Raw genomic sequence first — 103,316 nt, 5'->3', positions numbered from 1 at the left:
TCCAGCTAACGCAGCCAGGCCCGAAAGTGCCGCTCCCTTCTTCCACTTATAATTCCAGAGCTTGCCTGGAGGGCGTGGTGATGGCCGCCGGTTCAGTGCTACGGCGTGTCTCCTCTAAGTGGCTAGTCGTATGTTCGGTGCTCGGCGGTAGCGGGGCAGCGGCTATCGCTTCCACAGACGATCCAGCCACGACTCTGAAGATCTGTACGTCTGTCCCTCTTCGCCTGCTCCGCAGTGCATTCACCGCGTCCATCATCGCCTTAGGTGGGAATTGTCCTCTTCTCCTGTCACCACATTTCATGCTTCTTCCTCCAATGTATCCTTATTGCTCTCTTGCCCTCAGATTATGAGTACTCGCTGTGGGGACTGCCAGACGGAAGTAAGGAGTGGGCGGAAGCCAAACACGAAGCCCATGTTCGATCTGCTCGTCGACTTCGGGATTTGTGCTTCCAGAATGGTGGAATCTATATCAAGCTCGGACAGCATATCGGCCAATTGGTGAGGCTCTTTGTCTTCTACGTAGGTGACAATTCAATTTGCTCCCGGTTTATCCGATTCCCATGTCTGGTTCTGGTTAACTCGTTTCTGGGTCCTTTTTTTTTTTGGCGTTTGTTCTTCTCATCGCTCGACTTTTCCACTAAAATATGGGCTACTAGCAATCATCAAAGATGAAGATGCTCGTTTTTCGTGGTTTTAGTTTATCTTCTGATGCCGCTTGTCCATGATTGCGTAGTTACAGTAATCAATCCATATGGATCATCGTTGTGGAGCTTGGAATACGCTTGTGTAAAGATTGGATGACCCAATTATTTTACGAGGGTGCAATCGTAGTTCTTCTGTTTTGTTAATGAATGGTATTAAATACCATTTAAAATTAGATCGGGGTTTAATTTTGTTTATACTAAGCAATACCGAAGCTGGTTTTAAGTCATTGCTAAAAATGACCAACTTCTAGTAGATCCTGCCAACTAAAACCTTATTGTATCAACATGTACAAAATAGTGCTTTTAAGTCATTATAATATGGCTAATACAATTTTCTCTTGTTGTTCTTGCCAAAACTGCATGAGCAATCTTATTAATTCCCTAACCTGCCCTACATTGTGGCAAACTACTCTTAACTGCAAGGATTTATTTTGCTTTGTAGGAATACTTGGTTCCTAAAGAATATGTGCAAATTATGAAGGCTTCCATGCTAAACAGGTGTCCTGTATCCAAATATAATCAAGTGTGCCAAGTATTTGTGAAGGAACTTGGTAGAACCCCCAATGAGGTATGTGTAATCTTTTTTATTTATGCCTTTTTCTCCCTCGCCCTCTCTCTCTCTCTCTCTCTCTCTCTCTCTCTCTCTCTCTTATGTTCATGTGTGGGTGGATAGGTAGGTCCATTGTCACATATGTGTTCATGCATGTACAATTGTATCAACATGTAATGCAGTTAGATTACCATCTCAACAACCTCCTGAAATTGTTCGTCACAAAATACAACTCCAGATGTCCCCATATGAAATCAACAAATTCTCCACTTTTCTTGCAATTCCAAAATAAGTCCTTTGACAATTTCCTACAAAATCTGGCATCCAAGTGCAACAATATAGCAACTGTTTGGATAGGGTCTGATGTGCTTCGGGTCCTTCCTCTTTCGATATGCATAATGGCTTAAAGAGTGATCATTTATGCTTTATTGGTGGCAACATTTGTTTATCATCTAGCTTTGTCCTTGTTAAAGTTATCTGTAGTGTCTCTTGTCTTTCTCTACCCATTACTCATTTCTAGTTTCAGAGGGGTATACTCATTTGGCTTTTTAGTCAAAACGACAAATGTTCATTTTAATATCTTATGTTATGTCAACAAGAGTATGACTTTCATGTGGTCTCTTGATGTTGTGAAACTACCCTAGTAGATGCTACTGGAACAAAGTCTATTGAAAAACTTGCTGATGCTTGTCAGCTTCGGATCGGCTAACTCCCACAGCAACCACTCGCTGCAGCACTCACACACACAGCCATAGGAAGCCCAGCTTCTCTTCACGTCAAAGATTATTCTTCATTAGGGTTTGATTATCCCTTAAGAGGGCTTAAGTACATGACGTGCTGGGTGGGGTTGCACACTCTAACTAGACCTGACCCTGTACAAAGGAAATTACTAACTTAAAAGCATTCAGAAATAATAACGACAAAAATTAAAGAGTTGCTGAATAAAATAACTTGCACCTAACAATTGCCCCCCCCTTCGAAAACACCTTGTCCTCAAGGTGTAAAATCTGGAAAGCGAGTAGTAACTTCTTCCGCCTTCTCCCATGTTGCTATGCCTTCCTCGGTATTGTTCCATTAGATTAACCATTCAAGAGATTTGGTCCCATCTTGGTTGATAGTGCGAGTGGCAAGTCGGCGGAAGGGAACAGCCCTGGTCTGGTCTTCAGTAATGGGCTCTAAAATTATGTCTTCTTCAGCTGGTGGTTTGGAACACGACTTAAGCTTGGAGACGTGAAAGATGGGATGTGTTTTACTTCCAGCCGGTAGTAGCAACTCGTAAGCGAGAGGGCCAACGCGCCTGATGATGCGAAACGGGCCAACGTAGGGGGGGCGAGCTTATTGTACCCTCGTGGCCGACGATGCGCTGCTGCTTGGGCCGGACGACGCAAATACACCCACTTGTCTACGTTATACTGCTGTTCTCGGTGTCTCCGGTTGTATTGGATTACTATCCGGTTGCGCGCCGCAGCGAGATGTGCCTTGAGATCTCCCAACATGGCGTCCCTGCAGCGGAGTTGAGTGTCCACTGACTCGTCTCTTGCCGTGTTTGGCTGATAACGACGTATAGTGGGAGGAGGACGCCCATACACCGCCTCAAATGGTGTGACATCGGTAAAGGAGTGCCAACTTGTGTTGTATGAGCATTCAGCCCACGACAAATATTCTGCCCAAAGCCGTGGTCGTTGTCCTACAAAACGGTGTAAGTAAGTTTCTAAGCACCTGTTTACGACCTCAGCTTGGCCATCGGTCTGCGGATGGTACACTGTACTCACTGCAACTTCGTGCCCTGTAACTGAAAATATTCCTTCTAGAAGGAACTAATGAATATGGGATCTCTATCACTGGTTATCGTCCCTGCAGCGGAGTTGAGTGTCCACTGACTCTTCTCTCGCCATGTTTGGTTGATAACTACGTATAGTATGAGGAGGACGCCCATACACCGCCTCCGATGGTGTGACACCGGTAGAGGAGTGCCAACTTGTGTTGTATGAAAGTTCAGCCCACGACAAATATTCTGCCCAAAGCTGTGGTCGTTGTCTTGCAAAACAGTGATAGTAAGTTTTTAAGCACCTGTTTACGACCTCGGTTTGGCCATCGGTCTGCGGATGGTACGTTGTGCTCACTGCAACTTCATGCCCTGTAACTGAAAATATTCCTTCTAGAAGGCACTAATGAATATGGGATCTCTATCACTGGTTATCGTCCATGCAGGGGAGTTGATTGTCCACTGACTCTTCTCTCGCCGTGTTTGGTTGATAACGACGTATAGTGGGAGGACGCCCATACACTGCCTCAAATGGTGTGACACCGGTAGAGGAGTGCCAACTTGTGTTGTATGTGAATTCAGCCCACGACAAATATTCTACCCAAAGCCGTGGTCGTTGTCCTGCAAAACAGCGTAAGTAAGTTTCTAAGCACATGTTTACGACCTCGGTTTGGCCATTGGTCTGCGGATGGTACGCTGTGCTCAACTACAACTTCGTGCCCTGTAATTGAAAATATTCATTCCAGAAGGCACTAATGAATATGGGATCTCTATCACCGGTTATCGACTTGGGCATTCCATGCAGCTTTCCCAATATTATCTTGGAAAGCACGGGCTACCGTCTTCGCTGAATATGGGTGCAACAATGGCACAAAATGTGCATATTTTGAAAGGCGGTCCACCACAACCAAAATAACAGACTTTCCCCGAGATGAGGGTAGGCCTTCTATGAAATCCAATGATATGTCTTCCCATATAAGCTCTGGCGTGGGAAGGGGTTGAAGCAGCCCTGCTGGCTTCATGGTCTCGTATTTGTTCCGTCGGCAGATGTCGCACCTCCTTACAAAATCGGTGATGACTCTTTTCATTCCTGGCCAATAAAATGTAGGTCGCAGTCGACGGTAAGGGCCTTCCACTCCTTCATGACCAGCCATCTGCTCATTGTGGTAATGATGTATAAGGGTTTGTGACAGGGTGGACTTGAGTGGAATCAAGATGCGTCAGCGGCGATATAGGTATGGTGATTTCCATTCATACCCATACGCCTTAAGGGGATTCCACTCCAACTCATCCCTGATTTTCTTTACCGAGGTGGCGCTTTCGTGTGCCTGTCGAATCTCGTCCCACAAGTGAGCCTGGACTTGTGAGATTGAAAATAAGCTACTAACCTGATGGTCGTGGGATTGGGACAGGCCGTCCGTTGCTGCATTTTCTTTCCCCTTGCGATAGCAGATTTTGAAGTCAAAGCTCATCAATTTCAGCATCCACTTTTGCAATGATGAAGATAGGGTGGGTTGCTGCAGCAATGTTTGAGGCTGCAATGATCGGTCAAGACAATAAATTGTTGCCCCAGAAGATAGTGCTTCCATTTGAGGATGGCAAGGACTATGGCGATCGTTTCTCGTTCATAGGCTCATTTACTAGCAAATGTCGGGCCCATTGCTCGGCTGAAATAAGCAATTGGGTGTTGCTCTTGGCTCAGTACAACTCCCACTTCCAAATCGGATGCATCTGACTCCACGGTCAATGGAAGCTGAAAATTATGCATTTGTAAAACCGGGGCTGTAGTCACTACCTCCTTGAGCCGCTAAAAGGCTTGTTCGGCTTGAATACTCCACGTAAAACAACATTTCTTAGTTAGGGCAGTGAGAGGGGCTGCGACCAGACCGTAATTCCTGACAAATTTATGGTAGTATCCAGTGAGCCCGAGGAACGCACGCAACTCCCGTACGTTTTTAGGTGTACTCCACCCTTTCACCGCTTGGACTTTTTCTTGTTCCATGCTCACCTTCCCGTGACTTATCACATGCCCTAAATAAGAGAACTTGGGAGTACCAAAAACACATTTAGAGAGTTTGGCATGTAGCTTGTGTCGCTGCAAAGCCACTAAAACAATCCGTAAATGGTGGAGGTGTTCTTGTTCTCCTTTGCTGTAAATCAAAATGTCGTCAAAGAACACCAATACGAACCGTCGTAAGAAGGGGCGAAAGCCGCGAAACACGTCGTTCATCAGCGACTGAAAAGTGGAAGGTGCATTTGTTAGTCCGAAAGGCATGACGACGAATTTGTAGTGTCTATCATGCGTGTGGAAGGCTGTCTTAGGAATGTCATCTTTCACCATACGGATCTGATGATTCCCTGAGCGGAGGTCCAGTTTGGAGAAGACGCGTGCGTCATAAAGCTCATCTAACAAGTCTTCCACAATGGGGATTGGGTACCTGTCTTTGATACGCCAGCTTCCATCTTTCCTTCTGACCAGCAAGGCGGGTGAAGCAAAGGGGCTGCGACTTGGCTGAATTACCTTTGTTGCTAGCATTTCCTGCACAAGTTCTTCGAGGGTTTCTCACTGGACTCGGCTGTAGCAGTATGGTCTAGATTTAACAGGTTCGGTCCCGGTTGCAACTCAATACGATGTTCATATCCTCTCTCTGGCGGCAGCGTCTTAGGCATGCTAAAAACTACCTCAAACTCCTGCAGTATTTCCTGCAACGTTCTCTTCAACTCATCGGAGCCGAATCAAATTTCTTATTCTTCCGTATGCGTCTGCACTTGAGTGGTCAACAGAAGAAAAGAGCGGACGACCCTTTCATCATGCAGGCAGCCGGTGCTTCTGAACAAGATCGCCTGGGGCTCGCTTCCAATGTAAACCTTTCGTTCGCGGGTCCCTTAAATTGCATTTTCATGCCCACAAAATTCCAAACCACTTCTCCCAATTCGCGCAACCACTGGATGCCTAATACCAGGTCGGCTCCCGCCATGGCTAAAATATATAACTGTACAGGAAAGTGAAAGCCTTGGATCTCTAGCTTTTCCATCTGACACTTACCCCTGCATCGTAGGGTGCTCCCTTCTCCTACCACCACGTCAAAGGCGGGTTGAACCTCCATATGACAGCCCAGGGCCCAGGCAGATTTCTCACAAATGAAATTGTGAGTCGAGCCCGTATCGATCAGCACGCTGACGGGGCCGGCCTCGCAACTTTCCTTCCACACGCATGAGATGCGGAACCTCATCTCCAGCCAACGCATGTAGCGAAATTTCGGGGACCGTCTGGTTTTCCATGGTCAAGGGTGGAGTTTCATCGGCCTCTAGTGGTTCGTCGCTCTCCTCGACTAGGTACATGTGTATGCGTTTAAAGTTATGCCCCGAAACGTACTGCTCATCGCAGTGAAAACATTGGTTCAACCGTCTATTCTCATTGATTTGCTCGGGCGTCTAATGTCTCACAACTTGGCGCGATGCATTTCCCTTCTGATTTCTTCCTAGGGCAGGTGGAAAAACGTCAGATTTGGGCTTCTCGTGTGGGCTGGTCCTCGCATCTAGCCACGTTTTATGAAAGGTCTCGCACGGGCTGGTTTTCACTTTCTGCCACGTTCTGCTAAAAGTGCCCTGAGTGAATGTGTGTAGCCGTTCGTTTTTCTCTTCCACTGTGCAGGCTAATTCGAAGCAGTCCCTTAATGTTCGTGGCTTCATCGTTTGAACTTCAATGCGTATTTCATCCTTCAAACCTGTTAGGAATGCACCAATGAGGGCTGGAAGGGGCCATCCACGCACCATATTCATCAATGCCTCAAAAATGTTCCCGGTACTCCAACATCGTACCCGATTGTTTAATGCTTGACAACTCTACATTGTAGTCGAGATACGCCGACGGGCCAAAGCGCGCCGTGAGCTCTGCCCAGTCCGGTCTCCCTTGCTGCGACACCAATGAACGGAACCAACGCACCGCTGCTCCTTCGAAGTAAACCGTCGCGTGACGCGCTCTTTCATCACCCACGATTCCTTGGCAATCGAAATATTGTTCGGCATGGAACACCCAACTGATCAGGTCATCTCCAGAGAATCGAGGAAAATCCATCTTTCCCGGGCGCCAGGTTGCGCCACCGTTCCTTGGCGAACCTTGTTCCCTACGCTCGTCCAATTGGGTCTGATCTGAATCAAGCGATTGCTGCCGGGAACCTTGTCGTAGGCTTTCACGCAAGAGTGCCGACATCGCCCGCTGCTCCACCAACATGGCCTCCAATCTTGCGTCCACTGTGTTCAGGCGTTGATCCATCCCATGCATCCGCCCTTCCAGGCCGCCGATCACTGCTTCCACTTGATTTAGGTGTTGTTCCACCGCTGCAATGGCGTCACACGCGGTGACTCTCTCCGTCATGATTGCTGAAGCTCTGATACCTTGTTAGCCTCAGATCGGCTAACTCCCATAGCAGCCACTCGCTGCAGCACTCACACACACAGCCGTAGGAAGCCCAGCTTCTCTTCACGTCAAAGATTATTCTTCATTAGGGTTTGATTATCCCTTAAGAGGGCTTAAGTACATGACGTGCTGGGTTGGGTTGCACACTCTAACTAGACCCGACCCAGTACAAAGGAAATTACTAACTTAAAAGCATTCAGAAATAATAATGACAGAAATTAAAGAGTTGCTGAATAAAATAACTTGCTCCTCACAATGCTTACATTAAACATCATACTTAACATTTTTACATGTACAAGCTTTTGATCAATTTTTGCTAATCCTTTTTCTTCAAAGAGGGAGGATTTTATAGCATACATGGAATGATAGATTTGAGTTTTAAAGTTGGTGGTGCCTTTTGTTTAAAAGCCCTAGAGCTTTGCAGAGAATGAGGTATTGCTAAGAAATCTTTCAAGTGTAGTCATGAATGTTGGTGACATTTACAAATTATCGTGATAAGAACATCAAAATCAAGTGAAATTAAAAGCTAGAAAATATCACATTTTTGAAAATATAGTAACATTTTCAGGAGACTTGCAAAATCTTTTTTTTTTTACTACATTTTATTTTTGGGTTTCTTTCTACATTTTAATCAGTAATTTTTGTATATTTTTTAAATTTTCATGAGCATCTAAAGAAAACCAAAATGTTCCAATTAGTACTCAAGAAAAGCCTCACGAACAAAAACTCGAAAAATAATTTTTATGACTATGGTTTCAAACTTTCAACTCAAGAATAGAAAGTCGATGCTCTTACGTCATCACATTTGACCTCATATACGATATATTGTCTAAAGTATGTCTAGAATACCATAAAATTTTTTGTTTAACATCGATTAGAGATCTCTCATAAGTCTAAGCATTTTGCATTTAAATGTTTCCAGTTTTAAATTGGTAGAACTAAATGACATGAGTGCAGGTAGGATATGTATGGAGTGTAGATATTGTATTGCCCCACTTTCAGAGTTTAGTCTCGTACTGAAGTTTGCAAGGAATCTTCAATGGCTTATAAAAAGGGTTGTTCAGTAATTGATTGTGCTGGTTCATAGCCTTTTTTGGGCCGCAACAGAAGCTACTAGTGGGTGGGTTGGGATCTACCAACTGGATCGTTACAGATAAGCTCTATACTATAGGTTCGGACTCAGAAATTTTGGAAAATATGGATATGGGGGTATGCTGGTATGGCTATATATATGTACAGCAAAACTTATATTTAACATACAAAACAACTATTCAGTAGGAGTTAAGAAAATATACATTATTTTTGTAATGTCAACTAGTAATTTGCATATTTCTGAAACTTGAACTTATTTTCTTAATTTAGACAAAATCAGTAGTTATTAAAGTAAATTTAGAAAAGAAAAACGTCCTTCCGCTCTCTTTCTCTCTCACTCTGTCTCTCTCTCTAGCAGTTTTCAAGAGAGCACCGAACAAGGAGTTTTTTATTTTTGGAAAGATGGCAGCATGTGTTTTAAAAAAGATCACTTTAAAATTAATCATTTTGAATCAGGTCTGACCTAGACCCAGTCCAAAATACCCATGTCAAAAAATGTCGTGCCGACATGGTTATGTCCGGAAAGTCCATGCTCCTGTTACTTAGGGTAGAACTTATTTGTTGAGCATTACTATATTCTGCAGGTCTTTGTGGAATTTGACCCAGTTCCATTAGCAAGTGCTTCTCTAGCACAAGTCCATGCTGCTCGAACTCATGATGGGAAAAAAGTTGCAGTCAAGGTACTTCTATTTTTAATTTCGTCCAGTTTTACGGCACGCATATATGCTCTACTATCTGCTGGGGTCTTTGATTTTTTGAGTTCCATCCATGTATACATTTTGAGTTTTCAGGTTCAACATACTCATTTGACAGACACTGCGGCCATAGATACTGCAATGGTGGATTTGATTGTCAATTTCTTGAATTGGTGTTTTCCTGCATTTGATTATAGGTAAGATTGCTGCAGATAATGCTGATTTGTTTTCAGAATAGCATATCAAGTCTCTTTGACACCCAATTCTTTTGATTGTTCATGAGTTTGTAAGAGTTCATGAATATTAAAAAATATAAATTTTAGGTGGTTGGTTGAAGAAATTCGCGAGAGCCTTCCAAAGGTGAGTTTGTTGCCGTTTTTCCTCGCGTTATTTTTATTTTCCATTTATCTCTCCATTTGTCTAAATATAAATGGTGGCAGCACAAATTCTTCCTCAAAAGTAAGTGTCTTTTTTTTCTTAATTTTTCTCCCCTTTCATGTTTATATCAGATGATTTGCAGTTTCTGCCCATATCATGTTGGTATCCCACTTTAGTTGGCATGGCGAAACACAATTTGTCGATATAAGTTAATCTGAAACCATTGTCACATAAAACGCGTAATATTCGAAAAAAACATGCAATATTCAAAGAAAAGTATTATTCGAAAAAACACGTATAATATCCAAGAAATAAGTCAGCCGTATAAAACGACAATTAGACGCGTCTTTTTTCAAAAAAACGCCATAAAATAAAAAATGTGAAAAAAACGTATATTATGTGTTTTTTTGCATTTTTTTTATTTTTTTATAATTTTCAGGATTTATTAAATGTTTTAAATTTAAAAAAAATTGCTGAGATATTCCCTAGATATACAACTTTGCCGTATTATACCCAAGAAATTCCTTGCCGTATAATACCCGTATACGATATATGTGACAATGTTTGAAACACAATAAAAGGGTCTCAACCTCCTTTTATGTATTGTCAAGTTGTGGTTGGTTAAACAAGAACTTAACAAATAGACTAGTGTGAGAAGCTATCATCAGTGTTGTATCTAATGTGTGCTGTTTCATTGATTTTGATCTTGTTCTTGAAGGGCAAAGTCATGTTTTGATGCATCCAAATGTTTCAAGTCCTTCCTTTAGAAGGAATCATCTAATCTAATGGTGTTGCTGTTTCATTGATTTTGATCTTGTTCTTGAAGGGCAAAGTCGTGTTTTGATATATCCAAATGTTTCAAGTCTTTCCTTTAGAAGGAATCTGGACTTTCTTTCTTTCCACAGTGATGGTGCATTGCAAGTATGTTTGAATGACTTCTTAAGGTGCTCATGTGATGGTCATGAAATGTTCTCTTTCTTAGATTTCAATGAAGCATGGGTTAGCTGAACTCAGCTCAGGTAAACCTCAGCGAGGAAAGACTTGTTTCAGTCAATCTGCATATCAAGCGAGTAATAGTTTCAGTGCACAGCCAAACTGTTGTATGATGAAAATTGAAATAAATTATCATTGGAATTCCAGTGACTAAAATCACGAGATTCTAAAGATTCAATCTAGGAGAAAAGCACAAAAAGTTTGCCACTATCTTTGTTGGGAATTTGGGACCCAGTAAAATCCCATTGATGAGTCTGTAAGTACTCTGTCTGCAATTATCATATGCACTGCTCTTTTCTCAGCTGACCACCCATTTCCAGCCTTTGAGTGAAGGAGTGTTGCTTGTTGGAGGAAGATTTTATCTTCATCTTCTTGTAGAGACAAAAAAGGGACATGCCAATGGATATGAAATCTTAATTCTTAATAATTGGGATGACAGGGGGAGAATGGATAGAAACAAGATGTGAGTTTGAAAGGATAAAAATTTCGGAGAAAGGTCCACCCCCACTTGGATCAAACTGTTGCATAAAATTTCAAAGAATCAGGTCACAAAACGGAGCTGCCAAAATTATGTGTATCCTGCTTTATCATGGGACGTACATATCTTTGTACTTTTTATTGGTGCTATTGAATTAAGAGTTACATGTGGGTCATCTAGCTAGCTTTTCTGAATCCCTAGTGCTTTGCTTTTTTTCCTTTCTTCTTTGGTTTTTGTGAAATTATATGTCCAGTTACATATTCAAGCATGTTTGACAGTTGATTGTTTTTCTAATCGATAAGGCTACCTTTTGTGTGAACCTTACAAATGTTAATTTCTGAAACTTAAGGCTGCAGAGTTGAGGCATTTTTTCTCCCCTTTTTCCAAATCAGGAGTTGGACTTCTTATATGAGGCCAAGAACAGTGAGAAGTGCTTGGAAAACTTTAAGAAGCTCTCTCCTCATCTTGTAAACTACATATATGCTCCAAAGGTGTACTGGAATTTGAGTACCAGTAGGCTGCTGACAATGGAATTTATGGATGCTGCAGAAGTGACTGATGTCTCTGCTATTCGACGACTTGGCATTGATCCAAATGATGTTGCTAAACTAGTCAGTATGATAATTGCATTCTTAGTTGTTTTCCTGGTTGCCTGAGGTTTATATCTAAAGTTTTACAGGTAAGCCAAGTCTTTGCAGAAATGATTTTTAAGCATGGGTTTGTCCATTGTGATCCACATGCTGCTAACATGATGGTGCGTCCATCTGGAAGAAGTTTTCTGGGTAAGGCGTTTTTCTTGCTCTGCTGAACCCCAAGCATGTTGTTTCATGATTTTTTAGCAATCTTTGGATCTTTACTAAGAAGTAAGAACATCATATGTCTACTTATTTATTCATTTATCAGATAGCATCTTTGCATTTACAATGTCTCATCACATCTACTAAATGAACATCAAGATTTTTTACATCTGAAAGGTGCCAATTTTTTTTTTTTTTTTTTCTCTGGACAACTGTGTCCTATTGAAGGGTTCCAGAGTTAACTCTTCAGTTGGATCTATACTTCAAGAAGTAGTGTCTCGGTTGCTGGAAGACTTGCTGAGCCCTAATTTTTTGTCATTATATTTTTGGGAAAAATATAATTGTTTCTCAAGTAATTTTCATCTTTCACTTTCATTAAATAAATGATCTTCATTCTAATAGTCATCCATGTACAAGACAGGATAGCAATGACCACTGACAACCACATTTATGGGTGGCCCACATACATCAAAATGCAAAATTTGGAAGAATGAACTTCTCGACTCACCATGAGGGAATGCAGTTTTACCATGCTTGAGCTTTGCGATAAACTACAACTCATTTAGTTCAACATTATTCCATTTAGAACTACTCTGTAGCATTCTGACTTACAGGAAAATAAAAGCATATGGAATGTATGGTATCACAGTCTTTACTCTTTAATTCACCAATTAGTGTAAATTACCATTTAAACAGGTAAGAGTGAGGATGATTGCAAAGTGGGTGAATGTTAATCTCCTTTGGATGGTTCTTTCGTTTCTCCTTTTAATATGGCCTGCATTGAAAATCTACATGGTCGAATCATAGTGTGGTATATCTGAATGATATAAAGGCTGTTGATTTTTAGACTAAGTTCCTACTGTACACACTAATAGAAGATAGATATATCATAGTTTTAACTGTACATGTACCCTTATCTGTAGTAGTAGAGCTGTCGGCCAGTCTTGCAGGTGTGTTAGGTCAAGGGAATGAACTGAAAGAAGCACCTATGATCCGATCCTATAACTGTTGCTTGCTGAAATATATAATTCATCCAATAAGCAGTTTAAAGTTGATTTAGCTTGGAGCTCATATCTGCTGCTATCCAACAGTAAATTTGGAAAAAGAAAAAATGACTTTGACAGCTGTAGGAAGCAATCGGTAGATGGTAGCTTTTTAGCTGATACATAAACAACAGCTAGTGTTTCCTTTCTTCAAGTATGTCATGAATAGAAAGATTACTGAGCTCAGAATATGTCCCTTAAGGACATGAAAGTATAAATGAGCTTCACCAGCAGCTGATATTCTGCACCCAAAGTGATTTCAGCTCGTTCAGCATTCAACCACTACTCCAAACAACAGAAATTTGAGACCTCAAAACAATTCAACAGATTTAAGATAACCAAGTCGCTCAATTTTCTGAGGAAAGGGGTGAATATCCAAAAACAAGGAGAAAAATGAGGAAAGACACAAATTTAATCCAATCTTCATAAAACTTTGTTTCTTATTAAACTAAAGATGGTGCACAGCAAATTCTAGTTCAAGATGATATTCCTGAGTGTCCAGAGAAAGAGACACGAACAGAATGAACTGTTCATTTACATCAGCTTATATTTGCCAAATCTTTTTTCTTATCCTTCTCATATGGCTTTAGTGCTGTGTTCAAACTTTCATATTACATACACAAAGGAAAAGGAGCTCTTTAAGTGTTTACATCCTCAGCCCTAAATGTTAACAATAGATGCAAACTTAAAATAGTTATCAATTGTTTTATGCCTTATGCATAAATCTGTTAAATGTTTAAAAGAGAAGTTCCATTTCATTATAAACCCTCATCAAAGTCTTAATATACCATTTCATGCTACAATGGTTTAACTTTAAATTGATAGAGTTGTTTTTTGGTTAAAGGCTAGGTGCAAATGTTCATTTGTTTGTCTCCCGTGATTGTCTGCATATAGGTAGAAGAAGGCCCCAGCTGATTCTGCTGGATCATGGATTGTACAAGACACTTGATTTTTCTACAAGGACAAGCTATGCTGCACTTTGGAAGGTGTTTTAATAATCTTTTGATTGTCTGTGTATGGTCTAATTGCATTACATTATTCTCTGTTATTTCTTATACTTCTGTCAATTTTGTAGGCTCTTATATTTGCTGATGTAAATGGAATAAAAGAAAACAGTGTTAAACTTGGTGCTGGAGAGGATTTGTATACCCTTTTTGCAGGAATCTTGACGATGCGACCGTGGAATAGAGTCATTGATCCAGCAGTGGATCATTTGTTTTTGCAGGGGAATGCTAGTGACCGTGAAGAACTCCAGGTTAGTAATTATTGATTGTAGCATGTGATCATAAATATTGACTAGATTTTGACGTTATACCTTTGAAACTGTAAGAAAAATGGGTAAATAGCTGGAGATTCTTCCATCTGAGCTACATATTTGAAAGTTCGTGAAATAATTCAAGGATCTTCTCAAGGTTCACAACAATACTCAATACAATAAGCTTCACAAGATTAAATGCATTAAGCATGCAGGAAACACATGCCAAACACACACAGACTGAATATGAAAGAGGACCTTTATTAGAAAAAAGCCATGTGAAGAAATGGGGCCGAAGTCCCCAAGAAATATATGGAGGATAAGGTGGATCTAGTTGCTGGGCTAGCTCCTAGGTCTAGAAGTCTAGGTGTTGGGGCTGTCAGATTACAGCAGAACTTGTCAACAGATGGGAAGAAGGAGAAAACACAAAGATGCGGGCTCAATCTCATCACAATTTCCAAAATGGGTCATGACTCATGATCTATCTGTTATGAATGTATATTTTCTGTTCTTATTTGCATTCTTTTTCCTTTTCCTTTTCTTTTTGTGTTTTCCATTATTTTTGTTTTTTCCTTTTTTCTCTTCTAAGAGATGTTAGAGCCCCAATGGCTAGATTTGCCTATTCGGGCCTCCAAAAGCCCTCTTACCTGCCTCCTTAAAACGCCATTCTGGTCCATTTGTATCATGCTCCTCTGAAGCATTAGTCTTGAGGTTTAATGACACTTTTTGTGCCTTAGAGCACAAATTATTTTCTAGTTGTCTTTGTGTGTGCTCTCTTGTGAGAGTTTTTGGTGTGAAAAGGTATGCATTTATATTTATATCTACTTTCCTTACATGGTATTGAAGTAAGAAGAACTTGGCAGCCAAGTAAGTTCTCCGGCGACTCTTTTATTCGGCGACTTCATTCCTTTCGTCTCTCCTCTTCCTCTTCTTGTGGAGGACCTGATTGTAAGATTTTGATATCTAATGCCAAACCACCGAATGAAGTTAGATGCAAAAGGAGAAGAAGAGGAACGGGCTGGCCCGGCCTGATAAAACCGGCTCGGGAACGGCCCGACGGGCGGCCCATTGGGCCGGACCTGGGCCCGACCCGGCCCGGCCCAGTTATAATAAAATAATATTTTTTTAAATATATTGTTAGTAATAAATATATATTATTAAAATTAAAATTTATAAAATATATATTTTTTAATCCTTAATGGGCCAGATCGGCCCAGGCCCGGCCCGGGCCAGGTTTTTCTCGGCCCAGGGCCCAACCCTACTAATGTCTGCCTTTTGATATCATTATATATTGATTTGGTATACTTTGTTGTAAAACGCGTATCGTAAGCCGTATCGGTCGGGCTTTAAGATACGCCGTATCGTAACTGTATTGTAAATTTTTTTAAAAAATTATTAATAAATCAGAAAAAATTTAAAAAAAATCGGGAAATTCATAAAAAATCAGAAAAAATTAAAAATAATAAATTGTTCATAGAAAACATGTTTGAGATAATGATGGACTTATTATTGCTATAAACTTACGCGTTCATCATTCATAAACATCAAAATTCATAACAATATCATTCAACAAAGCACAAGGCCATAAGCCATAAAGTGATAAAGTCATAAAACATTCAATCAAGTGTTCAACAACCATAGATCCATAACTCTTAAGTTTTTGATACATATAAAATGAAAGCACTCTTGACTTGACTTTCATTCATGATTCATCATTCATAATCTTCATCATCTTCATCATCATCTTCTTCTTCATCTTCATCGTCAAGAATTGGAAGATCTTCACCAACATATTCAGCACCAGCACGCACCAGCAGTAGCAGACTCTCCTTCATCAACAAAGCCTTTTGTTGCTTCAGCTTCAAGGTTGAAGCATTCAAGATCTTCATCATCAAATATTGTAGTTGGTTCTTCCTCAATCCATGGCTCTAGATTGTCAAAATTTTCCAAGCTGATAGGATCGAACTGAGATGTGTGCTTCCTTGCTAATGATTTTTCTAATTCTCTACATTAAATAAGAGAAAACTTGTTAGTATATAATTTCATATAAATATATTGTACAAAAAATGTAAACATTAATTAAGCTATATGCCTATATTACCTTTGTTTCAACCTCATATTATATCGAACAAAGACAAGGTCATTCAACCTTTTATGTTCGAGCCTATTCATTTTTTTGCTATGGATATGTTGGAACACACTCCAGTTCCTTTCACATCCACTAGCACTGCATGTCTGGCTGAAGACTTTGACTGCAAAACGTGCTAGGTTTGGACAATCAAACCCATACCTATTCCACTACAAATCTAAACAAAAATATAACAAATCAATGTGAAAGTTCTAAAAGAATCAAATGTTACAAATGCAAAGTAAATTAAAAATTTCTATGTATTTACCCGGACGCATCGTTGTCCTGGCTCGAACGGCGGCAGGTAGTCCCATGTTTCGAAAACAACTATCATATAGATTCAACTCATTGTGCACAGCATCTTGTTCTGTAGAAACACATTAATACAATCTAACATACCATGCATGACTTCTCTGTCCTTCTTAAATGTAGGAGAAAATCTAATTGCAGGATTTAGATAATAAGCTGCTTCATGAAGAGGTTGATGAAGCTGTCCAGTCCACCTTTTATCTATAATCTTCCATATGGGCATATATAATTTTTTCTTTTCTTTTAAGTTGTCTCGAATTGCCTCTTTTGCTTTGTCCATAGCCTCATATAAGTACCCTATGGAAGGTCTATCCTCGCTGTCAGCCAACCTGAGAACCTTAACTAATGGAACACAAACCTTCAATAGCTTCACCCATGATTCCCAAAATACGTTGTTGAATATAATATCCACAACTGAAGAAGCATTTCTTTTATGAGCATGTGGATATGTAGCCCATTCTTCACTAGCAAACATCTGCCTCAAAGGAGTTCTTTGTTTCACCACACTCTGCACAGTCAATACATTTGTGGCAAATCTAGTTTGTGCAGGCCGTATTAATTCAACTCATTTTGTAAATTTTCTCATCAAACTCAATACATATGCATGATTATAGATAAATTTTGTTACCTCTTGACATTGGTCAATGGTTGATTTCATATCATGCATTAAGATCTTGAAGCATTATATTAACACAATGAGTGGCACATGGACTCCAATAAAATGTTCTATACTTTTGAAATAACAAATCTCTTGCAGCTCTATAATTTGCAGCATTATCTGTAATAAACTGTACAATGTTTGCAGGTCCAACTTCTTGTACGACATTATCAAAAACATTGAACAAAATCTCAGCAGTCTTAGGAACATCAGACTAGTCAAGAGATTTCAAGAACATTGTACCTTTAGGGCAATAAACAAGAAAATTTACAAGTGTTCTTGACCTTGTATCAGTCCATCCATCTGACATAATGGAGCAACCTGTTTCCTTCCAACATAATTTCAACTCATCGCAATGCTCAGACACTTCTTTGACCGTATCCTGAAGAATTTTGCCCCTCAACTGATGATATAATGGCATTTTGAATCTGGGGCCTATAGAAGCAATTGCATCTGCCATGGCTTGGAATTGAAAAGATTAACTGCATTAAATGGAATACATGCATCATAAAACCATTTCCTTACCTGCTTTTGTGCATGATATAACATATCTTTAGATGTCATAGCAGCACGAATCTGCGGCTGAGCACTTGGGCTGGTATATGAAGGGAAAAAACTCTTAATAGAGCCAACACTAGACCTACCAGTAGGAACTCTACCACTAGGTGGTCGCATACCACGCCTGGCCCTAATATCTGTTGTGCCTCTTCTCTTCCTTCCCGTTATGCCAGATCGACCTCCTTCATACATAATCCCTTTTCCTCTAAAATCTCTACCTCTTGAGGTCTCCAAATTTGTTCGTAGACTGCTATCGTCTTCATCATCACATTCATAAGCTTTTTCCTCTTCTTCTTCATCTTCCAAAGGCACATTATAGCCTACATCTGCATCTTCAATTTCTTTTTGTATTCTCTTTTGACGAAAAGTATGAAGCATATCTAAACATTGTTGACGCACAAATTGAGGCAAAGGTTTGTTTGGTCCTCCCAACACCTTGAGACACATCTTTGGAGGTCTCTGCCAAATGGTGTTTCATTCTAATAATCCCTCCTGAAAATGTATTCCCACAGAAGCCACATTTAAGTTTCAAGCGGTTATTCTCCTTCATCCTTTCGCACCATTGCCATGTAGGATCCATATCTTCAAAAAAAAAAAAACGAAATCATATGGTAAACTTAATGAAAAACACTCAAAGTCTTCCAATCTACGATTATACGGTAAAAAATTAAGAATACATGGTAAGAACATGAGATTTCATACCTTACGAAGAAGAAATGTCTGAAATGAAGAAAACCCCTTTCCTTCCCACAAAAATCAAGCACCCACGCACAAATCGACCCTTTAATCTTCGATTTGACGATGAAAATCAAGTTTTTCACGGTGAAAATGAACGATCGCCCTCCCTCACGGCACTATCCAAGCGTTAGAAATGAAGAACGGAAGAAAAATTTCAAAAAGAAGCCGAATAAGTAGGTCTCGGACCCCCTTTTGCGTTTTTAGCCCGTATCGCACGATACGTGCGATACAGGGCCGATACACCCTCTTTTTACGATACGAGGGGTGTATCGTACCGTTTTTTTCAAACGAGACGATACGTATCGTACGATACGGGGTCGTATCGTACGATACATACAACACTGCAACAAAGTGCACAAAACAATGTTAAAAATTACAAGTATGCCACCGCCTATTATGATTGGGCGTGTGGAGAAGATAAGTCGGGTCTGGTTGACCCGATCCAAATCATACAATCTTAACACTGATCAAGCCTATATGGAAAGTGTGATCAGATCCTCAAGTGGATCATGTGGAGCAAAATTGATCTGTGATCGTGGGTATGAAACCTGGTCGTGGATGCTGTTTGGAGTAGTTTTGGGTGGAACAACCTATGTCGTGCATTGTGGAGGAGTATAACAGTCATCAGGTACCCAATTGATAGTTGTATGTGGACTAATTGAACTTGGGAGTAGTAGTAGTCATCGGTTGTCTTCTCTGTTTCTACTGTTCAGAATTGGTCAGGTCACGGGATTTATGGATTCATCTTTGTTACCCAGTTTGTGATATTCTTATGATTTTCGTAGTAGAGATACATTTCACTGTTATGATTGACTGTTGCATCTTATACACACATATATTGTACATTAGATGATTTCTTTTTTTTTTTTTTGGAAAATTTATTATGGCTGATGGTAGTAAATCCGAAGGTTCTAATGGATACAAGATGCCTGGAAACTCCTTCTCTTATGGAACCACGATCAAACTTAATGGTTTAAATTATGAAATTTGGTCTAGGATGTTCATGATATCTGTGGTTGGTCGTAGGAAGAACTATGCTCTTGAAGAAAATAAGTTCTTGATCTTTTGCAGGAAACAGGTTTATTGGGAGCCAAACCTACCACACTTCCTATGAATCCTCGAGTTCATATTCATGATGATGAATTAGAGACTGTCGACTCTAGATCATACAGATCTCTGATAGGGAAACTCTTATATTTGACTGTCACTCAGTCTGACATTAGCTTTGCTTTGAATAAGCTAAGTCAATTCATGGAAAAACCCCGAGAGGTTCATTAGGAGGCTGCATTGATGGTGGTGAGATACTCAAAATAAGCCCCGGGGAAATGGTTATGGTTCAAAAAGGGAGAATGTATTGACATAGAAGCATATAGTGATGCTGATTATGCAGGATTTGTGGATGATAGAATGTCTACTACAGGTTTTTGTATCTTTGTTGGAGGTAATTATATTTCTTGGAGGAGCAAGAAGTAGAATGTGGTTGTCTGATTAGTGTTGAGTCTGAATATAGGCTTATGACTCAAACTGCAGTTGAAATGTCATGGGTCAGATCAGTGCTTTTAGATTTGGGCTTGTCAATGAATCTCCCAATGAAGATGTATTGTGATAATAGGGCAGTCACCTATATTGCAAACAATCCCGTTTTCCATGAAAGGATGCAACACATTGAAGTGGATTGTTATTATGTTTGGGACTTAGTACAAGGAGTTATTAGTACTATTCATGTCTCATATAAAGATCAGGCAGCTGATATTTTTACCAAGGGTTTTCCTATAGGACTTCTTGAGAGGATGTAACAAACTGAGCATGGTTGATATCTATGCTTCAGCCAGCTTGAAGGAAAGTGTTAAATATCTTTAACTGTTGGTTAGAGACTTTCTGTAATATTAGGAAGTTGAAGTGTGTCTTTTTAAAATTATCTTATCTCGTTTGGACTGATAGTGTAATTACTGTTACCACCAGTACTAATCTCTTTTAAATCTGAGATTAGGGTAAAGTTAATTGAGTTTTTTCATTCCCTCTCTCTCTTTCATCATAACAATATATATATATATATATATATATATATATATATATATTATATATGATTGAAAAATCAATATCCTTAAGTGCATCAAAGTTTGTAGACTCAAGAAAATGTCTTATGCTGAATACATGTATGCCACCAAGTTGGATAAAGAGAATGTGGATTGCGAGATCTGAACTAAACTGCACATACAGAGTCAGAGTGACATCACACACACACATCATTCACAAAGTTTATGTATGCTAATTGTTAGATTTTTTTTTTCTTGAATCAGTTCACATGATATGTATTGTTCATATTTCCGACAATTTTTAGTCTAACAAAGAAAAAGCTCTGTTGACTAGGTTTCTCTGTCCTTTCGTTCCTGCATTTTTTGGCTTGTGTGGTATAAATCAGGGCTTCTTGCAATGCACTTTTGATATTCGAGTATCATTATGTCTCTAATCTTGGTATCCATGACAACAATCTAGTTGTTTATGCAGATGTATGCGTCACAGTATTTTGTTCAGATATCAGAGCTCTTAAGGAGACTCCCACGTGTAATTCTATTAATGCTCAAGACTAATGACTGCCTGCGATCTGTCAACCATTCTCTGGTATGCATGGCTTTTATTGTTTCTAAACTTGAATTGTGGTGCTATATATGTTATAATTTCAACATTCACACTTCTTGACTGGAAAGGTTGCACGTTTTTTCAGGAATATTTACTGCCGATGAAAGTCCAGTATGTTTGGGACCTTAAAATGTTGACCGTGCCAATGCACCGTCACGTTTAGATTTTTTGGATATTTTAATTTTTTGAAAATGTTTAGGTATTTATCATTTTTCTTGTGATTAAGTGTTAACTTATAGCCTGTAGAATAATGAGAAAAAGGCAAGACAGAGCATAGTAACAAATCCTGAAAATTAGGTAATAGGTAATTAGTAAAATAAATTAAAGACTAGCAACTTTATTTTTCTTTTTAAGATCGGGAATATATTCTGGCAATGAAATTGGAACTAGCCTTCTGGTGATCATGACCTTGAATGCAAGTAGAACAGAATAAATTGTTCAATAAATGTACGTGAAATTCATTCACCCCATTGAGCAGGAATTCAAGATGTTAATGAACCACTCGTGAAAAGGGAGGATCAGATAGCTGCTTTTTCACAAAAAGTCCGCAACAGGGGAATGAAGTTTCTAAGTTCACGGTGGGAAGATGGAAACAGATTCATCTTGGAAACATTCATCCCTTCCAATATTTTTCTAGAACAAAGCTTTATTTCTTGTGAAAACAGCACATCAAAGTATCATATGTGGTATTTATAACACAATGTTTCTTGTCTAGCATAAGAGCAAAATAAGGGTGATAATCAAGTGAACATTCTATAGTGAAAGGTAGTAAAAGACCAAATAAAGTTCGAACAATCTTATCGAACAGTCTATATGGTTAGTGAGACAGCTTGGAAAATTGAAAAATACAGGTTGTAGATGTGACTTGCAAAACGCGTAATGATTCAGGTCCTTGGCTTGTGCAGTAGATAATTTTCATTTTACATGTAGAGAATGCTTTACCTTGGGCAATCATTTGTGACCTCTGCAGGACATTGTGGTTGCAGGGGTCGTCTCTTGATACGTTTTTGATTATTGGAAGAGTATCATCATCAGTCGTTATTGAGACAAAGATGCTACTAAACAAGTCCTTTTTGTCAAGAGTAGGCATCGTACTAGAGGAGATCCTGTTGGAAGTTCGATTACTCACTCTGCATATTGCTTCATGGCTACTTCAGCTAAGGAAATCATTGTCAACCAACTGATGGGACTCCTTTTAATTACATGGTTACAATAATAGTTATTAAAGGGACTCGCAAGCTTGGAATGGAATACCCATCAATTTTATGCTGTTTCTCTGTTCCAAGTAAAATTTTTTGCATGTGCCTTCAATTGGTGTACCCCAGAATTGATTAAACAGGTTCCTATTTGTATCCATTTTTTCCATATCAACAATAATAACAAAACTGTCTGCACATATGATGTTTCAAACACAAGTCACTCTCAATTGTGTGGTCCAGATAGCTGGTTTGACGTTCAACAGCTACTTTCTGGATGTATGCACTGCTCAGTTTAACAACAATAAGTGGGGCTAATGCAATAAATGCGAGAACCAAGATGCTCTACCCTTAACCCACAAGCTTCACAGCCTGAAAAAAACAATTGACTCATTTTCCCTCCCAATCCTGCGTTTTCAACTCATCAAGAATGATGGCTTTGGCAGTTGGACTTCTGTACCTGCAACATGCAGCACATTTGATTCATAAACTTGGTCAACCTTCATATTTTTTAACTTGCAATTGAGGATTACCTGAAGCTTTGTCATTCTTTGGTTTGTATGATTTAAGAAGTGATAGCTTCTTTACCAAATTGGGGTATTGCTTTACAACCTGCAGCAAATGTCGCAATAGAGCAACTTAAAAATAACTTAAATGATGCAGAAAGATCACTTAATGGTAAATCGAGTAGTATGCCATTCGCAATGATCAAGCCCCAGTTTGGCTCTTCACAGGGAATTCTACCTCCCCATGAATCTAATAAAAACATTAGGAAGACAAGATGCATGAAATACATCAATTACATACGCCAATACTCAAAACAGTAGACAATGTTTTTTCACAGACAAAAACATTTAAGCATCTCCTGGATGCGACCAAAAAAATTCATGTCACTACGGTTTCACCCCCACAGCAATCAGTTCAATGCCAAGAAGGAATAGCACTGTCAGGGAAGAAATGCATACGTCGTCTATGTGGCAATACAGGAAGACCATTAGCTCTAGTTATGGGTGATATTTTCTTCAATACCCCCATTATCAAAATCTGAAGTTGTGATATTCACTTGAAGCAATTTTGTCAAAAAGGTAGCCGTCGCTCCAGTGCTGCTGTAACTGCATAACATAGAACGAACAAAAAGCCGTCTTATAAATGTCAAAGCACCCACGTGTAACCAGTAAACTGACCCACTATACATCTCCAAATTGCAATGGAGTAATGAGTTATTCCAGAAAAAAAGCTCAAGCCTCACTACTCCTGCATAAACAATGAAAGTAGAGCCTGAAAGCAAGGTGGAAGTAGGTGTTCCAATTTGGAACTGAACCTGCCCATATGTACACCAATTTCCAAAGCATTTTTCATGGTCAATCATAGACATTATGAACAAAGTTGGCAACACAGATGAATCATAAACTAAGGGCAGAAAACAGGACACTGCATTGTCCAGGCAATTGAAACATAAAAATAAATTCAGCTGTCAAACAGGAGCAAACCTTCCTATCTCAATGATACGGCGACCATTCAAGTAAGTACCATGTTGAACCAATATGATAAGCTGTCAGGCCAAAGCAAGTTTGCATTTAAATGATGGAAAGAGAACTCTCAGACAAGTAAATGCTGCGATAATAAGAACACTTGTAAGGTTAAACACAAAATGGCATCTTCTAAACAAATATCATATAAACTGGTAACAAGGCCAGATAAAAGCCAAAACGCTTAAGAATGACCTTCTTTTCCTTAATGACAGACTCATGGCCATTCATTAAAGACTCATCTGTACAAATACAATCTAATCAGACTACAAAAAAAGTCCCTCAGCTGGAGGACAACATAAAGGAGGTTGTGTATCCTTCCAGCAGAATGGGAGAGAGGTATATGATTGGACATAGCAAGAGTATAACCCATGCATGCTTATCTTCCTAAAAGATAATCTGTAACTCTGTCAAAACTGAAAATAATATCTTCTCATGAAATGTTTCCATTAATCTGTCCATGAAAAGCATGAATCTAAAACAAGATAGAAGCTCACCCTACTTAACTCAAAATAACTATGGGGCTGATGAGTCTGTTTAATCATCAAAATGGCTTCCCAACCAGCTCAAATAGAGGAACCAAAATAATCTTTTACAGTGTAACAGATCCTCCATGACCACTGAAAATGTAGACTGTTAAAACTTTGATCTACCCCTTTGCTGGAGTGCCCACCCATTATGAGTTTTCCATCCTCTACTGATGCAATTTATGCTTTTCCTTAAACAGGAAAAATGATATCTCTTATTACAAGGATGCCACTTTTCCAAATTCAGAAGCATGTGTTCATTTCTAAGCCTCCACAGAACCAATTGTAGTTTGGAATGCTAGATCTATCTTCTATAAGCTTCTATATATCTCAACTTAACTTGCACCTGTCTCCTGCCATCTCTTCTAGTGGGCCACAAAAAATTAATGGACACATCAGATAGGTATCTCATATGGTTCCAAAGGCTAATTAGACATGAAGTAGTTTTGATTGCTGGCTTGCAGTTAGGCCATCTGCTAAACGGCCGTTGATCCAAGTGTTTCCTATCTCTCCTTCATTAGAAGTTGATCTTGCATGGCAAAGTAAAGGAACAACATCCTCAAAGGATAGAAGAAACCATATCAGACCAGCCTAGAGGGAGCATATTTGGGGTTTAGCATGCCGTTCATTCTCCGACTTCAGCACATGAAGGTTCCTTATTTCCTCACCAAGCCATTAAGTCATCCTCATGATCCCAAGGAATTGCTTCAACTGGTTGGATGATAAAAGAAAGGACATCCAACAAGTCACATTGCCATTCACATTAAAGCCCATAAGACTGATTGATGACTTAGCTGACAGGAATGAGGTGAAGACTGAAGACCCCTTGTAGCTCCTTTTGCCCAAAGGTCAAACCCGACTTCTGTTATCAATGTGAACCTTCCACTCTATGCTATCGATAATAGCTTAGCTCTTGTCCAATGCTGCACCAACCATGGGAGCCAATGAAATACATAGAGGCAGACCAAAGGTAAATTTTCTTTTATACATTTAACATGAAAAACCTCTACCCTTACCCATGGGTTACTTGATCTCTTTCATGATTTTCATGCTAACGAGCTCGTTTCCCTCAAAGGCATCACTCACGGACCACCTTCCTGATGAGGATCGAGGATCTTTCTCCAAACAATAAGGTGTCTAAGGCTCAAGGTATCCTCGTGCCACAAAAAATTAGACATGATCTCTCCATCCTTCGCATGATGCTATTTGAAAGATGAAAGGCATACATCTTAGAGTATGCATACTCTTGATCAGAAATGACTAAGCAGCCAGAGATAAAAAATTTCTGCTCCAGTTACCTAACTTCCCCTAAACCTTTGTCCAAAGAACATCTACTTCAGTGTGACTTCAATTTTCCCACCAAAATTGGAAGACCTAGGTATTTAGTGGCAAGGTTTCTTTATATCAGCTTTATAAGGATTCTAAGATGCTCTTCCAATATTGAGTATGTATACTATATACAATCTGTTGGAAACTTGCAATGTATATTATATGTACTGATTTGATATGATTTTTGTTTGAAATGATTCCAATGAAATAGTCTATAAGGTCTATAACTGAAATAGTCTATAAGAAATGCAAACATTGTGTCCAATATGTAAACAAGAATGAGGTGTTTTCTTTTGTGTATCAAACTAAGGTATCAACTAGAACAAAGCAGCATTGTTTTCCAATATGTAAACAAGCTGGAAATGTACTGTTAATATGTCATGTCAACAAGAATAGAACAGTTTTTCATGCCAAAATAAGAAAACAAAAAAAGGGAAAAAAATCGCTACATTCAAAAAAATGAGGAAAAAATATTTATCGTGTTATTATCGTGATTTTTTCATGATTTTTTCCATTTTCTACCATTGATATTATCATGGATTCAAATATAAACTTAAAATAAATTATTTTCATGATTTTTATTATCATTAAAGTATTCCTTTTACCATTTTTATATAGTTTGATTTATGTTTTCCTGTTAGTTTCTCATTTATTTCATTTATACCTAATTTCTTTTATTTTTAAAAATTTTCCAATTTTTTTTCGAAATTTTCCTAAAAAATACAACTTTGCCAAAAACCCGAGAACGATATCTGTGACAATGGTTTATGACTTTATGGTAAAAAGACCACCAGTTTCTCTTGTTTAGTGCATGTCTTGTAATCAGATAAATACGTGCAGACCTGACTGCAACCTTAATAGAGATTTATTTTCTCATTTGTAAGGGTGTTCTATGTGTTAGATGCATAGTCACAAATAATGACTTGGAGTTTTAAACGGTGAGGTATTTTTCGGGTATAATACGGTGAGCTTGAAAAAATGAGAAAAATATAGTAAATTGTTAAAAATTTTAAAAAACTAAAAATAGATAAAAATAAAATAAGTGAAAAACTAATAATATAAACATCAAAAGATAAGTAGATTTGCAACAAATAAAAAATAGAAAATGAAAAAAAATGTTTGACATTAAAAAAACTGAAAAAATGAAAAAACTGAAAAAGATGTTGGTGTTTTTCATTTTTAACGGTTTTTTCAAAAAGAAAACGCTTTTTTAAAAGTTTTAAACAGCCAGTTAATTGATCACGTTTTTTTCAAAAAAAACGTGTTTTCTGTAACTATAAATATTCGACCGGCGCTGAAACAAGAGAGAATAGGAAGGAATCACTTGACGTTTGGATCGCTGGGCATGTGGATCGGTTCTATCCGATGCTTGGATGGGCCTTCCTGGCATTCCTGGCAGAATGAAACGACTTCGAGCTCGCTCCTCCTTGACGTATACAATACGTTTTTGTAGTATGTAATATGCATACTTATCACAAGCTTATGAAATTCCACAATTTTGTTTCACACATCATATGATCAACTGTAATTCCTGAATCTTGAATCTAGAAATGGAAAAAGCTCCTTGCTTAGATCTTATATACTCGAGAGAAATAACTCTAAATATGACAACAATGTACATGCTGATCAATCAATAAAATATATGCATAAGCATATGGGTGATGCTTGAATGTAACCATTTTATGCTCCTTTCAAGTTTATGAAATTTCACTTTATCCTGATTAATTTACAAATATATATAGAAATTTCAGTTGAAATTAATTTTCTTGGTCAGTTCAAACATTTCACGACACCCTTTTGTCATTCTGGAAAATTTACGAGCCAAATAATCTGGTAAATTTTTATGTTGAAGCTTAAAAGTCATGCATCAATTCTGTTCATGGAATTCGAGTTTCAAAGAGTTTCTAGTGTCTTGTTCAAGTATCTGGGATTCTGGATGACCACAAGGTGATGGGACATGAGGCAGCACAACCACAACCGTCATGTGCCAATGAAGGATAAGGATGTCATCCCAATGATAATGGTCACTCGTGCCATTGTCTTGAGAGCAAATTAGTTGAAATTGATAAATTCAACTTCCAGTGTGACAAAAGATTTTGATAAAAGGCAGGGCAAAGTTTATCGATGTTCATTAGAATGCATGTCAATTGCGGATAGACTTATAAGACCCCAAAAGAAGAGCATCACTTGTCAAAATATGGGTTTGATTCAATTTTAAAAAATGATATTCGACTGGAGTTTTAAAAAATTATATGATTGAATGCCAGACAAAATTTCTTATATTTAATATTCATATCACTTGCCTCACGGGTAACATTCAAGAGGTTAGAGGTTCAAATATGTAGCTACTGTCTTATTCTGGTGTGTTATTCTTTTAAATTGCAAATGATGGTAAATACTTCAACATTTAAATTGAAAGGTATACTGTGTGGCAACTCGAACTTAAAAGCAAGATAGAACCTTGGAGGCATAAATATATGACCTCATGCCAAAGGCGATTTCTCTTAGGGGGCGTTTGATGGGTGGAAATTTCCTTGTGGAACCAGAAACATTTTTTTTATTTTTAAAATATTTCCAGCGTAACAAACGCAGAAATATTTTTTCGACCGTTTAGGTCGATTCCGGAAACATATTTCTGGAAATATGTTTCTACCGGGAGGGGTGGAAACATATTTCCGGAATTTTCTTTTGGCCCGTTAGGGCTCGCTCGCTCGCGTTCTGCCTTTTCCTTCCTGCCGCGAGTTCCTCACCCAACCACAGCCACTGCTCGCTCGCGTTCTGCCTCTTCTTCCCTGCCGGGAGTTCCTCACTCAGCCGCTCGCTCACGTTCTGCCTCTTCCTTCCTGTCGCGAGTTCCTTACCCAGCTGCAGCCGCTGCTCGCTCACGTTCTGCCCCTTTCTTCCTGTTCGCGAGTTCTCGCTCGCATTCTGCCTCTTCCTTCCTGCCGCGAGTTCCTCATCCAACTGCAGCCGCTGCTCGCTCACGTTCTGCCCCTTTCTTCCTGCCGCGAGTTCCTCACCCAGCCGCTCGCTCGTGTTCTGCCTCTTCCTTCCTGCCGTGAGTTCCTCACCCAGCTGCAGCCGCTACTCGCTCACGTTCTGCCTCTTTCTTCCTGCCGCGAGTTCCTCACCCAGCCGCTCGCTCGCGTTCTACCTCTTCCTTCCTGCCGCGAGTTCCTCACCCAGCTGCAGCCGCTACTCGCTCACGTTCTGCCCCTTTCTTCCTGCCGCGAGTTCCTCACCCAGCTGCAGCCGCTGCTCGCTCACGTTTTGCCCCTTTCTTCCTGCCGCGAGTTCCTCACCCAGCCGCTCGCTCGCGTTCTGCCTCTTCCTTCCTGCCGCGAGTTCCTCACCCAACTGCAGCCGCTGCTCGCTCACGTTCTGCCCCTTTCTTCCTGCCGCGAGTTCCTCACCCAGCCGCTCGCTCATGTTCTGCCTCTTCCTTCCTGCTGCGAGTTCCTCACCCAGCCGCTCACTCGTGTTCTGCCTCTTCCTTCCTACCGCAAGTTCCTCACCCAGCTGCAGCCGCTGCTCGCTCACGTTCTGCCCCTTCCTTCCTGCTGCGAGTTCCAGCCGCAGCCGTTGCTCGCTCACATTCGTCCTCGTCGTCTCCCTCACACTCGCCTGCTCCGGTGCGTAAGATCAATACTCTAGCGCTTTTGTTTTTCATCTTGTTGATTTAGTCGTGGGGCTTGGGAAGCCTTCTGCGCCTTAGCTTGAACGTTTTTGAGAAGATCCTTTATCATCAAACACAAAAATATATTTTTGAAAATATATTTCTCAATCATCGTACACACATCAAAATGAAAATCGAAAAGATTTTTCCCATTCCATTTTTCCAGAAAATATATTTTCATAAATATATTTCCAATTTCTGATTTCCAGGCCATCAAACGGCCCCTTAAGTACATTAAAAAAACATCCATGTAACCACCCTTGACATATCATTATTTTAAGTAGGTTTGGTTGTTAATTTAAAAATGGTTTTCAGATCGGGTTCAATTGCGATTCGTGAATAATTTTAAAAATGGATTCAAATATAAGTGGCTTCAGTTGGTTTCTCAGCTATGTCAACTACTAGTCTTGGTCGTGCCAGACGGGTGCTGGTTACTCAGACAGGTTCTTTCCAAGTGGCTTCGCTGAGTACAAACAGCAGCGAAACAGAAGCAAAGGCGATGAAAGTGTCACCAATAGATACTGACCTCTTTATGGCAGAAAATTCACGAGGAGATGTGATCTCTAGAAATTCATTATCAGCTGTGCAGCTAGAAAATGTTGACTGCAAAAGAAGGAAGGGAGATTTAGAGCTGCCACCTGATGTTGCACGAGCCAGCTCAATGAGCAATGACCAATGTGAAACCGTTGGCAGCGAGAATGTGAATGTGATTATGGGTACGGTTGGTGTGACGCAAGGATTGATGGATATGTTTGGATCAGTTTGAAACGAATCTGTGTTGCTCGGGAATGTCGTTCAATAAATAGCTATATCAATCTCAACAAAGATTTTCAAGTGCACGAACCGCTTTGGAGATGCTGATATGGAGACTTTGGGTATTCCTAGTTAGAAAGATCAGCCTTATAAAGAGAAGCGATGGTAACTGATGGTTCAGAGAAGGTTGGCTTCTTTTCATCCGGTTACATGGACAGGGGAGTGTCCTCACGCATTCGAGATGAGGGCCCTTTACAGGGAGGAAAACATTTAAAACAAGAAATCATCTAGTGTAACGCTCGATGTCTTGCAGACGAAACGGGTCGGGTCCAGATCCGGACCCGAACCCAAGCGCGTGAGGAGCCCGACGCGAGGGCCCTTCTCCCTCGCGTCTCCCTCTTCTTCCTCATCGCCTTCTTTCTTCTGTTTCGCCCGTGTGAGACTAGGAGGAGGACGAAGGAGCAGTGGCGACGCTTGGGCCGGCGGAGGAAGGAACGGCGGCGTCGGCATTTGGGTAAGCCCTCAACCTCTCCCTAACTCTTCCTTCTTCTCCTCCTCCCTCTCTCACTGTCTCTGCCCTCTCCCCTCTCAACCACATGGCCTCTCTGACCGTCTCCCTCTTTTCTCTCGTGCTCCTCGCTTGCACCTCCCTCTACGGTCTCTCTTACTCCCTCTGCCCGTTTTTTTTCTTTGTCAGCGCCATCTCTCCCTTCTCTCACGTGCTCTCACCTCACTACCTTCTTTTCCCCTTTTGACTGAACCCTTTCTCCCTCTCGTTTTCAGCCTACCTAACATCTACCATAGGTTTTTTTTTTATGGCAGACCCCTCCCTTGAGGCCCCTTCTCGCTTATTTTGATTATATGGTGGGTTTGGTCGATTTGCAGCTAGGGGAACGTATTCTTCCCCTCATAACAGCGACTAGGTGGTGGAGTCTTGGCACGATTTTTGCCATTTGGGGATCGATTGAGCGCTTGGGGTGGCTGTCGGAGACGTTATAACAGTTCGGACTCTTGTTTTGGGGTGAGCAAGATCTAATCAAGCCCAAATTATTGAATATTATCGATTAGAGCATGTATAATTACTGTTTGAGCATGCTAGAAGGTAGAATTGATAGTTAGGGACGCATGCAAGCGACCTTGCTTTTTGGGAAAAGTGTAGGATGATGGGAGAGAAGAGATGATTCGTGTTTGTTATGATCTTTTATGCATAATAGGTTGTTTTCGATGCTATAGGGAAGCATGGTAGAGTTAGAGACGTTATGGAGAAGCGTAAGACCGCCTTTGGGGAATGCTTGGAACACCCTTGATGTCGTGGGTGGTATGTGTAGTAGGAAGAGGGTGCGCATGTTGGGAAGACACCTCATCTAACGGAAAGTTTATGAGAAATGCATTAAGGATGGTTTGATCGAAACATTGGGGTTTTGACGTTGGGTGGAAACGGCAAGAAGTTACGTAGTGGCCTATTAGAGGGCGTGTAGGTCGACACTACCCGTCGACACCCTCTTGAGGCGATGACACATGCTTCAATGATTTTGTTTGGTATTTGTTTGAATTGTTAAGGTATCTAGTAGGAGTCTTACCTTTTGTTTATGTCTGCAGGTGCTTCGGGCACGTTCCGTCGACCTTGAGTTCGAAGCTCGAGGAGTTTTGAAGAATTTGGTGAGCGCGCCACAGGTATGGCGACATTCCAGGCAAATCCATGCCTGGGCAAGTGTGTGATTGTGTGTTCCTAGGATCAGGGGATCCTAAGATTGTGATGTTAATTGATTGACTTCCTTGTGAATGAGTATACGTATGTTGCTTATATGATATGAATGAGTTAGAAAGATTATTAGTCGCTTGTTTTGAAAAGGTTACGTAATTGCATGTACATGCTAGAATTGATAACTGTTTAGGACAGATGAGGTGGGTATCGAGTCGAGTGTCTCCTCGACCCCAATTGTGTATTAGAAAGCATCATAGAATGATAACTGCATAGGACAGCTACGAGCCAACCGCAGATCGAGACTACTCTCTGTGGTTTGGCTAAGTTTTTCAAAAGATGTGATTGATGAAATTATTGTTATGAATGTGTATGTTGTTGCATATCCATTGCCATGGGCAATGATGCAAATGAATGATTTGGATGGTAGTTGTACTCGTATGGTATGACGGCTAACAATGACTGTTACTGTATGTATAGACCTCAAGTGGAGGTAATCGGAGGTGTGGGTGCACTCGTGAAGTGTACTAACCTCATGTACTAGCCAGTCGTCTTGTGAATGTGTAACTATAATGATAAGAATGAATAACTAAGAGATGAGAGGCCAGTGGGATGTGGCTATGTGTGTGGGAGACGTCCCCTTTGTTTACCACTGGTCTCGCCTGTTCGGAGCGCAGGCGGTGCAAGGCCCCAGGGTACTGTTGTGTGTTGTGCTTGGAGCGTGGGCTCCCGCCTTCCCAACCTGGGTGTCCTAGGGAAGGCTGAGTATCTCTCCTTGGACTTCACACATCCATGGATGAGTGCTTTACCGCTGCAGCGGATGAAATGGATCCATACTGTTATGGGCCACCACAGGGGTTGTCTCTCGGCTGTAGCTGCCCATGGTGTGCACGTGTTTGTGTTGCACCCACAGGAACTGTTAATTCACTAAAGTTAATTAAAATGTAATGTAGATGATTGTATATGTGACTGTTGTGCATGTGATGGATATGAAAGCATGTGATTGAATTGTGTATTGTGGTCTTTGAGTGGCTTGTACATGTCGTGCTCTAACACAACATGATGATGAATGATTTTGAGAATTGTTTTCTAATTTGAGCCCTAACTGAGAGGGTTTGGTATTTTCCTGGCTTGTTGCCATACTGCGAAGGCTAAGCTTTCAGTTGTTTCTTTTTCAGGTTTTGGCAGATTCGTGGCAGCAGGTTGAGCAGATGGCTTCACTCACGTCCTACTGGGGAGGTTTTGGGATGTGTCTTTTGTAGTGCCGGCGCGTCTTATTTTGGTTTTATTGATGTCTTGTTTTTGTTAGACATCAATTATATAGTTTGGGGCATTTTTATTATACATCAATGTGATTTTGTATGAATTGAAATGATTATATAAATGAAAGTTCGCCCCATTGTTTTGAATGACATGGCTCATTCACATTTGAATTGTAGAGTAGTCGCACCTCGATGCTTTATGTTTAGAAAAAAAAATGTTTGAGTGTCAAAAGGTCAGGATTTGACAGTTTTGGTATCAGAGTCATGGCAAACCCTAATAGGGATGTGAGTTAAAGCCTATCTGTGAAACCGTGTTGCCTAGGTACGCATTGTTTGTTATTGTAGTTTTGATTTTTAAGAATGAGTACCTAATGTAATCGATGTTTTGAACTTTGTGCTAAGGCACGTTGTGAATTAATTTATGAGTTTGGTCTTAAACGTGATTTGAGAATAAGGTTCTTGTTTGTACAGATGGAATATCAACGTAGGGGTAAGAAGCGTGTTGAACCGTCTGCAGAGGCACAACTGGCTCATTCTGACGTGCATACCCCACATGATGACAGTACTTCAGGGCAACAGAATGCCCAGGCGAGTGTGGGTGCCCAAACCCCACCGAGGCAGACTCCACCTGTGGATCAGCAGGCTATACTGCTGACGACGTTGCAGACGCTGACCTCGCTAGTACAGTCGATGGTCAGTAATCAGAGGAGTAATGCATCTCCTTCAGGAAACACCAGTGCCCCACTTCGGGAGAAGGCAACGGCGGTGTCGTACCAACAGTTTATGGCGATGCAGCCGCCTATCTTTTCAGGAGGGGGTAGTCACGACAAGGCAAAAGAATGGATTGAGGAAGTGGAACGCATTTTTGGGCTTCTGAAGGTGCCAAAAGAAAATAAAGTGAATTATGGCTCATATCTGTTGAATGGTGATGCCAAGAATTGGTGGCAATCAACTAGTGAGATCCGGTTTGCGGGCCAACTATCAATCTCTTGAAAGCATTTTAGAGATTCATTCTTCAACACTTACTTCCCAATGCATGCCAGGGACAAGAAAATGCAAGAGTTTCTCGATTTGCAGCAGAATCAAATGAACCTGGAGGAATATATTGCGAGATATCGGCACTTGGAGGTGTATTGCCCGCACCTCTACACTACAGATGAGGCCAGAGCAGGCAAGTTCGTGCGCGGGCTGCGGGACGGACTGCGAAGCAAAATTTTGACAAGTAGACCTCATGACTTAGGCGAGGCGGACACCATGGCTAGATGCATAGAAGAAGATTGGGCTAGGACTCAGAGGGACCATCAGAAGAAAACTACTCAGCACACTCAGGGTGGGCGTATGCCAGTCAAGCACCAACATGCCGCAGGCAGGGTAAGGCCTTATGAAAGGCGTGATGACAGAACATTCTGGCGAAACAGGCCAAGCCGTAGTGAGACCACTCAGGGGTCAGTGGCCTCTCCGACCTCACCAAAGTGCCTCACTTGTTCTCGTGTACACCCTGGGAAGCCGTGTTATCGAGTGACCGGGGCTTGTTTACACTGTGGGGGAATGGGACATTTCATCAAGGATTGCCCGTTGAAGAAAGAAAGAGAATTGAAGAAGCATGAGGCCGGTTCTTCTAGCACGCGACAGACAACTGGACGTGTCTATGCTACTACCGTGGAGGAGCTTCAGGCACACGACCTCGTCGAAGGTACTTTACTTGTTGGTTCTCATATTGCTAGAGTATTATTTGATGCAGGGGCGACTCATTCGTTTATTTCTAGTCGATTTGCTACTTCTCTAGAAGTGTCGGCTAGAAAGATGTCATATGTTTTAAAAGTTGTTAGTCCTATGCATGCTCAAGAGTTGTGTCGTGAGTATCTACCTGATGTGGACGTGGAGATCCATCAACATCACTTACGTGCACAGTTGGTGATCATAGGTCTCAGTGAGTTTGATGTGATTTTGGGTATGGATTGGTTATATGCGCACTATGCCAATATAGATTGCAGGAAGAAGCAGATACAGATGTTGACTAACGAGATGCAACCTGTGGAGTTTCATGCTCGTAAGGCCAGTCGAACTGATAAGATAATGGTCTCTGCAGTGAAGGCTAAACGTTTGATAAAAAAATGAAGTGTTGCTTTCCTGGTCAACGTGTTAACCCATGAGGCTGAACCGGTGAGGTTGCAGGAGGTTGCCGTTGTGAGTAAGTATCCCGATGTGTTTCCTGAGGAACTGTCAAGTTTGCCCCCAACTCGAGACGTGGAGTTCAAGATAGAGTTGTTGTCTGGGACAGCTCTAATTTCTAAGGCACCCTACCGTATGGCACCAGTAGAGTTAGAAGAGTTGAAGAAGCAACTGCAGGAACTCTTAGACAAGGGCTTCATCCGACCTAGTGTGTCACCGTGGGGAGTACCAGTGTTGTTTGTTAAAAAGAAAGATGGGACAATGCGGTTGTGTATAGATTATCGCATGTTGAATCAAGTCACCATCAAGAATAAGTATCCACTTCCAAGAATCGAAGACTTGTTTGATCAGCTTAAGAATGCAAAGGTTTTCTCCAAGATCGATCTGAGGACAGGGTACCATCAACTCTTGATACGGAGGGAAGATGTTTCTAAGACTGCTTTTCGAACTAGATATGGCCATTATGAATTCAGGGTCATGCCTTTTGGGTTGACCAATGCTCCCGCAGCATTCATGGACCTCATGAATCGGGCTTTCCAATAGTTCTTGGATCAATTTGTTATTGTTTTTGTTGATGATATCTTGGTGTACTCAGAAAGTGAGGCAGAGCATAGAGACCTCTTGAGAAGAGTGTTGGGTCTTTTGCGCAAGCATAAGCTTTATGCCAAATATTCAAAATGTGAATTTTGGCTAGAGAATGTAAACTTTCTGGGTCATGTGATCTCGAAGAATGGAGTATCCATCGATCCGGCTAAGGTGTCAGCTGTACAGGAATGGAAGACGCCATGCAATGTAACTGAAGTCAGAAGCTTTTTGAAATTGGCAGGATATTGTCGCAGATTCATACAAGACTTTTCGAAGATAGCTACACCAATGACGAAGCTATTGAGAAAAGAAGTGAAGTTTGTTTGGAATGAAGAGTGTGAGAATAGCTTTCAAACTGTAAAGGACAAGCTTACTATTGCCCCTATTCTGACGCTTCCATCAGGTCATTCCTGTTTTTTGGTGTACACAGATGCTTCGGGGATCGGATATGGGCATGTGAGGATGCAGCATAGTCGTGTAGTGGCTCATGCATCAAGGCAGTTGAAGGCTCATGAGCAACACTATCCCACTCATGATTTGGAATTGGAAGCAATTGTGTTCGCATTGAAGATGTGAAGACACTATCTCTATGGTGCAACATTCGAGGTGTTTACAGATCATAAGTCCTTGAAGTATATATTCTCTCAAAAGAATCTAAACTTGAGGCAAAGAAGATGGATTGAGTACTTGAAGGATTATGATTTCACCATATCATATCATCCAGGCAAGGCGAATGTGGTGGCTGATGCTTTGAGCAGACAGACTAAGGCAACAATATGCAGTATGTTGACTAGTTCTTGGACATTATTGCAAGATGTGATAGCTTGGCAGTCTTACCTCTGCCATGAGAACAAGGCAACGATGACGGCCTTGATACGACATCCTTTGATGGAAGAACTTGTAATGAAGCAAAAGGAAGATCTAGAGTTTGCTAAGAACATGGAAGAAAGTAAGAAAACAGATTCTTTTTGGCATCAAGATAAAGATGGTTCGTTGCGGTTTCGACAAAGATTGTGGGTTCCTAGAGATGATGGGGTGAAGCGACGGTTGCTTGATGAAGCTGACAAATCTAAGTTTTCTATACACCCTGGCAGTACCAAGATGTTTCAGGATATGAACAGAAATTTTTGGTGGCCTGGAATGAAGCGTGAAATTGCAGAATATGTAGCAAAGTGTTTAGTTTGCCAGCGAGTCAAAGCAGAGCATCAACGGCCCGAAGGCTTGTTGCAAAGGAGTGGCCCTTTTTAGTCTCCTTCTAAACCCTTTATTCGATCCATCCTCATCGCCATCTTTTGAACCCTCATTCAATCCCTATATTTTTTTCCCTAATTGAGCACGGTCCCAAACCGAAGGGACCTAATTAAAAAAGAAAACAAAGAACGTAGTTATTGGGCAGCGGCATTTTGCTGCCATACTTTCCCTAAACATGTGAACCGTCTCCACCAACTTATCTCTTGTCTTCTTCTTTCTCTTTGTTAATCTTTTGTTTTTTTGGGTTATCTGTGTTCCGTTTCAGTTTGTAATGACTTCGGGGTTTCCTGCCCTGTCTAGAGCTGGTGTAAAACAGAGGGTCTCTGGTTTGCATTCTTCCTGCAGCGAGTAAACTGTAAAGAGTTTGAAGTTGCATAATGAGCGAAACATGATGAGCGAGGAAAATTGAAAACAATGAGAAACTCGACCAAGAGTGAAAAAAAAAAAAAGGAGATCAAGACCTATAATTTTCTGACCAGTAGAATCTACAGTCTGTTGCTACTAATGTCTTGGTTTGATGATTCTTGATTTGCATGTTATGGTCAAACCCAATTCCAGCTTTAACATGAGTTTTGTGCCCGTTTAGATGCAGCATAGAAAGATCATGCCATATGGAGGAAACTTGATCTTCGGAAATATCCAATACTATAAGCCAAGCTACGCCAATTTCTGCATTTGCAACCAAGCAAACACTTGACCTCGACGGTTTGCCTCAGTGTGAAAAACAAACCCCTATTTTGGAAAAAAACGGTAGAAAAAAGCGCGAAAATGAAAGGCCGCAAAAAAGGGAAAAGACGCATTTTTAAAGAAACGGCAGCAATGAAAGTTAAAATGCGTTTTTTTACATCAATTTCTGCTTTTGCAACCAAGAATACACTTGACCTCGACGTCTTGCCTCAGTGTAAAAAAAAACGTTATTTTCGAAAAAAAAGGCTAAAAAACGCGCGAAAATGAAAGGCCGCAAAAAAGGGAAACAGACGCATTTTTAAAGAAACGGCAAAAATGAAAGATAAAACGCGTTTTTTTTCGCGTCTTTTTTTAAAAGCGAGGTCTTAATTCGGTCGCATTAATGATAATTTCTAAAACTTTGAATGGTAGATTTGTAAAATAATGAATAAAACGTAAAACTTAAACGTTAAAAACATACTCAACGTTTCGATTTAGGGTTCATGGTGTTCATAATAGGGGAAACTCTAGACCCAAACATTCCCGACTTCCGGCGACATTCCCGACCTGCAACTCACCGGCGGAGCACACTGGCACGTCTTTGTTGGGGGGCTTCCATCGGGCGGCAGGCACACCAAGCCTCCGACAGCTGCGAATAGTTTCCGGTACCCAGCAAAGCTCCGACTGTCTGTCCTCGTTCTACACCTGCGCGGAGGTAGGATTTGCTTTGTTTTTTTTCAGTCGATTTGCGGATTTGCGTTGGATTTTTTAGGTAAGCAATACTGAAAAGTACAGGACATGTAGTTTTCTAGTTTTTCGGTCGATTTGCATATGTCGATTTTTTAGTCGATTTGTATATGTGTCTCAGAAGTTAGATTCTTAGAACTTAGGAACTCTATGGCTGAGAGACTTTGTGCGTTGGAATTCCTGTGCCTTCAATTTTTCTTGTGCGTTAGAAACTTAGAAGTAAGAACGTTTCTGTCTGTTTATTTCTGTTCTTTTTATTGTTTCTGAGTGATCCTCATTTTTTACTGCTTGTGTTCATTTTCTAATTGTTTTGTTATGTAGTTCTTCTTTTGATATTGCCTTATTAGTTTTTCATTTATTTAATTTTTTTCTATTTTTTTTAAATTAGGATCTTTTTAAAACTTTTAAAATTGACCGTATTTTCTCTTTTTTTTTTTTCCATTTTTTTAAGCTTGCCATATTATACTCGAGAAAAACCTCGGGGTTTAAAACTCCAAAACGTTATTTGTGTTGTCTTGTTGGAAATGTGTTCAAGTTTATGATAATTCAATTCACCTTAAGACCTAAATTCCGTCCAAAACATTACAAAATGTTACAATAATATGTGAGTTGATGATCTTGTCTATTATTTCATCAAATTGTGAATATTTTGGGGTTTTACTTGCCTTCAATTTTCTCCTATGTCGTGCCTAAGACTTCATCTGGTTTAAGCTGAAGTTAGATCAGGTGTGTAACAAGAGTTCTTTTTAAGTAATTCTATCCCTTCTAGCCAGTCAGTTTAATTCAGCCCTTGATATCTTCATTTTCTTTTTCTTGTTTTTCCTCATTCACTTCCTTATAACTTGGAATGCTGGGTTGGAGATTGGTATGAACGATAAAAATTTTTGTTACTTTTTTCCTGCTGATCAAAAAATTGTCAGGCTTTTCCTGAATTTTTGTTTATTGCCACCAAACATAGGTTAAAAATGCAGAGCTGAGACTTTTTTCTGTTCTCTTTTTTTCCAGGGAATTATTTATAGAGAAAAAATATGTGAAGTTTTATCTGTGTAATCAAACGGGCCATCATGGATAGGATGACTATGGGCTCATTGAGGTCCAGAACGATAGCGGGTTGGATCTTGGAATTTGTTCTCCGACAACCGATTGATGATTGGATTGTCAACAGGCTTGTGACGGTGCTCCCTCTCCCTGATGAAGACATCCGTCTCAAGAAGATTATCCTTTTGCGGAGAATTTCCTCAGAGGTCTCCAAGGGCACCATCTCGGAGAAGATCCTCGATTCCCTAGAGATGGTTGAGGAACTTGACTCCATTGCCCCAATGGTTTCCTCAGAAACAGCCACATCTTCAATGAGAACTGCATATGGGTATGTTGTCGTGGCTAGCATCTTGAGCTTCCTAGGAGACAACCCTGATGATGAAGCGGGCGATTACTACTCTGCAATGCAGAGGATTTGGACAGAGCGGATCAGCAAGATGGAGTTGGTTAGTTCCATGGGTTTCATTCCTAGATGCTGGAAAGAGGTGAGGATGGAGCTGGAGGCGGTGGTTGTGGCAGTGGCTGGTGGGGAAAGAGTCCATACTTATGAGTTAAGGAAAGAGGCGGTTAGGGCCGCCCTGGAATCATTACAGGCATTCTTGGTCATTGCTGCTCGTGACCTAGGGCTACCCTTTCTTGGTGTTGTGTCCGGGTATGTCCAAGGGAAACACCACGACCTAGATGGTTTTTGGAGAAGTGTGGTTTCTTCAACTTTAGAGACAGACCAAAGGGCTTGTGCCCCAATGCTGGAAGAGAACATTTCATCTCCTCATCAGCCTCCATCGAATGGTTAGCACCTTTTGTTATTATTGGCTGGAATTTAATGGATGAACAGGCCACTTAATCTTGTATATTGCCAGTCAATAGCTTGTGACCAATGTTTTAAAACCTAGTGACTTTTGGCTCGACTCATAGTGAATGGTTAACTCAGTCATTCAGCCTGGGTTTAATTGCATTTTTTGCATAAAGTATATTTAAATATGTATAAACTATCAAATAATTTTTTTGATTCATATATTATGATAACATGTATGATAATGTATAAGCATGTATAAAATATGAATTTTAGTAATAAATTTACAACAATTATGTAATTACTACATACACACACATCAGTACATCACACACACACACTGAAAATTTGACATAATTTAACATGTGTATAGGTAGTAACATGATCTTTTGGAATGATTTTGAGTCATCCCATGCTGGTGAAACATGAGGCACCAGCATTTCTCCATCTCACAATTTGGAGGATAAATAACCATAGCAGTTTGGTTAGATACCATGCTAAGTTTGTCAGGCAAATCTGAAAGTTTATATGATATAGAGTGCAAGAATATGTTTAATTAACAAACATGAAGATGCTGTTCCAGGTTGTGGCCCTAAACAAGAAGCAAGTGCTGCACTTATGCACGGGGATGCACCAAATAGAAATGGAGGTGTTAGTCATGTGCCGGTGATTGGTGATAGTAACTTGGGAGATGGGATTAGGTTGATGCAAACACAAGCAATCCACAATGTCCAGGCAGCGCTTAAATCAAGTGCCTTGAATCTGCAGTTGGCTGTGGAGGATCCTCTTCCAAATGCACTGGAAATGGTTCGACAAATGGAAAATAAGTCTAAAATTGGATGTGAAGATTGTAACAGTAAAGCATCAAAAGAAATTCCGCATAATACTCTTGGAGATCCAAAAACCGTGGGGGAAGCTACTGAGATAGGTCACTCAGAAGAACCCAATACTGGAAACATGAGGGGCACTGGTTCAGAAGGACAATGTACACATAGCTATGGAAGAATGATAAAGCCTAGCCTTTTTGACCGCAATAAGACTGCTCAAACTTATGAGGTTGGAACCTTATTTTCTTTTGGTTTTGCATTGTGCGTATGTAAATAATGATAATTTGACTGCACAGAATATTCTTCATAAAGATGTTTTAAAAAGTTTAGATGGTTAGAAGAATCTATAACTTGTTCAGAAATGGATGTATCTCTTAAGTTCCATGCAGATATTTTGGCTTTTCTGGAATTCTCACTTCATATAAAATCAGTCTATCTTATGATTGCAGGCAGCTAGGAAACCTATAGCTTGTTTTGCTGTGAACATTGTTCCCACGAAGTTCTTCCTTATTGTAGAGTGTTGCAAAGGATATATTCAAAAACTATTTGAGAAACCTGTTTGTCCTAAAAACCTTGGATTCTATCACTCTATCCTGTTTTGGCACTATGTTCATCCACGTCTTCAATGGACAAAGCTAAAACTTTGTGTTTTGTTTTTAATATTGCTGCAAACTGACGCCTATTTTGACATCATTAGCTGCATTTCTAGTTGATTATATGCTTCATAATTAGACAAACTTAGAAGACATGGATGATTTAATACAGGGCAACATGTTATTAGTAAACAGAACTTTGTGAGAATTCGTGGTGCTTGTTTTGCTTTCCTTATAACAGCAAATGTAGATGTTGCCCATGATATTATTTTTTTTGTCTCATGATAAAGATGGTTCAGTCCTCCCCCTAAATAGGAGAATTTGAGGCAAATGTAGTCCCAGACTTTATCCAAATTGTACACTTAGTGATGCTTGCAACAGGTCATCTGTTTCTATGCATCTAGTTTTGCTCTGTTTTTATGCATCCAAATGTGTTTATGGTTACATGAGACATGAGTTTTGATCAAATTCACACGATTGTATTTTCTGTTCCTGTGTTCTAGATTTGCTCTGTTTCTATGCATTTATTTGTTCATGGTTTGATTGGGAGTTGAATTTTGATCTAAGCTACTTAGGATTTGATCTATTTGCAAATGGTCTGCTATAAGCTAAGACATAAAGCTAAAAGTTCATAAGGTTGTTTTTGTCTAAGAAATTTGATTCTAATGAACATGTCTAAATTTCCAACTTACCTTTATGTTTCAGAAAATGCATGTTATAGCTTTTCTGAAATTTAGATGCTCTCTCTCTCTCTCTTTCTCTCGCGCATGTGTACAAGCACATGCATACAATAAATATGCATGTTATCTGTTTCTATGCATCTAATTTTTTATGGTTTAAAAATTTAAATGAGACTTGGGTTTTGTTCTAAGCTAATTAATGCTTAATCCTTCTGTAACCGGTCTGCTATTATGATGGAATGTAAAGCTGGTATTCATATAGTTGCTCCCTGCCCATACGTTTGTGGTTTGGAAAGGTTTGTTTTTTGTAATTTAGATGGTGAGGGATCCTAATACATGCATATAGGCCTGCATTTGCTTTTCTCAATGTTGTAAAAAGCGTATCGTAAGCCGTATCGGTCTGGCTTTAAGATACGCCTTATCGTAAAATATCGTAACGTATCGTAACCGTATCGTTTTTTTTAAATAAATCAGAAAAATAGAAAAAAAATCGAAAAATTCATAAAAAATCAGTAAAAATCAAGAATAATATATTCTTCACAAAAAACATGTTTTGCAGAATGATAGACTTATGATTGCTATAAAGTTACGGTTCATCATTCGTAAACATCAAAATTCATAACAATATCAATTTAAAAAGCACAACAAGTCAACAATTACGTAACATATATCATAATTTCATAACCATAGATTCATAAGTCATAAGGTCCATAAGTCTATGAGATACCACATCAAAAAACAAGTTTTATATGTTATGTATTACATCACAAGATGGTAATGAAATTGTGAAAATGTTCAATGTCAATACATATAAAATGAAAGCACTCTCGTCTCTCATTCATAATCTTCATCATATTCATTCTCATCGTCATCTCCTTCTTAATCTTCATCTTCACGATTTGAAAAACCCCTTTCCTCCCAACCGGAATCAGCCACCCACGCACAAACCCATGGTTTAATCGATTATTTCACAGTGACAATCGATGATTTAACGATGGAAATCAATGATTTCCCTCCACGACGGCACAATATCTAGGTTAGAAATGAAGAAGGGGCGGGTTTTTATAAAGAAAACTCGAAAAAGGGGGATTCGAGTCTCTCTTTTTTGAAATCAGACCGTATCGTACGATACGGGGCGTATCGCTTACGATACAAGGGGTGTATTGTATCGTATTTTGTAAACGATACGATACGTATCGTACGATACGGCCCCGTATCGTATGATACATACCACACTGGCTTTTCTCTTTCTCTTGATTGTTGTTCTGATCATTTTGGGATTGGTCCATCAAAGTGGGTTGATTCTCTTGGATTATATTAGTTGCACTGCTATTTTTGAGGACTGTTGTCTAGTATATTTTGTATATTGCATGCTCTTTTTTCTCTTTTCGTTTAGAATAACTGCTCTTGGTTTGTATCTTGTTGTGTTGTATATGCAGTGGGATAGTGAATCAACTGAGCCTCTTTTGGAAAAATCACAAAGTCATTCAAGAGCTATACATCTACCCAGCCCAAAGAAATTGAAGATTTCACCTCTGCAGAGGCAAGATGCTACTAGATATACTAGGCGAAGAAAAATCAGGAGGTGGAGTCCATTTGAAGAAGAAACACTACGAGATGCTGTCAAAAAGTATGCCATTCTTTTCCTTTCTTTTTTAAAAGTTCAATCAATTACTGCTCTTTATCACTTTGGACCCTACATATCAAAGTGGAGAGGCGTATACAGTTTTACATGTGCTCCGGGCCATGTGGTGGAACACTTTCATTTTCTTTAAATAAAATTCAATCTGTTGTCTTTCATTTGGAGTTTGGCAATAACCTCACTCGTGTGAACTGATGGAGTAATGAAGTTTTAACCCCCTATAATAGGGGCCTCAAGGCAATAATCTTTATATTTGGTTTTCCCTTGAAGCAGTATATAGAGCATCAAACCAGCCAATTCATCGGAAAGTTGGTCTATTTATGTGACACATTCTTTGATGGTTTTGTCTCCTTATTGTAGGCTTGCAATTTTAACTTGTGGGTTGCACTTGCATGCTATGTCTTTCATTGTATGTGTTTTCTTTAAGAGATCTGAAAGTTCATGAGCTTCGAGATTTGGCCAATGTAAACAAATCCCAGAAATGATTTTATGCTGCCTGGCCCACTCCTACACCTGGTTTGGGCTATTGGTCTGGCGGACCCCTAATTGTCCCTTAGTAGTTCCAGTTCCAGCCTTAAAAGACTAGGAACCATGACAATCAACTACTTACTTGGCCAGCCCCTTCATAAGTCGATCAAGATTTCTCTCAATCTTATATACAAGACTAAACTTTCACAATAGGGTGTCATGATCCACCCCCATCTCAAGACACACACGTTCGCATGTGTGAGACCTTAGGTCCGAGTGTTGAACCAAACTTTGATACCACTGTAACGACCCAGCATAGTGTTGTACGTATCGTACGATACGTATCATATCATTCAGAAAATACGATACGATACGTATCATATCGTTCAGAAAATACAATACGATACACCCCTGTATCGTAAATAGGGGTGTATCGTGGATGTATCGTACGATACGTACGATACAGACCCCTGTAACCCCATATCGTACGATACGGGCTGATTTCAAAAAAGGGGGGCTTGAATTCCCTTTTTTTGAGTTTTCTTTATAAAAATCTGCCTCTTCTTCATTTCTAACCTAGAGATTGTGCCGTCGTGGAGGGAAATCATCGATTTCCATCGTTAAATCATCGATTTTCGAAGTGAAAACATCGATTAAACCATGGATTTGTGCGTGGCTGGCTGATTCACGTTGGGAGGAAGGGGTTTTTTTAAGATGAAGATGAAGAAGAAGATTAAGATGAGGATGAGCTAGGCTCGATGCAGACTGATTCTTACTTGATACCCCAAGCTGCGGAGGACCGGGGGCAGGGTGTTTTTACTGCCTTGGAGTTTTGTTCACCAACTATTTGGTGAATCTCCCGTGCGCAATTTTGTCCACTTTTTCAGTGCTGCTGCAAGAAAGCTACAAAACAAATCTTCGGCGGAGCTAGATCTAGACACAAGGCAGTAGCAAGGATTGCACAGCAAACAAGCAGCCTCAAAGTCTAAGAAATTCTGTCAAACAGTTGGTGCTCAAGAAATTTTTCTAGCTGCCCAGTGCAGTGTACCCACCACGGCGATGGTGATGCAGCAACATAGCTTCAAGAGGAAGCTTTCTTGCAGCAGCACTGAAAAAGTGGACAAAATTGCGCACGGGAGATTCACCAAATAGTTGGTGAACAAAACTCCAAGGCAGTAAAAACACCCTGCCCCCGGTCCTCCGCAGCTTGGGGTATCAAGTAAGAATCAGTCTGCATCGAGCCTAGCTCTGATACCACGTTAATCAGCCATGAAACTAGCATAATCTAAAGAGTAAATGAAATAATCAGTCCAAAGTGCAACACATCCAAACTCTCAGCACTAAACTCAAACCGTATCTTGCTTGAGGAAATCCTTAACCCTCTTTACTCATGTGTGTATATAATCAAGAAAGCAAAACTGTGAACATGATACCTTTACTCCTAGCTTGCAACTCAAGTTTTTAATATTTTATGGTTCCAAATGAATTATTATACAAGGTGGCCTATAACTTTACTAGTTCTGGAACAAGATGAGGTGGACAACAAAATTTCATCATGTGAAAATAACTCATCTCGTGCACAAATCACTAGGGATGCAAAATTTATATGATTCAGCTCTTTCGAGTATGACATTTATGAGTCAAGTAGCACTGATCATCTAGTAGATTTTATCAAATCAATATGTGGATTTTATGTGACTTTGAGAGGGTAGAAAAAATTATACTATAAATATAACAACCCAGGCCCACTTCCACATTGGGCTTGGGCACTCGTTCTGGTAGATGTCAACCTGCCCCTCGGTCCCTCCCCCTAAAAGGGCTAGGAACTAGTACAATTAATCTCTGCTCCCTTCCTCACGCCACAACCAACACCACCACCCCACCCCCCCCCCCCCTAAAGAGAAGAATCAAGGCACATACATTCATGCATGTAGGATCGTAAGTCCGAGTGATGGCATGGCTTGGATATCAATGTAACAACCCGACTCCTTACCCCCCCCCTAAAGAGAAGAATCAAGGCACATACATTCATGCATGTAGGATCGTAAGTCCGAGTGATGGCATGGCTTGGATATCAATGTAACAACCCGACTCCTTACTTTTGGTATGGCGGAGCTTGTAAATCAGGCCCAAATTCGAGAATGCAAATGCTTCAAGAGATATACTCTTGAAGATCCCAACAACTTCAATAGATAATACAAAGCCAAACCTCAAACTTGAGGAGAAGATACCAAATATATTAATCTCAAGAGAAGAATACACAAGAGAGACCAAAAAGCCTTAAAAGAACAAAGGTCCCAAGTGCCCTATTTATAGAGGAAGTATATAAGAAAGGAGGAAGAAAAGAGGAAGAGGAAGTGGCTGTTGGGGCTCCCAATGGCTAGATTTCTAGCCATTGGGAACTCCCAACAGCTACTTCCTTTCTTAATAAAAAAAGGAAAAGAAAAAGGTTTAGAAAAAGGCATGAAAAATAAAGACAAAATAAATACAAAAAGTCCTATGCATACACACATACATTTATATATACAAATCATACATCAAACTGCTAGGAGTAGATACAAAAACATGTATGTATACTTACATTATAAATTCTAACACCTCCCCTCAAACTTACGGTGTAATCACCGAAAGTTTGCCAAGAAGAAATTGGAATCTTGCGGAAGCCAGTGCTTCGGTGAAGAAATCTCCAAGTTGATATTCAGAAGGGATAAAAGATAGATCAATTGTTCGGCTAAGATATTTCTCTCTCACATAGTGACAATCCATTTCAATATGTTTTGTCCTTTCATGAAAAGTGTGATTGCTAGCAATATAGATGACACTTTTGTTGTCGCAGCAGAGCTTGGTGGCTTCATTGAGGTCAATTCCAATGTCCTTCAATAAGCTTTTCAACCATACAATCTCCATGGTGGTGGTAGCCATTGCACGATACTCTGCTTCAGTTGAAGATAAAGAGACTTTATGTTGTTTTTTGCATCTCCATGGAATGAGAGAGTCACCTAGAAAAACACAAAAACCGGTGGTGGAATGCCTATTATTAGGATCTCCACCCCAATCAGCATCAGTATAAGCAATCATATTCAAGTTTGATGAGGAGGATAGAAAAAGTCCCTTAGTGATAGTGTGTTTGACATATCGAACAATCCTCAATGCAGCTCCCATGTGTAAAGAAGTGAGTCTTTGTTGAAACTGACTTATAACATGTACAACATGTGATATGTCAGGCCTTGTGATGGATAAATATGTGAGAGCTCCCACCAATTGACGAAAGGGGGTGGGATTTTCTAGAATTTCTCTATCATCAATCTTCATCTTTACTCCTAAAGCTTCAGGAGTGTCCACTACCTTGTCATCAGTGATTCCTGATCTGCTTATAATGTTATTGGCAAACTTCATTTGTGAGAGCAAGTATCCTCTTCTACTATAAGCAAAACTTCAATACCAAGGAAATATGTTAGTTTATCCAATCAGTCATTTCAAATTCATTCTTAAGGAAAGTCTTTACCTGCATAATTCCGTTGGCATCATTACCTGTAATAATCATATCATCTACATATAAAAGCAACACAATTGTACCTATAGTTGTGTTTTTAACAAACATAGCTGTGTCAGAAAAACATGATTTAAAACCTTGTTTAAACATAACATTGCTAAACATATCAAACCAAGCTTTTGGAGCTTGTTTCAAACCATACAATGCCTTTTTGAGATAAAGAACTTTGCCTTTAGGTACATCTAGCCCAGGGGGTGAGTCCATGTATACCTCTTCATTTAAGTAACCATTCAAAAAAGCATTTTTGACATCCAATTGATATATGGACCATTGTTTAATAGAAGCAACAGCAATAAGAGTTCTAACAGAGGTCATACGAGCGACAGGGGCAAAAGTTTCTTCGTAATCAATCCCATATTCTTGGGCATATCCTTTGGCAACAAGTCTAGCTTTATACCTTTCAATAGATCCATCACTTCTAGTTTTGATTTTGTAAACCCACTTACATCCTATTGTCTTTTTCCCGATAGGAAGAGACACAATGTCCCAAGTTTTATTATCATCAAGGGCTTTAAGTTCATTGTTCATGGCTTCAACCCAAAGTGGGTTAGTTTTGGCTTCAACATAGGATGAAGGTTCATCAAGAGAGTGAATAGCTAATAAGCAAGCTCTATGTTTTGGAGAAAAAGACTCGTAGGAGACAAATTTTTGAGGTGGATGAATATCTCTTTGAGATCTCCTAAGAGTAGGTTGAGACTCTTGGATGTTTTGTTGAGACCTTCTCTCATAAACTATTACATCCCTTGGTGGTGGTCTATTAAAAGAAGTGCTATCAACCTCATTTAGAGCATCATCATATGAAGAGTGCAAAACATCATCATCATCATTATCATAATCATCATCTTTTATCCATAAAAAGGAATATTCATCTTCATGCTTGGGTTTATTTTCATTAAAGCCATTTTCTTCTTCTAAAAAAATCACATTTCTAGAAACATAGACCTTATCTTTTTCAATATCATAGCATCTATATCCTTTTTGAGTTTCAGAATAGCCAATAAAGACACATTGAATAGCCCTAGATGAAAGTTTATCATTTTTGTCATTTAAAATGTAACATTTGCAACCAAAGACTTTGAATCTTTTATAAATTGGCTCCAAATTAAAAAGTTTTTGAAAAGATGAAATATTTTCTAAAATTTTAGAGGGCATTCTATTAATCAAGTAAATGGATGTAAGAATTGCTTCAGCCCAAAAATTTTTTGGAACATTTTTTGATATAAGGAGAGCTCTTGTTGTTTCAAGAATATGTCTATGTTTTCTTTCGGCGATTCCGTTTTGTTGGGGGGTTTTGGGACAAGACTTTTGGTGTATAACTCCCTTTTCCTTTAGGAATTCTTCAAATTCATTGCAAATGAATTCTCCTCCGGAATCACTTCTAAAAATTTTAAGGTTTGCATCAAATTGAGTTTTGATCATGTTGTAAAAGTTTTTGAAATTCAAAAAAACTTCCGATTTGTGTTTAAGAAAGTAAACCCAAGCATAACGAGAGTAATCATCTACAAAAATGACATAATAAAGTAAACCACCTTTGGACATAATAGGAGCGGGACCCCATACATCTGAATGCACTAATTCAAAAGGTGCTTTTGCAACAAAATTTCTATTTCCAAAAGGTAAAGCCTTAATTTTGGCTTTAATACAATCATCACATGAGATCATTTCTTTACATTTCTCTTCCAAAAAAGGGATACAAGACATTTTTCCTAAACTTGAATGTCCAAGTCTTTAATGTCAAATTTGGATGTCTTTCTTCTTGACTACATTGCAAGTTGGGTTGGAAAGATCCAAATAATCAACATAGTAGAGATCATCTTTCCTAGAACCTTCCCCAATCGTCTTCTTGGAAAGATGGTCCTGTATCAAAAATTTATTTTGTGAGAAGACAATATCACATCCATGATTTGTTATTTGAGAAACCGACAAGAGATTTAAGTTAAGTTTGGGAATGAATCTAACTTTTGGTATTTTGAAAACTTTTGAATCAAAATTTTGATCAATATTCCCAACACATCTGATTTCAAGAGGAGTTCCATCGGCGGTTTTAACAAAAGGGCACGATTCCTCCTTAGTGCATTCGGTAAGTAATAAACTACAAGGGGTCATATGAAAAGAAGCTCCAGAATCAAGAATCCAAGAGTACTTACTTGAAGATGTAGATGCTATCGTTGCTCCGGAAGTTGGAGAAGTCCCTTTCCCTTTGAGTAGTGGTTGAAGAGCATCAATAAGCTTGTCTAGGTCAAATCGATTGCTTTCTTCATACATTGTCCCAACCACACTTGTCTTTTTGTCAAATCTCCTCAATTTAGGACACCTAGGTTTAGTGTGTCTTTCTTCTTGACAATGGAAACATATAATCTTCTTGTTGCCATTATTCTCATAATTTCGATTAAAATGAGGAGGTCTATAAGTTCTCATATGAGCGCCGGGTCTTGAAGTAGCAAGAACACTTTCACTCTTTTCTTTACAAAAATTGAGTCTATTCTCCTCCATTTGAAGCTCGGCTATGACTTCATTCATAGATGGCACCTTATGTCTATGAAGCAAGGAAGTTTTGACTCCATCATATTCCGGTCTAAGACCAAGAATGAATTTGTAAAATTTTTCCCTTTGGATTTATTTTTCCCTCACTCCAATGTCTCTTGGATCATACCATTCGGGTTCAAATAGGGCAAGTTTGTCCCATAATTGCTCCATTTCTCCAACGTATTGCTTAATGGACTTATCCCCTTGTTGGAGACTTGCAATCTTCATTTGAAGATTGCACATGTAAGCCACATCTTTCATAGTGTGGGTTTTCTTGAGGAAATCCCAAGCATCATGAGCAAAATTATGTTTTGCTATTTGGCCCATAGTTGTAGTATCAACACAAGCAATAATCCAAGTGATAATCTTGTGATGTCCTATCTTCCACTCTTCCCATTTTCTCTCGTATTCACTCATGACCTTGTTTTTTTCCACCCCATCTAGTTCTTGGGCTTTACCATCTATGGTTTTGGTTAGGACTAATTGAGGTTCACTTTTAGATCCATCAACAAGTCCCCATAAGCCTTTACTTCTAATGAAATGTTCCATAGTTTTTGCCCAAGAAACATAGTTTGATGAAGTAAGTTTAGGGAGAGGAGTAGAAGAATTTCTTTCATCCATAATGTGTACCCTGTAGAGGAGACGTTGAGGTAGTGATAGGATGAAAAACAGCCACAAAAAAAGAAGCTTTTGATGTGCCAAAAACTGCTTCAATCTTCACCTCAAGGAAGCTTGATCCCGTCACAAATATCACCAAAAGAGGTCAGCAAACAAACAAAACCCTCTTGTGTTTGTGTTAAATCACAGCCGACAATATATCGAACACTTGGAGTGCTTCACAGCTCCAAAGAAAGTGTAATAGCTGAATCTTCAAGTCTTGAAAAAACAGCACGACAAAGAGCCAAAACATTGCTTTGATACCATGTAAATCAGGCCCAAATTCGAGAATGCAAATGCTTCAAGAGATACACTCTTGAAGATCCCAACAACTTCAATAGATAATACAAAGCCAAACCTCAAACTTGAGGAGAAGATACCAAATATATTAATCTCAAGAGAAGAATACACAAGAGAGGCCAAAAAGCCTTAAAAGAACAAAGGTCCCAAGTGCCTTATTTATAGAGGAAGTATATAAGAAAGGAGGAAGAAAAGAGGAAGAGGAAGTGGCTGTTGGGGCTCCCAACGGCTAGATTTCTAGCCGTTGGGAACTCCCAACAGCTACTTCCTTTCTTAATAAAAAAAAGAAAAGAAAAAGGTTTAGAAAAAGGCATGAAAAATAAAGACAAAATAAATACAAAAAGTTACAAAAAGTCCTATGCATACACACATACATTTATATATACAAATCATACATCAAACTGCTAGGAGTTTAAGATATATGATAGTAGATACAAAAACATGTATGTATACTTACATTATAAATTCTAACAGAGCTCACCTCAGCCCCCCCTTCCTTTCTCCTTTTTTGTTTCTGTCCCGAAAGGACTCTGTTCCTCTCTCAAAAGGACTAACAACCAAGACAATCTATCTTTTAGCCGCCCTCTTTACCAAGATTTCTCTCAATCTTAGAAACAAATCTACTTCTTACATAGTTCCAGCTATTAAAGCAATTTCATAACTGTAAGAGAAAGTCCCTCTTCCACTTCAATGAACATGCAAACCTAACAAAAATTAACTCAATTTATGAAAACTAGAGAGGGGTAGCTAGAGATCGTAGTGTATCAGGGACTCTAGAACAAGAGAGAGCTGGAGAGGGAGAGACCCTAGTTTTGGACAACAATCTCGGGAACTAGGGAAGGATAGAGAGTGCCTTGGCGATTAGCGGAGACCCTGGTCTGCAATAACAGTTGTTAGCGATGTGTGTGTGTGTGTGAGAGAGAGAGAGAGAGAGAGAGAGAGAGAGTTCTACCCTCTAGTAAAATTGTGGCTCCTTCATAGACTGCTTCAGACATATGAGAAAACTCGAGTCCACGACTTATATGTGGTGCAAGCAGTTTGACAACACGACACGACTTGAAAGATTATAACATTTTGCTGCAAATCAAATCAGACCAGAATAGCAATTTTGATCCGGTTTGGCAATGAGATGATCTAAAGATCCAAGCCCGATTCCTTGAGAGGTCGGGTTGAAATGATTCAAGTCCTAGATCATGATTAAGCTTCTAACAGGTCTGAGCTCCTCTGCCCGAGTTGGCTCATTGAGCTTGCCAACTATATATAGTGTTTCTGCCTTCGCAAGGGCCAAGGGTCTTTGTAAGACCCAGCCCACTTCCACAATGGGCTCAGGTTCCAATCTCCCAAGCTTGTTTACAATTTTAAAAATGAGACCAAACTTTTCAATAGGGTGTTACATATTTTGTACTTTAAACTCTCTTCTGTAGGTAAATTTTGGTTGATTTATGCTGTAATATCATTCAAAGTAGAAAATGATAGTCACAGCTACAAGGTGGTCTGACCGCTATCACCTTCTCTTGTATTCATTGTCTTATTTTTCGGGCTATTGCTTTCACTTGTATGAAAACTTCACTAAAAAGGAAACCTGTCCTTCCCCTTTCTAGAAGCGAGCGAGTTTGTGAATCACCATCCAATTTCACGAGTCAAGAATCTATGGTTGTGTGCCATTCATGGGTGGAGGCAAAGAACCGATGTCATAGGTGGAAGAGGTTTTCAATAGCCTCCCTTACTGGTGCTACTTATTCAAGGAATCTATCGAAGTAAGCTGCTTTAAGAGCCAAAAACTCCTGGTTGGACAATTACTTTGTATGTGGAACCAGGTTGCCCCTTGATTGAGTCCCTGGCTAAGGCCTGGCCCCAACTTTTTTACCTATCGAGAGCAAGCGGTATTCCTAGAATGCTTGTGGTGAAGCTTTGTAGTTTAGCTTCACTCAGTAAAGAGTTTTCCATAATTTGGTTCAGGTTCGTTATGTTTTTTCATAATTTTAAATAATTTGATCGGGTGATTTTTCATTCAATTTTATATGTTTGACTCCTTTTGTTTGTTAGTCCTGGCAACTATGTCATTGTGCGATCACTTTTTTTTCTCTCCCATTCCTTTCTGAGCTATCAATGTTGAGAATACAATTTTACCTTGCGATGCTATAGTTGATCAAGTCATATTCTATTTTCCGTACTTATTGGAACAGATGCTATGAGGGCCAAAACTTCTATGCTTATACTTGTTGTCTCTTCACCAATGCATTTGAAGTTGATCTCTAGATTTTCCTTTTTTTTTTTTGGGAACATGGAACTAATTTACATGGTATTTCCTTGTTCACCAAACATAGTTTTGTCCTCATGCTGAGAATGCATTGTGTAAGGCCTTGTTTATTCTGTTTCCGGAATAACTTCAAGGACTTACTCGCTTGAATGCAGTTTGTGTTTTACAGTGTTGTTCTGAAGAACTTTTTCTTTTCCTTTTCCCCATCGACAGATGTGGAGTAGGGAGCTGGAAGTTCATTCTGAATTGCCATCATGAAGTTTTTGAAGGAAGAACGGAGGTACTTAATTTTTTCATTTGTGCTATATCCTCTTTTTTATGTGGAGATGATTTTTGCTGATAAATTTTCGCTGACCTTACTGCAACAGATAGATTTGAAGGACAAGTGGCGAAATATGACTCGTCCCTAGATTTTGAAGTGATTGAAACTTACAAGTTTTATACCTGACTGCCTCTTCCCATCTAGGTCTTGTCATCCTTTTGTACATGCTGCCACCATAACAGGCCAATGGGTAGGTTTCATATGAAAAAATGTGAAGCTGGTTACCTTGTGTATCCGACACAAAGATGTGAAGTCTGGTATATTCACCTCTTTTTGTAATGAAAATGATTATTCAAATGAAAATTTTTCTTTGTTTGTGATTGACGTTATATCAATTTCACAAATTGATATTTTTGTGATTTCATGGAGAAGGGTTGAAGGACAACGGTCGACAATGAAATTAGTTTAGGAAATAGAGTTAGTTGGGATAGCTTGGGTTTTGAGGATTATGAACAGGGTTGTGCAGTGGGCAGGCAGGCTCTAATGGCCAACTGCTCTTTTGAAGAACAAAAAGGTGTACCTGCCGAGGTTGAATGACAACCACTTAAAGGTTTCTGATTAGGCTCTTGAGACTTGAGAGAAATCAAGATTATTTCACCACTTCTGTGTGACACCCAGCAAGGTAGAGCGACATCTGGTCTGTCAAAGGCAGAGTCCTAATGAAAGTACAGTACCAACCCTTATGAAAGGCTCTTGCAGCTGGGCCACACAAAAATGCAAAATTGGTAGATTATCTGATCTTTCCAAGCACAGTCAAAATTGGTTGCAGTTTTCCATTTTGTCATTTGTTATTCACTCTGATAAGGATTATATATGTATATATATAAGATCTTCTTCTCATCCACTTTTGTGTTCAGTATAAGCTCTGCCAATTTTGTTATGTTGTTCCCTTCCGAGCCTTGTTGGGCTTGGTTTTGCTTCATCTTGTTGAGAGAGTTCAGGTCTTCATGAATGACATGTGACCATTCACATTATGTGTAGCTATGTCCAAGTATGACTATATATGGATGTATGAAAATAATATACATTTCTGGTTCATGTCATTATGCTGGTTGTTATGAGAGGTATTTGCAATTGAATCTTATGATATGGGCAAGGTGATTAAACATATCTGCATATTAGGTAAATCATTTAAAAATCATGAACTGCACTTAGATCTGGTTGTAGTCATTCAGCGATCCAGATCTGCATTCCCTTTTAAAAGAGAGAAAAAGTGGGTGAATCATTACAATGTGTAGTAACCATCTCCTTTTCTCTCTCTCTCTCTCTCTCTGTTTTGCTCCTTACTGTGATATAAATCTACATGCAGAGAAATCTCCCAAACCAGGCATGTTGTTTTTCTGGTAGAAGAGAAAATTATTGGTTCCTTTGTATGATTTGTCCTTGTTTTTACTGACAATAGATTCAATCGTTTCATCATGGGTGAAACAGTGATATCCCTTATGACCAGCAAGCAAGCCTGAGAGCAAAAAATCAGCAGCAGCGGAGGCCCATATTTCCCTTCCTCGCTTCAAAGATGTCCCTCCTTTTTTGGGCTCCAGGAAAGTCCGCCGCCTGAGTTTAGTTCCTTTTTTGCTGCTTTGCTTTGGGCTTTGCACTGCTCATTCATCTTGCAAGAATTTCCTTTTCCTGGTTGTGTGCTGAATATGCTGGAACTTTCTCCTGCATGCTGAAAACAGAGTTTAATTTTTTTGTCATTTAATTTGTAGCTTTGATCATCTGTAGCAATTGGAATAATGACAAACGAAATCTCAAAATATCACCATTTGCAATAAGTTGACTAATTGTAAACATGTAAAGGAGCATGAATGATCATTGAAGCCATTTTCTTTATGTTCGAATGGGTTTTACTGTTATTGTCAAAAAGGTTGAGAGGTTGCTCTTAACTAATTTATAGTATATACCAATGTTGTGAAATTGGCCTCAATTGGTCGGGTTCAAATCAAGTCAGTGGCAAAAAGGTTCTATATGTTACACATAGTTCATTTTTTATTATTTTAAAATATGTTAGTGGTTTCTTTTAAATGTTTCTATGTACATCGTCTATTTTTTTTGGAAACCAATATAATAATGTCTTTTGCTGATTGAAAACAGGTTCAGCTGAATTTCTGAATTGGCTGATTGGTCAAGTCCATAGCCTTCTGATTTGGTTCGCTTTTGGATTTTTTAACACTACAATTGTTAGGATGATTTATAGTATATACCTTTGCTGCATCTCCACACCCAATTTTTTGGAATGTTTCGTACGGGCGCCTGCATCCACACCTGCATTGGCACTTGCACCCTGCATCTGTGTGACATAGTTACTTAGTTCATAAACAGAGCCCGCTCATGGTCAGTTCATTATGACTGCAGGCTCCAGGCTCCTATCTGCTTCTAAGGAGCTACTAAGTCATGTACGAACAGTTCTATATCTCAATAACCATGAGCAAGCTGTAACAGTTGGTAGATTTCTTGCGCTGCTATGGAAAAGGACAAATCACTGAAAACCATGACATGGTTCAGTTAAACTTTGTTGGGCCATGGGAGGCACCGTTCTGGTAAACCATGGCAAATTAATGTAACATCCTCAGTTTGCGGGCCCTTTGTGGAACCATGTTAATTTCCTCCAAGACCCCTGATATGATGTTGAGATACACTGCATTTTTGTTCGTCATTTCCCATGCTAAAACATTTGAGGCTGTGGGAGAAAAGAAGGAAACTGTGGTATTGACAGGGCGGGGCATGGAAAATGCAGATACTCAAAAGCACCCAAAAAAAACAAAACGGTGATAAAAAAAATCAAAAGTAGTGCTTGAAAGGCCACGAAAATTGTCAAAAAAAAACAGGAATGTGATGAGGAAATCTAGAAAGAAGTTCTCGGAAAGGGCAAGGGAATTGAAATTATCGACCAACTAACTTGTTACAATTATAATCTGATGGCTACATTGAGAGAGATATAAAAAGAATTATTGTGGCCACACATATGTGCTAACCATCAGTGCGCTTATCCTTTCTCGTCCATATGCACATATAGCTCATAAGATTGCATTGTAAAAAATAACGTACAGCTTAAACATCCAATCATCAATCTCGTAAAATTATAAACACAGCGATAAAAATTCTGAGGCATCCATATCAACCTGTGTTAAGCTTCAAAAGTATTAAGTGTCTAGAACAAGGGATGTGTATGAATAAATTATTTGTTATGCATGCTTATGCTTCACATATAATTGGTGAAATATTAAAATGTGTCATGAATCAACTAAGTTTAATCAGGTCTAGCAGAAGCAAGCATCTTCTCATACCTTTGCAGCTATGGATTCCAAAAGCATAGCAATTGTCAATTGTCATCCTAGATGGAAATGTGTGGGTTGAATACGAGATTAGGTCGTATGTAATGTCATTTTCTTGAAATAAAAGTTGGGGGCCTACGGCCTACCCCCCACGCAGACGTTCTCCGGATCAGGTCGTATGCCTGTTACTCCTGAAAAGGGCATGTTAACGTCTGGCCACGACTGAGAACAGACACCCTTTTTGTCCATGTCTACTACTGAACTTATCACCGATCTCAGGCTTTCTAGGGCGACGTAGACAAATGTTCGACTGCATTGGAAAGTTGTAAATAACATGCCTGTGAAGACAACTGAAATGACATTTCTTTCTGAAAGTGAGCTGGAACAATCTGGATGTCAAGGGGAAACTGTGTCATTGATTGTGCAAGACCCCATTATTTAGTGACTGAGAAGCGACTGCGTCCAGCTTCAGCCACACAAGCAAAGATCCATTTACAGGTTTCTTGAACCTGTAATTTTAATATCATGACTGCTAAATTTAACAGATACTGGTGCGTTCAACAATTGCAATCAGAGTTTGCTAAATCAAGGTTAAACAATATAGTGGGAAAAATGGCTCTCTCTCTACTCCTAATTCTTACTAAGAGAACTGTTTCATGCGCTAACAATTTATCCTAAAACTGACCCAAGTTTCTGGTCTGACAGAATCCAATCCACCCCTTAACTGGTTGTAGTTCATGTCTTAGAAAGGGCTAGAAACCAAGAGAACTGTTGTTAAGAAACCAACAATTATAAAGCCCTCGAGCATCTTCAATACATCAATACAAGATTATTTTAAGTCCTTCCATATAGGGTATCATATTAATAGGGATATGAATAGCACATGATAACTAGCGTGGGTAGTAAAGTTGATTAACCTTATGTGTCAGAGCTAAAAAATGTTTGATTCTGTCAACATACCAATACTCCTTAAATTTATACAACTACTATCTGAAAAGTTTGTTGCTTTAATTTCTACAACTATTTGAAAAGTTTGTTGCATGTCTTGGTGCGACGGTCTCGTAACTTGGGTTATCCACTGATCTAAGATAAATTCCATAATAAATCGGTCAGTCAACAGGCCTTCTAGTAATTTGTGCAACATTCTCCCCTTGCCCTTCAGAAGGTATGTATCAGAAGGTTGAGTATGCAACTCGATTCATGTCTCCAACAGTATTGGTGCATGGTAGATGCTCTCCAAGTTTCAAAATATGGCAAGCTGGTAGCCTGAAAGGAACTTTTGGTGATGCGAGTGTGCTTATAGTCATAGTCAACACTAATGCTATACAATTGCCATTGATCATTAACACTAATGCCACACAATTGCCATTGATCATTTCCATTACGTTTTTGTTATAGTTAGTACTAATAGCCTACGATTGTAGTTTCTCATTTTCTTTCATTAAGAAGCACTAATGGTATACAATTTCATTTTTTGTATGAAAAGTGACATACAATTGTTTGTATGGATAATGACATCTAATTGCAATTGATCCTTTCCTTTCCATCAAATCTTTTCCCTTCCATTTTTTGCAACTTTACATTTGTTTACATTCAAAATAATCATTTCAACAAACTAAATCTTTAACTCTAGCCCCAAGAGGCATAGCATAGCTGGCTGGGTTAAGAGCTTGCTAAAAAGCAAGTCTTTAGCATGATTTTCATAGACATTATGTTCTTGCTTCATAAGATAGTCGGACACAATATTCAATATCCAATTTGAAGAGAGCACTACTACCATCGCTAACCCTAATGCAACTCAGGATGATAGAGGGAGAGGAATATGAAGGCCTTTGCCTTCGGGTCTTATTTCAGGTGGGCTCTTGTTGACCCGAAAGGCAGACTCACCCCTCATGTACATCCCTAGAACCTCAACCCCTAAGACTCACAAACCAAAATACATACTTTTAACCCAATTACTTCAAACCCCAAATCCTCATCAACTCTAATCCTGAACTCCAACCCAAAACTCCGAGTCCTATATTAAAACAAATAACAATGAAACCCAACCAATATGTCCTAAAAAGTAAATCTTAAAACGTAAAAATTTGATGGCTTTAAAATTGAAAGCCAAATGTTAAATAATGAAACCTTTGCAATCCCAGACCTTAATTATTGAGATTATTAAAACATGTAAGCTTAACATACGCATCAAACCTTGAAATAGACAACCCTAAAGCCAAATACTTGACCAGTCATAAGTACCATCCCGGAAATGCGATGCCCATATCGAATCACATCGGCCGTAAAGAAAAAATAATACTGTTATTTTAGTAGTGGGTTGCCAATCTATCGGCTGGTGCCATATTTGTTGGGCCCCACGGGCCACCGCGTTATGATTTACGCCCATCTTTGCCTCGGATTTCGCAAATTTCCATTGCGAGGCATTCTGGATTTCGAATTTGGGACGAAACTTGCAGGAATATTAGGAGTATCTCACCGAACAAATAATCGCCGCGGCTTAGATCGGCCGAGTCGTGCCGCCTTTTCCGGTTCGAGAACAATGCCATACGATATTTGAGGAAATCGGTACCGACTCCACATAATTTCCATGAAGAGCCGATATGCACCGATGTAGGCGGCCGTTTTAGAGCACCGTCATTGTTCGCGCTTGGGAACCCCTGGCTCCCGGCTTACTGCTCTCCTCCCGCCAGTTCCTTAAACCTGGAAGGGCAACATCTCTCATTTCTTCCGTCGACGAGATGGAGCATGTCCGGAAGAAGCCCAAAGTGGAAGAGGACGTCGATGTGCCTAATGGCGAGGCAGATAACCTTGACACCGGGGAAGAAGAAGAAGCGTTGGTGGCTTTGATTGAACACAGGAACAAGGAAGTGGAAAATCTCGCCCAGAAATTATCCTACTTCACCAATCAGGTTGCTTTCACCGGGGTTTTCTTCGCACAAATAATGCTTGTTTCAACCTTTTTTTATTTGCTTACCTTTTCATCATGTTCATATGTTATACGCTGCCATATAGAGCTTGTTCCTCGCTCCTGAATAGATCCGAAACCCTGAGAACTTTTTTGGTAAAATGTTATCAGCACCATGGTATCATGAAGGTCACAACCAAGATCTTTGCAGTTGTAATGTTGTCATTGCCGGTGGGTTGCTGATACTATTCTACGCAGAAGCATGCATTTGCGAATGTTTATTTGCCAAGTTGAATGGTGAAAACAAAAGCCTATTGGCAAGAAGGGGAGGAGATTATCCACGAAAATCTGATGCCTGCCTAAAGCAATAAAGGATTAGCACCCATTACTTCCGGTGGATATTTGACGTTCCAGTCACGAACACTACTTTCCACTTCCACCAAAAGCTGTGCTGTAGAAATCCCTAACGGTTTCTCATTTCTTGTATTTTCTGGGTGATGACTGTTGAAGTAGCAGAATTGAATATTAAGACCCAATTTCATTCGGTGAAGTTGTCGTTTGAGTATAATGCTCTCTTCTGGACTGCAAAAGAAATTTTTTGTTGTAGATATTTTCTCCTTTTTGCCTGGATTCTTCGCATGTGTGAACGCTATACTTAACATAAGTAAGTGTGCATTGTTCCTCTTTTGCCATTGTTGTAACAAACTCTCTGTACATAAGCCAGAGTTAGTGCATAATGAAGGTGCGAGTTGATCCTCCACAGAATTCTCAAGGTTCCTCTGCTTGCCTTGTGTTTAGCCATCCTTCCTGCTTTTTTACAATAACTCCGTTTCTGACAATAAACAAGTGGCAACCGCTTCTATGCTTGTAGACTTGATGCCTGTCAGTGTCCATCTGTTGGACGGTTTGGCTCAACTAATTTTCAGTTATTTATTTTCATACAACTGATATTGGTCGCACTGTTAGTTGGATGATTAATTGGAAGGGACTGGATCTTTTACACTCAAAAGTAAAGCGCAAACATAAGACATTTGCTACTGTTTAACTGTTTTTTAGTTATTTATTTTTCGTACAATTGATTTTGTTGACTAATTATCTTGTTGGAAAAGACTTGCAGCTCGAAGAGGCCAAGAAGAAGTTAAACGAGTCCCAGTCAAAGCTAGTTCGTCTAAGGAGAAAACGTGACAGCGGAGAATCAAAAGCTATTGCAGATGCTGGTACATCAAAAGCCAAACTTGGGGATGGGTTAACAAATCTTAAACACGCTGATGAAATTCAATCTCACATTCAGAACGGATCCAGACCCCAACTTCTGATTCCTGCTCTGAGTTCTAAAACTAGGCCACCGAAAAGACTGTCAGAAGGTAGCATGAAGTTACCGGTTGGTTCTCAAGGTGGAACGCCGGTAGGGCTTACCCATTCTAGTACTGTACAAAAAGGAGAGACATCTGGTAGAACTTCACATGACCTGGAAAATGATAGACTGCATGATAATGCCAATGTTCATAGGACCGGTAACATGATATTCTAGGCTTCACCTTTGTTAAGTAGAAATTGCCTGCTCTATTTGGTACCCAATGTGACTGCTTTATGCATATACAGGTAAAAAAGAATACAGAGACCTGGTTCCTGTTATACGTAGTTCTTCAACTCCTTGCACTATTCGCGTTCAGCCATGCATGCAAATTTCCAGCCAACACAAAAGAAAATTGAGAAGCCTTGCTCTAAACCCCATCAGTGGTCAACTCTTTGCAACAAGGTGCATGTTTATTCTTCTTGAATGAAATTTGTTGCAATCTATAACAGATAAAGGTTGCTTTCTTGTTGGTGCGAGGGGTTATGAGAGCCAAAACTATATAATATTCATGACTATTTGCTAATGAATATGAAATGTCAAGGTAAAGGAAGCCTTTTAACTGATAGTGTGAAAAAGAAATGTTGTACTAAGGTGCTCTAAAAGGATTAGAAAATCAAAAGTAAAACAAAAAAAATATTGGCCCTCATAATTGATCGGTGAGAGCATTGCAAAGGCATCTTCCTCTCTCTTTTTATCCATTTATTAAGGTGCTTATCAAGGTTTCTTCAACAGCTTGCCTTTCCATCTCCTCTGGTTCAAGCACTCAAGCAGGGTCTGATTGCTACTTGGGAAAGCTGTGGCTTGGGGAAAACCATATAATATATCTTAGAAAAATGACTACATAAGCACATAAAAGCTTGAGCATTAAGATTTTAATAAGATGTTCAAAAATAATCATGGCAGTAGTCTAGGTCCAACTTTGTCACAAAGAGTTTTTCTAGTCAAGTTTTTGAAGTTGCAGGGATATTCTGGTCTTATTTCTGCATGACATGATTACTGCTAAAGGGACATCTAATTATAGAAAAATTTGTCCTTCCTGATGTTCTTGTTAGTGCTGATGGGACCCGCTTCGTTCATGAAATGTAAATGCCTGTCTTTTGGAAAGTGAAGCACTGTCTTGTCCTCCATTTGAGTTGTGAACTATAACCGAACCCTGAGTCTTTTCTTCTCTTAGACTCCTCTTCCCCATCCATTAGACATTATCATCACAAGAACATTATCTTCTTTTGTTCTTCCTGTTTATGCCATCACGCAAGCTTTGGCTGTGTTTTGTAACTGATAACAATGTTATGTGTTCAAATTTTGGCCGAAATGCATGAAGGAAGCTGAAAAGGTTTTCCTCCTTCAGTTGCTTTGCCTCATTTTATTAGCATCTTCCTCCCATTTATTTTCAAGCAGTACAATTTCATCTCTGAAGGGATGTACTTTGGCCTAATATTCCTTTTATAGCAAATTTCTTTTTGTTGAAAACGTTTAACTTTTGTGTGTAGATAAACTTGTGATGCATGTCCTTGAGGTATGCATCCTCTTCAGATAGTTCCATGTTTAATTTGCTTCTTTAAATTTAAAGATATTGGTATTGTTTCCTGTTTCTATGGCCTCAAGAATGCATGAGAGGAACTTGAAATTCTTCATTCTTCTTACTGTAGTCTTAGTGCCTTTTATCTTTCCTTAGTTCACCTTCAGTCCTTTTGTATCCAGACAGGATAGAATCTTTATCTTAGCTTGCCCATAAGCTTCTATACATTTGATTGATGCAAGGTAGATGGTGGCTTGAGGTTGAATCCATGTGAGAATTGTGTCTTTTCTGGCAATAGTAATCATGAACAATATCAAGGAGGTGAGAGAAATGAAGAGAAATATTCACTCCAAGCCTTCAAATTCTTATGGAGAACTTACAAAATATAATGGGTCAAAGGCAGGCAATGACTCTGGTTCCTTATAGAATTATACAAAAAAAGCAGTAATTGCTGCTAAGAAAACCTGAAGCTGAGGTTTGGAAGAACTTTTGCAGATTATGGCTTACAAAGGGCAAATAATGGTGAAAATGTCAAATGTGCACTCAAACAAGAGACATATGAAAAAAAAAAGAAGGAAAATTTATTGATGAAAAGTGCTTAGAACTTAGAAGAACAATTACTAGAGAGAGGCCAAACCCAAAACATGTGTAAGGGAGAAGCAGACTAGCCCTTGGGTTGGTCCCAACAACTAGAAATTTGACCGTACAGACTAGCTTCACACTAGTTTGTTCTTTGGACAATGACTGTGAGAGGCCAGAGGATTTCTCCATCCAAACCTAGACAGAGAAATCAATATTTATTTATTTATTTACGTGACAAAATAATTGTGGCAAAGTGGGAGTAGATTCTGGACTTCTGAAGCTTTTGCTTGCCTTCATTATGCTGTCTCTCACATGGAAGTAGCAGGAGACAAGCTGGTTAGTTGTGGTCAAGTTCAACACTTGGACTTGATTGTGTTGATGCTCACCCATGGGAAACAGAATTTGAATGTGCATTAGGATCCCCAATGACAGTAACATAAAATGCTGCTTTTTGACTTATTTCTCTTTTCTACCTTGCTTTCAGAGCATTAGTTATGATATTCTCCGCATATTTATTTTGATATAACAAATTACTCCATTACTTCATAATTTAAAACATACATGGCTTCTTTCTCTCCATCCATCCTTGCAGCTAATAACCTAAACCAAAGCTGATTTCTCGTTATTCTGCAGTGCTTTGGACGGAATTGTGAAGTTATGGCAAATCCAATCAAAAGGGTGCAGCATCTGACTTTCATCTACCGCTGATTTACTTCAGTAAAAAAAATTTGGCTGTTTCATGCTATTTTACATTTCAAATCAATTGCAGAAACCAGGTGGTGAAAGCATTTTTTGAATGTTTATGTCATTAAATTGCATTATGTTGGCAGATCGTTCTATTGAATTTTCTTATAAATTAACTAATGTTTCAGACTTGCAGATGCTTTTAATTTTTCTCTAATATTTGTGCACCATTTGCTTAGATTTCATGTGCATTATGATGAAGGAGAAGGGAATTTATTGTTTCTAAAATTGCCGGCTGGTCCTTCTGGTGGAAGAAACTTGGATGTGGCTTAAGAAAGGAAAGGAAAAAGAGAAGTTAAAAAATATGTAACTGGGAAATGGTATTCTGGTAAATAAAAACTAGAAAGAATGTTTATTTCTTTTGAAAGAAGAAAGGGGTAGGTTGTGAACAGGAACCATTTGATAAGAAATATAGGAGATAAAAATGCCCTTCACTGTCAAGGGACAATTATCTTTTTTGCAGTTTGTGATTCATGTAAATAATAAGATTTTCTCTTGGATAAATTCTTCTCTTGACAGATCTCTTCTTGCTTCTTAATTTTAAGAGAATGTTGGCCTGTCATCTCCTTTTACGCCAAATTCATTTATAACTCATCCACTGTCTTGTGAGTATCATCTTCAAAAGACAAAAATATGGTGCTGAATACACTTATTCTTGCAGCTGTTTGACACTATACTTTGGGCACGTCACATCAATTAATCTGCCCATAACCTATGATCTATGCCCATATAATGTTAACTCTTCTTATTTCAATTAGTTCATTGATATGCTGATCAATGTAGAGTGTAGACTGCTTACTTGCATCATTTAGCCATGAATTAGAATACTCTTACTGCAAGAACCTTTTGGCGCTAACAGAGGCGGTATAGGAAAGTAGTAGTGAGGCTCAAGCAGACAAGTTAAACAGGATAATGTGCTTCACCTTTCAACCTTCCATCATGTTTCTTCTTTTACAGTACTCTATCTTCGTATCTGCCTTGCTGGAGCACCATGTACAATAGCAGTGAGATATCATTACCGTGCTGATCAAATGATGGATCTCATCGGCAGATATCTTGTACAATTGTTCTGTTTACATGCAAGTGGTTATAGGCACAAAACGCACCACGAGAAGGTTTTGGAGTTTGGAGGTGAAGGTTTGGGTGATCTAAGTGCGAGCTTCCTTAGAAAGTCTGCAACATTTTGCTTCTAATTCTGCTTGATATCTTAGTAAGTTTCCATGTTTCTTCTCCCAATGAGCAAAAGCCTTAATACTTTGTTTTCCAAGTTAGACAAGCTAAAAGAGACAGAGCTGGTTTCTTTCCTCCAGGTGAAGGAGCAAGAAGCAAGAACTCTTGTAGGAGCTCCAGCGTAATTATTTTACTAGCTCAGGAAAGAGCTTTAGGGAATAGTATCTCTGGCAACAGGTTGTATCTCTTAGGTAGTAGTGAACTGTTTCAGTTTGTGCTCCTTTGCCTCACTCATATATGTGAGCTTGCTTCCTTCAATATGGGCAACAAACTTGTCTCGCAATCAATCTTGAACTTTCTTATGCTTTGTTACTTTTCTATAGTTTGCTTGCCTCCATTCGTTTATAATGCCTCCTTCCAGCCAACCTGGCCTGGCATACCTACTCCAGTGCCTAAGGCCCCTCAGCCAGCAGGTGGGCGTAACCAATTAAACCAACCAGGGAGCAAAACGTGCTCTTGCATGAGCATAACAGGTTTTCAGGATGTACAAGAAACTTCCTTCCCCTGAATCAAATTGTAGCAACCGAATCTCTAGAGACTTCTTCCATAAGATGGAAATGGGCTATTGATCATGTAATGAGGCTATAAAAACCAAAGTGCACCTATGGTAAAGGGATCTTTAAGAAATAACAAGCAAGGCATCATCCTTCTTATTTGTAGGGAACATTCAATTCCGTTCCACATCACCTCATTTTTTCAACCCTGTTCTAGCTCTCTCCTATCCTTTACCATTTTCCATCTGCTGCCAGACATTACCTTTTAGACTTTTAGTGCACTGCACATGCCCATGAATGTCATACCCCTAGACAACAGCATCCATTTTTCTACCATGTCTGCAGCAGGTCGAGCTCACCCATTCTTTCTCATGATTGAACTGTTGATCCCCTGTTTGACTGTTTCCCTGAAGCTATTCCATTGCCAACAACAACCAGAGTGTTCCTCAACCCAGCCAGCATGGCCGTCTTGAGAACCAAGGGCAGTCTTCTTGATTATTCCTGCCATATTCTTGATACACTAGTCATCTAAACTTCCAAGGGCCGATGTAGTAGGCCAATTCTCACGTTTTATGAGATCAAAGAACCATGAGGCTTGCTGCTGCTAGGTCTTGACTTGCTGGAATTCAAAATCGCACCCACTCCTAAGGCGGAAGCATCGGACTCCCCTATGAACAATGCTTGGAAAGCAGGCATTCCAGTTGTTACTTCCCTTTGGGGTGCATTGAATGCATCTTCAGCCTCTTGGTTCTATGAGAACTGACCCTTCTTGGTAAGAGTCGTCAAGGAATCTGCTAGTAAGCCATAGCTTCTCATGAATTTGCGGTAGTAACCTGCAAGCCCCTAGAAGCCCTCGACTGTCTTACTGTCATTGTTCTTCTCCACCCTCACACTGCTGATACCTTCTCATCCTCCGTCCTTACCTGCCCACATCTGATGTTATGACCTAAGCAAGCAATCTCAGTGGTGCCTAATGAGCATTTAGATAATTTAGCTTGCAGCTGACTCTTGTGCAGCAGTGATAGCACTAGCCATCAATGTTTGAGATGCTTCTCCTTGCTCTGGCTGTAGGACAAATTGGCGCAACAGTGGGTGAAATATATCATTCATTACAGACTGAAATGTTGCTGGTGCATTGGTCAGGCCGAAAGACATGACCTTGAACTCCCCATCATGCGTGTGAAAAGCCGGTTTGGGCACATCCGGAGCACAAATCTAACTTGGTATGGAAGTAAGAGTATATAACACAAGGATGTATTATTGCAATTACTACTATGTGTTCACCATACCTGATGGCTGATGCAGCTTTGCTGCCCCACCCCAAGATATACTAAGCCAAAGACAGAAATATACTTAAGATGGTGAAAGAAGAGAAAACATGTTATTAACCGGACCCGGTCCTTAATAGTTGCTTGAGAGGTACGCCCTTGACCTGGCTGGCATAGTTGGCTGCTATTTGGTGTTCGAAAGGGTGAGCAAAAAGGTCTTGTAAGCGAGGTCAGATGTCTTTGTGCCTATGCTAAGACACAACTAGCATGTCAAAATGCAAATTTCGATTGATTCTTGCTCTTGGTCTGAGGCTTCTTTGTTAAAGTTGTGTAGCAAGGGGAGTCTTTATAAAAAGTGTCCTCTCTCTATATATAGATATATAGTTGAAACAAAAAGAAAACCAAGAGCCCGTACTTGAAGAAGATGCTTTGCTTGCTTGGGAGAAAGACACTTGCCTTGAAAAGGGACATGAGGAGGCAAGCCTCTTAAAGGAAGAAAAGGCCAGTGCAGATGGTAGACCATTACTTAGGGGCAGTGCAGGTATCTACAAGAGCAGATGGATGGACTGCTGTTGATTTTCTGTTGGCATTTTTTTCAATAACCAGAATACCCACTTCTTAATCAATGGGTTGGACTTCCTTGGATGGACCTGATTGATCAGCCAACCACTTGTTACGGGCATGATACATGAGTGTGATAGTACTTGATATGAAGTAGAAAAGGATTGAACCTTGAATACTTCAGTGAATCTATAGACACAATGTGCAACACAAGAACTGTTCAAAGAGTTGACATGCTATGATAAGAATGTAAATTCAGAGCCACAAATGCATGCAAATTGCAAAATGAAATATTCTTATATTTTTTTCTTTTTTCACAAAAGTAGAAACCTACATCTCCAACAACTCCCACATGCGTGCGCAGGTGTTATAAGGTTTTTTGTACATGCAGTGGATAATCAGATGTTTAATGATTTGGTTCTCTTTCCTTTTATTATTCATTACAAAACCCTTGAAGATGAATGGCATATATTGTTATGCTTCCTTGTACCATTTATGTATGTTGTATGGGTGCTGATAAGTGAGGATGCTTGAAGATTGAAGATGTTGTTCTTGATTTGTACGTGGGTCTCTGCTGTTAGAAAATGCATCTGAGCTGGGGGGTTTGATGTGAATAATCAGAGATAAGTCAAGGGTCTACCCTTTCAAGATGGGAAAACAAAATATTATAAATGATTATGGTCCTACTCCTATGCATAAAAGGGTCCCCAAGTCAGAATCATGCTCGCTACAATTGAAGTTGCAGCTCACAAGTTATTGTTGACTATGGTTGGATGATGACAGGGTAGCTCTTGTGTTTTCTGGTGTTCGACTTGTAAATTTGGAGCTGCTGAAAACAGAGAGTTCATCGGCCAGTTCTCAGAAAGGCAGAGGGACACTGTTCCTGTCACTACCTTGGGGGTTATACCAGCTTTTGATCTCAGCACTCTTCAGTCTTCAGTGGTCAGAGACGTACTTGGTGACTCCCAAGGCTCGCTACAGTTGGGAGCCATTTTTGTACCTCCATCTATTTCCGGTGGCCAATATGTACTCAGGTTATTTTGAGTGGTGGAATGTTGTTCGTCCACCGTCACTTTGTCAGGATTAGTAGTAGTCAAATATCTAGTCCCAGAACGAGACTAGAACCAAGACTTATACAGCTCTATAAGGGAATGAAATAAGAAATCCAAATTCACATATATCGCTATATCACAACATGTTAAATCATGTTAAATCAATATAGCACAACATAATAAATTGCTATAGCACGACACAGTAAATAGCTATAGCCATTACGAGCCCTTATATGTGCATCCAATCAGTTTACATATTGCATGGGGAGAGAATATATCTGTTGCAACCATTATTTAAAAATCTAATTTTTAAAACCTTTCAAAGAATTTAAAAGATACAATTTACTGTTCCTAGTTGAAAAGGGTTGAGCAAATGCTGCCAACTTTAGTGTTATGTGACAAAAAGGTCTGAAGGCTCTGTGCCATAAAATATGTGGGTTTAAATAACAAACTGTGATTTTGTCTTTTAGATCTGAGAATTTTTTGCTGTGGCACTGAATCCACTGATGATACAAATTAGTTAATCGATTACAAACAGCAAGGGTGCTTTTTAGTGAGTCTATAAGGGCAAAATATTCTCGTTATCCTCACCTTCCTCTGGCTTATCATGGACAGTTTGTTCAAGGTTCCAAACTCAATGGTGGCAAGTGGCAACTAAACATGAGGGTTTGCGCTCATTGAGGGACTTAACAAAAAATCAACTGTATGGAATTTTTACTCTTGTATTTATTACCATACCAGTAGGTGGATCAGCTAAGTTGAGGTTCTTGAGAGTGCATGGTCAGGGCACGCAGAGTTTTCTGCATGTCTGGAACAATGGTTGACTTTGTTAAATTGAAGGAAGCTGAGAAGTTGATACTTAAGTTGCACACAGGTTTCTGCATGGCCAAAACAAGTAACTGTAAAATTCAAAATGGATCATGATTCGCCATCAACTTTCATCGCTGTTTCCTTGGTTATACAAGGCAAAGCGTTTCTTGGTCGAAGTAAGAGTGGATAAATCTCCCTTTATCTATAGATGCAAAAAGTTTGAATCCGGTATGAAAGAGGCAAAAAGGGAAAATGCTTATACCGTACCTGTCCCATTTGCATTCCTAGTTTATTTTCCAATTTGTTTACCACTTCATTGTATGTTGCATGTCTTAGCTTCCCCTGAATTTCTTTTGCTTTATTGCCTTGGCAGAAGCAAGTTAGTCCACATACTTTCTGAATATTGATGTCTTACTGGAAGCATATTAAGAGGTGCTTGATATCTTGGAGCTTCGTGAGTTAGAAGGCAGACTGCTTAATGAAGCCTATCAGTGAAGTAGTATTCAGTTAATAAGCAGGATTCAGTTAATAAGACAGAGATATCAGTTGGTTTGCTTTGCCAATAACCAATTCCATCGACTGTAAGAATAGTCCTGAATATGGAAATTGAAAAGTATGGCTGCATTATATTGGTAATGTTAAGGCAAACATGCCAAACGTGAATATTGTCTTCTCTTCTCAGGTTGATTTGTTGGTATCATGTGATAGTCCTCTAAAAACCATTCATATCTGTATAGGTAGTGGAAAATCCAGGAATTTCACAGTCATATTGGCTTGTTAACTGGTTGTATTTAGTTGGAGTCTCACTTATCAAAAATGGTAACTTGATGCTGTTGATGGACCTTCAACTAAATAATTTAAATTACTCAGTCATGGGATGAATAAGCGAATTTTTTATAGGGCCTTTTGAAATGGGGGAGTCATCAATCTCTATGCACGCTTTATAGTGATGAGGCTGCTTGGTATGCATGAAAGTTTGTGTGATTATTTGTTGATAAAAGCAACACTCAACAGTACCTTAAGGGTGTGTTTGATAGCCTCCGACCTCAGATCCGAGGCTGATCTTAAATTTCTTTTATGTGGGACCCACAGAATAAACAGACACTGTATTTTAGGCCTATAGAAAAATGAGGATGTAAGATCCTCATTATGTGCCAAAACCTCAGATTTGAGGTTAGATGTGAGGGAGGTCTGACCTCAAATCCTTGGATCTGAGATTCTTAGTGGTCTCAGATCACCTTGGATTTCAAGTTGGAGGTAAACAAATGCCCGTAAGGGTAAAGGATGCTGTTTGCTTATATCTTGACAGATATCTATTGACAAGATTGACACTTGGCTGAACCTCAAGTCAAGGGTAAAGGGCTGCATCTGGCTGGTAAGTGCTGTCTCTATGGTGTCTTGGTAGAGCACTAACTATGCCTGGCTTTTTGTACAGCTAATATTTCCAGGGACAACTGCAACAGCTTGGGTTCATTTGAATTTTGAAACTTATTGTCACAATTTCATCTCTAGTACAATATGAGTGGTTTGAGGAGTTAGAGGATCATTTGGAGGTTGTGATGCTGGTAATATATTGATTGATCTAGCTACACTACAAAATCATTCCGAAGTTCTCAAGTACTGGTATCATGTTTCATGGATCTATTGGCTGTGATCTGCCTCCATATTCTTCTAATGGACCTGATTATTATGAGTATTCGTCTGGATTTTCTGACTCTGTACCTAAATTCTGCTAGATTTGTTTGAGGAAATTTTGCTATTTATTTTTTCCACGATAGTGCTATTCCTTTGTTGTTCTTTGGAAAAGATGTGTCCTTGAAATTACATTTGCATCATAAGGATTTAGTTCCTTCTTTAATAAAATCATATTTGTCCTATAATTGTGCAGATGCATATGGAAACAGAAACACACACACTAGGAACTTGTAATTTACATGACTATCATGTGTTGGATTATTACCATTAGCATTTAGCAGTTTCTAGATATAGCAAATGTTTAGCATAGAGTGATCTGATGAAGTTATAAGTGTTACAGTACAGTCGTTTCTTTCTCTTTTTGGCCTATTAGAAGTATGACTAATTGAAATATTTTGTGCCTTCTGCTAACTGCAAAATGGCAGATCTAATGTCTCATTATTAAGTTCAACTGACTGTGTGTCTCCAAAGAGGAGGTGGCCTGAGGATATGACATGGCACCCACATGGTAATAGCATATTTGCTGCATACAGTGCTGATGATGGAGATTCTCAAGTATCAATCATGAATTTGAACTCATCAAAGGAAGTAAGAAATACAATTGTTATTGCATTTGCTTTGGAATAAAATTTTGTCTCTTTAATATCAAACCATTTATTGCTGCTTCTACTTGGTCTGAAAATCAATGGCTTTGCACCTAAATGCAACAATAGATCTTCCATAAAGTCATTGCTTAATGTAGCATAGCTTCTACTAATGCCTGATGGGGCAGATGAATCTGGGGAAAATTGCAAAGGTGTTAAGATGAAGCCCTTGGATCAAGTTCCAAGCTTGCCACTTTGAACTCTGAGCTTTCCTAGGGTGTTGTCCTTGTAAATCATTCAATATAAAAGCATGAAAGTATATAACTATATTCATGTCCTCATATTCTCTGTTTTTTAGGGGCATCTAGTCTTCGTTGCAAGGGATAATGTGATTTCTTGTTATCTAGAGTGGCTGGATTTAGGTGTTATCTGTGTTGAATGACTTGTTGATTTGCTACCCATGTCTTGGTTATGTTTTGCCACTTCGGTATGTTTTATTTTCTGTTAGTTTCTGTTGATTCTAAGATTTTTGTCTTTGATTATGTAAATGGTGGAGCCAAAAATCTAATGTACATGAGCCGATGTTAAAAACACCAAGTCAGAAACCTTATATGATCCATATTTTAGTATCCTAAACCTATGTTGTCTAGACCAAGGGGCTGCCTAGGATCTAGGCAGCTTCTAGCGCCTAGGTGGGCCTAGGCAAAAAAGGTGATCTTTTTTTTTATGTTAATATGTCAAGTTATTTTGATTAATTGTTACTAATATTTGAAATGTGGAGAGCAGTAATTTAACAAGCATAGTCAACTTAAACAATCAAAAATTAATTGTTGACTTCATTGAATGTCTAAAATCAATAGAAATTTAACATTACACATTAAATGTAATCTAATACATATTACAGTTTAATACATATTACATATTATAGTATATAGCAGTATACATATTACTAAAAGAGTATATAACAATATAATATATATTACATAATACAGTATGTAACAGAATCATAAACAGAATACATATAACAGTCTAAACAGTAATGCAGACTGTATTATACAGTAAAATAGAATACATATAACAATCTACTAATGGTTAAGTCATATTACTAGAAACAGCTATACATATTACTACAAACAGCTATAACATATTACAGTATATTACAGTATACATATTACTAGAAAAATTAGAAATCAGAAACAGTCATAAGTACATACTAGTATGCATATCATTATGTAACAGTGACAATACATATATAAGTATTTAGTTTTGTGTGCTAAGCTTAAAGAACATGGGTTTTCCTTTTCTTTTATGAAGAACAGAGAAACATAATGATGGGATACTTATATAAGTATTTGGTTTTGTGTGCTAAGCTTAAAGAACATGGGTTTTCCTTTTCTTTTATGAAGAACAGAGAAACATAATGATGGGATCCCATAAGTAAACTATTTTCTGGCCCTTATCAGCAACAAGGCATGGGCACAATTTTTTTTAGGTGCATGAACTATCTCAGATTCTGAAGGAACCGCAAACACTTTCAGGAAGATGATAGCAATGATAGAAAGCATTCAGATTTTGATATATTGATGTGAATATTCTTGAAAAAGGGGCTAGGTCGTTCTCAAAGAGAAAAAAGGTTTGTTCTAAACATTGAAATAAAGGAGGAGGACAAAAACACTGATATGAGTCAAAACACATATAACATCGAGAGATCTTTTTTTTACGTGAATACATGAATACAGATATGGTCATCTTATCAATTGAAGGCAACTAATATGTATCATACACATGTACACACACGTATAACTTACTGACCAAGAGAGATTCCTTTGTTATGCTTTTATTCATTCCACGTTGATACTTCAAACCAGACAGAAACATATTCCATTGTCTTGGTCTCCTGAAAACTTTGATTGTTTTGATACTTCCCACCAGACAGAAACATAGTGCATCTTTGATCTTCTAAAAGCTCTGATTGTTACCTTGCTATCATATCCTTGTACATATGAGTTTTAGCTGATATGTCCTGTATGTTTCTCCACATGGTAAATTATTGAATTTTGAGAAATAAAATTAATGTTGTTGCAGTATATGTTTGTCATACGTCTTTATCTCAATGTTATCCTTACAAAAGCCTCATACAACATGAAATATGGAAATAACTCTGTGGAATCCTTTTTCTTGTTTAAAGTGAAAACTGTTTGATTGTGTTTCTTTAATGTGCAGTCAAGGGTGAGTTTTTTAGAGGAAAAACCTCATCATAAAGGTATTATTAATGGCATAACGTTCATGCCATGGAGTAGTGTCTGTTTTGTAACTGGTGGAAGCGACCATGCTGTTATTCTCTGGAATGAGAAAGATGGAGGAAATAGTTGGAAGCCGAAGCTCCTGCACCGATACATCCATTCTTCAGCAGTTATGGGGGTTGCGGGAATTCCTCAAAGGCATATGGTAGTGTCTTCTGGTGTTGACAAGCGAATTGTTGGATTTGACGTGGAGGGAGGAAAAGCTGATTTCAAGCATCAGATTGACAGCAAATGCATGGGAGTGTTGCCAAATCCATCTGACTTCAACCTATTCATGGTGCAAACCGGGTGAGTGTGCTTATGAAGTTATCTGGATAGCAATCAAGTAAGTTTAAAGTTATTTAGAAGTAACTTGATGCATTCTTCTAAAAGTCTGGAATGTCATTGAAACAAGTCACACCTTTTGATACAGTCTGGTAAAGAGACTGAGGTAGCGTTTGGATGACAGGTTGAAAAAACGATTTTTTAGAAAATCTGGTTTTGTAAAAATGTTTTTTTTAATGAGTTTTGAAAAACATCATTTTTATGATTGGGTGGGCTAGACAAAAATTGGTTTTGGGTGAATAACTTAAGGGGTAGTTTTCTCAGTCCCTTATGATAACAGTGTTTTCAGAAAACCATTTTTTCTGAAAAAGTTGTTTTCATGCCCCCCAAACAGATCAAAAAATGAGTTTTAGAGGCAAAACAAAGTTTTACCTCCAAAATGTTTTTTTGGGCATGCATCCAAACACACCCTGGGTAGTATGCTAGTTCTTGGGTTTCTCGATTCATTCCTATTCTGCTGTTCCCCTCTTCCTGTATGTGATTTCCGATGGAGAACTATGAGTTTTGTGTCTAGACATACATGTGTTGCAGATTTTAATCTTGCAAGGCCTAGTTTTATATAGTCCTAAGAGGATATGGTGGTGTATGGTGCGCGACAACTGCTCAGCAGGTGATTGAGGGTTTGAATTCAGTGGACAAACCGCTCCCTGCATATGCTAAAGCAGATCCTTATCATGGGGGTGAGGGGAAGGAACCACATGGCTTTATGCAATTGACCCAGCTTGTGGTTAATGTGTCAAACTGAAGAAAAAAGAAATGTTGCTAATTCAAAACGTCCATTCGCTTGAAGTTTAATCTGAAGTAGGCAGAAATTATTGGTGAACTACCCTATGCTTCCTTAGGTTTTTGCTTTCTCTTATAGAATAAATCTGTTTGCCGTACTTATTTGTCTGCGTCTAGGAAATTAATTAAAAGAAAAATTGAAGGCTTTCACATCAATTTTAGTACTTAAGCCATGGCCAGCATTCTGAAATTCTATAAAATTATCTATAACATTTTTTTATACAAGCTGGGCATGAAATAATTATGGATTGACAGAAAACTCTGTAACATCAGGTGATGCAGACAAGAACTTGTGGAAACAATTAAAAGAAAAAAAAACTGAAGGTTTTTATATTTTTATAATTGCTAGCATTCTTTTCTGGTGATCCAGTCTTACATGAACAAAACAGTTTTATCTAATTCAGAGTGGATCTCAGGGTGACTCTTGGTCATGTATCTGGTTTCTGATATGTACTCTTTTGTCGAACTTTTGCAATGCCTTTTCAGATCTTTGGCCCTTGCGTTGGCATGCATTTCTTTCAACTATTTCAGTGTTCTAGTGTATATTATTGTGTTGGATCAATGTTCTGATAGACGTATATTTGCAGGACGCCGGAGAAGCAGCTTAGGTTGTTTGATATTAGAGTAAGGCAGATGGAGATCCATGCATTTGGATGGAAACAAGAAAGCAGTGATTCCCAATCGGCATTAATAGACCAAGCGTGGTCTCCTGATGGTTTGTACATCACATCCGGTTCCACAGATCCTGTGATACACATATTTGACATACGGTATAACTCCCGTACCCCCACCCAATCTGTAAAGGCTCATCAAAAACGGGTTTTTAAAGCTGTCTGGCACCACACTTTCCCGCTTCTGATTTCCATATCTTCTGATCTTCATATTGGGTTACACAAGATCAATCAACCATAGACAAGAATATCGGACAGTCGTCATTTTGTGCTGCTACATTTATCTATCTATTTTTTTTCTTACGCCAAATGCGTAGATTAATCACAGCCTGACATGCAATGCATAAGAAGAAATTGGAGATGGTAAACAAGACGAGGACAGTCAGCCAAATGGAAAACTATGCTCTGGTTGCTTCTTTTCTATAACGTTTGCGTTGGCGTGGAAGTGCATGTATTGGGCTGGTTCTACATCGTCTTCTAGGGGTGCCCGTAGTCAGAAAAGTTTTCTCAGTTCAAATTTTGTGAGAGATCTGTCTTGCCAATGTTTGTGAATCGCGAAGGGAAAAAGTTGCCTACAATCTCGGAATGATGGACACTAACATGATAGAGATACCATTGATGCTTATGGTAATTAGTGAGAGCGAGATTAGAATGGAGATGGGGAGAAAACAACGATGAAGACAGGAACAGTTATGTAACTTTGTGCTTTATCTTAGCTGTGTCGATGTCATAAATGTTTGCTCGATCCTGTAGTTGTATATGATCATTAAAAATATCTTATTTATGGGTTAAGTGTTGCAATTTGAATTTGCTTTTTAGATCCTTTCTTTTTGGTGACGCTGCCTATGTTCTGGAGGAATAGGGTATTGCCAGCTCCAATTCTGCATAAAAGGTTGCATTGGAGAAGGGCGCTTAAAAGGGATATCCATTTTGCATGTGCCTTTTACAGTTACAACGTTAAGCAATGGAGGCCGGAGGGTCACTGGCTTATTTTTTGTTCTTCACAATCTTTTATCTAGGTAGACAATAAGATCTTTTGTACGTAATTTCAAATTATTTTTATAATGAGAGTATTGGGTGATCAGAAAGTTATCCGTTTGTCTAAAACGAGAGAAGTTCCTCTTCTTCCTCCAAGGGGTGCATGTTTCACTACTCGTTTGTAGTATAGGAGCAAACCCTTGCAGGTTGATGTGCCGCACACGCGCCTTCCTCTTGCTCGTTTGAGCTATGACCCTTCAAAAGTTATTATTGTTTTATTCCACTTACTCGGAATTTGGGGCATTAAAAAGTTCTGCAGAAATGAGGCATAAAGCACTGGGAAAGGGAAAGCTTTGGGGCTTTACTCGTTGGTTGGAAGATTGGTATGGGTGGAAAGGAAATGAAATCTCTCTCATCCTGCCATTCCTCCTAGGTTGATATATCAAGTAAACTTGGTATCCAGCTGCACCAACCCAGAAAAATCACCTTATCTAAACATTCATATCACTATGTTTTTATTTTTTATGTACAAGTACACCTTAAAGTTTAAAATTGGTACTGTTGTTGTATCTTTAGCAAGAAATTTCTGCCCGTGTCAACTTCGGTTTCATTTCATTTCCCTTCCCTTATTATTTGAGGAATGACAAGAGAAGGGGTGAATGTTTCACTACTCAGCTTGCAATTGACAGATTCAACCAGAATGAGGAGATCACCAGCTATTATCCCCTTTAGTAGCAGAATTTTTTTTGCAAACCTTGGGAGTAGGCATCCGGTTTGCCTGTTGCTCCAATTCACCAATCCTCAAATCAAAAGAACAGTTTATGAGAGAATTGCATTTACGAAAATTTGGTTTTGCCGAACAAAACGTATTTGCAACCCTGATCCAGGAGGGTCCTAGTACCCTTATTAAATTTTAAGTGAAGAAAGCAGGTTTCTTGACGCGGCAAATGATGGAAACGGTGAAATTCTAAAGGAAATTTTGATTTTATCCTAAAATTTGAATTTTTTCCTTTTCCTCGCGGTTGTACCTTTATTTTTTTCTGAAATATATCAACTAACGTGTCCTAGTTTTGTCTTTGAATATTCTTAGCAGCCATTTTCTAATTTGCATAGTGTATTGATGTATAAACTTGACGACACAAAAGGAGCGAAAAAGGCATAAGATATGGCCCGAAAATGTCTTCAGCCCATTGGCCTTAGCTGAAGCTAGTTTGTGTAAAAAGACATTTTAGTGAAAGAAGTGATAAGACGTTTGGTTGACGGGAGGGTTGCACACCCAGGGCCGGCGGAGGCAAAAGGGGGCCGCCGGGGGCCTTGCCCCAACAACCCCCTCAAATTTTTTTTTTTTTTAATTTACAAAATCATTTATCTTATATAAAATCTTTAAAAAAATAATATTTCAATTTCTATCAAATTTTGAAACTATAATTCAACTATTTTATGAAAAAATTCTGCTCAGCCCTTGCACTAGGCTTGGTCCACACACTATGACCTAAATAAACAGCATTCAACTAGCGTATGGAACATGCAAGATGACCGCTGTAGATAGACGAGCACGCCGCATGACTGGCACCAACGGCAACTGTGATGGTTGACGAACGCGCCTGCATATATATTTGGTAAAAACAATACTCGTAAGTTGTAATTTGAATTATGATGATAAAAAATGTAAGATTTAAATCCAACCCAAACTCGATGAGGACGGTAGTAACATCTATAATCAGAACATTCGTCGTGGTTGGCGATATAGTAGTGACAACGATATCGAGATCTCCAAAAAAGATCTGGTGTGAAAGACACTACTTCCTCATCTATTATGGGGTCTCTCTTAACGGGTGATTGTGATAAAAAAAGCATGCCTATCAACAATAAAGGAGCTCAGCAGGTGACATTATTGGAAACGTCTCCCAGTTTGTTTATTGTAAGATCTCGAGAGAATTGAATAAGCTTTTAGATCAAATGATGATTGTAGAACGAGAGACCATATCATGACGTTGGATGATCAAATGAATTTTTGATCTCCTTCTTGTGGATGTAGGCAGTCACTACTGCCGAACCACTTATGTGCTTTTCTCTCTCTTGCATTTTCTGTTTTAGTACCGGTCCTCGCGATTGGAGAATTAGCTGTGTACAGGAAACCAGGCCTAATACCGGTGACAATAGCACCGGTATTGCTACCCTACCGGCGAAGTTTCCCACTTCTAAAATTGGTGGTGCCCTAGTCGATCTATAGCAGTGATTTAATCACCGGTATAGATATGCAGTCGCAGACTCGCAGTGCATTTCATCATTGCTATATCCTTCAATCGTTTAAAAAAACCATTGAAAATTGCATTAAACGCTGTTTGAATTCTTTTATATACAATTTATGCTCACAAGCCACTAGCAGTCTGTCTCCTATTATGCTCACAAGTCGACTTTGTACTCAAGAACTCACGAGAAAATAGAGAACAAAGTTAGACAGCAACCTTAGATAAAGGTTGTTTTACGCTGCTGAGACATCAATCTGATTGTACTTTCTCAATTTTTGAAAGACATTGCAACCATATCAAACAAAGGTCACATCCTGCTTTTGTGGTTACCTCAGTTTAGAGACTAGGTTAGCAACTGGGTGTGTGTGTGAGAGAGAGAGAGAGAGAAAGAGTTGCCTTAGGTATATTAATGACATTTGATAAAACAAACAATGCTTGCCATGTCTGAACAAAGATAAAGTACCAGATTGCAACTTGACATGGTCCAGGTCAGAAAAAAAAATTGCTAAAAGCACTTGCAATAGATACTGGTTCTTGCTCCATTGAAGCAAAATATGAAGAACTATAATTTTCCCAGTTCCTGGAGCCAGTGGACATGATATTCATACAGAAGAATTCTAACTACCACTAAAATCAATAGTTGAGTTCTCACAGGTGCTACTTTTAAAGCTTATTTTGAAACTTAGAAAAATTCAGAATGAATTCAGAAATGCATTTGTATTGTCATCAGATGGGTGGCCATATGCAGCAAGCCGTAGGATTTATTGTACATGCAGTAGGTAGCACAAGAATTAGGAAAGAAGGATGATGAAGTTCAAGAGACCTTAGGATGGAAACCGAAGATTTATTCTGCAGGGTTCTCATTATTTTTGTGTCCTTTTACTCTATATGACGGAACAACAATACACAAAGAACATAAGAGGAACACTGTGCAGCAGCTCACTACAAGTTCTACTGGTACAGAGTGCCACAGGATTTCAAGTGTTAGCTGTCCGTGGAGAACAAGAAAGAAATTCTCCATGCTTTCACATGGAGATCTTACATCAAAGATGTCTCTCAAGCATCTATTCACAACTGCAGACACAAAAAGATTTTGATTATACATGTTGTCTAAATGTAGTTGATATATTCCATTGTTGATACTGGTGATGATGATCTCATTAATGAGAGAGAAGGACCATAAAGCATGCCATCATAAAAGAAATTCACTGAATCTAAAATGTTAGAATTATAGAAAATAATATATCAACTACATTAATAATTTAAGGCGTACATGCTGCACTCAAAAACCAGTTACAAAAATACATTCGAAAAATTGAAATGACTTAGACAAAATGAACGAACTTTGATGCGGAGTATATTTCAGAATAGTAGACAAGTACCTGACTAGGTCTTCTATTCATTGCTCAACAACGAAACCCCCTTGATTTGAACATCGCAAAGCCGAAACCTTCATTACGAAAATTTGCATTGTTAAATTTAAAAAAAAAAAAATCTTCCACATGTCCAGAGCCGTTTGTCTGACTAATAATTTTTTTTAAAAAAAAAAAGCCCAAAAGAAGAGTGAAGTTCGACAACGATCTGAGTTCTTAATATTCATGACAACTCCCACCAAAATCACAACAGCAGAATATTTTATTCTCGAGAGGAGAAACCAGACTTACAGTCCAATTCCTTCCAGGAAATAAATTCTTCAAAAGGAAAACCTAAATTCAATAATAGATCAGTCCGCTGCTATAAGAAATCCAACTTTTTCTATACGACCGGGAACACTAAGATGCTGAAATTAAGGTGACGGTTCTTCCAGTCAATCTGCCGCCAGCAGAATTTCCTAAACAAAATGACCTAAGTATGCTTTTGCCCCTTCTTCCTCAGTAAATTTATGCTCGAAGAGAGAGAGAGAGATACCTGGATTCTGTGAAGGGCGATGAGAGCAAGGCGATGCGCGTTTGCGTTGGTGCTGGCGATGACCAAGACGGGGGCACCGGCGACGTTGGAGAGAGAAGAGGGGGCTCATGCATAGGAAGACGTGCGCGAAAATATTGGTGCAATCAAGGAATACCTATGGCAGCGAGAGGGCAAAAAGGATATTCTCTGTATCGGTAAAATAGATTAGTCATCACAGTTACGTCGGTACGACACAATTATTATTATTATCTTTTTTTGTGGTGTCAGGCTTGAAAAAGGCTTCATTCATCGCATCAGAAGGAAGCTCAGCTCAGCTCATCTCATCTCGGATACGTACCCAAAACTTATCCAGATAAATTTAACATTGGTGCTGTCTGTCGCTGATGAAAAAACTAAAGAACCTAATCCTGAAAATGCTTCACAGGTGCGTCAAAATCAACTGTGGATCGTAATCTCCTTGAACGAACCTGTTCACCCTCAACTTGTTGGCCTGACAACTTCTCTCAAGGTCTGTAGCAGTTTAAAACAAATGCATGCTGCCCAAACCTGGTCTTGTGTCCTTCAATTAAAGGAACAACTCCAGTCAATCAAGAAAGGGACGAGTACCATTACCAAATAGTTTCAGAGGGCCAAATTGATATACAAAATCCAGTCATGCTTGTAGGGCTGTACCATTCGGTTTGCTGGTATGACACCACAAAAGAAAATTACATCATCTTAACATAATAGTGGTCTCAGCCCATCAAGCGGGAGAATGTTGGATATATATATATATATCCCTGCTGGTAAAAAATTAATTGGTGTCGATAATTTCACCAAGGGGAATGCAACTCTACATAGTTAGACGATTCTGGAGGTTTCATTGGTAATAGAGGAAAGACTTTTAGGTCATGTGCTGATTTTGGAACAAAATGCAAATTTTTTTTTGTTGGTGGTATTCGAAACAAACAAAGGTTTATATTATCATATCCTGATGTAAAGTATACGGCAACTACTTCGGGAACATGAAAGATAGTTTGACCATACATGAAGAACTCTTTCATATCTTTAAAAACAAAAGTAAGAAGATCAGCCATTAGCTAGTGCGATAATAATTAATTTTGCATTGTCGTGGACGATAATCCATTACTTCATGTCCATCAAAACATGTTGTATGTGTCGTCACTATTAAAGAATTTGTTGAAAACAAAGATGCCTTGCTAAAGTTGATCGCCATAAACTAAATGTATTTACCAAGCCCATATCCATGTGACAAATTAAAAAAAAAAAAAAAAAAATCAAACTCTCTTCATAAATTTTATTATCAGCCTCAATGTATCGACCCCATGCGCAGACGGAAGGCCAAGAGTCTGGGATTCCCGGGGTTTTACGCTGCGGTCAAAGGATACCCATCACTCGGTCCGTGCGTGCAGTGTGGTTCTTTAGGAGCTTTGTACCGCCCTCTCGAGGCTTAATTTTTTCTCTTCATCAGCGGCGTCTCCATCCCTCCGGTTAGTTCCTCGCCCGAGAACGGGACGGATTTTCGGCTTCTTTGTACACGATGGACCATGTGAGGAAGAAAAAGAAAATGAAGGAGGACGTCGTCGTGGCTAGTGGTGACGAAGATGACCGTGATGTAGAGGAAGAAGACGAAGAAGCTTTGGTGGCTTTTATCGAGCACAAGTACAAAGAAGTGGAGCATCTCGCCCAGAGAGTATCCTACTTCTCTAAACAAGTTGCGTGCTGTTTCTCATCTCTGAATCATGCACCAATGTTGTCTTTCGGTTTCCTGTTGATGTCGCTCATCTGCCCTTGTCGTTTCTAAGTAGTTGGGCCGTCTTGTTTTCCCTCTTTATTTGACCGCCTCTACAGCGATGCTCTTTAACTGTTTCCGGATGCCATAACTGATGTCTAAAACCCTAGTTTTCTTCTGTTTTTCTTTTCATCAACGTTTAGTTAGCCTTTTGAGAAAGACGAAGCAACCACGAGTTGCTCAATTACCTCTCCCGACTTTTCTTTTTGTTCCCCGTCCCATCACCTTTCCTGATTTACATTCTGATGTAGATCATGCGCCTAATCCCACAATAGAGCCAGTAATTTTGACAACTCTTGTGCAAAATGATAGCATCACCAAGAGGAACACTTTTAGTTAGTGCCGAGCTTTTTTGCGTTTGCTTTGACATGACATATCTGTCACTGGTACTATTCGTCATTGCAACATACATTAACGAATCTTTCAAATCGTTTCCATGCCACATTGAATGGAAGGATAGCAGGACAAACATGCAAAAGTCTTTCGGTGCGTGCAAATAAATAAAGCACTAATACAAGAAAATATCATCCTATAAAATAGGATAGTAGGTTTTAAATAATCGTTGCTTCATAAGAGCAGTTAGTCATTTGTTGATAAGAGGCTATGGAAGCTATCTGTAAAGGAATTAATAATGGTCGGATCAAGTCCTTGTCATAATGTGCTTCAGATGAGAAACCAATGATAGCAGTTTTACGTTTTACAGGTTTGATGCCTATTAGTTGCACAACTAGTTGATATTATGAGATAGCTTACTCAGAGGCATCCCTTTATCTCAACATCTTAATATCTTCTTGACGCTGTATGACCTCTAGGTTATGAACTTGAAAATTAGTAAACAGAACATTACTTTTGGGATTGTGAGGTTTTCAATTTGATGATCATCTTTTCAAGGAAGGGCATGGGAATTGGAATTGGAGAGCAATTGTTCCCATAGTTTGGACCATTCAGAAAGTGGGCAGCAGGATGTCATATCTTGGACCACGTAAGGTGCTAATAAATTGTTATCCATAAGTAAAACTCAAAAAGAAAAGAAGGATATAACGTAACAAATTTGATCTGAGGTCAATCTAAAGTAAATAACCGAGAAACTGGGATTTCCATGATTTGGAATCAGGATTCTGCTTCCAAGTTCCTAGGGATCAAGATATCTGCTTGCTGTAGGTGATTTTGATAACTATAATTTAACCTGCATGGTTTTTTCTTAAAGGTAAGCTCAATGGCCAGAATCTAAAGTTGTGCTGACATTTCTCTTCGGCCATTGAAAATGCACATATTTAAGCCATCTCTATTGCTCACTTAATTTGTTATTATTTCACTTAATTTGTTATTATTCTTTGCATGCAACATTGAACAAGGGGTTTTCCGATATTGACTAATTATTATCCTGTTTGAAAAGACATGCAGCTAGAAGAGACTAAGAGCAGGTTAAATGAGTATCAATCAAAGGTAGCCTGCCTCAGAAGAAACACTGATGGTGGAGAATTAAAATCCACTGCAGATCATGGTAGTATGAAAGCCAGTTTTACTGATGGACCAACAACTGTTATGTGCATTGATGAAATTCAACCTCAAATTCAAAATCGATCCAGATCTCAACTTATTTCTCCGGAGGCTAGGCAACCAACAATATTGCCAAAAGGTAACCTGAAGTTATTAGTTTGTACTTTGTACTGAAGGGTGGACCACCGACAGGGCTTACCTATAAAAATTGTTTTAGAAGCAAGAGCTTACAGAACTTAGTAAATTGTATGGTAGTACTAAAATTCACATCTGGGGATCTTTATGTTCTCGCATTTGTTACTAGACACAACCTGGCTGTCATATAGTAAAATGTGACAATTTAATTGTTTTGTGCCTGTGCAGGAAGGGAAGAAAATAAAGGCCTAATTCCTGTTATACGTAGTTTGTCAGCTCCTTGCATGATTCACGTTCGGCCATGCACCCAAATTTCCAGCCAACACAAGAGAAAATTGAGAAGTCTTGCTTTAAATCCTATAAGAGATGAAATCGCAACAAGGTGAGCCATTTTTCTTTTCGTCATAATTTCCAGGGAATATGGATAGTAAAGGATGAGTTGCTAATTGCTGAGAGGAGTTATTTGAACTGAATGCAACTGTCTTGCTGAGTATTTGGAACTAGAAATACAAAATTTATGTCGAAAGGGAAAAATAAAATGGATTGACAGTATGAAGGAGAAATTTGTGTTGATTTGCTCTAGAAGAAATTATAAAGTAAGGAGGAATGAAGGAATGTTGATCCTTGCATGTCACATGGGTTCTGCAGATCGGTTGCTGCACCCAAGTCAGGTGTGCAACCTAATGTACTGCGGATGAAGCTTTTAGTAATTGATCATTATTATATTTTATGAATCTATGTTATCAAAAATACACCTATGCTTCAGTGGTCGTGTAGGCTAGTTGTTTCTAGGCAGCCTGCCATTTGAAAATTCAGAGGCTTGGTTGGGCACTCAACAGCCTGGTTTTTAATAATGCTTCTCTCTCTCTCTCTGTAGCTAAAATCTAAATTGAAGCTGATCATTGTTATGCAGTGATTTGGATGGAATTGTTAAATTATGGAAGCTCCAATCAAAAGGGTATGGTATCTGACTTTCATCTCTTGATGACTTTTTTTAACCAAAATTTCCCAGTTGCTCGTTGCAGTTATTATCATTTTCATCTGGACTCTAGGGTACCAATGGTTACTGAGTTTTAGCACTAATATTCGTTATCTTGGCACATTAAAGCTTGCTTAATCTCGATAATGTTCCAGATCCTTTTCTCTGGTCCTGTTCTGCCACTTAGTAGAAATTTAACGAATCTCCCCATTTGCAGCAATATTGGAAAAACATTTAATAAGACTAATGGTGGAAATCTTTTGTCAGTGTCTGTTAGATGTAAAGACTAAACAATGTCTCTTTTAGAAAGCACAAAAGAAGGTGTGAACAAGAAGAACCTTTTGATTCTTTGACAGGAAATCCAAAATAAACACTATGAGTGCATTTGATTACCTGAGGTCCTAGATATGAGGTGTTCTGAGAACTTAGGTTCCTAGATACTAGGTTTGAGGTGTAATAGAGATCTTAAATCTGTGGTTCGTTTAAAGTATAGATTTAAGTTGGGTATGTTAAATCAGACCCTGGAATCTAAGATCTGAGTTAATCAAACACTCCTTAGTTTCTTTATTATGATTTCAGGGCACCGTCCGATGCAAAAGAATTCCATGATTAGTTTTGTACATAAATTTCACTCAAGAAAGGAAAGTTGAATTTGCAATTTCTGTTGGGAAGGTAATGTCTGTTTGCAGAGCCAGCAATTTCTATGTTGTCAAAATGTGAACCTAAATTTAGGGCCATAGATTATTGTAAGTGGCATTAGTTATTTTGCTGGGTGTACAGTTAGGCACTCCTGTCTGATGATTCTATATGCCATGGCTGTTCATGGAAACTATGTAAGCTTAAATATTCTGCCAAATTAATCTCAAATCCTTAATTATTTGAAAGTGTGTTCCATTTGTTGTCTGTGAATCCTATTAATTTAGAGATATAAGAAGCTCAAATTTCATGCATTTTTTCTTTTAAATATCTAAAACTCAGACCATGAGGATAGTTGTACTGGCAGTGTTTTTTCTCAGGTATTTTTCCAAACTTGTTTGCTTGCAAACTCAAAAATTAAAAATATATAAAAATTAAAACTAATTGAAAATGTTGTCAAATTTTGAGTTTTCTTTTAATTTACTTCCAAGAACATTGATAAGGCTTCAAAAATTATTTTTTGTAGCTACACGGAACATAAAGTGAAAATAAAAGTTTGAAGAACATTAAAAATGTTTTATTTAAAAAGGGAAAATTTTACAACATTTTATTTGATAATGGAGTGAGAATTGATTTTTAGTGATATTCTAAAAACGTTGTGATGGCTTTTTTCCTGTTGTGTCTATATTATCACAATGTTTTTGAAGCAATTGTGATATCTTTAGCAATGATATGAAGTAAGCTCTGGCTAGTTTAAGTTGTTTTGGAGTCTTTGGACCAGTGCTTCTTTTATGGGAGTTCATATTTTGTATTTCAGAAGTGGTAAAAGCGAGAATGAGTTAAAGAGTGAGGAGCGAATCTTCGTTGAAAGGATCTGGTACTTAGATATTGTTCTCAAAGTGAGGAAAGAGAGTCAAAGAATTTAGCAAATTCAGCTGCACAAATTATATCAGCCAAGGTGCATAAGGTGTTAAAATCACAAAGCTTAAAAAATATATATATATTTTTTTGGTTAGTGGAATGCTTGAATAGACAGTGTAAGGTGGGGTTTCATCCCCATATAAAATACAAAGAGGAAAAGTGGCAGCAGACTGTGTGCTAGCTGCTGGCTTTCTCCAACATCCACTACAAGGGACTGATCATTGTCAAAATAATCATGCTGCCCATGCACAAAAAAGCAATTGTAAGAGTCACAAACACCTAAAAAATTTATTATATACAATGATACTTATATTAATACATCATAAACACCAAAAAAAATCTATTATATACATACATTAATACATCATAAACACCTAAAAAATGTATTGTATACATATGTTAATACATCATATCGCATTACAAGCATATGTACATGTATCACATATAGTAGTATATGTATATACTTGAAATACATGCACATGAGCATAGACAGTATCTATATAAGATCCTCAAATTCACCATGCCATTGCTGAAACTTGGCTGTGAATAAATAATAAGTAGGGTGAAGCTATTGGCTTGGCAAAACATCTGATAATTGAGATTTATAGGAAAACTGTGATAACCTGGTTCTTTTCTTTAAGATTTCAAATATTCTTGGCTAGCATGGTCGAGCATCCGTCTGTATGTACTTGGTCCTCTCATGAAATGTGTCGTTACTAGTAACAATTTGGTGCACAATTTATGATCAATCCCTATGTCTATGAGCACGCTTTTCAGCCATACGACTTCCTTTGCAGCTAATATCATTGCATGGTATTATACTTTAGGTGGTGGGAGTGAAAATTATGAAACTTTTAATTGCATTTGCACCTCCAATAAGTCTCATCTAGAAAAACACATTGCAGTGTTAGTGTGTCGATTATCAGGTAACTCCTAATCTGAATCAATGTGAGTGGTTAATTTCATTGAAGCTGATGAAGACGAGAAGAATCTTATGGTAATAACTAATAATAGATGTAATATTACATCAAATAATACAAAAAACAACAATATATGTATGCTGTTTGGTGCTTACTAAAATTGATTTGCCACATGAATGCCATGGACAATATCACAGCTTATGGTGGTAAGGTATGAAAGAGCAGCAGTCAACTCGGTCATGAGTGGGTTCTTCAGAGTTTTTTTCGTTATTGATTTTCCCTTTCGGTTCAGCAGCTTTTAGAGTGCCAACAGTCCTGCTATACTTTGTCTATAAATTACATGAACGGCAAGTTTAGTTTGAGACCAAAGGTAATTTCTGGGACAATTCTACCTCACCAATGTGAAACTAAATCAAGTTACCCAAAATCCTTGCTGTAAACTGTTTCTTAAAGGAGCTTTTCTTTTTCTTATGCTGCTTCGATCACTGCTTGTAATGATCACGTCATCCACATAAAGTAGAAAAATTAATATACGTGCACTTGAATTCTTTGAAAATGAAACTGTGTCAGTATAACTGGATTTAACTGCAAGGTTAAACATTATTAATTTGTCCAACCATGCCTTTGGAGCTGTCGAGGCTAGACAAGGCTCTTTCTAAATTCTAATGGATGTCAGTGGCAAATGTTTCTTCAGAAACCTATCCCATATTTTTATCAGTATCCATTTGCGGTTATTAGCTTAGTCTCATCTTTAGTCTGAGTTACCTACCTACTTTTATTGGCTTCATACCTTGAGGTAAAATTTTGAATTTCCTAAATTTTACATTTTTCATTAGCATAAAGTTTAAGTTTGAAGTTTCCTATTCAATGAGAATTGTTTTTTGATTTGATAATATGTTGTAGGTTAAAAAATGAATTAATACCGAGGTGGCTAACTCTCTGTCTTGGTAAAAGGATGTCATATACAAACATTTGTTCTAATCAAGTAACTTTCCCAGACATGGCAATTTCAGTTTAGGAGCTTCCAAATTAACTCTGTCCTACTATCTCTTTCTTGACATCTTATCATTGTTTTTCACACTAATTGTACTCCTTTTTTTTTCTTCTGATTTTTTTTTCCTTGAAGCTTCCTTTTTAACAGTATTTATTCTATATAGTGACAATACTTGGACCTCTAATCTGGTTATCATGTCATGATTTATTATATCTAAGGTTTTTTAGTATTAGCTCTTTGTTAGCATATAGGGCTGTTTGCTTACAAAATGTGGTTAGGGTACCATTCTGAAATTTTGCTATCTTGTGATCCTTCTCTTCCTTTCCTTTTTCATCTGTTGGAACTTGGAATCGTAGCTGTCTAAATAAATTTCTGCCTTGACGTGATAACTCTAAAACCACAGATCTTATGTCTCCTTGCTAAGTTCAACTGACTGCTTATCGTCAATGTGGAAGTCACCTGACAACATAACATGGCATCCCAATGGTGATAGCGTATTTGCTGTGTACAGTGCAGATGATAAAGATTCTCAAGTATCTATCCTGAATTTTAACTCATCTAAGGAAGTAAGGAATAGATTTATATCTTAAGTTTCTTAGAAATGTTTTGTCTTGCTGCTTCTCCTCCTCTTAGTTTGAAAGTTGGAAGTTACTGATGACAGATCCTTGCTTATTGTTTTACTTGGCTTCATGCTGTTTTTGTTGGAATGCTTCCTACCTTTCTTTGCAAGAGGACATGTTAATCGATTAAAAAAAAGCAAGAAGAAACCATTAAAAACTGAAAGAACACTTGCAAATTTTTACTTCCTTTTGTGCATCTCCTATTTGTTATAGGATGATTGTGATTGTTTACGGGAAGGTTGATCTGTATTATCTAGTGATATGATTTACCTGGACTTGTTGGATCTGAGTTTCTAATGAAGACCATTGAGAGGATTCAGGTGTTTTTTTTGCATAGGTTTATATGCTATGGGACCAGCATCTAGATTATACATTTTTCTTTTGCTTGTGATTGTTTTAGTGAGTCCAAAATGCCTTTTTCAGATCATATTCGGATTGTGGGGCCAAAGGCACCAAGGAGCGAAAGAACTCATATAATCCAAACATCACAGTCGTTCTCTTAATTTCAGTGAAATTAGTTTGAAGCAGAGTGTAGTAGTACGTTTTCCTCTTCAAGAGACATTAGAATAAATTCTTTGATATTGTTTAAACTTTAAAGGTATACTCAACTTTTTACATGATTGGAAGTTTTTTCAGAATATGTGGAGAGAATATATAGGCAATCTACTGAAAATTTTGTAGAAGAAAACAAAATGCTTCAAACCACTGTGCCATGTAACGTGGACTCTATAAAGAGGTTGTGGCACCATGCTGGTGTATGGCATTTTTCTCGAGTTCTGTTGTGGCAAAGAAATATATATATATATATATATCTACACTTAAAATTATTTTAACTTTTACAATAAAGAAGAGAAGAAAAAAATGGCAAAAAAAATTTTAGTATAAACAAGAAGCTAAAAAATTGACTAAAGTGGAAAAGAACCCTCCATCAATACGGATGGAGGCCTTCCATGGGTGGAGGAGCCCTTGAAGCCCAGGTTGAAGGAGGGCCTTTTCCCTCTTCTAGTCAGGGCCTTGTTCATCCCTCTTTTTTTCTCTTTATCGAGTTTGAAACTCTCCACTCTTTCTTTCTCCTTTCCTTCTCTCTCATATTTTCTCCTACAATACTGAAAAAACTTGTAATTTGGTAATTTTTTATTATTTATATATTCTTAAAATTTTCAAATACCGAGTATTTCCCACAGAAAAAACAAATTTTCCAATTAATATCTGAGGAAAATCTTGATAGCAAAAGCCCGAGAATGAATATATTATTATTATTATTATAAATAAATTAGGTTCTTTGAAATTGGTTCTCCCTCCAAAACCAATCCTCTCATCTGCACCCACATCCATGTGATGGAACTATTATAGTGCTTCTATTTTCAGTTGGAGGGAGACAGTTCAAGGCTATTTATTAAATCATAACAGCTCTTGGAGTTCCCAAAAAGACGAAAAAGCTGTAAGGGCATCAAAATTACGAAATCATGAGGTATTGTTGATGTAATTTCTTTGTATGGGCGCCCAAACGGTATTAAGAACTTAAGCTCGCCAGTTGAGCTGTGAAATTCCACTTCTTAAGATTTCAGGTGACCAATAGGGATACAAGTACCATAATGCAAGCTTAGAAGAAGGTGTAGGCTTCTGGTTATGTGGTGTCATGTTTTATGTAGATGAGGTGAATGAAGATGAGAATGAAGAAGATGGGTGCTTCTTTTCGTGGTCTTAAACTTCGTCTGGTCAGAAAAAACATATACGTAGCATAACAAGAGTGTGCAATTTATGTAGTATCAGTAGATGGATTATGACTCTATATGTTATATGTGTTATTTATAGTTATTCCCTTTACAACCATTTAAAGCACAAAAATGAAAAAAATAATGAAAACAACCATATAATGCATGTAACATGTATATGAGATGGTCTCAGATGTTTCATTTATAGATATGTACATATAATGCATATCTTACAAATATTTTTTTTTTTTACAGTAACTGATTCAACTCTGTTCCTTTCTAACTACTAAATGGACTTCCAGCTGGGACATGGTATATTGACTGGGGTATTCAGCTTAATGGAAGATGTTTCTAGCCACCTACTTCTATGAAGATAGAATAAAGAATGTTTCTTACCAGCAAACAAAGCAAAATTCATTTAGCAGCTGGATTAACTTGAAGGAAATGTAAACTTAAAAAAGGGCTATGTAACGTTGCTACATGAGAAAGGCTGCAAACACCTGTGTTGGTATGGCAGTTCTAAGATACGGTTACAGCAGACCATTTGGATACTTTTTAGATTGGATTTGGGTCATGCCCAGTTTGATTCAAAATTTTAAGTGAAAGGTGTCAACCTTTTCACTTTATTCTGTCATTGTTTTTAACTTTAATTTAATAGAATTATATATGCCAATTATTGTTTTTATGCATTATGTATGAATTTATGAACTGTTTTGTTTGAGTTTTGTGGATTATGCATGATTTTGTAGCAAAGGGTAACTTCAGCTTCAGTAAGGCATAAAGAAAATGGTTTCATGAGTGCTATCATGAAGGAAATGGACAACAATTATGAGTTCAAGCACGTACAAGTAAAGAGATTTTATCTGAATGTGAACACAATGCTTGATTTACAAATATGATCACTTCATTCCTTTGAATGCAACTAAACAATCATTTCTTCCAGTATTGGGATTATATATTCTTCTTGTCATTGTATGTTAATAATTTTCATGTTGGTGATTCTCCTGTCGACATCAACATAGTTCTCTTGACATGCTAAATGTTAAATGCGAGAAAGAAATTTTGAGGTAAACATTATTCTTTTTTACAATGTTTCACCATGAAATAGCTCTTTCTCATTACAGCCTTATACTTATGTGACAGTGGTACTTTCTCTGTGGATTTCTTTTTGTCGTTGAAGTAAAAAAAAAAAAAATGTGTTTTCTTTGATCTGCAGTCCAGGGTCACATTTTTAGAGGAAAGACCTCATCATAAGGGTGTCATCAATCACATAGAATTCATGCCTTGGAGTACTGTATGTTTTGTAACGGGTGGAGATGACCACTCTGTTATTCTCTGGAATGAGAAAAACCGAAGGAACATTTGGAAGCCAGAGCTGTTGCACAGAAACATCCATTCTTCAGCTGTTATGGGTTTTGCTGGGATGTCTCATAAGCATATGGTAGTATCTTCTGGTGCCGACAAGCAAATTATTGGGTTTGATGTAGATGGAAGGAAAACTAATTTCAAGCATCAAATGGACAGCGAGTGCATGGGAGTGCTGCCCAATCCCTTGGACTTCAACCTATTGATGGTGCAAACTAGGTTTGTTTCTAAGTTTATCAGGTTACCTAATGTGTGCTGTTTACAAGTTCTGAATCTAAGAGCACGCTTTACGTGCTGCGATTAGTTGCATGCCACGTCCTATGAGCCAATCTGATTGAAGAGACTGGATCATATTCTTGTTAGGAGGATTCCTCAATCCCTCTGTCCTGCTTCTTTCCACATGATTCCGAATGAATAATTTTCAAGGGTATCATAGACAGTGTCCTTTAGTTATCTGGCCTTGCAAGGGTTCAGTTTTTTAGGTTTACATATCAGGCTTTGTCTTTATGGTGCTAATTCGGTTAAAAAGCTGATGAACTTCGAACTGTATGATAGCAGCTTCTCAGAAGTCCAATTTGTAGGTAAAAGTTATCAGTTGGTAGCACTGATTCTTAGTTTTGCATTTGAAATGTTCACTTTTTGGTTCTAGTTTCCAATCAAATCTCCTTATCGGTTTTGAGTATTTTGTCTGTCTAGTCAAGACACAGCAACTCAGGCAATTATATGCGCCAAAGGAAAAAAAAAAAAAAACTGCATATATACTACAAAGGGTAGCTGAAAAGGATTACCCTAAAAGATCTATGAAGGCAAGAAAGGAAAGTTGATATCAGGAAGCAACTATTCATAGACAACAGGGTTCCATGTCAATGTGGAATATTGCAAATTATTCATGGCATACTAATTTCTGTAAACATGGTATGAGATGATTGTGAATCAACTACTCTAGCCCATTTAGCATTCTTTGATGAGAGTCCTATAGTCTTTTACAAGAATATCTATATAGTTCTCTTTTGTTCAGACCGGATCTGGCATGTTCCCTCTGAGCAAGTTATTTGGTCTACGTTATACACTAGTATGTCAAGAACATCAATTTGGCTTTTGAAGTTATCAAATTTTCAAGGGATGCAACTAACGTTTTTGCTCAGTAAATATTTATAAATTTCGTCTAGTTGAAAACAACAGAGAAATGGTGTGATTGACTAGTGTCCTGATGAAGCTGTGTATGTTTGCAGGAGACGGGAGAAGCAACTAAGGTTGTTTGATATGAGAGTAAGACCGTCAGAGATCCATGCATTTGGATGGAAACAAGTAAGCACCGATTCACAATCAGCATTAATAGGCCAGGCATGGTCTCCTGACGGGATGTACATCACGTCTGGTTCACCAGACCCCGTGATACACATATTTGACATACGGTACAACTCCTCAAACCCTGCTCAATCTGTGAAGGCTCATCAAAAACGGGTTCTCAAAGCTGTCTGGCACCATCATTTCCCAGTTCTGATTTCCGTATCCTCTGATTTTCACATTGGGTTACACAGAATCCGTTAACTACAATTTTGAACCTCTGCTTGTGCTTAATCTCGTCCATGGCTGAAACTAAGCTTCCCCTTTCTCAGAGGATCTTCAGAAATTGCTATGCAAAATGTTTTGGAGAGAATTATTATAGGATAACCATTTGTTGTACTCTTATTTTTGTCCTTATTGAGCCTCAATTAGAGGATATTTGTGCGGTGGGCGTGAGCTACGGAAGTATAGGCACTCCTTTCCGTCGGAGGATTAACCAGACATTTCATGTTATCTAGGTAAGTGGTTTTCAGGATTGTAGCCACTATTAGCAGGCAACATGAAGGATAATAAATCTCCTATTGCCCGTCATCAGTCACCCTCGAGTCCTCTTATGTCCCCTATAATCATTCATAACTCTACTCTTCTGGCCTTCCTCTCCCTAAGGCCAGCACAAAGCTTAAGCTTGTTCTGAGCCAATGGTTGAATATAGAAACGTTAAATTGAGAGTAAGGATGTAAATGAGTAGAGTTTGAGCCAATTTGGGCGGGCTTGAACTCGTTTTGGTTGAGCCTAGGTTTGACGTGAGTTTCCCACGCTGTTGCCATTAGGGGTAAGTTTCCACTTCTGATAATATGGTGTAGCGCCTTTCGTATCTTTTATTTCTACAAGTTTAATTAAGTTTAACGGAGTTGAGCCTGCATGGGTCGAGCTGCACTTATTAACCGAGTTCGTTTTTCAACTTGAAACTCGTTCGTTTATGAAGCAAGCAGAATCTGAAAACAAGCTAGCTTGAGTCGAGCCTGAGTTTAGTTGTCATCCATGGAAGATTATTCTGAGATGAAAAGTCTCTCTCTCACCTGAAGCTTTCATTGTTGTGTCATCCATAGATAAGATTAATCTGAGGGAAAAAGTCATTCCGTCTCTCAAACTTGCCCACTCCGACACGAAATTGGGGTTCTTACTTTAGCGGAACCCGTTTTGCTTCTAGCAACTTCGGTTTTAGTTCTAAAAAGGTTGGGTATCCAGAAAACCAACCATTTAACAATATTTTTAAAAAGTCTTTCAACATTCCTCATAATTTTATAATTTTATATGCATGATTAAACTTTTCAAAGTGGTGTGTTATTCTTTCTGTCAAGTAGGCGTTTGGCGTTTGATAAGAACATTGTGTTTGAAACATTTCCAAAAAAATATTATCGAAGTACATTGTTTCTTATCTCATAAAACATGGTGCAAGTATAAATACTGCTTCTAAATTAAAAACAACTAAATACCAGATACAATCATAACATGTTTCTTAGAAAAACATCAAAAGGAGTTTATTTGTGTCCAACAGCTAAGTGGAGATCATCCGCCACCAGTCTGCCGGCCGGTGGCCTAGGAAGTTACTGACTCAGATGGCGATGGCGTTAAGCCTCTTTGCCACTGTAGCTACTTGTTTCCCTTGGTAGAATGCCTGTTTCAGCTCCAAGTCTGTTGGCTCCCGAGAACCATCCCCAGCGTAAGTCCCTGCTCCGTACGAGGAACCACCTTTGACCTCGCCCATCTCAAACATGCTTTCGCCAAAAGTGTAACCCAGAGGCACAAATATGATACCGTGATGAGCCAACTGGGTTATCGCTGTCAACCTGCAAGCAGCGCCGCACTTGCACGTTATACCTCTACCACGATGGAGACATTAATGTAGTGTAAGCCATGGACACCCATATTTTTTCCATATGCACCAGCCTTGTTTCCATTCGCTCATACATGAAAAAGAAACATGTAGCCGGAGAGGTCGAAACATCATTGTAAAGCCCGAGACCTTTTCTTCACCATTTATTTAAAGGCCCATCAGGTATGTGCCAAGTATTTTTGCAAAAACTATTGCTTGAAATAGATATATACAGAGATGTGGCTAATAAATTGCCTTCGGATTATCTGTGACTATGCCTTCAAAAGTATTTGATTGAACACTTTTTAAACTAGTTTCATCATGTTTGAACATCAATGAGAGGGTCTAGGGTGTATGATGGGTTGTGCGAACAACCGAAAGCATGAAAGGTAAATGGCAGAAGACTTTTAAAACGGTTTAATATCGCAGAATGCTGGCTACTGGGGTTCCTATCAAACAAGAAGCTTCTAACCGAGCGGACGAGGAAGAGAATGGGAGACCAGAACTGCACTCATATGACTACAGATTATGCAGGGAGACGGAGAGAGAGAGAAAGAGAGGTCTATATGACTAGATTATGCATACAGACAAAGAGGGGGAGAGCTTTACGCAGAATTCTCTTGGCCACCTCCATGATAGCCGGTGCTCCAGAAGATGCCCGCAGGTTTACCAGCGAGCTTCTGAGACTTCCATATATCATCCATGCCGTCGAAGAAAGACAGGAACTGTGAACCCATCATACCGAACCGAGAGGGGAAGCCAAAGATGAAACCATCAGCTTCCGGCAGCTGCTCCGGCTTGATTACGGGGATGTCTTCCGGCTTGGGCGGTGCCTTCATCTTTTCCAATACCGTATCTGGTAGGGTCTCTGGCACCTAAATTAATTAGTGAGAGAGAGAGAGAGAGATGACCGCACGTTCAGGAAGAAGGAAGATTCACTGTTATATAGGCGTCATCATTTCACACAATTTCACCTGCCATAACATCGCCTTCACGCCCTCAACGGAGTTAGCCCCTTTCTGTATCTCCGTCGCCAACTTCCCGACATGGCCATATAATGAATAATAGCTGAACGGAATAAACGGACCTACAATTATTCATGAGTATCCCAGGGTTGCTCTTCCAGCTCAAGAATAGCAGACGAGAATTAATCAAGGGAGGGGGAAAAAGGGGTGGGAATAATGGGAAACAGAAAGGGAACGGAGAGAGGGAAAGAATGCAAGACTTACATGATGTACACCTTGGTTGCCATACGCTCATGCTCCAAGATTCAGTTGTCCAGCGCGTGCCTTCCCTGGTTCACCTCTCAATCGACCAAAATTGAGGACGATGGTCGAAATGGCTTCAATTCGCTTCGCCTTTGAGCGGCCTGACCTGGTTAGAGCCCACACCCTTCCTTTTGGATTAAATACGTACGAGCCGTATAGTGTCCGACCAGACAAGCCGACTGCCACCAACCCAGGTACTACTGGGAAGAACAGCAAGTCCGACCTCCACCATCAATACGTAATCAGAACGCGTTCTATGAACATGTCTCAAAGATGTAACTGAGAAAAATTTATGAAGCACTGCAGTTTTCCTGTTAGCAAACGCCACCGTCAAACCGAACAATAGATCATTGGAACTGATCAGAATTTTGTCGGCGAGAAGATTTCCTATGTAATTTAAAGAATTAAAGGGAAACACTTTAATTGGGCCGCTAAACTTTTTTATCCTTTGTGAGATGATGTTTAATATTTTTATTTTAAAACGAATAAGGTGTAAAAGGGGCATATCACATGCGTTTGAAATAAAAATATTCACAAAGATATTTAGAAAAACATTTCGGTATGTCATTAATTTCTTTTTTCCTGTGAAAGTATAAATAGGTCCAAAAGTTTGAGCTTAAATAATTTCAAAATTGCCATTGCAAAGTAAATTATTAAATACATGTGCACGTAAATAAATGTAGCGTGACTGTTTAAACATGCACCAGTGGTACCTGCATTGCCATAATTTGTGTAGGTAAATTGTTTTACAAGTATATAATGTTTTATATAGCTTCTCGTGTAGTTGTGCTTGAGTTTCTGACTATCTATATGTAGATTATTGTGTGTATAAGTTGCATATGCAAGTAAAATGTACTCTAGTGCTCGGTCGGGTGTCACTGGGCAAATTCTGATTTCATAGCAAATTGGTTTTATAAAATCTTATATTCTAACTTGCTTTTGCGGTACCAAAAAAACGTACCAGAAAAACCTCCACCGGATGACAACTTTTAGATCTGATATTCTCGTTTCCCTTAAGGCTGGGCATCGGGCCGGCCCGGCCCAGTATGGGCCGGGTTTGGGCCGGGAAAATCTCGACCCGGGCCGGGCCCGAGCCAGATATGTCGGCCCGGCAGCAGGCCCGGGCCGGATAGGCCGGCCCGGCAGTGGCCCGGTCGGCCCGTCTCCCTCCCCCTTTCCTGCTTCCCCCTTTCCCGTCCCTTTCCCGTCTCTCCTTCTCCCTTCCCGTCTCCCTCCCCCTTTCCCTTCCCAGTTGGCCAGTTCCCCTTTCCGTCTCCCTCCCCCCTTCTCCTTCCCAGTTGTCCAGTTGTCCTTCCCGTCTCCCTCTCCCTTCCCCTTCCCAGTTGGCCAGTTCTCCTTCCCGTCTCCCTCTCCCTTCCCCTTTCCCGTCTCTCCTTCCCCCTTCCCGTCTCCCTCCCCCTTTCCCTTCCCAGTTGGCCAGTTCCCCTTTCCGTCTCCCTCCCTCTTCCCCTTCCCAGTTGGCCAGTTCTCCTTCCCATCTCCCTCTCCCTTCCCCTTCCCAGTTGGCCAGTTCCCCTTCCCGTCTCCCTCCCCCTTCCCGGCGACCCGCGCAGCAACCCAGCTCCAACATGCTTCACCCTCTGGTTTGGCCATCCGCGGATCATCAAAGCTCGTCAATGCCACCTACTTGTTGATCTCTGTTCTACTTCAACAGTATTGCCACCTGCTCGAGCTCTTACTAGCAGCACAAGTCGTCAGATGTCTTCATCGCCACTAATTTCATTTGGATGATCAACTCCCCTTCCTATCAACATCGATTTTAGGTCATTCCTTCAATCTCTGCCATTTGAAACATCACCACCCTCCTTCGGCTTTAATTGGAACCCAGATTATCACTCTCCCCATTTTCGAAGCCCCCAACCCACCAGCACCTCGATCGTCTCTCTCTTTCTCGTTTTCTGAATCACCAAAACCTCAACTGGGCAGCCCATCTTCCCCCCATTCCATTGCCTCCGCTCAGCCTGCGCTCCATCTTTGTTCTTCACACGACGCCCTTGCTGTAACCGACTTCACACGAAGTACCCGACTTCATCTCCGGAGTCAGAAGACCACGGTGTGAGGGATTTGCACGACAACTGTAACGCGCGGCGTTTGGGCGGAGCGGGTCGGGTCAGGGTCCAGACCCGGACCCTAGCCCCACGCGAGAGGAGCCCGACGCGAGGGCCCTTCTCCCTCGCGTCTCCCTTTTCTTCCTCGACGCCTTCTTGCTTCCGTGTCGCCCGTGTGAGACCAGGAGGAGGACGAGGGAGCAGTGGCGACGCTTGAGCCGGCGGAGGAAGGAACGGCGGCGGCGGCGGCGGCGTCGGTGTCGGCAGTTGGGTAAGCCCTCAACCTCTCCCTAACTCTTCCTTCTTCCTTCTTCTCCTCCTCCCTCTCCCACTGTCACTCGTCTCCCTCTCCCACTGTCTCTCGTCTCCCCTCTCCACCGAACGACTCCCCTCACTCTCCACCGTCTCTCTCTTCTCTCCCGTCCTCTCCCCTCACTGCCTTCTTTTCCCCTTTTGACCGAACCCTCTCCCCTATCAGTCCCCCTCCGTTTTTCCCTCTTTCTCCCTCTATTCGACCTCCCTCTCTGTCCACGCTTCATGCTCTCTCCCCATTTTCTGCTCGTTTTCTATTTTCTCCAATCAAGCACTTTCTCTCACTGATTTTTCACTATTTCATCACTGTTGGATCCGTTTTCAGCTTGGGGATTTGTCCTCCCCCTCGTAACAGCAGTTAGAGGAGGCCTTAGTAGTGGAGGCATTGGAGGATTTTAGCCGTTTGGGGACCACTTGGGCACGTGAGGTGGCTGCCGGGAGGATTAAAGCAGTTTAGACCTTCAATTGGGGTGCGCAAGGCGAAATTGAACATATTTTATGATATATTTTTCTTTGGAACGCGTATAATTATTGTTTGAGCATGCTAAAGCTTAGAATTGATTATTTGGAACACATGTTAGTGATTTCGTTTTTGGGGGAAAGCTTGCGATTATGTTGGGAAGCGAAGATTCATATTTTGGATGATCATTTAAGCATGATAGATTAATTTTCGAAGCATTAGGGGAAACATGGTAGAGTTTGTGAGGTTGTGGGGAAGATTTAGGACCGTTTTAGTGAGCCTGTAGCACGCGTTTTTGTGAACGGGTGTATCTTGGAGTTAAATAGGGATAACGTACATAAGTTGGATGTATCTTTGGGGTAGACGCCTTGATTTAAGAAAAATGGAGTTTTGAGAAAGGCGTTAGTGATAGAAGAATTGATGGCTTTGAGTTTTGGCATCTATTGGCACGGCTAGAAGTGGGAAGTGACCCTTTTGGAGAACTTGTGGGTTGACACTACCCGTCGACACCCTCTCGAGGCGATGACACGTGCCTCAATGATTTTGTTTTGTTTTTGTTTGAATTGTTGAGGTATGAAGTAGGAATCTTATCTTGTGTTTGTGTCTACAGGTACACCGGGTACATCCCGTCGACCTTGAGCTACCGGATTCGAAGCTCGAGGCATTTTGGAAGATTCTTGTGAACGCGCCACAGGTATGGCGACATTCCAGGCAAATCCCTGCCTGGGCAAGTGAATGAATGTGTGTTCCTAGGATCATGGGATCCTAGGATTTGTGATATGAATTGATTGAGTGTTCCGTGAATGAATATGTGTATGCATGTACATAAATTGATATATGATATGAATTGTTTTGAAAGGCTTATAGTAATTGTTTTGATAATGTTACGCATTGCATGTGCATGCTAGAATTGATAACTGTTTAGGACAGATGAGGCGGGGTATCGAGTCGAGTGTCTCCTCGACCCCAATTGTGCATTAGAAAGCATTCTAGAATGATAACTGCATAGGACAGCTACGAGCCCACCACCGATTGAGACTATTCTCTGTGGTTTGGCTAAGTTTTCAAATATGTGATTGTTATGATGATGAATGTGAATGTTATGTTTATTGAATACCCATTGCCGCGGGCAATGATGCAAATGTTTGCACAGTGGGTAGTTGTACCCATATTGTTATGACGGCTAGTCAAAACTGTTGTGGTTATGTGTAACCCTCGTGTGGAGGCAATTGGAGGTGTGAGTTCACTCGTGAAGTGAACCAACCTCAGGAGCTAGCCAGTTAAATGTGTTTGTGCAAGTATAAGTATAAGAATGAAAGAATAAGAGATGAGAGGCCAGTGGGATGTGACTATGTATATGGGAGTTGTCCCGCTTTCGCCACTGGTCTCGCCTGTTCGGAGCGCAGGCGGTGCAAGGCCCCAGGGTACTGTTGTGTGATGTGCTTGGAGCGTAGGCTCCCGCCTTCTCAACCTGGGTGTCCTAGGGAAGGCTGAGTATCTCTCCTTGGAATTCACACATCCATGGATGAGTGCTCTACCGCTGCAGCGGATAGATGGATCCATACTGTTCTGGGCCACCACGGGGGTTGTCTCTCGGCTGTGGGCCGCCCGCGGTGTGCACGTGCCTGTGTTTGCACCCACAGGAACTGTAAATTCACTGATAGTAATGAAACTGCAATGTATGTGATTGAAATGTATAGGATTGTTGTGCATGTGACTGTTGTGCTTATGAATGCAAGTGACATGTTGATGATGCCTTGCATGTGATTGAAATTATGTTATTGTAGCCATTGAGTGGCGTCTGCATGTCGTGTCTTGACATGACATAATGATAGATTGTTCTGATATTTGTTTGTGTACTGAGCCCGACCCAAGAGGGCTTGGACTTTTCCTGGCTTGTTGCCATACTGCGAAGGCTAAGCCTTCAGTTGTTTCTTTTTTCAGGTTTCGGTGTACTCGGGGCAGCAGGCTGAGCAGATGGCTACACTCACGTCCTACTGGGGAGGTTTTGGGTTTTGTTTTGCTCTTGTAGTGCCGGCGCGTCGGGTTTTTGGTTTTACTGGTGCCTTGTTTTTTATTAGGCATCGATGTTGTGATTTTGGGGCATTTTTGTCAAATGTACAATTGAATTGAAATGCTATATAATGGAAAGCTTGCCCCATTGTTTTGAATTGCTTGGCTCATTCCTTTTTGAACTATTGTGTAGTCACACCTCGATGTTGGATGTTAGAAAAAAAATGTTTGAGTGTCAAAAAGGTCGGGGTGTGACAGTTTTGGTATCAGAGCCATGGCAAACCCCACTATGGATGTGAGTTAAAGCCTATTTGTGAAGCCGTGTTGCCCAGGTACGCATTCATTTGATTAGATTGTTATTGTGGTTATGCTTTTTCACGTATAAGTACGTAATGTGATCTATGTTTTGAACTTCGTGCTAATGCACGTTGTGATTTGATTTGTGAGATTAGTCATAGACTGGATTTGAGATTAAGGTTCTTGTTTGTACATATGGAATATCATCGTAAGGGTAAGAAGCGAGCTGGGCCGTCCACAGAGGCACAGAGAGAGCCTAGTCCGGCCCATTCTGATGCGCATACCCCACGCGACGACAGTACGTCAGGGCACCATTATGCCCAATTGGGTGGGGGTGCTCAAACCCCACTGAGGCAGACTCCACCTGTGGATCAACAGTCTATTTTGCTGACCACGTTGCAAACACTGACCTCCCTTGTGCAGTCCATGGTCAGTAACCAGAGGAGTAATGCATCTCCTTCAGGAGACACCACTGCGCCACTTAAGGAGAAGGCATCAGCGGTGTCGTTTCAACAATTCATGGCGATGCAGCCGCCTATCTTTTCAGGAGGGTGCAGTCACGATAAGGCAAAGCAGTGGATTGAGGAAGTTGAACGCATATTTG

General features: G+C 39.3%; 5 protein-coding genes and 1 long non-coding RNA gene across 16 annotated transcripts; 4 read left to right on the top strand and 2 right to left on the bottom strand.

The window, feature by feature from the left end:
- The first annotated feature begins 6 nt into the window (after positions 1–6).
- Positions 7–22,595, top strand: LOC116257224 (putative ABC1 protein At2g40090). 7 transcript variants are annotated; one of them, XM_031633847.2, is made up of 12 exons: positions 7–264; positions 344–498; positions 1,147–1,272; positions 9,116–9,211; positions 9,323–9,423; positions 9,550–9,586; positions 11,468–11,686; positions 11,755–11,857; positions 13,810–13,901; positions 13,991–14,170; positions 21,070–21,183; positions 22,188–22,595. In XM_031633847.2, the coding sequence occupies exons 1-12, from the start codon at positions 81–83 to the stop codon at positions 22,383–22,385; spliced, it is 1,605 nt and encodes a 534-aa protein (XP_031489707.1). In that variant the 5' UTR covers positions 7–80; the 3' UTR covers positions 22,386–22,595. The 7 variants fall into 7 exon arrangements, with proteins under 7 accessions (XP_031489707.1, XP_031489703.1, XP_049934032.1 ...); XM_031633843.2 differs by having other exon boundaries at positions 21,058–21,183; XM_050078075.1 differs by having other exon boundaries at positions 22,172–22,340.
- Positions 22,596–38,354: 15,759 nt separating this feature from the next.
- LOC116267780 (uncharacterized) lies at positions 38,355–56,088 on the top strand. Of its 3 annotated transcripts, none has more exons than XR_004175671.2 (7): positions 38,355–38,564; positions 39,602–40,423; positions 41,011–41,483; positions 43,967–44,157; positions 54,147–54,213; positions 54,302–54,445; positions 55,687–56,088. XR_004175671.2 is itself a non-coding variant. In XM_031649678.2 (6 exons), exons 2-6 carry the CDS (start codon positions 39,661–39,663, stop codon positions 54,341–54,343), a joined length of 1,536 nt encoding a protein of 511 aa, XP_031505538.1. In that variant the 5' UTR covers positions 38,355–38,564; positions 39,602–39,660; the 3' UTR covers positions 54,344–55,298. The 3 variants fall into 3 exon arrangements, 1 of the variants encoding a protein (XP_031505538.1); XR_004175669.2 differs by having other exon boundaries at positions 55,658–56,088; XM_031649678.2 differs by lacking the exon at positions 55,687–56,088 and having other exon boundaries at positions 54,302–55,298.
- A 4,026-nt stretch (positions 56,089–60,114) lies between these two features.
- Positions 60,115–77,233, top strand: LOC116252719 (uncharacterized). Its single transcript, XM_031627193.2, has 7 exons — positions 60,115–60,442; positions 61,556–61,952; positions 62,041–62,197; positions 64,530–64,574; positions 72,176–72,338; positions 74,558–74,925; positions 76,332–77,233. The coding sequence occupies exons 1-7, from the start codon at positions 60,272–60,274 to the stop codon at positions 76,654–76,656; spliced, it is 1,626 nt and encodes a 541-aa protein (XP_031483053.1). The 5' UTR covers positions 60,115–60,271; the 3' UTR covers positions 76,657–77,233.
- Positions 77,234–80,482: 3,249 nt separating this feature from the next.
- Positions 80,483–81,675, bottom strand: LOC116246356 (uncharacterized). The gene is made up of 3 exons (XR_004170676.2): positions 81,554–81,675; positions 81,028–81,095; positions 80,483–80,719 (listed from the first exon to the last, which is right to left on the bottom strand). It is a non-coding gene; the product is annotated as an uncharacterized LOC116246356 (long non-coding RNA).
- A 1,218-nt stretch (positions 81,676–82,893) lies between these two features.
- Positions 82,894–94,861, top strand: LOC116263755 (uncharacterized). Of its 2 annotated transcripts, none has more exons than XM_031643533.2 (7): positions 82,894–83,267; positions 84,750–84,984; positions 85,209–85,362; positions 85,894–85,938; positions 89,834–89,996; positions 92,982–93,349; positions 94,363–94,861. In XM_031643533.2, the coding sequence occupies exons 1-7, from the start codon at positions 83,094–83,096 to the stop codon at positions 94,679–94,681; spliced, it is 1,458 nt and encodes a 485-aa protein (XP_031499393.1). In that variant the 5' UTR covers positions 82,894–83,093; the 3' UTR covers positions 94,682–94,861. The 2 variants fall into 2 exon arrangements, with proteins under 2 accessions (XP_031499393.1, XP_031499401.1); XM_031643541.2 differs by having other exon boundaries at positions 83,127–83,267; positions 84,742–84,984.
- Positions 94,862–95,870: 1,009 nt separating this feature from the next.
- Positions 95,871–97,833, bottom strand: LOC116250159 (probable NAD(P)H dehydrogenase (quinone) FQR1-like 3). Of its 2 annotated transcripts, none has more exons than XM_031623615.2 (4): positions 97,523–97,833; positions 97,268–97,380; positions 96,903–97,168; positions 95,871–96,267 (listed from the first exon to the last, which is right to left on the bottom strand). In XM_031623615.2, the coding sequence occupies exons 1-4, from the start codon at positions 97,551–97,553 to the stop codon at positions 96,033–96,035; spliced, it is 645 nt and encodes a 214-aa protein (XP_031479475.1). In that variant the 5' UTR covers positions 97,554–97,833; the 3' UTR covers positions 95,871–96,032. The 2 variants fall into 2 exon arrangements, with proteins under 2 accessions (XP_031479475.1, XP_031479484.1); XM_031623624.2 differs by having other exon boundaries at positions 97,268–97,361; positions 97,523–97,822.
- Positions 97,834–103,316: the final 5,483 nt, after the last annotated feature.

This window comes from Nymphaea colorata, chromosome 1 (genome assembly GCF_008831285.2).
Source record: "Nymphaea colorata isolate Beijing-Zhang1983 chromosome 1, ASM883128v2, whole genome shotgun sequence".
NCBI lineage: Eukaryota > Viridiplantae > Streptophyta > Magnoliopsida > Nymphaeales > Nymphaeaceae > Nymphaea > Nymphaea colorata.
Note: the sequence above shows the minus strand (reverse complement) of the source record. Positions and strands in the feature narration are given on the sequence as shown.

Bases quoted from the DNA above. Each gene is read 5' to 3' on its own strand.
- LOC116257224 (XM_031633843.2), top strand. From the start codon at position 81: ATGGCCGCCGGTTCAGTGCTACGGCGTGTCTCCTCTAAGTGGCTAGTC. The intron at 499-1,146 runs GTGAGGCTCTTT...TTTGCTTTGTAG, and splicing joins GACAGCATATCGGCCAATTG to GAATACTTGGTTCCTAAAGA. The intron at 9,587-11,467 runs GTGAGTTTGTTG...TTTCCAAATCAG, and splicing joins TTCGCGAGAGCCTTCCAAAG to GAGTTGGACTTCTTATATGA.
- LOC116267780 (XM_031649678.2), top strand. From the start codon at position 39,661: ATGGATAGGATGACTATGGGCTCATTGAGGTCCAGAACGATAGCGGGT. The intron at 40,424-41,010 runs GTTAGCACCTTT...ATGCTGTTCCAG, and splicing joins TCATCAGCCTCCATCGAATG to GTTGTGGCCCTAAACAAGAA. The intron at 41,484-43,966 runs GTTGGAACCTTA...TTGTATATGCAG, and splicing joins AGACTGCTCAAACTTATGAG to TGGGATAGTGAATCAACTGA.
- LOC116252719 (XM_031627193.2), top strand. From the start codon at position 60,272: ATGGAGCATGTCCGGAAGAAGCCCAAAGTGGAAGAGGACGTCGATGTG. The intron at 64,575-72,175 runs GTGCAGCATCTG...GCAAAATGGCAG, and splicing joins TGGCAAATCCAATCAAAAGG to ATCTAATGTCTCATTATTAA. The intron at 74,926-76,331 runs GTGAGTGTGCTT...GTATATTTGCAG, and splicing joins CTATTCATGGTGCAAACCGG to GACGCCGGAGAAGCAGCTTA.
- LOC116263755 (XM_031643533.2), top strand. From the start codon at position 83,094: ATGGACCATGTGAGGAAGAAAAAGAAAATGAAGGAGGACGTCGTCGTG. The intron at 84,985-85,208 runs GTAACCTGAAGT...GTGCCTGTGCAG, and splicing joins ACCAACAATATTGCCAAAAG to GAAGGGAAGAAAATAAAGGC. The intron at 89,997-92,981 runs GTAAGGAATAGA...TTTGATCTGCAG, and splicing joins ATTTTAACTCATCTAAGGAA to TCCAGGGTCACATTTTTAGA.
- LOC116250159 (XM_031623615.2), bottom strand. From the start codon at position 97,553: ATGAGCGTATGGCAACCAAGGTGTACATCAT. The intron at 97,381-97,522 runs GTAAGTCTTGCA...GAATAATTGTAG, and splicing joins GCAACCAAGGTGTACATCAT to GTCCGTTTATTCCGTTCAGC. The intron at 97,169-97,267 runs GTGAAATTGTGT...TAATTAATTTAG, and splicing joins TGAAGGCGATGTTATGGCAG to GTGCCAGAGACCCTACCAGA.